Here is a 144,179-nt window from a genome sequence, read left to right as displayed (position 1 = left end):
ACTGTACCGTGGACATGTGCTGAAATGGTGTCTACCGTCGCCATATCAGGGAGCACTGCTGAATAAAGTTGAGCGTAATGCCCACAGAAGGCTTCTGCTATATCTGCTTGTTCTGCCACGTGTCGTCCGTCGTCCGTTATCATGTCGGTTACCAGTGCCCTAGGGCGCTTCCTGCGTTCTAGGAGCACGAGGTGCATAGATGGCCTTTCTGATTATATCATGTCTGGAGCACGCGACCGTATAACAGCGCCCTGTAAATGATGGCGTGCTGAGGAGACGAGCTGCGCTTTCGCGCGATTGACTATGATCTGCTTGTTAGGTGTGGGCTCCGTAGCAAGACATTCCCGTAGGACGGTGTAATAAAAGTTTTCCGTGCTCCTCCTCCATGCCGCCGCTTCCAGGCTGTAAGCCATGAAGGTGCGCCTAAGAGCAGGCTTCGCACATTCAATCCACCAACTGAGGTTCGATCGGTAACGACCACGACGCTCTAAGAACGCGTTCCACGAGTCTTCGATAGCACCTTTACGTGCCGGCTGGGTCAGATGGGCCACGTTCAGTTTCCAGGGGAGCCTACTGCGCCACACACGTGCAGGTTGGAGGGCAATGGTGCAAATATAGGCTGTGTGGTCGGTGAGTGCAGTGGGCCAGAGCTCTGCTCCTCTCGTCGCCGTCGAAAGGGTGCTTGTGACGTAAATCCTGTCAAACCGACTTGATGAATGACTTGTATAACGGGTGTAACCAGGAGCTGGGCCATGGATGTGGCGCCACGTGTCGATCAGGTAGAGTTCACGCACTAGCATTTCCAATTCCGCACACGGGACGTGATGTGGCTGCTGATCAGACGGAGATAATGTACAGTTAAAATCTCCTCCGACCACCATATCGTCTATACGGCCCATGAATAGACGCGTAATATTTTCCGATAAAAAGCGGGCCCGATCTCTCCGTCTCCCTGATCCTGAAGGGGCATATACATTGATGAGTCGTACACCGTTGACAGTTACTGCCATGGCTCTTGCACTCGGTAAGTACAGTACGTCCGTAGCCGCCAAGCCGTCCCGTAGCAGGACAGCCACACCACAATCGGTAGAAGAGGCGTGGGAGATGTGGGCGGTATTTCCGTAGAAGTCAGGGAAACTAGCGACACACACTTCCTGTAAGAGGGCCACGTCGATGTCCGCCGCATCGAGCATGCGTTGTAGCATTGTAAGTTTGTGTGGTGCCCTTATCGCGTTGATATTGACTGTGGCAAGGCGAAAGGTGTGCTGCCTAGCCTCTTCACCTAGGGTAGACGCCATGGCAATCAAAGCTAACCGCAAGAGATGCCGTACCTACCAAACCCGTTACAAATTATGAGTCTTTCACGCTAGGAGTGGCATCCCCAACGCCACCCCCTCCCCTGTCACCCGTGCCCTCTCCAGGAAGTTCCTCAACATCGTCCGACCACAGTGGGTGCAACACGATGCTGTGTACCTGATCGGCACCTAAATCTCTCTCTCACGTACGTCGTCTTTGGTAGAGGTAGACGGAGCGCCATCCATCGACGCAACCTGCTGCATCTCTGGTGCAAGAAGTAACTGGGCACTCGTAGTATGGGCAAGTGAACCGTCTACACCACTTAGATCCTCAGCAGGCGCAGCATCCATGCCGTCTGATGAGATGTCACCTTCTTGACCGGCCGTGTGTAGGAGGCAATCGTCAGAAGGGGTCCGCCGACGTCGCTTGCGTCGTCGAGGCGAACGTTGCTTTCGAACGCGGACATTCGTATCCGAATGTGGGAGGCAATCCAGCGTCGTATCACCTTCCGCTAGGAGAGCCGCGGTCGGGACAATGTTCGCGTCCACGGCCATCGCGTTCTGAATGTTATGTTGCGTGTGGATTCCGTGGGACTGTTGCTGCTATTGTTGCTGTGGAGGGGGCGACATATGGGTTGGCATCGTGGGTCCTTCCTCTTCCTCCCTTGGTACTTCTGACGTCGATGGATGTGTCTGATCGCCAGTTTCGTCCTCATCTATGGTGCGCATCGTCGTCTGAGCGTACGTGAGGGGCAGGATTGTCGTCCCCGTCCGGGAAACGGAGTCTCCCACTGGTATCTGTGTAATTCTACGTTGTAATCAGCTCGATCGAACATGGCCTTCCCGCCCACATCTGGAACAGGTACGCAGTTGACCGTCGTACATGATGATTGCACGACAGCCACCGATGTTCAAATAGGACGGCACATGTTGCTTGAGCTCAAGTTTAATTTGGCGCACACCATTGTAGACCTTATACGTCGAGAAAGTTTGCCACTTTTCTGCAACGTGGCTGATAACATTGCCATATGGTCGGAAGGCGTCCTTGACAACTTCCTCTGGGACCTCGAAAGGGAGCTCAAAAACCCAAACAGTCCTTCTTAGGCCCTTGCCTGCGTGATCCACCGTCACTGCACCGATATGCCAGTCAGAATGTTTGAATCTGAGTGAGTTCGAGTATTTATACACCACTGACGTGCAGACCTCTGCTTTGGTCATTTTAAAAAAACCATGTATTCCGACGACAGTCGCCGGATCTAAACGTAGATCGTCGCGTATGAACTGTTCTATTTCATAGGCTCGAGGATGCGCGTGATCTGGTTGGAAAGTAATTTTGATCGTATCGTGGCGCCATGTGTGTGCCATAGTCGCACTGAACTTGGAACAAATACAGCTCGCGCCGCGAGAAGGTAAACACAAGCAAGCGCTCACGGTCGCGCACGGCGGGGCGCAGCGGACGTCCTCGCCCCACCGCAGCCGAAAGCAGACTGACCAACTGAGCTACCCAAGCACGACTCACGCCCCGTCCTCACAGCTTCCCTTTGCCAGTATCTCGTCTTCTACCTTCCAAACTTTACAGAAGCTCTCCTGCTAACCTTGCAGACCTAGCACTCCGGTGAACGCACATTGGAATCGTGTATTCGTCATCGCCATACTGCCGTATCACCCGGCGTGATGGTATGGGGTGCCATTGGTTACACGTCTCGGTCACCTCTTGTTCGCATTGACGGCACTTTGAACAGTGGACGTTACATTTCAAATGTGTTACGACCCGTGGCTCTACCCTTCATTCGATCCCTGGGAAACCCTACATTTCTGCAGGATAATGCACGACCGCATGTTGCAGGTCCTGTACGGGCCTCCTGGATTCAGAAAATGTTCGACTGCTGCCCTGGCCAGCACATTCTCCAGATCTCTCACCAATTGGAAACGTCTGGTCAATGGTGGCCGAGCAACTGATTCGTCACAATACGCCAGTCACTACTCTTGATGAACTATGGTATCGTGTTGAAGCTGCATGGGCAGCTGCACCTGTACACACCATCCAAGCTCTGTTTTACGCAATGCCCAGGCGTATCAAGGCCGTTATTACGGCCAGAGGTGGTTGTTCTGGGTACTGATTTCTCAGGATATATGCAACCAAACTGCGTGAAAATGTAATCACGTGTCAGTTCTAGTATAATATATTTGTCCAATGAATACCCGCCTATCATCTTCATTTCTTCTTGGTGTAGCAATTTTAATGGCCAGTGTATCAACACTAGTACTCTCTATGAAAATACGAAAATGTGTTTTTTTTTTCGTTACGATAGACATTTCTTCTTATCCACTTCAAATAAAGCCAGTGGTGGCATTTTGTCGTTTGTTTCTTGCTTGTAATGTGAATGCAATGTCTGCAATTAAGTGTCACTAGAATTTTTTCCCGTTGGTACTGGAGCTGTATATAAACAATGAAACGAACCGTGGGACCATAATCAGTGGACAATGACACGTAACAACACTGACCATGAAGTCTCCTGGTAATGCAATATTTTTCCGACGGTGAATAACACAATTCATCAGCAGTCGCAGGGCGAAGGAGAGCGATTGGAAGACTACTTCCCATCACCCCGTCTGAGCTCTCTCAGGCATTCTTCTGGCGGCCTAGTGTAGGCATGACAACAGATATCATTCTCGCGAACCCTGTTTGCAAATTTTGAGAGCTGGTTTTCGACCGAGTCTGTTCGACGATTCTACTGCAGCCTTCGGTGTCGTGTGTAGGAATCTTGAGAATAAGTGAAGGAAGATTAGTGCACATACTCAGGGATACAGGCAACCATTCCCCTCTCTCCCCCCCCCCCCCCCTCCCCCATCGCCCGCCTTTTAATTCACAAATATCCTGGATAAAGCGCTAACATGGATACGAAGTACACTCAGCCATATGAAAAATTAATGATGTTTAGATTGTAAGCTGCGTGGACTGCGTCAAAAAACTGATCTACTACCAGGAGTAGATACACAAAGCCCTGATCCATAAAGCTAATCTTTGTTATGCGAGAACTGTTCATGATCAAGTGATCAGTTTGTAAACGCTATCTCGCTAAAGTTAAGTAAAGGTATCTGTCACCTTAACACACACTTACATAAATGTTGCGCAACGGAAAATGGGTATTCATCGCTCACGCAATGCATGAGTTACGTAATGCATAGCTTAGGTAATCCTAGAAATGCGCGATTTCCTCGTCCTGAGAACAGGACACTCACGAAAGGTCTCAATCTTGCCGGGAGCAGATACAATCCCAGATACAGTTACAATATGTCCAATTACAATATGTTGAAGAAATTTCACCTAACTGCCAGCAAACCCTCACTTCTCTAGATTCAAATTTACAACATACTCCTTAAATACGCCCAACAATCTGACGAATACCTTCATAAGTTTTTCCCAACTTTCTTCAGCATTTGACGTGTCGTCAACATAAATAGTCAATCGTCTTTTCAAATATACCGGTAGAATATTGTTGTCGTCTCTAATAAAGGCAGCACAAGTAACATTCAGTGTGAAGGAAAACTTGTTAAACTGATAACAAGAGCCATAACACAAAAATGCTGCAAATGTTCCACATCAGGGACAGAACTCAATTTGCCAATAACTCTCTCTTAAATCAGTGGAAAGCAATACCACGAAATTTTTCAGAAGCTCCTCTAATGTCATTATTCTATCAGTTTTGGTACAATAATTGTATTTATCCGTCCTGAATCTAACACCAGCCTAATACCGCCTCCCTTCTTTGGAACTACCAACGACTGACAGCAGGCTTAATGAAACCTTGCTGTAACGTTTTCTCAATCTCAGCTTCGAATCCATTATTAGAAACATAGTTTGAAAAAGAACTTTCTGAGCTTCTTAACCTTGAATTGATACTCTGAAAATACTGAAGAACGTCGACACAGTACACTACACTAATGTACTTTCACTAGCCCATCTTCCTCAACACAGTCCACCCATACTGCCGGCCGCTGGTGGCCGAGAGGTTCTGGCGCTACAGTCTGGAAACGTGCGACCGCTACGGTCGCAGGTTCGAATCCTGCCTCGGGCATGCATGTGTGTGTTGTCCTTAGGTTAGTTAGGTTTAAGTAGTTCTAAGTTCTAGGGGACTTATGACCTCAGCAGTTGAGTCCCATAGTGCTCAGAGCCATTTGAACCATTTTTTTCCACCCATACTCACAACAGGCTTCTGATCCAACAACAACTCAGATCTGTTGAGGATTTTAATACAATGACTTGAATTCTTCCCCCTAACCACACACTCATCACAGTTCAACTTCAGTATTTCGTCACATCACTTCAGACTTATTCTACTGTAATACAAGTACCTCATTGATTGGGGTGTCAACAAAAAATCCACCCCCAAAATTGCATCAATAGTCAACCTTGGCAAAGACACAAAATTTCCAGAAACAGTCCTGACAACAGAATTCATAGCCACTTTTCTCGTTACCCTTTTTCTGGCAATCGCCCCTTCCACAGTCCTTTATAAAGGAAGAGAAGGCCATGAACGTAGAATTATAATCAATGCAAAATGCAATAGGTATGACATCTCTCAGGTTACGCAAGAATTCAGGTATCTCCGGTCAGTATTTTTTGGGGTGGATGTCCAATATTGCAGACACGATGTTCCAACTTATCATATTACTTTGAACTGTAACACATATATGCTAGATTAGATGTCCAGTGCTCCACATTTAGTTCATGAGCTTTCATGAGGTTGTACAATAGTAACGCCAACTTTCTGCAGAGCAGCAGTGACGGATGCAATTTTCAGTGACATAGTACTGGCTATGTAACAACTAGGTCACATGGAAGTGTGTTAGTTTTCCTTGGCTCATAGGACCAATACCTTATAAGGAAATTAAATTAATCCTTGCACAGGATTTGTTGAGAGGATTTTTGGAGTTGGGAAACTGCAAAAACTCAGATACGTAGTGTGGGACCTCCAACTCAAATGAACGTGTGTCGAATGCAGTCATCACAAATGTTACGAAAGTTACTAAAGTACAGTCATATATATTCTAAAAAACGCGGCGATAAAACGCAACTGCATCGTGATGATGTCAGGAGACCTGGTCACAAGTGTACAGGGTGGTCCATTGATCGTGACCGGGCCAAATATCTCAGGAAATAAGCGTCAAACGAAAAAACTACAGACAACAAAACTTGTCTAGCTTCAAGGGGGAAACCAGATGGCGCTGCCATAGGTCAAACGGATATCAACTGCGTTTTTTTAAATGGTAACCCCCATTTTTATTACATATTCGTGTAGGACGTAAAGAAATATGATTGTTTTAGTTGGACCACTTTTTCGCTTTGTGATAGATGGCTCTGTAATAGTCACAAACATATGGCTCTCAATTTGAGACGAACAGTTGATAGCAGGTAGGTTTTTTTAAACTAAAAGACAGAACGTAGGTACGTTTGAACATTTTATTTCGGTTGCTCCAATGTGATACATATACCTTTGTGAACTTATCATTTCTGAGAACGTCTGATGTTACACCGTGATTACCTTTAAATACCACATTAATGCAATAAATGCTCAAAATGATGTCCATCAACCTCAATGCATTTGGCAATACGTGTCACGACATTCCTCTCAACAGCGAGTAGTTCGCCTTCCATAATGTTCGCACATGCATTGACAATGCGCTGACGCATCTTGTCAGGCGTTGTCGGTGGATCACGATAGCAAATATCCTTCAACTTTCTACACAGAAAGAAATCCGGGGACGTCAGATCCGGTGAACGTGGTATGGCGCTTCGACGACCAATCCACCTGTCATGAAATATGCTATTCAATACCGCTTCAACCGCATGCGTGCTATGTGCCGGACATCCATCATGTTGGAAGTACATCGCCATTCCGTCATGCAGTGAAACATCTTGTAGTAACATCGGTAGAACATTACGTAGGAAATAAGCATACATTGCACCATTTAGATTGCCATCGATAAAATGGGGGCCAATTATCCTTCCTCCCATAATGCCGCACCATACATTAACCCGCCAAGGGCCGGCCGAAGTGGCCGTGCGGTTAAAGGCGCTGCAGTCTGGAACCGCAAGACCGCTACGGTCGCAGGTTCGAATCCTGCCTCGGGCATGGATGTTTGTGATGTCCTTAGGTTAGTTAGGTTTAACTAGTTCTAAGTTCTAGGGTACTAATGACCTCAGCAGTTGAGTCCCATAGTGCTCAGAGCCATTTAACCCGCCAAGGTCGCTGATGTTCCACTTGTCGCAGCCATCGTGGATTTTCCGTTGCCCAATAGTGCACATTATGCCGGTTGACGTTACCGATGTTGGTGAATGACGCTTCGTCGCTAAATAGAACGCGTACAATAAATCTGTCATCGTCCCGTACTTTCTCTTGTGCCCAGTGGCAGAACTGTACACGACGTTCAAAGTCGTCGGTATGCAATTCCTGGTGCATACAAACATGGTACGGGTGCAATCGATGTTGCTGTAGCATTCTCAACAACGACGTTTTTGAGATTCCCGATTCTCGCGCAATTTGTCTGCTACTGATGTGCAGATTAGCCGCGACAGCAGCTAAAATGCCTACTTGGGCATCATCTTTTGTTGCAGGTTGTGGTTGACGTTTGACATGTTGCTGAACACTTTCTGTTTCCTTAAATAACGTAACTATCCGGCGAACGTTCCGGACACTTGGATGATGTCCTCCAGGATACCGAGCATCATACATAGCACACACCCATCGGGCATTTTGATCACAATAGCCATACATCAACACGATATCGACCTTTTCCGCAATTGGTAAACGGTTCATTTTAACACGGATAATGTATCACGAAGCAAATGCCACCGTCACTGGCACAATGTTACGTGATAGCACGTACTTATACGTTTGTGACTATTACAGTGCCATCTATCACAAAGCGAAAAAAGTGGTCCAACTAAAACATTCATATTTCTTTACGTACTACACGAATATGTAATAAAAATGGGGGTTCCTATTTTAACGCAGTTGATATCCGTTTGACCTCTGGCAACGCCATCTAGCGGGCCAAGCATAACGCCGTCTGGTTTCCTCCTTCATGCTAGACTAGTTTCGTTCTTTGTAGTTTTTTCGTTTGACATTTATTTCGTGAAATATTTGGCCCGGTCACGATCAATGGACCACCTCGTATATTAATGATTACAGAGTTGTAATTTACTGTTTAACAAGGTGTTGGACTGCTGTGTCTTGTGCAACATATGAGTATAATAAAGTTTAGCATAACCTTGATAGTACACACTACTGGCGTACAGATGCCAAGGAGTGGAAGTAGCTGGAAAAGTAAGGACTGAACATCATTTATATCAAGATTTTAAGTAACACTCATCAGCCAATAAAACTTTACAAATTAGGTCAATAAGAGCTTGACATATTATGACAAAACTATGTAGCTGGACAAAACCATATCGATTATCGACACTGAAAGGTGGCACGCCACTCTTTCACTTTAAGTGCACTTTCAGCCACATAAATATTCATATTTTTGGTCATGGTCTTCATGTTCCCCACTACTACATTTGGTGTATTTGGTTTATGACTTATTTACATGAGGAGACTGGAGGTAGAAGTTCATATAACTGCATGTGTAGCCTGTAGAGAACTTGTAAGCAAGATGCTGTAATGGAGGGAATGGAGAACATGGAGAAAGATAGATTGCGGGCTATAAATGTAGTATCCAGCAACCTGGTTATGGGAGTGATTCACGTGAGCACTCTGCTGTGAATTGTACCTGCAGAAGGACTTCAGGCTGTGGCACTCCGCTCTTCCCACTTAGCTTCTGAGCAGAAGGGCGCCAGCTCGCAAAAAAATTTATCTGGCCAGGCGACGGACCATTGCGAAAGCGGCAATTGGCAGAAAGAGGGTGGAGGAAGCCATTTAAGAGAGACTACTGTACTCTCAGCTTTTGTGAAAATAGTGGAATTATAAAACTACAAGTATTCACATGTTAGAAGCTGGGACGATCCAAGTAGAGCGGCTGGTGCACATATTTAGTGGAGGCAGGACTGTAACTGCTCTGACACCACAGGCCATCCCCGTTTTCAAGAAGGGACGTCGAACAGATGTGCAGAACTATAGACCTATATCTCTAACGTCTATCAGTAGTAGAATTTTGGAACACGTATTATGTTCGAGTATAATGACTTTTCTGGAGACTAGAAATCTACTCTGTAGGAATCAGCATGTGTTTCGAAAAAGACGATCGTGTGAAACCCAGCTCACACTATTCGTCCACGAGACTCAGAGGGCCATAGACACAGGTTCCCAAGTAGATGCCGTGTTTCTTGACTTCCGCAAGGCTTTCGATACAGTTCCCCACAGTCGTTTAATGAACAAAGTAAGAGCATATGGACTATCAGACCAATTGTGTGATTGGATTGAAGAGTTCCTAGGTAACAGAACGCAGCATGTCATTCTCAATGAAGAGAAGTCTTCCGAAGTAAGAGTGATTTCAGGTGTGCCGAAGGGGAGTGTCGTAGGACCGTTGCTATTCACAATATAGATAAATGACCTTGTGGATAACATCGGAAGTTCACTGATGCTTTTTGCGGATGATGCTGTGGTAATCGAGAGGTTGTAACAATGGAAAATTGTACTGAAATGCAGGAGGATCTGCAGCGAATTGACGCATGGTGCAGGGAATGGCAATTGAATCTCAATGTAGACAAGTGTAATGTGCTGCGAATACATAGAAAGAAAGATCCCTTATCATTTAGCTACAATATAGCAGGTCAGCAACTGGAAGCAGTTAATTCCATAAATTATCTGCGAGTACGCATTAGGAGTGATTTAAAATGGAATGATCACATAAAGTAGATCATCGGTAAAGCAGATGCCAGACTGAGATTCATTGGAAGAATCCTAAGGAAATGCAATCCGAAAACAAAGGAAGTAGGTTACAGTACACTTGTTCGCCCACTGCTTGAATATTGCTCACCAGTGTGGGATCCGTACCAGATAGGGTTGATAGAAGAGATAGAGAAGATCCAACGGAGAGCAGCGCGCTTCGTTACAGGGTCATTTAGTAATCGCAAAAACATTACGGAGATGATAGATAAACTCCAGTGGAAGTCTCTGCGGGAGAGACGCTCAGTAGCTCGGTACGGGCTTTTGTTGAAGTTTCGAGAACATACCTTCACCGAGGAGTCAAGCAGTATATTGCTCCCTCCTACGTATATCTCACGAAGAGACATTGAGGATAAAATCAGAGAGATTAGAGCCCACACAGAGACATACCGACAATCCTTCTTTCCACGAACAATACGAGACTGGAATAGAAGGGAGAACCGATAGAGGTACTCAAGGTACCCTCCGCCACACACCGTCACGTGGCTTGCGGAGAATGGATGTAGATGTAGAAGTCACCAAGTCTTTTTTAGTGAGTGGCAAAAACATACTTTTCATGGGCACGACTGTCTGAGAAGTTTTACAGCCTTCTTTGAGGAACTGGAAATGGTCGAACTGGAAAGATTAGATCTGACCGTAAATAAGAGACTGTCGTGTTGTCTAGACAGACGGTTTTTGCCAAAACATGGCCATGTTTGCCGTGAGAATGACGCCTCCCTAGACTAAAATCTTCCTTTCTCTGATCGGTAAGTTTCCCGCGTTCTAATTATCAGAACGCCAGTCTGCAAATTTTGCAAGTTTTCGTGGATATTTCAGAACATCACAGCTGCTGATGTGCTCCGCTCCTTGCCCAAAAGCGTGCCGTCTTCTGCTGCCGCCTGAATCAGGGTGAGAGGGTAAATAAGTATTGCTACACCAGCGTAAAGTTGCTGAATGACATTCACAGCTCTCTGCTCTCCGTGAACCATACCTTTTGGTGTACTTGGTTGTAGCTGATTCCATTAGAGTAGAATTCGGCCTCGCAGTGGATTCATGAAAACAAAGTGTGATACCGTTGTAAAAGGGATTAATTCAGGAAAAATTTGTATAGTTTTCATCCCAATGAATGCTTTGCCAACCAAGCACCATCCCTTTTCTCGTCTATATTCGTCATGTTTTTGTAAGATTTATCGATTGCAGTTATAAAAGAATGAATAAAAACTCGTCACTATTTTTGTAAACTGTTGCCACTGTTCTCATTCACACTCTTCCAACCAATCACTGTTTTTACACTACTGTCCATTAAAATTGCTACACCACGAAGATGTCGTGCTACAGACGCGAAATTTAACCGACAGGAAGAAGATTCTGTGATATGCAAATGATTAGCTTTTCAGAGCGTTCACACAAGGTTGGTGCCGGTGGCGACACCTACAACGACCTAACATGAGAAAAGTTTCCAACCGATTTCTCATACACAAACAGCGGTTGACCAGCGTTGCCTGGTGAAACGTTGTTGTGATGCCTCGTGTAAGAAGGAAAAATGCGTACCATCACGTTTCCGACTTTGATAGTTAATCGTAACGCGACATTGCTGCTCGCGTTAGCCGAGATCCAATGACTGTTAGCAGAATATGGATGGAATCGGTGGGTTCAGGAGGGTAATACGGAACGCCGTGCTGGATCCCAACGGCCTCTTATCACTAGCAGTCGAGATGAGAGGCATCTTATCCGCATGGCTGTAACGGATCGTGCAGCCACGTCTCGATCCCTGAGTCAACAGATGGGGACGTTTGCAGCACAACAACCATCTGCACGAACAGTTCGACGACGTTTGCAGCAGCATGGACTATCAGCTCGGAGACCATGGCTGCGTTTACCCTTGACGCTGCATCACAGAGAGGAGCACCTGCGATGGTGTACTCAACGATGAACCTGAGTGCACGAATGGCGAAACGTCATTTTTTCGGATGAATCTAGGTTCTGTTTACAGCATCATGATGGTCGCTTCCGTGTTTGGCGAAATCGCGGTGAACGCACATTGGAAGCGTGTATTCGTCATCGCCATACTGGCGTATCACCCGGCGTGATGGTATGGGGTGCCATTGGTTACATGTCTCGGTCACCTCTTGTTCGCACTGACGGCACTTTGTACAGTGGACGTTACATTTCAGATGTGTTACAACGCGTGGCTCTACCATTCATACGATCCCTGCGAAACCCTACATTTCAGCAGGATAATGCACGACCGCATGTTGCATGTCCTGTACGGGCCTTTCTGGATACAGAAAATGTTCGACTGCTGCCATGGCCAGCACATTCTCCAGATCTCTCACCAATTGAAAACGTCTGGTCAATGGTGGCCGAGCAACTGGCTCGTCACAATACGCCAGTCAACACTCTTGATGAACTGTGGTATCGTGTTGAAGCTGCATGGGCAGCTGTACCTGTACACGCCATCCATCTCTGTTTGACTCAATGCCCAGGCGTATCAAGGCCGTTATTACGGCGAGAGGTGGTTGTTCTGGGTACTGATTTCTCAGGATCTATGCACCCAAATTGCGTGAAAATATAATCACTTGTCAGTTCTAGTATAATATATTTGTCCAATGAATACCCGTTTATCATCTGCATTTCTTCTTGGTGTAGCAATTTTAATGACCAGCAGTGTATTTTATCGCGGTTGTACATGGATATACCAGAAATTCAAAATGCAGTCGTACCATATTAGTTAATTTGGTGATTGATTTGACGTCTGATAGTGACCGCAGACACAGGCAACAAAAGTATCATGAGTAAATTCACTAATTTCTTATATAAAAAGGAAGGGTGTAACTCACGAATTGAAGATTGTTAAGGAGATATATTTTTGTTTATGTAAAGATAATAACATTTAGCATCACTTGGACATATATTTATGATTAAGGTAAGCGACCCCATGCAATACTCGATTAGTAATGTTGAATATTTCATGAGATTAATGACAATAGGTTGTATCGTTAATTAATTACTTGCTCTCAACTCTCCTAAAATTCATTCTTGGGACATGGAGTATGCAACTTGTTACTGTTGCTGAAAAATTTGCAGCAATCTTCAATAAGACAAGCAAGAGAATATTCAGCAACTGAAGTTAAATAACAATAATCTCTTCAAAGGTTGTACGAAAACTGTCTTTAAAACAGGCAGGCCACAAATGCTTATAGAATGTGTTTCACTGAAGTACATCAAATGATCAGGTTTACCGAGAATTGAGTTCATTAAAAGGGAAAAAAACAATTAGAGCTCCGTGACATGAAATCACCACACATCGGGCTATGTGGTCTGGACGAACGGACCCTAAATTACTTAGAGCTGGCCCAATACTTACATACCACACTGCTTTTCTAAGCACCCAGTGGAAACATGTCCCAATGTACATCTATACAATGATAGCCTGATGAACAGAGAAGTAGTTTTTAAGTAAAACGAGTAAAAACTTAAGTCATCAGATTACACTCTGGCAGCAGAGACAATATATCTGTGAAAAGTCGCTAAAAGATGAAAAGGTAACTGGCCAAGGCAATTCCCCACTTACCCCTGACAGTGAAGAAGTTCAAAGACAAACCTACATTCAGCTTCAAATCATGTCATGAGGCAGAAACGGCAAATGCTTAACTGTCACGTAGGACGCAAAACATAGGTGGGAGGAAGAAGAGAACACTTTGCTGACAAAGCTCACATAGCCCACCAAAATACATATAACAACATTTGCCCCGGTAAGGAACATAAGCTTGCGGGCTCCAATTAATTAAAGAAAGCGACTTGGCGATTTAGTGCACAACATACTACACAAAAGGAAAATACTTTTTCTAACTAATGACGAATTAAACATTATAGCGATTTACAAAACCCCAACAACTTAAAACACACCATTAAATCATGACTATATGACATTAGCAAATGGAAGCTATTATGTTTTGATAAGAGCGACACGCTCCTCAAATCGCCTAGCCAGACACAGGAACAACAACACCCGCCAGGGTAATCGAGAGCGCTAACGCGCTGCTTCCTGGACTCGGGTAGGCGCACCGGCCGGGGATCAAATCCGCCCAGCGGATTAACGACGAGGGCCGGTGTACCGGCCAGCCTGGATGTGGTTTTTAGGCGGTTTTCCACATCCCGCTAGGTGAATACCGGGCTGATCCCCACGTTCCACCACAGTTACACGCGTCGCAGACATTTGAAACAAGTCCGCACTATTTCACGATTTACACTAGACGCAGACAGTTGGGGTACATTGATTCCGTCCTGGGGTGTACGGGGTGGCGGCAGGAAGGGCATCCGACCAACCCTAAAACTAACATTGCCAAATCCGTTGTAACCACGCCGACCCTGCGATCGCTGCGGGACTATGGCTTAAGCGAAAGAAAGAAGAAGAGAAAGACACAGGAACAACAACAACAGAAGGCTGAACCGAATCTGGTATAGAAGCAGCAGGACACAAATAGGCGCAGGAAGCGAAGTAGACACAATTATCATGTTCACAGCGGATAGCAAGATCAGTGAAACAACGAACTAAAAGTAGCTCACCGAGCATACAAAGCTGCTGTGTGATAACAAACAGCGAAAAAACTTGGAGCGGCCAGAAGACGTGTGGATGAAATGAAATGTCGTGTGACTAGGGCCCCCCGTCGGGTAGACCGTTCGCCTGGTACAAGTCTTTCGATTTGACGCCACTTCGGCGACTTGCGCGTCGATAGGGAGGAAATGATGATGATTAGGACAACACAACACCCAGTCCCTGAGCGGAGAAAATCTCCTACCAGCCGGGAATCGAACCCGCGCCCTGAGGATTGACATTCTGTCGCGCTGACCACCCAGCTACCGGGGGCGGACGGCGTGTGGATGAGGATGACCCATAGCTCGCCTCCAGACCTGATTGACCAAAGGAATAATGTATCCACTCCCGTTTCCTGTGCAGGCCCCTTGTTTACGGAAAATGCTCAGACAGATCACCTTGTAAGTCACACAGGTGATTCAACAAACACCGGCCCATTACCCCACAAACGTGCACCGTCTGTGCGGCTTCACGCACTACTTCTCCCGGAATCAGGCGTCAACGGCATTCACGGCAAACCTTCCACGCCCCCTTCGCGTCAAAATTTGAAAGATTGTGTGCCAGGAAACAAGGCGCAAGCTTGTAAGTCACACAGGTGATTCAACAAACACCGGCCCATTACCCCACAAACGTGCACCGTCTGTGCGGCTTCACGCACTACTTCTCCCGGAATCAGGCGTCAACGGCATTCACGGCAAACCTTCCACGCCCCCTTCGCGTCAAAATTTGAAAGATTGTGTGCCAGGAAACAAGGCGCAAGCTATCGATCATACAACGGTTCAGTCTCCCCTCCAAACAAAACACTGCTGGTGAGGGGTGTGTGTCTTAATTAATACTATCTCTCTTAAATTGGCTAAAGTGGACCGCGAAGGGGCGATTATAGTCAGGAAGGTTCAAAACAGGAGCATTACTCAAAACGATATTGAGTGCATCAAACACAGCCTACTCGCTGTCAGTCCAGACAAACGGCTCCCCCCTCTTCCATTACCGGTTTAATGGAGTGCCCAGCTCAGCAAACTTTGGAACATATTTTCGGAAGAAGTTAGTGATTTCAATGAGATGGGCAACCACTTTCTTAATCTTAAGAGAGCGAAAAACTGTGTATAGCTTGGGTCCTAGGCTGGTCAATCCTGACATCCGCAGCCGACATTAGATGTCCAGGAAAAGCTAAGGTAACTTTAGATGGTTTGACAATTAGCCCTGTTTGCCTCATACGCTCCAAAACTAGTCGCAAGTGCTCCATATGCTCGGAGAAGGGGGCACTTGAGATGAGAACATCGCCCAAACAGTTATACACGCACGTGGACTCCAGACCTCCGATCACGGAATCTAGTAACCCAGATGGAGCTGCTGCCGTGGTAGGAAGGTCGAAAGGCATCCAATTGAATTCGTTTAAGTTCCAGTCAGGGCAAAAGTGGAATCTGGCAACATGCCTAGTTAATACCGAAAACGGAAAAATAGTGGAAGACAGAAAGCTAGGAAAAACACCTGTGTAGCTGAGGAAGAGGGACAGACTCCAAGATTAAGGACCCGATAGAGCACAACAGGTAAGCAGCCCCCCCCCCCCCCCCCCCCCCCCCCTTTCCCCAGCCCCTTACTCTCAGGCGACAGAAATATCAGCGATGCATACGACGAGCTGGGCAGCCTTTTGACCCCGTAAGTCAGCAATTTATCCACCAACTGATGCGGTACCTTCGTCCTAGGTGACGACAGCCGATAGGGTGATTGCATGACTGGAAAATGGTCGGAAAGTAAAATTTGATATTCAATACGATTAGTCACGCCTAATTTATCTGCCAACACCTCCGGGCAACCACGCAACATCTGATGGGGAGCCTCAACCTGATCAGGATGTAAGTGTGCAACGTCAAATTCCATCCCAGCAGCGTTAGCAGTACACAGATCTGCCCTCCTTGAATGGCGGCACAAGCGAAACTTCACCTGAGGCCAAAACTCAAAATAGAATTTCCCAAGGACATAATCCAAAACTGAACCCATTATTCTAACAAAATCACACCCCAACCGCCGGCCGAAGTGGCCGTGCGGTTAAAGGCGCTGCAGTCTGGAACCGCAAGACCGCTACGGTCGCAGGTTCGAATCCTGCCTCGGGCATGGATGTGTGTGATGTCCTTAGGTTAGTTAGGTTTAACTAGTTCTAAGTTCTAGGGGACTAATGACCTCAGCAGTTGAGTCCCATAGTGCTCAGAGCCATTTGAACCATTTGAGCCACACCCCAACCGACGTGACAAAAATTGCACATATATCCTATCAAAGTAAGAGTTTGACCATTTACAAGTTCTACCCACAGGTTTTGTGAAACTTGGTGCGGTGTGGTGCTTGAATACTATGAAACTATGAATTATTTGAGGATCTGTATTTTAAAGATAAGATTCAACTGGTTCAAGTTACCTTTCTGCTTGCCTTGATAATTGATGCAAGTTTGTTTATTGTCTCACTGCAGACTATGTATGCTGTCTGTGTTGTCTGTCCACGTTTTCTTCTGGTGTTGGTCGTAGTGGGATGTCCTTCAAAAAATGGCTCTGACCACTATGGGACTTAACATCTCAGGTCGTCAGTCCCCTAGAACTACTTAAACCTAACTAACCTAAGGACATCACACACATCCATGCCCCATGCAGGATTCGAATCTGCAACCGTAGCAGTCGCGCGGTTCCAGACTGCAGCGTCTAGAACCGCTCGGCCACCAGGGGCCGGCGGGATGTCTTGTGCTCTCTTGCTGACAACTGTGCGTTCACGCAGGTTACATTCAGTGCCCCCTTTGTGAAGTTAATCTCAGTGGGGCGAAGTATTTATATTAGTTTACATTAAGTTAAGATTTTCTGATTGTGTATACATTTTTGCCCTCTTACGATTTTTATTATTAATCTGAGGCGAAGTTATGTTTAAACTGGGAAACTTGCAAGTGTTCCAGTATCAAGAGTACAAACTACGATTCATCAAGGAAAGACTGCTGTGCTTCGAGGAGCCAGAAGATGTATGGATGACGATGGCACCCACTCGCCTCTAAACTCGTTGGCCTAAGGAGTAATGTGTCCATTTCTGATTTTGGTGCAGGTCCCTCATCTCCGGAAGATGCTCAGACAGACCACCTTGGAAGTCACACGGGCAATAGAACAAACAGACCTGAGCTTCACACACTGCCTCTCCCGGAATCATGGCTTCAATGGCACTCGCGGCAAACATACCACGCCCCCTTCACGTCAAAGACTGTGTTCTAAGAGACTTGCTATCGACTGCGCAACGGTTCACCCAGCAATAAACACGTTGTGTACGAGAAATAAGTTGGTAATGTTATTTATCAAAGATTATTTAGTTACTCGCCAGATTTCTCTTCATAAGACTTTTTACAACTTCTAGCAGTGAAGGACTTACACTTGCAAACAGCAGCCTCACGTTTACGGTCAGTCTAGCAGAAACAGACACTCCAGCACATTTTACAAATAGAAAGTGAGAGTTGCACAGAGCCATAAGCAGTTGTTTATTGTGAGTCATATGGTCACCGATTTCAGTGTGGGCTGTCAGGAACACATTTCTACCATGACTGTATGAAGACAAATGGGTGTGTAGGGTGCTGACGACCGATATCATATCCACTGTCTTCCTATGTCTTTTAGCCACTCAGTATATTGTGAAACATATTTTCTGTCATCACAGCGCACGATTAAATATCCTGAGCCATTCGGATTTTGACCCCTAAAAGTCCTACAGCACTTTTACCCCCTTTAAGTTGGGAAACTGTGTAATAGAAGGAGTTCATGTGGATGTCATTACACAGTGCTGCCGACTCGTCATCTTGCCAGCCAGGAGAGGACACGTTCAGTCAGGTGCCAAAGCCTGCACAGAGATGTACATCAAATGATCAGGTTTACCGAGAATTGAGTTCAGGGATTTTCTCTGCCTCGTGATGACTGGGTGTTGTGTGCTGTCCTTAGGTTAGTTAGGTTTAAGTAGTTCTAAGTTCTAGGGGACTGATTACCATAGATGTTAAGTCCCATAGTACTCAGAGCCATTTTTGAGTTGGAATCTGCTGGCGAAATGAAACACATCCAGCTTCAATCTCCACGGGTCGACCTTGATTGTCGCAGATTGCATGAACACGGCAATGCAATGGGGGTGTGAACTGTTGATACTGAGCGTGACCTGATGTTATTGACAGTCATCATTTGGCTGAAGCAGCAGACTGTGTTTCTCTCCGTATATCCAGGGGTATGGCAGCTGGGAGCCAGGAAGCGTTTGTGGAAAAACGGTTTCCGCTACGACGAGTGGAAGGCTGTGCATAAGTGTGACTTGTGCCATTTGTTGCGCCGACCACTGAGTCTGTGGTGAAATTAGATAATTGCCAAGAATTTGAATTGATAAAGCAGTAGAACCACCATTGGGCCTGCAATCAGAGGCCTGCTTTGTGCAAGTGCGTTGTTTTTTATGAAACATGGTGCGGTGTGGTGCTTGAATACTGTAAAACTGTTATTTATCTGAGGAACTGTATTTTAAAGATTAGATTCAAGTGATTCAAATTAGCTTTCTGTGTGCCTTGATAACTGATGCATTTATGTTTATTGACTCACTATACGTTGTGTATGCTGTCTGTGTTGTCTGACCATGTTTTCTTATGGTATTGGTCGTACTGGTGTGTCTTTCTGCTACCTTGCTGACAACTATGTGTTCTTGCAGGTTATATTCAGCGCCCACTTTGTAAAGTTAATCTCAGTGGGGCAAAGTATTTATATTACTTTACATTATTTACATTAAGATCAGATTTTCTGATTGTATATACATTTGTGGCCACTTAAAATTTTTATTATTAATGTGAGGCGAGGTTATGTTCCTGAATTTTTATATTGTTACATCACGTGTTAAGTCATTTGGAAAACTGAGACGCAAACTTCTGGTTTGTTTTGTCTTACAAATGTTGTATTGTTAATTAAATTAAATTACATTTGATTTAGAGTACAGGCTTGGACAACCCCCAATCGAACTCCACTCTCACCGAAATCCTGCGTCACAAGCTAAAGTTTTCTACTAGGAAATTTAATGTCCATGTTGTTTTAAATTAAAAGGAAGTAGGTATTCATTTTGTCGTATGCTACAGTGAGGTTTTATTCGGCTAGTGTTAGTAGTGTGGAATTGCTGTCTTCATCTTCCAAAGTAGATAGGGACAGGAGGCCATTAAATACACTCCTGGAAATTGAAATAAGAACACCGTGAATTCATTGTCCCAGGAAGGGGAAACTTTATTGACACATTCCTGGGGTCAGATACATCACATGATCACACTGACAGAACCACAGGCACATAGACATAGGCAACAGAGCATGCACAATGTCGGCACTAGTACAGTGTATATCCACCTTTCGCAGCAATGCAGGCTGCTATTCTCCCATGGAGACGATCGTAGAGATGCTGGATGTAGTCCAGTGGAACGGCTTGCCATGCCATTTCCACCTGGCGCCTCAGTTGGACCAGCGTTCGTGCTGGACGTGCAGACCGCGTGAGACGACGCTTCATCCAGTCTCAAACATGCTCAATGGGGGACAGATCCGGAGATCTTGCTGGCCAGGGTAGTTGACTTACACCTTCTAGAGCACGTTGGGTGGCACGGGATACATGCGGACGTGCATTGTCCTGTTGGAACAGCAAGTTCCCTTGCCGGTCTAGGAATGGTAGAACGATGAGTTCGATGACGGTTTGGATGTACCGTGCACTATTCAGTGTCCCCTCGACGATCACCAGTGGTGTACGGACAGTGTAGAAGATCGCTCCCCACACCATGATGCCGGGTGTTGGCCCTGTGTGCCTCGGTCGTATGCAGTCCTGATTGTGGCGCTCACCTGCACGGCGCCAAACACGCATACGACCATCATTGGCACCAAGGCAGAAGCGACTCTCATCGCTGAAGACGACACGTCTCCATTCGTCCCTCCATTCACGCCTGTCGCGACACCACAGGAGGCGGGCTGCACGATGTTGGGGCGTGAGCGGAAGACGGCCTAACGGTGTGCGGGACCGTAGCTCAGCTTCATGGAGACGGTTGCGAATGGTCCTCGCCGATACCCCAGGAACAACAGTGTCCCTAATTTGCTGGGAAGTGGCGGTGCGGTCCCCTACGGCACTGCGTAGGATCCTACGGTCTTGGCGTGCATCCGTGCGTCGCTGCGGTCCGGTCCCAGGTCGACGGGCACGTGCACCTTCCGCCGACCACTGGCGACAACATCGATGTACTGTGGAGACCTCACGCCCCACGTGTTGAGCAATTCGGCGGTACGTCCACCCGGCCTCCCGCATGCCCACTATACGCCCTCGCTCAAAGTCCGTCAACTGCACATACGGTTCACGTCCACGCTGTCGCGGCATGCTACCAGTGTTAAAGACTGCGATGGAGCTCCGTATGCCACGGCAAACTGGTTGACACTGACGGCGGCGGTGCACAAATGCTGCGCAGCTAGCGCCATTCGACGGCCAACACCGCGGTTCCTGGTGTGTCCGCTGTGCCGTGCGTGTGATCATTGCTTGTACAGCCCTCTCGCAGTGTCCGGAGCAAGTATGGTGGGTCTGACACACCGGTGTCAATGTGTTCTTTTTTCCATTTCCAGGAGTGTAGATTTGTTATCTCTAATAAAAAAAGAGCGACAAATATCACTGCTGAGCCTAAAATATGTAGAGGACATTGCGAGGGATCTGCAAACACAAGTGATGCAGGGTAGAGACGCAATAGCCAAACTACTTGTAAGACAGATGTAAGTAAAGTCGAGGTTAAACTGTGACTGTCACAGGATACCACTTTATTATAACAATACCTCGTCAACTAAATTATGATGGATCGTTCGTGACGATAAGACTGGCCACAGTTCTAAGGTTTCAGAAGGGATGTTAAATCCCAATCTTTCTACCTTCCTTCGAAGGTTTCTCTGATCATGACGATGTCAGCGTGGTCTTACTGGAAGTGGTACGTCCTTGCATTTATCTGATCGTTGACTTAACATACCCTGTCAGTTAAAGGGCGGCCCACAGGTTTATGTGGCCTCCAAATCATTGTGGTTGTGATATTAAGTACGAAATGCCAACTGGCTTCCTTTAAGAGTGAAGGAAAGAAAAGGTAATTTAAAAGACCGAAAATTGTTAATTCGTAAGGCCGAGAAGTACTAAGAAATTTTTGGGTCTTTTCTCTAATTTCCAACTGCACGCTTCGAATTAGCAAATGCCGTTAAGTCATCTAATAATTGTGTCTGTCGTTAGATGATTATAACTGTTTACATCAGAAAATTTCTGCAATGGAAAAGAGGTACGAACGCAAGTGTAATTCCAATATGCTGGTTGACTACTGCTGGACCAAGAAGAGAGATGTTCCAGATGCAAAGTATGCCCGAAAATCCCTACCCATCACTTTCTAGGTAGCTCAGGATGAGTAGTGTATCATTTAGATAGCTACTTACCGATTTCGTGACATCGTCCAAAATTTATACACATGTCACACCAAACTCCTGTTCATTGGGGAAAAACGGAAATGATATCTGCATTCGGCGGGGCAAATATTTCTATAATGGCATATTTTTATTCTTGTGGAAGAAAAAATGTTCTGTTTTGTTGACCAGTGTTACATGAGGGTGGAGAATTGACAAATGGAGATCTCACATGCGGAAAAACGGCTTATAACATTTCTACCTGCTATTTTTTGTGTATTTTTCAAATTCTTTCACCATCCTTCGTTGCATCTTCCATTTACTTTCTGTGATTGTGTGTTGTACATCGCTAACCACTCAATTTTGTGCAACAGAAAATGACCCCTGTAAAGGTTCAGCCTTGTTTGTCACGTTCACTGTTTTTTGCTCACTGATTTTTCCAAGCAGCACGCTGACGTACCAATTAAGTTTTAAAATTTAACAGCACTTTTGAAGCAGCTGTCACGCTTTGCATATCGTGACGGCCGGCCGGAGTGGCCTTGCGGTTCTATGCGCTGCAGTCTGGAGCCGGGTGACCGCTACGGTCGCAGGTTCGAATCCTGCCTCGGGCATGGATGTGTGTGATGTCCTTAGGTTAGTTAGGTTTAATTAGTTCTAAGTTCTAGGTGACTGATGACCCCAGAAGTTAAGTCGCATAGTGCTCACAGCCATTTGAACCATTTGAGCCATATCGTGTCGACGTATTTTGACATTAGTGGTAATGGGTACCAGCGCAGACTACCAGTGCATTGATTTTAGCGCTGTGCAATGAAGAAAAAGAAAACAAGAAGCTGGTCCAGGTAACAGTTGAAACTAAGAGATAAATATATTAATGGAATCTGCTAAAAGAAATATTACATTCAGAAGCTGTTTATTACATAAACTTCCTTCGAATGGAAAGACAAACTTTTAATAACGTGTTATAATTACTTCGCATTCACATTAAAAATAGCGCACAGTTGTGCAAAAATATATTCCTTTTCCTCACCGATTATTCAGAGGGAAATTCTAACTGAATATGGACCAAATGCAATGCCGCCCCCAACTGCAGTGAAATGGTGTCAGCAATTTGAGCAAATTCTCATTGACGTGGATGAAACTGATCTCGGAGTCCAGATCTCGCTGCAAGCAGTTTTCGGCAGGGGAAAGAACATCTCCAGGGAAAGACATTTTGCAACTGTGAGAATGTTTACGCAACAGCTCTAGAATGGCGTCGCAACCAAGGACTGGATTTTTTTAGTGGAGGAACTGAACGATTGATAGAGATCCGACCGCTGCTTACAGTGACTTAATGACTGTTAATCATAGAATGCAGGCTTTCGCTGGCGGTATTTGCGTTATACAGCATACAAGAAAAATCAAAACAACCTTTGGTGACATTAAAAGCAACGGTGGTAACAATAAGAGTGCAACGGGAATTCAACTGTTAAATGCAGAGGAGAGAGCAGATAGGTGGAAAGAATACATTCAAAGCCTCTATGAGGGTGAAGATTTGTCTGATGTGATAGAAGAAGAAAAAGGAGTCGATTTAGAAGAGATAGGGGATCCAGTATTAGAATCGGAATTTAAAAGAGCTTTGGAGGACTTACGGTCAAATAAGGCAGAAGGGATATATAATATTCCATCAGAATTTCTAAAATCATTGGGGGAAGTGGCAACAAAACGACTATTCACGTTGGTGTGTAGAATATATGAGTCTGGCGACATACCATCTGACTTTCGGAAAAGCATCATCCACACAATTCCGAAGACGGCAAGAGCTGACAAGTGCGAGAATTATCGCACAATCAGCTTAACAGCTAATGCATCGAAGCTGCTTACAAGAATAATATACAGAAGAATGGAAAAGAAAATTGAGTATGCGCTAGGTGACGATCAGTTTGGCTTTAGGAAAAGTAAAGGGACGAGAGAGGTAATTCTGACGTTACGGCTAATAATGGAAGCAAGGCTAAAGAAAAATCAAGACACTTTCATAGGATTTGTCGACCTGGAAAAAGCGTTCGACAATATAAAATGGTGCAAGCTGTTCGAGATTCTGAAAAAAGTAGGGGTAAGCTATAGGGAGAGACGGGTCATATACAATATGTACAACAACCAAGAGGGAATAATAAGAGTGGACGACCAAGAACGAAGTGCTCGTATTAAGAAGGGTGTAAGACAAGGCTGTAGCCTTTCGCCCCTACTCTTCAATCCGTACATCGAGGAAGCAATGATGGAAATAAAAGAAAGGTTCAGGAGTGGATTTAAAATACAAGGTGAAAGGATATCAATGATACAATTCGCTTATGACATTGCTATCCTGAGTGAAAGTGAAGAAGAATTAAATGATCTGCTGAACGGAATGAGCAGTCTAATGAGTACACAGTATGGTTTGAGAGTAAATCGGAGAAAGACGAAGGTAATGAGAAGTAGTAGAAATGAGAACAGCGAGAAACTTAACATCAGGATTGATGGTCACGAAGTCAATGAAGTTAAGGAATTCTGCTACCTAGGCAGTAAAATAACCTATGACGGACGGAGCAAGGAGGACATCAAAAGCAGACTCCCTATGGCAAAAAAGGCATTCCTGGCCAAGAGAAGTCTACTAATATCAAATACCGGCCTTAATTTGAGGAATAAATTTCTGAGGATGTATGTCTGGAGTACAGCATTGTATGGTAGTGAAACATGGACTGTGGGAAATCCGGAACAGAAGATAATCGAAGCATTTGAGATGTGGTGCTATAGACGAATGTTGAAAATTAGGTGGACTGATAAGGCAAGGATCAGGAGGTTCTACGCAGAATCGGAGAGAAAAGGAATATGTGGAAAACACTGATAAGGAGAAGGGACAGGATGATAGGACATCTGCTAAGACATGAGGGAATGACTTCCATCGTACTATAGGGAGCTGTAGAAGGCAAAAACTGTAGAGGAAGACAGAGATTGGAATACGTCAAGCAAATAATTGAGGACGTAGGTTACATGTGCTACTCTGAGATGAAGAGGTTAGCACAGGAAAGGAATTCGTGGCGGGCCGCATCAAACCAGTCAGTAGACTGATGACCAAAAAATAATAATTTTCGTTATTGATCATAAAACGAACTTCAGCTATAAGGTAGTGACTATGTTGAAAAACACTGTCAGGTGCCTGTCACTTTAAAGTATAGTGCAACATTCATTAAAAGTTACTAGGTTTTCCATAACGATGTGTAATTTACTTTTTGAAGTCTCCTCTATTTCTCGAGATGCACATATCATTCACTCAGCTGCCTTCCCTGTAAGTCTTTGTTCGCTCCAGTGTTCCCCTTTTGTTTAATTACCCTCAAGCTTATAGATCGATGTCCTTCACTTTATCGCGTTCTTTCCTCTTTTTTCAACATAATGCTTTTTCTAAAGCTACTTCTTTCTTTATTGTTGTGAATTTCAATTTTCTATTTGTCGATAATAGAGTATAATTTGAAATCACACATACGCTCTGCAATCAAGTATTTGAGTCCCAAATTTTGCTCTACTGTAATGTAATTTAGTTGGTTTATAGTCATATTTACCAGTAATTACGTGATCTCAGTCCTCTCATTTGTTTTGAGATGAAACTATTCGCTTCGACCACCTGGATCCTGTGGATAACTCCTCAATTTTTTTCCGTTTTATATTTTTATCCTCCAGATTATGTTGTATGTTAATTTTGACATTTACACTACCGTCAGTATACTGTTCTGATATCAAAAAAATTCTATTTTTCGAGGTGCACTTATCACTCACATTTTTCGAGGTGCACTTATCACTCACTCAGCTGCCTTCCCTACAAGTGCCTTGTTCTCCCAGTGCTCCTCTTTTATTTAAGTACCTTCAAGAAAGTGGGCCCCATAGAAGAGGGAATAAAAGCTAGGGAAAGGAGTGAGAAATATTGGATTTAATACTCAAATGGATCTAATGGATCTAATTTCTTTGTATGTTCAACGTTTAAATTATGTATCACCTCGTTATTCCTTTTCTTTTCTTCTTCTTCTTCTTCTTCTTCTTCTTCTTCTTCTTAATGTATCTTCCTCTTTGTGTATCACCTCGTTATTCCTTTTCTCTTCTTCTTCTCCTTCTTCTTCTTCATTTTGTTACTATCACATGTCGAGCATCATCCCATTCAGCATATCTCAAAAGTTTCTAAATTTACCAGTGTTGTATTTGTGTTTCGTCATGTGCACTTCGTCATGTGTGCATGTGAAACAGTGCAGCTGTTATTCACTTTGACTGCCTTTTAATTAAGGTAAGAATTTTTCTATTACACTACTGGCCATTAAAATTGCTAAACCACTAAGATGACGTGCTACGGACGCGAAATTTAACCGACAGGAAGAAGATGCTGTGATATACAAATGATTAGCTTTTCAGAGCATTCACACATGGTTGGCGCCTGTGGCGACACCTACAACATGTTGACATGAGGAAAGTTTCCAACCAATTTCTCATACACAAACAGCAGTTGACTGGCGTTGCCTGGTGAAACGTTGTTGTGATGCCTCGTGTAAGGAGGAGAAATGCGTACCATCACGTTTCCGACTTTGATAAAGGTCAGATTGTAGCATATCGCGATTGCCGCTTATCGTATCGCGACATTGCTGCTCGCGTTGGTCGAGATCCAATGACTGTTAGCAGAATATGGAATCGGTGGGTTCAGGAGGGTAATACGGAACGCCGTGCTGGATCCCAACGGCCTCGTATCACTAGCAGTCGAGATGACAGGCATCTTATCCACATGGCTGTAACGGATCGTGCAGCCACGTCTCGATCCCTGAGTCAACACATGCGGACGTTAGCAAGACAACAACCATCTACACGAACAGTTCGATGACGTTTGCAGCAGCATGGACCATCAGCTCGGAGACCATGGCTGCGGTTACCCTTGACGCTGCATCACAGACAGGAGCGCCTGCGATGGTGTACTCAACGACGAACCTGGGTGCACAAATGGCAAAACGTCATTTTTGCGGATGAATCCAGGTTCTGTTCACAGCATCATGATGGTCGCATCCGTGTTTGGCGACATCGCTGTGAACGCACATTGGAAGCGTGTATTCGTCATCGCCCTACTGGCGTATCACCCAGCGTGATGGTATGGGGTGCCATTGGTTACACGTCTCGGTCACCTCTTGTTCACATTGACGGCACTTTGAACAGTGGACGTTACATTTCAGATTTGTTACGAACCGTTGCTCTACCCTTCATTCGATATCTGCGAAACCCTACATTTCAGAAGGATAATGCACGACCGCATGTTGCAGGTCCTGCACGGGCCTTTCTGGATACAGAAAATGTTCGACTGCTGCCCTGGCCAGCACATTCTCCAGATCTCTCACCAATTGGAAACATCTGATCAATGGTGGCCGAGCAACTGGCTCTTCACAATACGCCAATCAACACTCTTGATGAACTGTGGTATCGTGTTGAAGCTGCATGGGCAACTGTATCTGTACACGCCATCCAAGCTCTGTTTGACTCAATGCCCAGGCGTATTAAGGTCGTTATTACGGCCAGAGGTGATTGTTCTGGGTACTGATTTCGCAGGATCTATACCCAAATTGCGTGAAAATGTAATCACATGTCAGTTCTAGTATAATATATTTGTCCAATGAATACCCGTTTATCATCTGGATTTCTTCTTGGTGTAACAATTTTAATGGCCAGTAGTGAATATTGCTTGTAATACCTCCCACTGCATTAATGCTTTATTTATTTATTTATTTTTTACAATTACCTGTCCAACAGTATCCAGAAAATATTCAGGAGATAGAGGTATAGAACACTTGATAACTTTGATTTTACTTTGTGGATATAATGAATTCCAATACACATAAAACTTTCTAGCCAATAGAAAAATCCACAGATGCTGTACAATGGTTAATTTATTTATACCTACCAGTGCAAAGCTATTTTAGACTTACTCATATAGCATAATGCACAACGCGCTACCTTGCGACCCAGGGCGGCGAGCCAGGCCCAGATTTAATCTATGTGGCAGATTAACGAGCGTGTGCTGGTACATCCACCATCCTGAATGTGTTTTCTAAGTGGTTTCCACAAATTGCAGCTTAGATAAAAAAAAAACAGTTAAAATATGGTAAAAAATATTTTAATTCGTTAGTTCAGCTTGTATCCTTGTCTAAGACAAAGTTGAGACTCAGTAAGTCTCCGACAAAATATAATTGCATCACATCAATACAAAGAACAAAATTTACGCGGATCACAGACGGCTTACACGATTTCCGTCTATTTGGTCGCCTTGAGGACTGTGGAGTCAGGAAGAGCATCTAGAAACAAAGTTTGGTAATAAAATAAAAATTTAACAAATCCTGAGCAAGTGGACCCCATAGAAGAGGGAATAAAAGCTGTAGAAAAGAAGAAAGCTCTTTAGTGGGCGAAATATTGGATTTAACTATCAAATTGATCTAATTTCTTTGTTTGTTCTATGCTTAAACTTCTGTATCACCCTGTTATTCCTTTTCTCTTCTTCTTCTTCTCCTTCTTCTTCATTTTTTTACTATCAGATGTCGAGCATTAAACATTACCCTGTTGTAATGGATTGCTGTAAATATAAAGTGGACATACAAACTGTATAAAAGAAAATAAGGAAACAATTAAACGTCGTGTCGACAACAGAAACATCACAGATAAAGCACAGCGTCAAATTGAATAAGGAAGCATAAGGATACCAGCCATGTTCTTGTTTAAGAAAACACTTTGGCGTTCAGCCCTTGTGATATTGGAAATTGAATTCATTATTGTTGCAACGTATGACAGCTCTTTTATGGTAGAAATCTGTCACAGTATCATGAGCTCGATGGCTTGACATCGCTCAAGAGAGTGCAGTGGCTTAAGGTACTATCCTCGTATTCCAGAGAAATGGAAACTTAATATAATATTTACAAGTTAATACGAGTATTTATAATATAGTAAAAACAGCAGCATTTTCCGTAGTTTCCTCAAAGTGATTAAGTAAAATCCAGTGATATCTCTATTGTAAAATATACTGCTTATTTCCATTCCTTTACTCATAGTTCTGTTTTAATGGCGTCATCAACAAAGTGTTTAGTATAATTTTCATTTGTCTTTCACCTTCTTCCCACAATAACGCCCCATTGTTATGGAATATTGTAACTCTGTATGATACCAGAAAGTGTCAGATGTTACACTGAGTATGACTTGTTCACAACCTCTACGCCGCTGTTAATGGTGGACTTGGTTTACATTGGTACTACATCACAACTATAGGAAATATTAGCTCCATATATCGTTATTACAGTAACTATTGGAACTTTTTCTCGATGAATCATGACCTTATTAATGGAATGTTCACTAATGAGTGTTACACAATATGAGGCGGTTATCACCAGACTGCGTCACAACAATATGTTATCACAACGTCACTTGTTCCATAAGACAGACGCACTCTTGTGCAGACCAGCTGCCAGATCAGAGGGCCTACCAAATCAGAGCGCGATTCTTCATACTGAGAAATGATTTCAAAAGCGAGCACAGATGTAACAACACAAACGATATTGTTATAACCGTACTTCCCAGTTCCTACAGGCAGCTGAACGTGGAAAGTTTGGTCTCCACAAGGTGTACCCACAAATGGAGAGTTAATGTTTCTTCTCCTTCGGCCTTGCTATGATGAACAGTCGTCGCGCGAGACAAAACATGGCACCAGCAACCGCAGCCGCTGCCAGCAGCAGGAAGGCGACGACGTCGAGCAGCAGCAGCTGGCACCAGTGCAGGTCGAGGGCGGCACTGCGCATGTGCGGGGCCCCCTTGTGACGTATCACGTACTCCACCCACCACACGGCGCGCTCCAAAGAGTCCGCCTGGTGCTCGCGGAATATCGACGAGAGCCTCCTCATGTTCTCTCTATACCTGCCGAGCAAAACAATATTATCAGCATTTCTCTCTTCCTACAGTACCTCTTAGCCCTGAATGTTCAAGAATTGTTTGAAACTGATCAACGTGGTCTGCAAGGAATTACTAAACTTATTTTTCAGAGTAAACAGCTATGACTCTAAGTGATAAGGACCAGTTTGTGGGATGTGGAAGGTAAATACGAGGGTAATCCCAAAAGTAAGATCTCCTATTTTTTATAAGTACATAGACCTGTTTATTTCTACAATCATACAATGAAGGCTTTCACGACCAGATGGCACTGTTGTTGATAATTCTTCCGGGTTATATGGCCGTGGACCATAGAATTCTTCTATTCCTAACGTTTCGTCCAATACTACGTTAGACATCTTCAGAGGTATGACTGGTCGTGCTGAGTCCTGCCGACTGACGAGTCGGGCGTCGGTGAGCGGCCTAAATACCGAGGAAAGTGGGCGTGGTCCAGCTTGCACATAGCAGCAGAGAGAAAACTAGTCAAAGATAAAATGTAACTATCGATACTAGTCCGTCATAGATAAAAAAACACTTATCGATTCTGTAACGCCACTGTCCATATCTCGCTTAATTTCAAGGCCTCTTCTTTTCTATTAAAATTATCTTCACGTTTATAAATTTCAATAGCCTCCCTATACAGAAATTTATAAACATGCCATGGACTACGGCCATATAACCCGGAAGAACTATTTCTACAATGGCTTACATCAGTTTACAACTTGAACATTTAGCTATTTTTCGACATGATCACCATTTCTGTCGATGCATTTTTGTAGACGCTGTGGCAGTTTTTGTATGCCCATGTCATACCAGGTCGCCGCCATGCTGTTCAGAAAGTTATGAACCTCTTCTTTCACCTCGTCGTCGGAGCTGAATCGCTTTCCGGCCAAATGTTCTTTTAACCTATGGAACAGGTGGTCACTGGGAACCAAGTCAGGGCTATAGGGTAGATTGGGGATTATGTGCCACTGAAACTGTTACAGGACAGCGTTGTCATGGAGAATGTGTACGCCCTTACTCAACATTCCTCATCTCCGGTTCTGAATTGCCCGTTTGGGTTTTTTCAGAGTCTCACAGTACCTGTCAGCTTTAATTGTGGTCCGGGCGATTCGGCTCCGACGACGAGGTGAAAGAAGGGGTTCATAACTTTCTGAACAGCATGGCGGCGAGCTGGTATGATATGGGCATACAAAAACTGCCACAGCGTCTACAAAAATGCATCGACAGAAGTGGTGATTATGTCGAAAACTAGCTACATGTTCAAGACGTAAATTGATGTAAACCACTGTAGAAAGAAACAGGTCTATCTACTTATAAAAAAATAGGAGACCTTACTTTCGGGATTACCCTCGTATTTTGTCGCCACATAAACTTGAGGAAGTGAAGAAGGGATGTATAGTTAGAATTTAGACAAGGGTAGTGATGTTATGCTAAAAAATGAAGGGAGGATGGAATATTAGACTTCAACATTTTGTTGTTGTTGCAGTAATTTGAAAATGTGAACGGAATCGACCATGACCTCATCAAGAAACAATTTCTGTGTTCTCTTAGACCTGGACCGAGTACTGCACATCAACCATCGTCCCATATAGCTCAGTCATATTCTCGAAACACAAATGACCTTCATAGGAAACAGTATATTTTAGTCTTCAGCGATCTTTGAAGGACAAAGTGCCTTGTCAAATGTTATGTGGTTGGTTAGAAAATTATATGTCTCACACATGAGTTGGACAATATTAACGATATGATATAGAATAATAAAACTACGATAAATCCATATGACCTGTTGTATAGGTTCACTGTCAGTCTACTGAGCCTGTTGAGAAATTCTTCGGGAACTCAGGTGGGAATCCTTGGAGGGAAGGCAAATGTGGCTTTGACGGACACTACTGAAAAAATTAAGAGAACCGGCATTTGAGCTGACTGTGGAACGGTTTTACTGCCACCAACGTACGTTTCGCCTAAGGATCACGAAGATAAGATAAGAAAAGTAATGGCTTTTACAGAGGCATATAGACAATCGATTTTTCCTCGCTCTGTTTATGGGTGGAACAGGAAAGAAAACGGCTAATATTGGTACAAAGTATCCTCCACCACCTACCGTATGGTACATTGCGGCGTGTATATGTAGTATTATACTTAGATGTATTACAGGTTGATGGTATCCTGCACCAAAGGTTATTTGTGTTTGTCATAGGTTTGATCCTCCCCCCATGAACCATGGACCTTGCCGTTGGTGGGGAGGCTTGCGTGCCTCAGCGATACAGATGGCCGTACCGTAGGTGCAACCACAACGGAGGGGTATCTGTTGAGAGGCCAGACAAACATGTGGTTCCTGAAGAGGGTCAGCAGCCTTTTCAGTAGTTGCAGGGGCAACAGTCTGGATGATTGACTGGTCTGGCCTTGTAACATTAACCAAAACGGCCTTGCTGTGCTGGCACTGCGAACGGCTGAAAGCAAGGGGAAACTACAGCCGTAATTTTTCCCGACGACATGCAGCTTTACTGTATGATTAAATGATGATGGCGTCCTCTTGGGTAAAATATTCCGGAGGTAAAATAGTCCCCCATTCGGATCTCCGGGCGGGGACTACTCAAGAGGACGTCGCTATCAGGAGAAAGAAAACTGGCATTCTACGGATCGGAGCGTGGAATGTCAAATCCCTTAATCGGGCAGGTAGGTTAGAAAATTTAAAAAGGGAAATGGATAGGTTAAAGTTAGATATAGTGGGAATTAGTGAAGTTCGGTGGCAGGAGGAACAAGACTTTTGGTCAGGTGATTACAGGGTTATAAATACAAAATCAAATAGGGGTAATGCAGGAGTAGGTTTAATAATGAATAAAAAAATAGGAGTGCGGGTTAGCTACTACAAACAGCATAGTGAACGCATTATTGTGGCCAAGATAGACACGAAGCCCATGCCTACTACAGTAGTACAAGTTTATATGCCAACTATCTCTGCAGATGATGAAGAAATTGATGAAATGTATGACGAGATAAAAGAAATTATTCAGGTAGTGAAGGGAGACGAAAATTTAATAGTCATGGGTGACTGCAATTCGTCAGTAGGAAAAGGGAGAGAAGGAAACATAGTAGGTGAATATGGATTAGCGGGAAGAAATGAAAGAGGAAGCCGCCTTGTAGAATTTTGCACAGAGCGTAACTTAATCATAGCTAACACTTGGTTCAAGAATCATGAAAGAAGGTTGTATACCTGGAAGAATCCTGGAGATACTAAAAGGTATCAGATAGATTATATAATGGTAAGACAGAGATTTAGGAACCAGGTTTTAAATTGTAAGATATTTCCAGGGGCGTTTGTGGACTCTGACCACAATCTGTTGGTTATGAACTGCAGATTGAAACTGAAGAAACTGCAAAAAGGCGGGAATTTAAGGAGATGAGACCTGGATAAATTGAAAGAACCAGAGGTTGTAGAGAGTTTCAGGGAGAGCATAAGGGAACAATTGACAGGAATGGGGGAAAGAAATACAGTAGAAGAAGAATGGGTAGCTCTGAGGGATGAAGTGAAGGCAGCAGAGGATCAAGTAGGTAAAAAGACGAGGGCTAATAGAAATCCTTGGGTAACAGAAGAAATATTGAATTTAAGTGATGAAAGGAGAAATTATAAAAATGCAGTAAATGAAGCAGGCAAAAAGGAATACAAACGTCTCAAAAATGAGATCGACAGGAAGTTCAAAATGGCTAAGCAGGGATGGCTAGAGGACAAATGTAAGGATGTAGAGGCTTGTCTCACTAGGGGTAAGATAGATACAGCCTACAGGAAAATTAAAGAGACCTTTGGAGAGAAGAGAACCACTTGTATGAATATCAGGAGCTCAGATGGCAACCCAGTTCTAAGCAAAGAAGGGAAGGCAGAAAGGTGGAAGGAGTATATAGAGGGTTTATACAAGGGCGATGTACTTGAGGACAATATTATGGAAATGGAAGAGGATGTAGATGAAGATGAAATGGGAGATACGATACTGCGTGAAGAGTTTGACAGAGCACTGAAAGACCTGAGTCGAAACAAGGCCCCGGGAGTAGACAACATTCCATTAGAACTACTGATGGCCTTGGGAGAGCCAGTCATGACAAAACTCTACCATCTGGTGAGCAAGATGTATGAGACAGGTGAAATACCCTCAGACTTCAAAAAGAATATAATAATTCCAATCCCAAAGAAAGCAGGTGTTGACAGATGTGAAAATTACCGAACTATCAGTTTAATAAGTCACAGCTGCAAAATACTAACACGAATTCTTTACAGACGAATGGAAAAACTAGTAGAAGGCAAACCTACGTTTCTAGCATTTGTAGACTTAGAGAAAGCTTTTGACAACGTTAACTGGAATACTCTCTTTCAAATTTTGAAGGTGGCAGGGGTAAAATACAGGGAGCGAAAGGCTATTTGCAATTTGTACAGAAACCAGATGGCAGTTATAAGAGTCGAGGGGCATGAAAGGGAAGCAGTGGTTGGGAAAGTAGTGAGACAGGGTTGTAGCCTCTCCCCGATGTTATTCAATCTGTATATTGAGCAAGCAGTAAAGGAAACAAAAGAAAAATTCGGAGTAGGTATTAAAATTCATGGAGAAGAAGTAAAAACTTTGAGGTTCGCCGATGACATTGTAATTCTGTCAGAGACAGCAAAGGACTTGGAAGAGCAGTTGAACGGAATGGACAGTGTCTTGAAAGGAGGATATAAGATGAACATCAACAAAAGCAAAACGAGGATAATGGAATGTAGTCAAATTAAATCGGGTGATGCTGAGGGGATTAGATTAGGAAATGAGACACTTAAAGTAGTAAAGGAGTTTTGCTATTTAGGGAGTAAAATAACTGATGATGGTCGAAGTAGAGAGGATATAAAATGTAGACTGGCAATGGCAAGGAAATCGTTTCTGAAGAAGAGAAATTTGTTAACATCGAGTATAGATTTAAGTGTCAGGAAGTCGTTTCTGAAAGTATTTGTATGGAGTGTAGCCATGTATGGAAGTGAAACATGGACGATAACCAGTTTGGACAAGAAGAGAATAGAAAGCTTTCGAAATGTGGTGCTACAGAAGAATGCTGAAGATAAGGTGGGTGGATCACGTAACTAATGAGGAGGTATTGAATAGGATTGGGGAGAAGAGAAGTTAGTGGGACAACTTGACTAGAAGAAGGGATCGGTTGGTAGGACATGTTTTGAGGCATCAAGGGATCACAAATTTAGCATTGGAAGGCAGCGTGGAGGGTAAAAATCGTAGAGGGAGACCAAGAGATCAATACATTAAGCAGATTCAGAAGAATGTAGGTTGCAGTAGGTACTGGGAGATGAAGAAGCTTGCACAGGATAGAGTAGCATGGAGAGCTGCATCAAACCAGTCTCAGGACTGAAGACCACAACAACAACAACATAGTTTTGATATGTTTTTACGTGTTTGCACTATCTAAAGTTTTATGTTTTGTTTATTTATTTAGGAAGACAGACGTGTCTGATAATGATCATAAAATAAGAAATATGTTATACTCAACGACTCTTTTGAATTCTACAAATTTTAAAGATAGGTTTGCTCTCTACTTCAAACTGTTTCACACTTCATTATCATGAACATGTGCACTTATAAATATCGAGAATTCTAATCTCCTTACTTCCATTCACATGCTATATTAATTTTCAGAGTGCTTCTATCTACTGTACAAAACTGAAAATACTGTGTTTTTGGGAAATTAGAAGATAGTAGTTGCAGAAAACCATTCAGTATTTTTCTGAAAAAGATAGTTAACGATATCTTCTTTTACTTTGTCTTCAGTCAGTTATAAAACTCGTGTCATCTGCAGGAGGTACAGAGTGGTTATAATTAAACTTTTGCTGCTTGAGCCATTGTAAACGGAGAACTATTTACTGTATGAGTTCCCAACTTCATAAGAATGGTGTTCAGGCTGTGCACTGCAGAGTTGCGTTGTCAGCAGTGTTAGTGTCATAACTTGCCTTTGGGCGCAAGTACTGGTACGCTGTCCCAAGGTTGAAACAAAAGCATTAACGTACGTTACTGTTGCAGACGGTCAATACGGGTCTGGACAAGGTGAGCAGGGCTTCATTTGTAAAGCTATTACAAATCTTTGGAAATTACTTTTGTGCCAATTACAGCTCCAACAAATGACCAAATTTCTTTCGGCTTTGGAGATGGTCCAGCGATAATATTTTGCTACAGGAGCTATTGCAGGCTTCGCGAAATCCTTTTGATAGCCGAAGCATGTGAAACTCTACAGGAGGTCTGACCACGATTTGCCCACCTGGAGCGCGCTCGCATTCCCCGAGTGCAGCTGAGTCTGCTCAGCGCGCCGGTTTCCCCCACCACTATGTTGCTCAGAGCAGGTGTATGATTGAGACGGCTATATGCAGAAGGGTGCGCAAGCGGGAAACTTAGGAAAAGGTGTTTGCAACACATGCGACTACTTCTAAGAGGACAGTATTTTAGTATACTTTTATACAGCAGGATTTTACGACTAGTGCGTATTTTCAACTTTTTAATTTTCTATTAAAGCATTAACATTATTACTTAAGTAAATAAGCCCGTTAGAAAGCCTTTTTATGAAAATAAAAATCAGTCGTCTGCTGTTGCTGACAACCGATTTTTATTCTTGTGAAATGAATTGGTACCGCAGTTGCTGAACAAGAGCTACGAAGAGAAACATTAGATAAAATTAATGTTAATCAGTTGAAATCGATTTGCAAAAGTGAATAAATAAAACATGATTTTGCGACTGGTTGCTGCATATTTGGTAATTTTATGGTTTACGGTTGCTGCACGACTTGAGAACCACATGGAGCCCACCGTTTATACGATACATTAGTGTTAATGAAGTGAACAGATATATAGAAAGTTTTACATACAGGCATTTAACATTAGGCTGTGATATTTATAATTTCGATTTTTGAATGTGTAATATATCTATAATCATGGTTCGTGATACAGACAAACACATGGAGTTATACAAATTAAAATTTGATAAACCTGAATGTTGGTGGAACTCAGTCAATTTCGTAGCAGAAAAATAAATTCGCACACCTACATCATCCAAACATTGGTTGAACTTTAATGGTTTGCCTGTGCAGTGGACGATATTACTCTTGGAGTAGCATTTTATAAAAGTTTTGTAAATTCCTATCAACTCAAGTTTTAAATAATTAGGAACATCAGCAGCCAAGAGCGAGAATGGTCCGACAAATAAAGCGAAATCAGTCTTCAGTCTTCTGAAGTTTTGCAATCTCTTTGGAGAACTCATGATGAAATGTTTCAGTTACTGAAACGTAGGCAGGCATGTTTAGTCCACAAATGACAGGCTTGAATTCTTCGAAATATTCGATATCATGAACTTGAAAGTAATTTTTCTGTAGGATCAATCGTGTCCACCAATTCTATTACCAAATAAATCTCCATCTACATTAAGATAATAAATTCAAATATTTGGTGACGTCCATCATAAGAGATTCTGTTACTATTTTAGTTTTTTCCTAATGGCCGCCTTCAGTTCAGCCACCATGTACTCTCGTCAGCCAGAAGATGAGGTCACCATGTCGTCTTTGTGGGCAGTGCTGTAATGACGTTCCAGTGAGTGGTTTTTTCTTTTAATTCATAATAATGCGATGGCAAATTAATCCCTTTGAGTGACTTTAAAAACGACACTAAAAATTAGGCACTGAATGTAGCTGCGTCTCCACTTTTTGGTTTTTTCGACAAGCGCGTAGACGCCGCAGTATTCGTAATGCAGAACGTAATCTAATTTAACACAACTGAAGACTTGAAATATAAAAGGCTAAGTGCCATAATAGGAAATTTTGAGGTCTTGGGTGGAATGTAGTCTACATTCTAAGCCTCAAACTGCCATGAATAAAAATGTAGTACCAAGTGCAATCAACAGATGATACGGGGTTCAACGAGCACTGCTGTTAACATTTGAAAGACTCTACATTCCGCGTGCTTCTTCTTTAGTGTTGGATAAAATGACGGAGACAGCAGATGTTTATAACAGTCTGAGTGGAAAGAAATGACCAATTAAAGGGAAAAGCTGGAAAGTGGAGGGAATGAATACATACATTCAAGTAATAAATGTATTCCTGCAGTAGCTCGTCCAGCACCGGAGGCAGGTCTCATCACTGACCATAACTGGGTACTATGTTTATTCTTCATTTGCCAAATGCGCTGCTCCAGAAGATGTGAAGGACATGATACATCAGTCAAGGAAAAGAAAGCCATTCATCGTCAGTAACAAAAAAATGGCTCTGAGCACTATGCGACATAACTTCTGAGGTCATCAGTCGCCTAGAACTTAGAACTAATTAAAACTAAGGACATCACACACATCCATGCCCGAGGCAGGATTCGAACCTGCGACCGTAGCGGTCGCTCGGTTCCAGACTGCAGCGCCTAGAACCGCACGGCCACTCCGGCCGGCATCGTCACTAACATAAATGCATCTGCCTTCTTAGATTTCAAGAAAGTTCCGTATTGTAATATAAACACAGCAAATCTAAACATATCCAGAGTACAGTGGCTATCGTTGGATAAACATAAGACTCATGTAGTTAGGATCAGAAGGCCGGGTAAGATATCACTACTTTGAGAAAACAAGCACGAGTACACGACGTCAAGAAATTGCAAATTCAACAAATTTGAAATGATGCAGTACGCGACAAATAATGACCAACTACAATTTTATGTAAGAAGAATTAACTTTTACTATCTTTTTCCTGGGTATTGAACTACAGCACTTACAGCCTTTTATCGCATTCCCTCTTTCAGTAAGTTTTTCATACTATTACAGCACAATGTTTGTAATTTCGTTTGGAAACAGGATCCATGCTGTGCTTAACTTTCAAATAAAACACGTTGATACTGCCATGATAGCCATTAATTGTCTTGTATACTTAAAACTCTTTTTCCTCAAATTCACGATTTTGGGACTTTTATTTCACGTCTTCAAATGGTCTCGCTAGCAAAGCGCTTGGCGTTGCTCAAGCCGTGTGCCTTGCTCTACCGGCGTCCGTTCGTAGCCTTCCTGCTCCCTCCCCTTTTCGCCCCTCAGCACTTTTCGTCGCTGGGCTTGGAGCGCTAAAGCCTGTATCACACGACACGCCTATCTTATACAAGTCTGCACCAGCGTATCAGCGCGTACAACTCTGTAACTAACTGCCAACTGTTTCGTTAGCCCTATTACACGACACACACCTAACGTGTCAGTACGTACCAGCTCCTCAAGAGTACACATTCGGAACCACAGGGTTGGTTATATAGGTTACTTTGTTGAGTGTCGAATTTGATATTTCTGTAAAGCTGCTATTTACTCGTATTTAAATTTCGATCTAGCTTTGTATTTATTAAGCAGTTTTTGTTATCTTGTGCAGCTACAATGAAATCACGTTATGGAGAATTATGGACTAAAGTGTTCGTTTTATGTCATCCTAGGACAAGCAAACGGTTATCTATGTTTACATTTCTCAGCATTTTAGACATGGAGGACGCATTCATCTACGCAGCATTCGCCGTGACAGTGTTCGCCTTAGTCTTTAGGAAGAGGAGAGAACGACGACTTAATGCCAGGAGTAGGATTTTCGTCAAGGTGGATTTGCCTTTCCGATCTTATACGTCAGAATTCGAACAAGTGACACAGTATTGAGGGACGCTATTTCACAATAGTGCGAACGCAAAAGTGCAAAACGGCTTTTACAGACCTCACTAGTCGCGTCCAGCATTACTGCTTTGACTCTTGTGCCATTCTCTCAACACATGCATGCTAAAATAACACAAAAGATGCAGACAAATCAGACACGTGCGGTTCTTTCACCAATTAAGTTGACACATACGCATATCGAAAGCAAAATTACATGCACATTTACGTAAAACATATAAATTCAGAATGAAACATTAGGAGACGTACATTATTAGGGACCGACCGCGATGGCCCAGTGGTTAGCACACTGGACTCGCATTCGGCAGGAAGACGATTCAAATCTGCGTCCGGCCATCCAGATTTAGGTTTTCCGTGGATTCCCTAAATCACTTGAGGCAAATGCCGGGATGGTTCCTGTGAAAGGGCACGACCGATTTCCTTCTCCATCTTCCTCTTCTCCCTCTTCTTCTTGATTGGCTCTACAGTCCTTGAAGAACCTTGGCCTTCTGTATCACCTGCTTCCATTCCTCTCTGTCCATCGCCTTCCTCCTCCAATTTCTTATTCCCATCGCCTTTAGATCTTCTTCCATATCGTCCAGCCACCTTTTCCTGGGTCTACCTCTTCTCCCGTCAGGTTTTCCCAAGAAAACTTTCTTGACACTTCCGAGTTTCTGGCATTTTCTGTACATGTGCCATCCATCTTATTCTTCCCTGCTTAATTTCAACAACACTATTCATCTGTCCAAAAAGTGTTTGCAGTTCTACATTTGTCCTTACTCTCCAGCCGTCTTCCTCTCTCACTGCTCCAAAAATCCTTCTCAGTATCTTTCTTCCCCATCTCAATAACCAGTTCTCCTCCTTTAACGTCAGTACCCAGACTTCTGATCCATATATTACTATAGGTCTTAATATGGTCGTGTATATTTTGATTTTTGTATTCCTACTAAAATTCCTGGAATTAAATACATTCTGCAAGGCAAAATAGCAACGATTTCCACTCGCTATCCTTTCTTGAATCCCTGCTGCTACTTTATTGTCCTCCGTTATTACAGAACCTAAATATTTAAATGTTTTCACTCTTTCATATTCTTCCCCATTCATTACTATTGAATTCTTTTGTCCGTTGATATTGGGCTTCCCGATCACCATATACTTTGTTTTGTTTATGTTTACTTCTAAACCTACTTCTCTTGCTGCTTCGTCTAAACCATCGTAGTTCGCCTTTAATGCCTTTTCATTCCTTGCCATTAATGCTTCGTCATCCGCATATGCTACCACTTGAAGTTGCCAATTAAGTATTGTTCCTCCTGGGTTTAACGGCATTTGCCGCATCACCTTTTCCAATACTAAATTAAATAGCATTGTAGAGATCACATCTCCCTGTAGTAGCCCCCTCTGTACTTGGAATTCACCAGACACATCTTGCTCTATTCATACTTTACACACTGTTGCTTTCTTGTCATTTCTGTTAAATTGACCAGTTTTAGTGGGAGTCTAAATTATTCATGATCTGTATAATTTTCTTCCTGTGTTGGCTGTTGTACGCTTTCTTAAAATCAATGTACAATTGATGTAGTTGCTTGTCATACTCATACAACTTCTCTAGCACTTGTCTTAATAAAAATATCTGATCCATCGTGGATCTGTTCCTTCTAAATCCAAACTGATAGTCCCCCAATATATACGTAAAACATATAAATTCAGAATGAAACATTAGGAGACGTATCTTATTAGGGACCGACCGAGATAGCCCAGTGGTTAGCACACTGGACTCGCATTCGGAACGAAGACGGTTCAAATCTGCGTCCGGCCACCCAGATTTGTTTGCCGTCATTTCCCTAAATCACTCCAGGCAAACGACGGAATGGTTCCTGTGAAAGGGCACGACCGATTTCCTTCCCCATCCTTGACACGATCAGAGGCTGTGTTCCGTGTCTAATAACCTCGATGTCAAGGGGACGTTAAACCCAATCTTCCTTCCTCCATATTACGATACAGCGTATCCAGAGGATCATATGGACACATTTCCTTGCTGGATGCCTCAAAAAGCACGCTTATACTTCCTTTTTCCATTCCATTCATACAATCGAAAGCTCTCACTAGATGTACAGCTTTTCTCAACACAAAAAAGAGAATTTTCATTCATCTTAATACTCTATATATAAAAAATTACTTTTAGGGACTCACTCAATGCATCTTTGCAAGATATCACGTGATTTTTGTAATTTCATTGTATTCTTGAAATAATATTTGGCTTTTAAGCCTACAAATTGTCACCTGCTTACCATCTTTCTCCTTTAAGTAGTTGGCCCTTTTTTTTTAGCTAGGTATGGCCGACTTCCTTAAGACAACATACATGCAGCCGTTATTAGCTTTTATTTTTACGAAATATTTAATGTTCCAATCGTAATTTAAGACTTCGCAGAGGTTCAGTTCTCGTTTCAGTCAGATTCTTTTTTCAGTATTACGTGCTCATCATTATCATTAATAACCTGCTCCGTAGCCGTAATCGGTAACGTATTCTTGTGCGGTGGCTTTCGATCCGGAAGTAAACCGTTCCAAATCTTGGAATATTTTCACTGCCAATATTTGGCTGGCTAGAAGAGGTGGTGTTGTGCAGTTCCTGGTCTATAATCTTTACGCCGGTGTCATGAACTAATTTCCAAACGTCCCAGCAGTGTCTCATGTAGTGAGGGCATGTAATACTGTTGATGTTGATGCGCCAGTTGTAAGGGGACGTTAAGCTTCGGTATGCCCTTGGAACTATTTGTGAGGAGTAGGCTATGTGATTATGTGATCACACCCTCTGCCTTCCCTTTATCCATAACAACACAAACCCAACATTACACTGTACACACACTCGTCATAGTCGCCCACAAGATGCAGATACGCACGTCACACCCATGACAAGTCGGGAAGAGAAGCTGCTTCTGCGATCTCCACATGGGCGCACCTTTTTGAAACTAAAGCCATGTCGACATTTCTTTCCTTCTGGCCTGCAAAGCAAAATACTGTTCTCTTTTATCATTGTAGATGATTGAATAACGTCTCCGAACACGTTATGTAATCGATCATGGAGCCTATCATCTTCATGGAGTGCATCGATGGGTATCTCTAACCAACAGACCCGTACTCAGCACTACTGAGAACGGATCCTCTTACTTCAGTCGTAGAATATAACGCAATGCTTATTGCAGTACCAGAATTCGTAACGGATACCGGTTTCCGCGAGGAGTGGGTTAGCATTTATGCCATTCGAGCACGATTCATTGTCCAACTCAAACTTGGCAGGGTTTCTTCTTGTTTACTCCTAAAGTATGCTTTCTCTCGGTGATCGCCTACAACTCCAACTTCTAGTTCAGCACGCGTCTTTAAACTGTCAGTTGTAAATGCACACCGAATGGTGCGTTTTGGAAGAAGCGTTTTAGCACTAGGTGACCCAGAGATTTCTTGGGGTCTGCCCACCACTAACTAGCTACAACTCATTATCTTTGCCTCAGTATCTCCAGTGAGAGTAGTATAGTTATTTTAACCAATTTTGCTGTCTTTTTTATTATTAAATTCTTTTTCATGAAATATTTCGCCTAACGGTATAATATGAGGCATAACATTATGATATGTTATCTCAGAGATCATTGTTAAATGCCAGAAACGTTATCTGCTTCCCTGGTAAAAAGCAAGATTAGTAGAGACGAGCTAAAATTTCGTTTCTGGCCTCTAAGCAATGGAACTGCAGTAATTATTGCCGTACAGTAGCGACCCAAATCCACAATACTAAGGGCAGGACACATGCGAAAATGGGAGGGGAGGGAGGGGAAGGGGGGGAGATACGGAAACTGACAGTATGTATTACACCGTATACAGCAGCAGAACAACAATAGAACTTCTACGATTCAGATTTACAGCTACAAACAAAACAGTGCAAAAAGAAAGATCAAACATCACTACATCCTGTGTGGTGGGGAGCTTGGTAAGTGGTTTTGTTGGAACTAACTGAAGTGTCCTTGACTTGGAACACTTCCCCAAGAAACACACGAGTTTGCACAAGAACAGCAGCGAGGCCAAGAAATGTAATTTTCAGTTAGTATTCGTAACATAAGGAGCTGAAAAAAAGTTATATTTACTTTCTGACTTGACATCCTTCATCAGACACAGCCCTGTTAACTAACTGCAACGCGTTATGCTTCATCGACTACAAGCAGTCACTGAAATTGCTACACTCGACCTTGGGCACAGCACTGACGATTGTTAATTGTTTTCGAAGTTGTCTGCTATGAAACATGAGCGGTTTACGAACACGTGCCAAGGAAAGGGTTTCCTTACCAGAGGAAATACGAAATGTGAGGTTGTCCACGTGAGTTGGCGTGCTAAAATAAATTCGTTACATTTGAGTTACATGATAAACCATACAAATTTAAATGTAGCAGATTCAGCTAAATACCTGGGGATTACTACTACAAACAACTTGAAACGCTCACATAGAAAATACTGAGGGAAAGACGAACCAAAGACACGATTTTATTGGCAGAACACTTTGAAGATACCTTCCCTCAACCGGCCTTCCCTGCCCCCATCGTCTACATTAACGCCTAACTAAACTTAAGAAGTACTGTAGGCGGGCTGCAGCTCGCAGCTGCAATTAATTCCTCGAGGTGTCGCTCCAAAACGAATTAAATGTATGGAACAGATAACATTTGAGCCTCAGAACTTTCCGTCTCCAGCGCGATCATGGAAATCCCCACAGTAGTTCTTGAGATTAGCATTAACACACAGAAACAAAAAAACGTGGCGGGGGACTTCAATTAATTTATAATCCATGTAGTAGAAGAACATTGACACTGACGGAAAAAAAATCAAAACACTAAGAAGGAGTTGTGCGGCATAAATGAAAGTTGACAGTCGTGTTTCCACATCTGAAACGTGATGTCTAGCCAGATTTCGCGGCAGTTGCTACTATGAGCATCTATGAGCCACTGAGCAGCAGCTGGCACCACAGTGACACAACGAACTGTTACAAATAGATTACTTCAAGGACAGCTCGGATCCCGATACCGTGTAGCTCGCATTTCACTGACCCCAAAACACCGCCATTTGCGACTTCAGTGCTGTCACGTGACAGCTCATTGGGGTACAGGGTGGAGGTTCAAATGGTTCAAATGACTCTGACCACTATCGGACTTAACTTCTGAGGTCATCAGTCCCCTAGAACTTAGAACAACTTAAACCTAACTAACCTAAGGACATCACACACATCCATGCCCGAGGTAGGATTCGAACCTGTGACATTAGCGGTAGCGCGGTTCCACACTGAAGCACCTAGAACCGCTTGGCCACTACGGCCGGCCCAGGGTGGAGGTCTGTTGTGTTTTCTAATTGAAGCTGGTTTTGCCACGGCGCTAGTGATGTCCGTGTGTTGGTTAGAAAGATGCCAGTTGAGGGCCTGCAACCAACCTGTGTGCGTCCTAAACGCACTGAACCAACCCATTGAGTTATGGTATGAGGAGTGATTTCGTATGACAGCATGAGCACTCTCGTGACTATCCTACGCATTGTAACTGCAAATGTGTACGTCAGATTATTGGTAGCCCCTGACGGCCGGGGTGGCCGAGCGGTTCTAGGCGCTACAAGCTGGAACCGCGCGACCGCAACGGTCGCAGGTTCGAATCCTGCCTCGGACATGGATGTGTGTGATGTCCTCAGGTTAGTTAGGTTTAGGTAGTTCTGAGTTCTAGGGGACTGATGATCTCAGACGTTAAGTCCCATAGTGCTCAGAGCCATTAAAACCATTTGATACGCCCTGATTGCTGACATTCATGAACAATATCCCATGGAGCGTTTTCCAGCAGGATAACGCTCTCCCACATACGGCTGTCGTAACCCAACATGCTTTACAAACTATCGGCATGTTTCCTCGGCTGCTCGGTCACCAGATCTCTCTCCAGTCGAGAACATATGGGACATCATCGAACGAAACCTCCAGTGTCATCCACAACCAGTATTAACCGTCCCGGTATTGAGCAACAGGCATGGAACTCCATCCCAAAAACTGACATCTGGCACCTGTACGACACAACGCATGCACGTTTGCATGCTTGAACTCGACATTCTGGCGGTTACACCGGTTATTAAGGTATCAGCATTTCACATTTGTAATGGCTTATCTCCCGCTCACATTAACTTGTTTTCTTGCCATTTTACCTGTACAAATGAATTCCCAAAATTTCATTTCTTGCCATGTTACCCTGACGAATGAATTCCCCAAATTTTATTTCTCTATATTAATTACACTACTGGCCATTAAAATTGCTGCACCAAGAAGAAATGCAGATGATAAACGGGTATTCATTGGACAAATATATTATACTAGACCTGAAATGTTATTAAATTTTCACACAATTTAGGTGCATAAATCCTGAGAAATCAGTACCCAGAACAACCACATCTGGCCGTAATAACGGCCTTGATATGCCTGGGCATTGAGTCAAACACAGCTTGGATGGCGTGTACAGGTACAGCTGCCCATGCAGCTTCAACACGATACCACAGTTCATCAAGAGTAGTGACTGGCGTATTGTGACGAGCCAGTTGCTCGGCCACCATTGACCAGACGTTTTCAATTGGTGAGAGATCTGGAGAATGTGCTGGCCAGGGCGGCAGTCGAACATTTTCTGTATCCAGACAGGCCCGTACAGGACCTGCAACATGCGGTCGTGGATTATCCTGCTGAAATGTGGGGTTTCGCAGGGATCGAATGAAGGGTAGAGCCACGGGTCGTAACACATCTGAAATGTAACGTCCAATGTTCAAATTGCCCTGAATGCGAACAAGCGGTGACCGAGACGTGTAACCAATGGCACCCCGTAGCATCACGCCGGGTGATACGCCAGTATGGCGATGACGAACACGCGCTTCCAATGTTCATTCACCGCGATGTCGCCAAACACGGGTGCGACCATCATTATGCTGTAAACAGAACCTGGATTCATCATAAAAAATGACGTTTTGCCATTCGTGCACCCAGGTTCGTCGATGAGTACACCATCGCAGGCGCTCCCGTCTGTGATGCACCGTCAAGGGTAACCGCAACCACGGTCTCCGAGCTGATAGTTCATGGTGCTGCAAACATCGTCGAACTTTTCGTGCAGATGGTGTTGCCTTGCAAACGTCCGCATCTGTTGACTCAGGGATCGAGACGTGGCTGCACGATCCGTTACAGCCAAGCGGATAAGATGCCTGTCATCTCTACTGCAAGTGATACGAGGCCGTTGGGATCCAGCACGGCGTTCCGTATTACCCTCCTGAACCAACCGATTCCATGTTCTGCTAACAGTCATTGGATCTCGACCAACGCGAGCAGCAATGTCGCGATACGATAGACCGCAATCGCGATAGGCTACAATCCGACCATTATCAAAGTCGGAAACGTGATGGTACGCATTTCTCCTCATTACACGAGGCATCACAACAACGTTTCACCAGGCAACTCCGGTCAACTGCTGTTTATGTATGAAAAATCGGTTGGAAACGATCCTCATGTCATGTGTATGAAAAATCGGTTGGAAACGTTCATCACGTCAGCACGTTGTTGGTGTCGCCACCGCCGCCAATCTTGTGTGAATGCTCTGAAAAGCTAATCATTTGCATATCACAGCATCTTCTTCCTGTCGGTTAAATTTCGCATCTGTAGCACATCATCGTCGTGGTGTAGCAATTTTAATGACAAGCAATGCATTTTTTTGGCTTTGCGATTTTTTCCTCACTGATTTTGATAATGATAATCATCTGGCTGAAAGGGCTGGTGCAAGTATTTTCCCAGTTACTCAACTAAGAAAAGGAAACCAACAGTTTAATGTGGTATCTGAAGTATATTTCGTTTCTGGTTAATCTCCACCCCACTGTAGAGTAAATCCTGGGTTAAGAGACAGAATGAAAAATCAGTGGTTTCGATCCGGCGACCATTCGGTTTCCAGCTTCGTGCTTTAGCGCTTGACCACCAGGCTCCAGAGAGAATTTCGTACAGCTTCGCTGCTCTCTCTCGGGTTGCAGGGGCTGTACCGCTAGGTAGCAATTAAGTACATCTGTATAATTTTGACCCTTCATTTTGGGACCCCGTCAGATCACGTAAGTTAAGCGCTGTCGGGCTCGGTTAGTACTTAGATGGGGGACCATCCGGTCTGCCGAGCGCTGTTGGCAAACCAAGCGGGGTGTCAGCCCTTGTGAGGCAAACTGAGGAGCTGCTTGACTGAGAAGTAGCGGCTCCGGTCTCGTAAACTGAGATACGGCCGAACGAGCTGTGTGCTGACCACATACCTCTCCATAAGCATCCAGTGACGCCTGTGGCCTGAGGATGACACGGCGGCCGGTCGGTACCGCTGGGCCTTCCAAGGCCTGTTCGGACGAGTATAGTTTAGTTTAGTTCAGTTTAAAGTTTGGGACACACGGCATTTGTCTACGAAGATAAAATAAAGTGATGTAAGCTAGGTATCAACAATAACAAAAAATTTTATTTTATGCATAGCTGTTATTTTCTCAGATACTGTTGTAGATATTTCGGAATAAAATTCTGTTGTCAGCAGCACAGATATTTCTGCACAGATATTTTGTATTTCGCTTTACTGCTTTGAACAGATTAATTTGTCACCCTCAGAAGTTTACAGAACTACAGACATTATAAAGCTTTAGACATTGGCCATACGTTTGTGTACAGTATAAGAAGTGTATTACAAAAACTTGCTTAGTATTGATTTAGCAGAATAAGTAAATTTTTGGACATTTCGTAGCATTAAGCTTCTGTGAAGAACATATTGACTTCTTTTAAGTCAATACTAAGTAAGTTTTTGTAATACAGTTCTTATACCTTACATAAATGTGTGGCCAAGGTGTAATGATTCATAACGTCCCTAATTCTGGAGGCTTCTGAAGATGACTAACCGATCTGAAGAAACTGGTAAAGAGAAATAAAGATATCCGTGCAACTGACTTCTGAACTTTATTCTGAAAAATCGAAATCATAAAATCAAAATTGTCTCACCAGAACACAAATCAGTCACCATGGGTAACAGGAGATCGATAGCTCCTGAAAACATATTTAATTTGCAGACTAACTGCTGAACCTGTCGCTCACAGACAGTGGTATGCTCTGTTTCAAAATCGCATGAAAGGATAAAAAGGCACACTATAATGGCCCTTGGATAGGCATCAACAGATGAATGGTAAGTGTTGCTCCATCAAGCACCAGTGCCATATCTATCAAGCTTTCTGGGGATGTTCATCACATAACGGCTATTAAATGATTAAACTGTTACTCTTCTAGTGTTGTCCGTTATCAATATCAGAATGAAGTATGATCCCTAAAGACAATGAATACACACTTGTGTTCGTTGTGGTATGCAAGCAAACAACCTCCGAATTTCGTCCTAAGGAATGCTTTCCCTTGCGCACAAAATATGTTGTCATTCCTTGAAGACTGTTGCTTTGAGGTTGGTATATCCCATACATTCTCTATGGGTGACAAATCAGGGGATCAGACAGGCCAGTCTAGGATCTGTACATTCCTTGCGGCAGTGTGGATGTGGAATCTTTCCTAGGACATTAGGTGTAATGGTTATGAAGGATGTGACCGTAGTTACTAATGGACATTTTGCGTCCCTTGAATTGTAATCACCATATCCAACCAGCTCCCCACACCATGATCTTAGGAAATGAAGTGATCGTATGACATTACTGGCTAGGAAACCCCAATATGGGACTGTCTGGCCACCTGGTGCAAATCTTTCTATCTGAAGCCATTTTACTGTCGATGAAGATGACATGAAGAGATTGGAGCAACACAACTACCCAATTCCCGAGCGAAGAAAATCTCTGACTCGCTATCCTGTGATCTAGAAGCAACTATGCCAACCACAAGACCTCATAGCTACGGACATAATTCCAGGAGATGGAGAGGTACGGGTCTCGAGAATCGCTGCTTCATCCGACCTTACACCAGATCACACGGTTGCGTCTATTTAACTGCCACAAACAGAAGCAACACTCTTCTGTTAAAGTCACAGAATGCCATTCAGTGCCGCAGTTGACCCTTGCTCTACACCATGTAAGTCTCTGTTGTCTGTGGTCTCATAGCGTCAGCAGTAAATGTCGCGTGACAACTCGATACCTCAACCCAGGTTCCAGCATTGTATTCACGACCATTCTCGGTGACCCTCTGCTGTAATCTCTTTTCATATTTTAACTGTCGTCAAACGTCTAATGGTCAGAGCCAGTCCAACAATCCAATGATCTTTTTGCAATGTAGTCCTTGTTCAACTAACCATGCCTTCTCTCCTTGCTACACTGTTGTCCTGAATCCACCCTGTCAGCACACGTTCTGCAGTCACTCCGCTACAACCAGATGACAGTTGCATCTGTCTGGAACCGATATCCATCGTTAATATCTGTAAGAGATGTGGTCCTCACGGCCACTAACACACTCTTGTATTCGTTGTGACGTTGGAGAAAACAGGCTCCGGTGTTATTTTGATGAATATTAAACGCCTGTCATGTCAGTTAATAAAGATCGCTGGCCAGTAATTACACCTTTTGCATAGCCTGAAAATAGTAACAACTTGTTGGGTAGGAGCTCAGGCCACGCTGTATTGCGGTCTCCAGCAGAAAATTTCCAGCTAAGTTAGACACACTCAATAGCCATAATGCACACACCATGAAATTTCAGTCAGACTAGTCAACAGACATGGAAATACTGCGGTACCAGTTCTGTGTCCGCCAGTAAATACAGTACACAGCCATACACAGACAGGGCGCCACTCAGTAAGGCCATTCCAGTGTGGCGCTACATAATGATGGTCAACCGCCATTGAGTGCGCACATAACGGACTATCAATTAAAAATATTACTATCCATCTGCCATAGTTATGGCCTAATGCAATAAAAGACGCTAAAAACACTAATGAGCAGGTACAGCACAGAATTGGGGCATTGGGAAGGAAAAAAATTTGTGGCCTAACTATACTAAAAGAAGGGATCGGTTGTTAGGACACATTCCAAGACACAAAGGGATCACCAGGGGAGTTGTAGGGGAGTTTGGGGGCAAAAATCAAGACCAAGAGATGAATACAGTAAGCAGATTCAGGATGTAGGTTATAGTTTATATTCGGGAATGAAGAGGCTTGCACAGCATAGAGTATCATGTAGAGCCGCACCAAACCAATCTTCGAACTGAAGACCACATGTATTACTATAAACTGTTTCAGCTCTAATTTGAATCTATCGAAATCTTTAATTTTCTTTATTTTACAAGGCATGAATTAAAGGGTAGTTTGCACGTAGTTTTATTATTATTATTTGTCTGTATCCTGTGGAGATGATCCGCTCATCCCACCTCCAGTACATGATACGTTACAGATTGAAAGGTGTATCCATTCATACTCTACCTGAGGCCTCCATTCTCTCCGCTTTATTTCTTCTACACTGTTGATGTGCCCAAACCTCCACCAGTCTACCTCCTACAGTAAGCTGAAAACACCACTATCTTTGCCCTCCGTCCTACACTTCACAAATCCCAAAAATCGCTCCAAGTCCACCTCAGTTTGCTTTCTGATGTAACCAATGCCTCCTCAAGGTCAGCCCTTCCAAAAAACAGGCAATACGTGTAAGACAAACCACCTACACCATCCAACTCCCATGACGAACCTTACCATTTATGACTGTCCTATCCAGTTAATTAATACACTCAAATATCTTGGACTAACTATCGACCGGCTGCTGACACGGAAATCTCAGCTACTATTCATCCAACAGAAAACCCACAATAGACTAAAACCACTAAAACTATCAGTATGCCGAATTTGAGGACTGCACCGTTCCACTGTACTCAATACCTACCTCATTTCTGTATGTCCCTTCAAATCCTTAGACGTCATGCACTCTGCCTAACTTCCCGCATTTGTTTACCTTGCCTCGTGAGTATCCTTCACCATCTAATTAATTTCCCACCTCCCCTCACTCACATTCAACATCTGCAAACCTTTACTCCAATAAACCAATGGTGCCTCTACCGACACATCCATCTCCCCATCCCAGGCCATGAACTCTGTGGTGACATTTATCCACCCTACTAACTTCACGCCGCCAAGCCAGGGCTTCCTTTCTCTCCCCTTCCCATATTTCACTACCAATTTTCTTCTTCTGCCCCTTCGTTCTCTACCACCTTTTACCCTTTAAAGTTCAGCCTCTCTGATAACCCCGTCCACTCCTCCCTTCTTCGTCTCCCAATAGCCTCTTCGATACAACGCACCTGTCCACCATCTTTCTACCACCGCCCTCCTAACATCCTCAGCAACCAAATTATGCTCCTTTAACCACTGCCTCCTTATCCCACGACAGATCCCACCAGTTATAATGACATTGAACTGTTTCTCTTTAACGTCAGTGTTTTATATCATATTTTTAAAATGTGCTCTTCTACTCTTTAGTTTTTCCTTTTATTATTACTGATTTTAACTAAAACCGACGGAAGTCATGTCTCTTACATATAAAATCATTCATACTTCACCTTTAAAAATTTTAATTCATGCCGGCCGGGGTGGCGGAGAGGTTCTAGGCGCAATAGTCTGGAACCACGCGACCGCTACGGTCGCAGGTTCGAATTCTGCCTCGGGCATGAATGTGTGTGATGTCCTTAGGTTAGTTAGGTTTAAGTAGTTCTAAATTCTAGGGGACTGATGACCTCAGAAGTTAAGTCCCATAGTGCTCAGAGCCATTTTTTTTTTAAATTAATTATAAATATCTCCCCTTTATGTTAGTGTTTATTCTCTTCTCAGTTAGTTTTTACTTGTCCCTTGGCTGAAGAGCAAGTTGAATGTAGTGCTGACTGCCGGAAGTAGTATGAAACAACAACAACATCACACACACGCATATACCCAAAATTCGTATAGAATATTTACTTTTGTTTTACACGTAACTGGTAAATGATGGCACATTCACTTGCAAACAGTTATAATGAATTCTATATTATACAATGAAACATCACGCGCTGGGAGTAGTTTCGCCGCTCTGGTAGAAACTGGTATCCGCAAAGCATCAAGGATTGCAGCAATTAGATCGCCGCCTGGTATCACAGTGGGCAGCTGAGAATGATGTGGTCAGAATACAATATTACGCCACAATCACATAGGGCTGAGTCAATCAGTTGTAACTGATAGAGGTGCAATCAGGACCGCCCGCGATTAAAGCAGAGGCAGAACATGATGACCAGGAACTTTCTGCGGTCAATAGCAAAGTAGACCCACGGTCGTGCAAGGATACTTGGTAGTATACTGAGGCGACAGAAGTCGTGGGATATCTCTTAATATCGCGTCGGATCTCTGTTTGCCCGGTGTAGTGCAGTAACATGTCGTTGGAAGTCCCCTACAGAAATATTGAGCCTTGCTGCATCTATAGCAGTCAGTAATTGCGAAAGTATTGACGGTGCAGAAGTTTGTACACGAACTGACCTCTCGATTATGTACTATAAATGTACGATTGGGTTCATGTCGGGGCCCTCTGTGTGACCAAATCATTCACTATACTTGTCTAGTATGTTCTTCAAACCAATCACGAACAACTGTGGCCCCATGAGATGACGTTTTGTCATCCATAAAAATCCCATCGTTTGGGAATATGAATTCCATGAATGGCTGCAAATGGTCTCCAAGTTGCCGAACATAACAACTTGAAGTAAAGGATTGGTTCAGTTGGACCAGAGGACCCTGTCCATTCCATGCAAACGCAGCTCGCACCATTACGGAACCACTACCAGTTTCCACATTGCCTTGTTGACTGTCTGGGTCTATGGCTTCTGCGCCATCTTCAAACTCTACCATCAGCTGTTGCGAACTGGAACCGGGACTCATCTGACCAGGCCACCGTTTTCCAGTCGTCTAGGGTCCAACCGGTATGGTCACGAGCCGAGGAGAGGCTCTGCAGGCTATGTCGTGCAGTTAGCAAAGGCACTCGCGTCAGTCGTCTGCTACCATAGCCCATTAACGCCAATTTTCTTCGCACTCTCCTGACGGATATGTTCCTTGTACGTCCCTACATCGATATATGTTGTAACGTATTACTACCTTTATGACGTTGCTCATTGAGCCACATACGTTATCTCCCATTTCTAGCTGCTTCTCTCACACAAATAATGATAAAAATTCAGAAATTCAGGGTCGCCACCAGCCCAAGCCGTTCCTAACCATTTAGAAAAAAACGGAGCCGGAAAATTATTAGTTTAATTACTTTAATAATTTAATTACGTGTATGCGAATTTCTTTAAGTAGCCAGATAAATAGCACTCCATGTCGTGCATGAAGCAACTTCGTTAATTCAGGGTTGGAAATCGGAGTAAGTGGGTAAGATCAACACCATAGAATTTATCTTTCACGTAAATTATTTATTGTATCTAAGTACTTGGTTGGACATCCTAACTACACATAACTGGGCTTGACTAGAAATATGTAAGTAAGAATTACGTGAGAATGTAAAAGAGCACAATTTAGCTACAGCAAGAAGAAACAAAGAAAACGGGAGTGGGAAACAATGACACTATCATCTCCTTTGCCTTTATACCATAAAAATGTCTCAGTGAGATTCGCATCACGATTCTACGCATGCACTATTCCGGACAGAGGTTTAACCAAAGCACGAGGTTGTGCGATAATTATTCAACATACTAACTGCGTCTGCTGCTTGCAAACGGCCGAACTAGAGCACATGGTGCATTCCGAACCGAACTATTGTGCTGCTTTGTAGAAAGCGCACGAAAGAATAGATATTCTTGCATCAATTATAGCTCATTGAAAAAGCAAACTGTTAAAATAAAGCCTATTGCGGTGCCGTGGTGGACCAGAAGGGCCATTGATTACCAAACACGTGGCACAAAATCGATACAAAAACACAAAAGCAACTTCCACAAAATATAAGATTAAAAATCATACTCGCTTCGACACAGCATTACACTCACGTACGGTTGAAGTGTAATTGAATTGTAATTCTGTCAGAGACAGCAAAGGACTTGGAAGAACAGTTGAATGGAATGGACAGTGTCTTGAAAGGAGGGTATAAGATGAACATCAACAAAAGCAAATCGAGGATAATGGAATGTAGTCGAAGTAAATCGGGTGATGCTGAGGGAATTAGATTAGGAAATGAGACACTTAAAGTAGTAAAGGAGTTTTGCTATTTGGGGAGCAAAATAACTGATGATGGTCGAAGTAGAGGAGATATAAAATGTAGACTGGCAATGGCAAGGAAAGCGTCTCTGAAGAAGAGAAATTTGTTAACATCGAGTATTGATTTAAGTGTCAGGAAGTCGTTTATGAGAGTATTTGTATGGAGTGTAGCCATGTATGGAAGTGAAACATGGACGGTAAATAGTTTAGACAAGAAGAGAATAGAAGCTTTTGAAATGTGGTGCTACAGCAGAATGCTGAAGATTAGATGGGTAGATCACATAACTAATGAGGAGGTATTGAATTGAATTGGGGGGAAGAGGAGTTTGTCGCACAACTTGACTAGAAGAAAGGATCGGTTGTTAGGACATGTTCTGAGGCATCAAGAGATCACCAATTTGGTACTGGAGGGCAGCGTGGACGGCAAAAATCGTAGAGGGAGACCAAGAGATGAATACACTAAGCAGATTCAGAAGGATGTAGGCTGCAGTAGGTACTGGGAGATGAAGAAGCTTGCACAGGATAGAGTAGCATGGAGAGCTGCATCAAACCAGTCTCAGGACTGAAGACCACAACAACAACAACAACAACAAAAAAAACACGGTTGAAGTGATCCTAACCAGCTTTTCCTAATCAGATTTACCGTTTCAAATTCTACTTGATCGTTGTTCAAAATGAACAAAGTTATTTCCACACTTTTAATTCAAACACCCAAAAATAGCCTATTTAAAGCAATATAATTATTGCACATTCGGAAAGATAACTCGCTTCACACGCTTCAGTTAAGCTGAAGTTTTTACGTATTTCAACAGTTAAACATAACGAACTCCTAACTCAACCTGCTTCCTATCACCTGAAACCCCCCTTAAGAGTTACGATCCGTACTCACCTAGCGTTTACCGAAGAGTGCCACTTTCTCTTTCGAGATTACCTAGCTCCCAGTGCAGCGGAAGCTGCCAGAGGGGTAGCCCTCCGTCACCAATCTCACACACAAAAACAGCCTTCGACTTAATATGGGTAAACCTCTCTGTTCAGGTATTGGAAACCTAAGTTGGTCATCCTGTGCTCTCCTTCGAACGAGAAGCTACATCGTCTGCTCCCAGTAGACGATGACCAACTCAGCGTTTCCCACAAAACAAAACCGAAACCCCACATCAAAACACACATATAATATTCAATAGGCCTTATTTGAGTGCTCAGTCTTTCTGGAAGAGTTCATGAATTCAGCTAAATCAGGTAGTAAAGTGAATTAGGTGTACCGAATTCGACAAGCATCTTATGAAACGACTTCACAGAGACTTTTCAAAGTGGTCATTTCACGCAGCGGTGCTTGTCTGTTAGCACTGACAACACTACGCACACGCCGCTGCTCTCGGTCGTTAAGCGAGGGCCTTCGACCACTGTGTTGTCTGTGGTGAGAGATAGTGCCTGAAATTTGGTATTCTCGGCATACTCTTGACACTGTGTATCTCGGAATATTGAATTCACTAACGATTTCGGAAACGGAATGTCCCACGCTTCTAGCTCCAATTACCATTCCGCGTTCAAAGTCTGTTAATTCCAGTAGTGAGGCCAAAATCACGGTCGCCTTTTCACGTGAATCAACTGAGTACAAATGACAGCCCCAACAATGCACTACCATTTATACCTTGTGTGCGAGGTACTTTTGCCATACGTATAAGTGCAAATTGCTATGCCTGACATTTCAGTGTATAGGTGCTTAATTGTTGCCCTTTTTTGGTACGCCAGACGCCACTCATTGTTCCACAAGATCCTGATCTGCCATAACATCTCTTGCAGAAGATCCGTGTAAGGAACATGTTCGTACGTCTTTGTCCCATGGTGAATGGCGCTCTTAGTCAGGACATCGAAAATTTCATTGGCCTTAATACCTTGGTGCCCCTTCATCCACAGCACAGTGATTTTATTTTTCTGACGCTGTAGTTCTGCAGTACGGTCCGTAGCCTACTAAACCAGTTAACTGCTCGCATTATTAACGATGTGATTCCATGTTGCTGTTGTTGTTGTTGTGGTCTTCAGTCCTGAGACTGGTTTGATGCAGGTCTCCATGCAACTCTACCCCGTGCAAGCTTCTTCATCTCCTAGGACCTACTGCAGCCTACTTCCTTCTGAATCTGCTTAGTGTATTCATCTCTTGGTCTCCCTCTACGGTTTTTACCCTCCACGCTGCCCACCAGTACTAAAGGGGTGATCCCTTGATGCCTCAGAACACGTCCTACCAACCGATCCCTTCTTGTAGGCAAGTTGTGCCACAAATTTCTCTTCTCCCCAATTCCATTCAGTACCTCCTCATTAGTTATGTGATCTACCCATCTAATCTTCAGCATTCTTCTGTAGCACCACATTTCTAAAGCTTCTATTCTCTTCGTGTCCAAACTATTTATCGACCACGTTTCACTTCCATACATGGCTACGCTCCATATAAATACTTCGACTTCCTGACACTCAAATCTATACTCGATGTTAACAATTTTCTCTTCTTCAGAAACGCTTTCCTTGCCATTGCCAGTCTACGTTTTATACCCTCTCTATTTCGACCATCATCAGTTATTTTGCTCCCCAAATAGCAAAACTCATGTACTACTTTAAGCGTCTCATTTCCTAATCTAATACCCTCAGCATCACCCGATTTAATTCGACTACATTCCATTATCTCCTTTTTGCTTTTGTTGATGTTCATATTGTATCCTCCTTTCAACACACTGACCATTCCGTTCAGCTCCTCTTCCAGGTCCTTTGCTGTCTCTGACGGAATTACAATGTCATGTGCGAACCTCAAAGTTTTTATTTCTTCTCCATGGATTTTAATCCCTATCCGAATTTTTCTTTTGTTTCCTTTACTGCTTGCTCAATATACAGATTGAATAACATCGGGGATAGGCTGCAACCCTGCCTCACTCCCTTCCCAACCACTGCTTCCCTTTCATGCCCCTCGACTCTTATAACTGCCATCTGCTTTCTGTACAAATTGTAAATAGCCTTTCACTCCCTGTATATTACCCCTGCCACCTTCAGAATTTGAAAGAGAGTATTCCAGTCAACATTGTCAAAAGCTTTCTATAAGTCTACAAATGCTAGAAACGTAGGTTTACTTTCCTTAATCTATTTTCTAAGATAAGTTGTAGGGTCAGTATTGCCTCACGTGTTCCAACATTTCTACGGAATCCAAACTGATCTTCCCCGAGGTCGGCTTCTACCAGTTTTTCCATTCGTCTGTAAAGAATTCGAGTCAGTATTTTGCAGCCGTGGTTTATGAAACTGATAGTTCGGTAATTTTCACATCTGTCAACACCTACTTTCTTTGGGATTAGAATTATTATATTCTTCTTGAAGTCTGAGGGTATTTCGCCTGTCTCATACATCTTGCTCACCAGATGTAAGAGTTTTGTGAGGGCTGGCTCTCCCAAGCCTATCAGTAGTTCTAATGGAATGTTGTCTACTCCCGAGGCCTTGTTTCAACTTAGCTCTTTCAGTGCTCTTCACGCAGTATCATATCTCCCATTTCATCTTCATCTACATCCTCTTCTATTTCCAGAATATTGTCCTCAAGAACATCACCCTTTACTTATTTAAATTCAGGAGGTGTTGGCGTGGATAGTGCTAAGCAATGTCGTGGTAGGTAGATTAATGTTAATACCGCTATATACTCCTTACACCTTTCTGCTTTCCCTTCTTTGCTTAGAATTGGGTTTCCATTTGAACTCTTGATATTCATGAAAGTGGTTCTCTTTTCTCCAAAGGTCTCTTTAATTTTCCTGTAGGCATTATCTGTCTTACCCCTAGTAATATACGCCTCTACACATTTGTCCCCTAGCCATCCCTGCTTAGCCATTTTGCACTTCCTGTCGATCTCATTTTTGTGATGTTTGTATTCCTTTTTGCCATTCCATATGAACGAAAATGCTCCTCGCGAGTGTGCCATAATGAAGACTGTGTGCTCATCTTAGCTATTAGAATATTCAAGCCCTCCTTGTATTCCAGTGAGCTCCGCTGTAAATACCGTGCCTTCGGGAGGAAGTTGGAATTGGTCAGTATGGCGCGTCTGTTCGTCATGAAATGCGCTGCCAACGCCATTTGACGTCTGTGTAAAAAAGCTTCGCACATTCCCATTCACTTAAAAAGTCCTTTAAAAGTTGAAGTCCCATATTGCATTCCATATATAGTGTAACCGTTCCAATATCTAAATCAGTTATTGTAATCCTCTAATATAATTATCATGAAAAGATGAACAGTCCACAAATGAACATTAATCCGTCAGTTGCTGATTTAAGCGGACTCACGCCTGCACTAATCATTCGGTGTCTCCAGAGCCACACGGTGTCTTTGTATCCGCCGCAGAGCCAGATTTCACTATCTACTCGTTTAGTTAGTCACCATCCACCGGATTCAGGAGAAACCAGTGTTTGTAGTTAGTGAAATGTTAATATCTTTGCCACACCTCAGCCTGAAACTTTAGTTAAATATTATAGACATTTTATTAATAAATTGTTATTAAATGTATCTTAATTTGTGTTGCTCTGTGACGGAGCTGATTAGCTACTGCGTACTTGACAAGCTACCTCAGTATAGCAGCTACTTTCAGCGGTAGTGGGGTTCTTTGCCTACCACCGCAATGTTGGATGCCAAGCTTATTTGTTGAAAACAACAACCAGTCTGGTAACTTTAGGCCAAGGTGTTCACGGTGTATCACTTTACCATAACGTCAGTGTGCGAATGCTGTACGAAAAATACTCTATAGCGATGCATGCTATCGTTCAAGACAAAAATAAGTAATCTTCACCGTAATTTAATTGTCGTCTGCGTACCGCTGCAAACAAGGTGTATGGTGTTAATACTGAATGATTACTAAAAATGTCATACACTCACTTTTTATCTCCTAAAACAGCACGTATACCGTGCAGCACCGTGTCCTTGGTGACGTCACTGTATTTCAGCCATAACCCTATCCCCGCCTGCTGTATCTTGGCAGCGTTGTGATCCTGATCGGAGAAGAACGGGATGACGAGAAACGGGACAGCATGGTACGTGGCTTCATTCATACTCTGAAGACCTCCTTGCGTGACGAAGAGGACCAACTTGGGGTGAGCTGTGAACAGAACAAATAATACCTTACACATGCCAATGAATTTTCACTCTGCAGCGGAGTATGTACTATTTTGATACTTACTGGCAGATCAAAATTGTGTTTCGGACTGGGACTCGAATCCTTTCATGGGAAAGTGCTCGACCGACTAGCAAAACGTCCCCTGTTCGAATAGAGTTTGTTTGAGAGGAAGTTTAAACACTGCACGTTGGGCGTCCGTAACTACTTGACACTTTTTTTAAGAAGAGTAAACGTTAAAGAGCAAACGATAAAGAGAAATAATAACTTCGTTAGTGATGTACCAATGGTAAACAAATACCCGTCAAAGCTTTCAGAATGTCCACAATGATGATATCTCACCTTTTTACTGAGCTACTATTATTTAAGTGGAAGATTGTACAGTGTTCATGGAGATGTTTCTGCTATGTCTGTTTTACAGTGTATCGGTGCATTTACATGCGTTTTTTTTTAACCCCCCACCCCCAGAATTACTGTAAATTGCTTCAAGAAACATAATGAGTAATATACAGTTGGAAACGATGACAGAGGGGCAAGTGCGAAAAATCATTTTATTTACTGTTTTGTAAAAATCTGTTGAACGTCTGCTGCAGAGATCGGCCGAGCGGGCATGCAAAATCGCGGTCCGGGGAGAAGAGTAACAGCGATGTTAACTGTAGGCGCGGTGGTTGCGCGGAACAATAGCCATGCAGTAACAGGTACCAATACCTAAGGACTACAGATAACACAGACCGCGCACACCCCTATCTTTGCCTTGTTGATGTTTCGAATCAACATCAAAGTCACGTGACGGAGGACAGAGAGATGATCTTCTGTCATTACGCGTTATGTGAACTGGAGCTGGCAGGCACAGCTTTCCTCATTTACAGCTGAAATCAAGCATTGATTTTAATAACTGAACGAACTGTTGTATTATTATACACATGAAGTAGTAAGTTAGCCTAATTTCTGCGAAATTCCTACTATTAATACGATGGGTATCGTTTCTACATGTGTCCAGGTCAAAAGTATTGGTGTTCTTTCATTTTATAAGCGACAGAATTACAGTTCTTCAGTGAATCTTTGTTTTTATTACACTGCGAATCTTCCACAGTTTTCAACGGAGTAGAAGACAAAATATCAGTCTGGTAACCACTATTAGTTTCCTAACGATTCCTCAACAATGCGAAATGCATTGTTATGCTTTTATTAAAAAAAAATGACACCGGTTTCTATCCACACTGTCCTGTTTTTACACAAAATAGGCGTTATGACTTTTGCTACATACAGTGACATAAGCCGATAAGTAAAGCAAGCAAAACACTGAGTATTTAAAGCAAAAGAACCTGTTAGGGAAACGTTACCGGTCAACCCTACAAGAAGAATAGTTTTTATAGGTATATTTTACAGGTATATTTCAAAATGGACGAGAAAGCATTAAGACAAATGTCGATTATTACTGTGAAAAACCGTGTGCAGAAATTAGTTATGTCAGCTTTGAAGGACATATAGAAATAGTGTTTTTCTTCAGCGGAATGGACGTGTTTAAAATAGTCCTCCCTTCGACAACACATTTGTCATACGAATAAAAGCTGTACTCACTGGCCGGCCGATGTGGCCGTGCGGTTAAAGGCGCTTCAGTCTGGAACCGCGTGGCCGCTACGGTCGCAGGTTCGAATCCTGCCTCGGGCATGGATGTATGTGATGTCCTTAGGTTAGTTAGGTTCAATTAGTTCTAAGTTCTAGGCGACTGATGACCTCAGAAGTTAAGTCGCATAGTGCTCAGAGCCATTTGTACTCACTGAGTACCGTAAAATAGCGCTACACCATGAAACGAGATTCCACAATGAGGAGCTACGTCATGCTGGGATTAGGATTTTCCGCACAAAAATACTGTTGTTTAAAAACTAGTGATAGTGTATTTGTCTTGAAAATAAAAACTAAAATTGTGCCTTTAATTAGCGACTCTTCAATCTAGATTCAAGAATTAAAAACTTCTGTTATTTAGAGGGAAGGTACGAGTATTTGTTGTGAAGTTATATTTCTAGTAGCTATGCACTGTAAACACTTTGTTTCCAAATGTAAGCAAGTATTTTGTTTGAAAAATACTAGTACATTGAAATAAATATTAAGCTACCAGTAGGAAATAAATAGCAACTATTTCGTACAAGTGTGGAGGCAGCAATTTTTTTTTTCCAAGTAGCAGCTGTCTTTTTAATTTACTTATTTAAATTCAGGAGGTGTTGGCGTGGATAGTGCTAAGCAATGTCGTGGTAGGTATATTAATGTTAATAACGATTAGGGTCAACAATTTGCTTTTCTTTTGTTAGTGTAAATATTGGCTCATTCTCTAATCCTGATGGTAGCTTCAGTGCACAAGGAACAACAGTTGTCACAAATCGAAATTTGTGCTTTGTACTACAAAAAAATGGTTCAAGTGGCTATCTAACTACAGGAATTATCTCTATAACAAACGTTTTCTAATATATTATACTTCCTGTATTGATACTGTATCAGTATCGCGACTGGATTAAGCTAAAGTCACCAAATATAAACTCTTATTTTTTCTAAAAACTATACGTTATGGATAAAAACGGAAGTCATTTCCTGTAAAAGCATATAAAACTATTGACATGTGTTGTTGTCGTAAGGCATTGCCACATGTAAAAATGATAACCATCGCATTAATATTAGGAGTACTACCAAACACGTGTCGCAACGATTTCGTTCATTTAAGAAGAATCATGAGGTCAGCGCTGTTTACCGTTCGCAATTTGTTCACGGTATGATGGATCCAGTGGCTGTTTGCACAAAAAGAGGCACTTTGGCGACATATCTTCACAAGTCTTTATAACTAAATGGGAATGAACGTGCAGAAGGATGACAATGCTCAGCATTTATTATGCCGTCGCATAAGCGATGGGTTCCGCAAATTTGCTATGAAACGCCATTACAATGCCATGCAGAAATAATTTTAAGATAAAGCTGGAAATGGAAGAGCAAAAAATTACAACGATCGATAGGCGGGATTCAAGATCGTGTACGTCAAGAAGTACTTGTTGCTGAGCACTGAGCACGTGAAGACATTGCTGGTACGAATACTAAAGTTTGTGAAGTCGCAAACATTGTTCACTTTCAACGGTTTACGATGGAACTGAACGTAGAGCATGGAAATTTAATATAATAGTTCAAAGTACGTTGGGTATATCGAGGGCCATGCCTGGAACAATTTTTCGATATAAAACCAGCTGCTCAATTTTGAGGGAAAAGGACTGCAGAAACGAAAGTTATAACATCCAGAATGGATTGAAGAGCTCGCATTTTAAGTGAATTTTACTGCACAATGCCCACAGTAAGGCACTGCAAGGTGAGAAACAACTTATTTCCGATTTGATGGGTATGCGTTTAAAAACAAAATCGCATTGTAGAAGGGACAAATTCTGACAAACACAGTCCAATTCCGTAAGCTCATTAGTGTTATGAAAAACGCAACGTTCGAGGAATTCACTGTGGCCTTTAAAGAATTACAAATATAGTTTTCCAAACTTTTGAGGATAATCCCAGTGTTACTTTTGTTTTCAAGACGCTTTATATTCCGTTTCTCGCTTCATTTGAAAGTGCCACTGTGCATATGCAGATATAACTGACTGATCTGCAATTTAATTCCCGTTTTAAAGACAAATACTTTTGCGTGAAAACTGTCCAGGACATATACATTGTTTCCCTCATCTTTCTCCAAAATGAGGTTACAGAAGAGCTAGAATATTTCGATTACATATGTGTATGATGGATCTTTTTTCGATTACGAAACTAAACAAGTGACGATTACGTGGCAAACTGAGTGCGAAAATCTGTGGAATTGTCTGCATGTGTCCGTATGCTGACAGTCTGTACCAGGCAAAAAATATATTACGCCTTCAAGGCGCCAAAAGTAATTCAATAACAGTGAAAATTTGTTGTATTTGTAATGTATGTTTTTGGGTAAATGTGAACTATAAAACCACATCGTATGCACTGCGACTGCATTGCCATTTAAATGCAGCACGTTTGCAGTTTTCCCCTCTTCTGTCCCCTCATGCAGAGGCAGTCTGCCAGGCATGGAGCTGGTACCACAGAATGGGTTGCGAGCCACATTTTCGGCTGCTCGTGTTTTACTGTAACGGAACCAGCACAACGGTAACAACGATATCTGAAATTCTCTGTGAAAACAAGGGAAATATTTATAGAAACACTGAAATTTTGAAGGAAAGCTAGTGCAGATATGTGTCTCCTATACTATGTGATGGCAGTGTATAAAGACAATAATCGTGCAATGAGTAAGCACGAAATTCTACAGATGCGTAATCCCGTCTCCGTCGATGCAAATTCGATTAATCAATCTTTATACTACTTTAGTGTGCCTACAAATCACTATCACACTAATAAACGACTCGGCCGTATAGGGGGCATATACAACACCTAATTCCTTGAAAATCTCATGAATAATACACGAAAAACGCGCTTGAAAATCGGAATCATTTCCCTAAACGTGTCATGCCGACAATGGCACTACGTCCATCGCATCTCACAACCTACCGAGCAGTTACAAGTATCATCAAGCTCATTTTCTCTGTTGTGTCTGCAGATATTTGCAGTTTCGTCTTTGTACTGTTTAGCTAGAGTCGACCCAAACGAATGCTGTACATCACGTTTTTGATGCAACATCCATTGTTGATGGAAAGTGTCCGTATGTTTCCCATTATGAACAAAATTGTTTTTAAAGCTGAATTTTCAGTAGGCCCAGAAGAAGTCCACTGTAACCGTGGCCGAAACATGGAAACGCTATATGATACTCAGAAAGCTTCTCTGTCAACTGGGTCTGGCTGCGGACGCTTACTCTGTTATACTGAATTTTAAGAGTTTGTTCGATAGCCCAATCTAGTGTGATATTCGTTTAGCCAATATGTATCAATAGCGACGTTAAAGCACCATATTTAGGTCCTCTGACTCTACATGGGACACTTCTAAGATCTGGTCGTAGAATGTTGGCCCATATTTTGCAGGACGCAACCTTGATAGGTTTCAGGAGACACTTGGAATGAAATGTTCATGAACTTCCTGTAAATTGTGAACGCAAGGCTCAGCCCAATAGCGTCATACATGTGTGCAGGTCATACGCATTTTGCAGCTAAGAAACAGGACACGTAATGCCTCAATTACTAAGTTTCAATATCAACCATCTACTCAATTTAAAGTACTTATCAAGACCACCATCCGCGCATACACACATCCTTAATGTAATTGGTTCAAAAGGCTCTGAGCACTATGGGACTTAACTTCTGAGGTCATCAGTCCCCTACAACTTAGAACTACTTAAACCTAACTAACCTAAGGACATCACACACATCCATGCCCGAGGCAGGATTCGAACCTGCGACCGTAGAGGTCGCGCGGATCCAGACTGTAGCGGCTAGAACCGCTCGGCCACTTCGGCCGGCAACGTAACTGGGATCCACTGCTACAATAAGAGATAAATCGCAATACGACCGCTGTGGTTTGAGTTCCACGTTACGTCACACATACTGCTCAATGTGCATGACTGCACAACTTCGGTAGTCAACAGTTGTGGCTCATATGCTACGGCAATCGGTTTCTAATTGTCCTGAGGCCAAAATCCGCATGAAAAGCAAAGTGACATCAGTTTTTAATTGTCCTGGGACTAAAAACTGCATAAAAAGAGATATACATCGGTTTCTAATTGTCAGGAGATTGGAGTAACACATGATCAATATGCTGTCCACCGTTTTCTGGCACAAGCTGAAATCCAGAAACAGCATATTTCAAAACAGAGCGGAATGTCTTTGGGGGGGGCGGGGGGGGGGGGGAGAGTGTCTGGGTCACGTTCGTAATGCTTTGCGCAATGCGTGCCTTCAGTTCGGTTACGTTAGTAGTTGGAGCACTGAACACAACGTCTTTCAGATAACCCCACAACCAGAAGCCACATGAATTAAGATCAGGTGTACTGGATCGCCAGGCGTACGAAAATGGCGGCTGATACTCCCAGCTTTTCCGAAATGCCTCTCCAGCAGTGCCTCACTGGCTGTGCAATGTGGATAGGAGCGCCATCTTGCATAAAAATGATCCTACCCGCACATCCACGCTGTTGAAGGTTCGGAATGACGTTGGTGAGCAAAATACTGTCATGACGTTTACAAGTGAGGGTATAGGTAACGGGACCGGTAGGCACCACACTGTCACCTTGACTGATTGAAGTGGTAGCAATTGATGTGCGTGCGGATTTTCCTTTGCCCATATTCTGTAATTCTGCATGTCCTTGGAAAAGAAAATGGGCTTCGTCTGTCCACAGAATTTTCCATGGCCATTCACGGTCCGCTTCCATGTGAGCAAGAAATTCCAGAGCGAACGTTTATCTTGCTGGCAGGTCATCAGGAAGTAGCTCCTGAACCAGGATGTTTCGTAGGATCTGATGCACTGTACTCGTAGACTGTCAGGGAATTCCCTGAGCTTTGCTCACCACGGCTCAATTCCCCCCCCCCCCCCCCCTTCCAATGCTGACTTGCTTCCTCCCTCTGCCACATTGGACTTCAAAAGAACCTGTCTGTGCGAATTTTGCTTCCTTCTTCTACCACATTGGACTTTTTCGAATTTTGCAGTCATTTTCTCCAAACCCTTACCAGATGTCGGACCAATGCCTTTTTGTCATACTTTACTCGCAATCGGGAGGTCGACGTTTCAAGCATGCGTTCAGTCATCCTGATTTAGTTTTCCCGTGATTTCCCTAAAATGTTTCAGGCAAATGGCGTGGTGGTTCCTCTGAGAGAGCACGGCTGACTTCCTGCCCAAACACGACGGGACCGATGACCTCGCTGTTTGGACTCCTTCCCTAAATCAACCGAACAATCAACCTCTTTTTATCTTCAGAATTTCTGCAGGGCTACTGATGAACAGTCGCAATTCTTGCAAAAGAGCTTTACCAGCAGCACACGATCCATCCCGGAGACGGTCATGCTGGGCGTTTTGGATGCAAACTGAGAAGTAGCCGTGTGCAGCGTACCTCTTCGTGTGCATATTCTGACCCTTACAGAGCCATCTATTGGTAAAATTTTCGATTCTTTTTCCCTGTGGCTTATCCCCCTGCTGTTCAAATTTTGACGTTATTCTGAGCAGTGATTCTCTTCCTACAACGTTTTGGAAATGGAATTTTAATTATGGATGCTACGAGGTCGCGCAATGATTGACGGACTGGCCCGGCGGTTCGTCTAGAGATGGAGTCCAGTGACAGGTGTGGGTTGGTGACGCAGTACCAGGGCGTGGTTGCAGATGCCTGCGCATCTTGCTCCCAATGCCTGGGAGCGAACTTATCGGAAAGGTTGCTAAAGTGTAAAATTGGGTAGGAAGTCTGGCAATAATGGAGAGTGTCTTAGAAGGTAAATAGCTCCATTACTACTACTGCTGGCGAATTATTACATGAAACGTAAAAGTTTGCGACTATGCTCTAACTAAATTACCAATATCGGCTAAGTAGGATGCCCATTATTTATTTGTTCACTCAACAATGCAAACTCTGATTCAAAGCTATCCACAAGGAGGTACATATTGTTTATAGTACATTCTCTGTTAACGATGATTGGCTTTGTTGACTCATTTAGCCCCAGTTTGGCAGTTCCAGAAGAAAAACTTCTGCCCAAACCTGTCAACATTGGAGCTGTCTTGCCTGAGGTGAACAGATACGCATCGCCCGAGGTATCTTCTTCTGCAGGAGTTGGACTACAGCAGCAAACCAGCAGGTCAGCTTTCCACAGAAGGTATGATTGTACTAGGGCGAGGGACTCTAGCTGATCTGATGCCACAGATTTACATGTGTCAACGGTGCGCCCATAGACTGTCGTTGGGTTGCTCCTAAAGCTGTTACACGTATGTGGAGCTGGCTTTTTCCCAAAGTAATCTGACTCATTCAGGTCCGTTGTGCGTTGTGTCGCGACAGTCACCAGCTGCATTACAGCCTTAAGAACAGTTCCTTACCTCTTTTTTTTTTCGTATGGCTTGGGCCCTCCGTCGGGCAGACCATTCCCCGGGTGCCAGTCTTTCAATTTGACTCCACTTCGGAGACCTGCAGTCTATGAGGATGGTGATGAGGACAGCACAACACCCAGTCCCTGGGCGGAGAAAATTCCCCGACCCACCTGGGAATCGAAACCGGGCCCAGAGGACTGACAATTCGCCATGCTGACAATTCAGCTACCAGGAGCGGACCTTCCCTTAATACTGCTGGTGGAGTCTTGTTAATATCCTTGTTGACATTACTTATGACGTTCCTGGTTAAGCTGTTTCCTTAGCTGATCTTTTGAAGATTACTCACTCTCATGAAAAGCAAGTCCTCACATTTAAGGCAGTGGCGTATTGCTGTATTCTGCATTTTGTATTTCAAGTCTGGCAAAGTTAATTTTGATTTTCAAAAAGCTGTTAGTGGCTCAGAGTTCATTACTGTTAACTGAGTTCATTATTTCCTCATCACGATTTTCTCGTCATGATTTATAAGCATGTTGAATTTTCTATTTGGAGCAAATAAGGTTGCCCAGCATAAATATTTAAATTATCTCCTATACAGTTGAATGCGTAACAAATCGGCTGTGAATTATTCTAACATATTGCCAGTCACTCCACTTTTTCCACTCCCCTTCTAATCAGAATTATATTTCATAAGAGGAAAGTATTTACCGTTAATGAGTGCCACTAATATTAATTGAGCCATGTTAAATTCTAATAACGAACAAGACTGAAAGACAGTGGTTGGGCGCTTACCGAGAACATCCTGCTGCGGCAGCCACTTGCTGATCATCACATTGTCTGGTTGTCCAGGCAACGAGTCGTTCTCCCACTTCCAGAGGACTCGCTGTGGGAGCTCACGAAACGCATCCAGGAAGGCCTGGACTTTCTCCCACGGCAAGGCATTGCTCTTCACGTTGGATCCGAGGCTTAGGTAGATTACTCCATTCGCTGCCCCATCCATAAACTCTTGAATGCGCTGAAAAAATGAAAATAGCGAACTATGTTTAATATAAAATGTTGTTATAGGATTCTTTATCTGTGTGACGAAAGAAGTGAAACACCAATAAAAATGTTAGATGTCAATGTAACATCGTAGAGTTGCATACCATCGGCGGGTATGTAACCGATTGGAGTTCCAGTTCTCTGTGACAGTTACAACGACCACCAGACTGCATTCATGTTGTTCGTCTTTAGTTTTGTTGCCAGGCCTGTCTGGATACATAAGAGGCATGAACTGCGTGAGATACTGAATGCTCACTGTGAAAGACAGGGAGATGCCGCGTACTCGCTTGAAACAGCATTATCACTTCCCGGACGGCCTCGGTTTGAGTCTCCATTCGACTGGGTAGTAGATGGTTCAAAAATGGTTCAAATGGTGTAAGTAGGCTGTTTAGGTGTTTATGTTGGTAACACCACGTAGCGCTCTGTATGAAAATCACTGACTGTGCTGTGTGCAGTCTGCGACTGATTTGCATTGTTGGAATATTTGCTATTGTAGTGTTGGGCAGTTGGATGTGAACAGCGCGTAGCGTTGCGCAGTTGGAGGTGAGCCGCCAGCAGTGGTGGATGTGGGGAGAAAGATGTGCGGAGTTTTGAGAGAGGATGATCTGGACGTGTGTCCGTCAGAAAAAGGAAATTTGTAAGACTGGATGTCATGAAGTGATATATATATATATATATATATATATATATATATATATATATTATGACTTTTGAACACTAATAAAGTAAATACATTGTTTGTTCTCTATCAAAACTTTTCATTTGCTAAGTATGCCTATCAGTAGTTAGTGCCTTCAGTAGTTAGAAACTTTTACTTAGCTGGCAGTATTGGCGCTCGCTGTATTGCAGTAGTTCGAGTAACGAAGATTTTTGTGAGGTAAGTGATTCATGAAAGGTATAGGTTATTGTTTTAGTCACGGCCATTCTTTTGTAGGGATTATTGAAAATCAGATTGCGCTGCGCTAAAAATATTGGGTGTCAGTTTAGTGATGATCAGCATAAGTAAAGAGAGAAATGTCTGAGTACGTTGTTTTGCTCACCTGTTTGAAAATCAAATAATATAACAGGTTTACCAGCACAGTAATTCATAAATTTTTCTAAGGGGATGTTTCAATGGCTCTGAGGACTATGAGACTTGACATCTGAGGTCATCAGTCCCCTAGACCTTAGAACTACTTAAACCTAACTAACATAAGTACATCACACACATCCATGCCCAAGGCAGGATTCGAACCTGCGACCGTAGCAGTCGCACGGTTCAGGAGTGAAGCGCCTAGAACCGCTCGGCCAAATTGGGTAGTGGAATCGTACGACATCCATTTTTGTGAGGCGTTCGGATGTGACAGCCGCCTGATGTTGGAGTGCATGCGAACGTGATGGCAAGCATTCTCGTGGTGAAGGTTCCATTCAACCACTTCTGGCCACGGCAAGGGAATATCGCCATATTGTGCACCAAGCACATCATAACCCCTTCACATCTGAACTTTACATCTAGGAACAAGTAGTGAACACTTTGCAACATTGTAAGCCATCCTGGACCATTGTTCAGAGGCTAGCAGTAAGCGGGCTAGGAAACCAGTTCCCATGCACAGTCCGAGCAGTTCTAGGCGCTACAGTCTGGAACCGCGCGACTGTTACAGTCGCAGGTTCGAATCCCGTCTCGGGCATGGATGTGTGTGATGTCCTTAGGTTAGTTAGGTTTAAGTAGTTCTAAGTTTTGGGGGACTGATGACTTCAGAAGTTGAGTCCCATAGTGCTCAGAGCCATTTGAACCATTTTTGAATCCTTGCACAGGCTACCGTTAACAGCATAGCACAAACTGTTGCCTATGGAGTAGTGCTGTGATTACAAAGCACAGACTGCTGATGAGTGGCGCCACATTGTGTTCAGTTATGAATCGCAGTTATGCACTACTGTGGATTACCATTGGCTGCGGTCAGGATGGCGGCCTTGAGATAGGTTTTGGAGGGGCACAGCGGTGTTACTCCTGGTTTCATTATGTGGGGAACCATAGGGGGTGACTTGACTTCAGGTCATGGCTGGTAGTAACTGAGCACAATGGTACCACACGGGTACCCTGCATTATCATGTGTTGCCTCTCAAGGGACAATACCGTAGTGCATTTTTTTAACATAACAGTGATGGTCCCACGTTGCACTTATCTCTATGAACCGTTTCGTGTTGCTGTGTTCTTCCCATGACAATCAAGAACCCCAGATATGTCACTGACAGAACATGTGTGGGACCAGTTTGGATGTCAACTCCGTCCCAGCTGAAGTAACCACGATATCTAGGACTAGTTACAACAATTGGGGACCATATTTCCTCAGGAAAGGGTACAAATGTATGACATCATTCCCAACCGCATCAGTGCAAGCAACCAGGCCAGAGTGGGGTGCAACATCTTTCTGAGGAATGGGCTCATCCCGGCACGTTCTTTGTAAAATGTAAGTCTGCAGGCTTTCGTGGCCATTGTCACTTAAGTTAAAATCTTCTGGGGTGTTAGGTCTTGTCATATTTCCTCTAAAATAATTGACGTTTCGACCCCTCTGCTTATATCTTCTTCAGGATCTTCCGGTGTCCACTAATGCTTGAACACTGTCAGAGACCAGTGTCGCGTTCTCTTATAGAGAGAATTTTCCCCGCGTTTGTGCTGGAGAAGTGGGAGTATTGGTTAAGATTCTTGTGGATACTGTTGGTGGGCCATCGTCATGGGCTAATATTCCCGAGGTGATGCAGAAGAAGGCACTCTATTGGCTATACTCTTGTATGACGAGAAACCGCCTTCTCGGCCTGTTACGTTACCATTCGTTTCTGGGGTCACTGACCGCATTGGCAGAATTCTAAAAAAAAGAAATCCAGACATATTTCTTTAGTCAAAACAAAATAAAAGATTTTTTTCCGGCGAAAAACGGATGCACCTGATCGCCTCCACAATGCAGACGTCTATCAAGTGACATGTGGCTGTGGCTAAGTGTATACAGGTGAAACGGGAAGAACAGTTAAAGAACGCATTAAAGAACGCGAACGGCACACGCGGCTAAAACAAAATGTAAAATCGGAAATAGCGGGACATCGATTTTAATAACGTACGTGTGCTGGCTAAAGAAACAAATATTTATAGAAGAAAGGTCCCATAAGCGGTTGAAATTTCTGAGAACACGTGTTATTTCAATAGAGAGGACTCTTACAGGCTTCCAGCATCGTGGCTCCCCGCCATCAAGGAAGTTAATATGCGGGCGTGGTGTGCGAACAACATAAACAACGCGCTGCATGTCACCTCGGCGGACAATAGTATTTTGGGTAAACATTCCGCCTCTCTTGCTCCGTCCGTTTCGCATCTAGCCAATGATGACGGCTAGCCAATAGCAGTAGGAGGAATTTCAACCAATAACCCTTCTCCAGCGTAAGTGTATAATAGTACCTTTCTATCTAATGACGGTGGGCCACCAATAGTATCCTCAAGAGTTTAGCCAATAAGGCCCCTTCTTTGGCATCAGCGCGGGAATATTAGCCTATGACAATGACCCACCAATGGCAGCCACAAAGATTTTAACTAGTACTCCCACTTCTCCAGGACTAACGCGGGAAAACTACCCTTTATAAGAGAAAGCGACACTGGTCTCTGACAGTGTTCTAGCAATAGTGGACACCGGAAGATCCTGAAGAAAATCCCAGCAGAGGGGTCGAAACGTCGATTACGTCAGAGGAAATATGACGTGGCCTAACACCCCAGAAGAATTTACTTTCCTTGTAGCTTTGAAGTCACTGCAATAATACCCTCTCAACCTGGGAAGTTTCATTTCATTTCCTCCCCCCCCCCCCTCCCCTTCTGGGAGCTTCACTTTTTTGTCAAGCAGGGAATATGTACATTTATATTCCGCACGGTGCTGAGAAACTTTTGGTTGAGTGCACATCTAATTGCATCAGGTGCTAAGAGTTTCTTCCGTAACATTATTGACGTACGGATGGATGGATGGAGGAACAGTAGCTTACATGTGCCTGTGGAATGTATTATTGGTCTGGTTTTGGCGTTACGGTCATTACGAACGCATAATATTAGGACCTTAGCGACATTCGTATCATGTATCTTCAAAATACCTTCCAGACATTTTTAAGTAGTTTATTCGGAAAAATTAGTAATCTTTCTTCGAATATGCCCATTAAGTTTAAATACCCAGGTACGTTGACGGACGTCATCGTTCTGTTGCAAGGCACTACCCGCCCACATGCTGCCAAGATTTTTTCGATTACGATGCAAAAGTTTCGCTGGGAATATCCTCCACACAGTCCTGATCTCTCTCCATGCGAGCCGCGCGGGATTAGCCGAGCGGTTTTAAGCCGCTGCAGTCATGGGCTGTGCGGCTGGTCCCGGCGGAGGTTCGAGTCCTCCCTCGTGCATGGGTGTGTGTGTTTGTCCTTAGGATAATTCTGATTAAGTAGTGTGTAAGCTTAGGGACTGATGACCTTAGCAGTTAAGTCCCATAAGATCTGACACACATTTGAACATTTTCTCCGTGCGATTTCCATATTTTTGATACCACGAAAAAAACCGTTGGTGGCCGTCGATTTGATTCGGACGAAGACGTGCACGCCTCGGTACAAGCATCGTTCTATAGGCAATTGCAAACAATCTTCCACTAAGATGTTATCGTCTTACCTCACAGTTGGATAAATGTATTGACAGTTGTAGTGATTAGTTTTGAAGTAGTAAACAGTTAACTTACTTTTTTTCTACATATCTCATTTTCATTTGACTGTTCCTTACAAATTGATGAGACACACTACCGTTCTACTACACTATTGGTGGAAATAGTAACATCCGTATAACACCTAGGAGTAACCTTCCAGACCGATCTAAAGCAGAATGAGTAAACAAGGCAATGTAATTCATCCACGAAATAAATAGTTTACAAATCACACATTGTACCGATTTTTTTGGGATTGCTCATTAGCAAGGGACCCTCATTGGCTTGGGTTAATAGAAGAGACAGAAAAGATTCCAAGAAAAGTGAATACGGGTGAACATTCCGTCGGCGCGAAACGGTAAACGTAATCCAGCTATAGTCGCTGCAGAAGAGGCATTGCGTATCAGGGGAGGGTTACTATTGAACTTTCGAGAGCGTACGTTCTAGGCGACATTTTGCTTCCTCCGTGATCACAACGAGGAAATTCGAGAACTTAGAAATAAAAATGGAGGTTTACTGACAATAGAGTGGTTTGCGGAAAATGTGTTTAGCTGTAGGTATAGGATGTTCGTGGCAGATGCCGTTGTCTGTAAGAATATAGAAACGCCAGAAGACAGTAGCACAACTGCAGAGGATTGGTGATTTTTATATAGACTGTATGTAAATAAATGTAACTTACTGCAAATACATAGCAGAAGAAATTCCGTGCTGCGCGTTTACACTATTAGAGAAAACCGTTGTTGTTGTGGTCTTCAGTCCAGAGACTGGTTTGATGCAGCTCTCCATGCAACCCTACCCCATGCAAGGTTCTTCATCTGCCAGTACCTACTTCTACCTACGTCCTTCTGAATCTGTTTAGTGTGTTCATCTCTTAGTCTCCCTCTACGATTTTTACCCTCAGTGCTGCCCTCCAATACTAAATTGGTGATCCCTTGATGCCTCAGAACATGTCCTACCAATCGATCCCTTCTTCTAGTCAAGTTGTGCCACAAGTTTCTCTTCTCTCCAATTCTATTCAATACCTCCTCATTAGTTATGTGATCTACCCATCTAATCTTCAGCATCCTTCTGTAGCACCACATTTCGAAAGCTTCTATTCTCTTTTTGTCTAAACTATTTATCGTCCACGTTTCACTTCCATACATGGCTACACTCCATGCAAATACTTTCAGAAAAGACTTGCTCCATACAAATACTTTCGGAAAAGATTTCCTGACTCTTAAATCTATACTTGATATTAACAAATTTCTCTTCTCCAGAAACGCTTTCCTTGCCATTGCCAGTCTACATTTTATATCCTCTACTTCGACCATCATCATTTATTTTGCTCCCCAAATAGCGAAACTCATTTACTACGTTAGGGGTCTCATTTCCTAATCTAATTCCCGCAACATCACCTGACTTAATTCAAATACATTCCATTATCCTCGTTTTGCTTTTGTTGATGTTCATCTTATATCCTCCTTTCAACACACTGTCCATTCCGTTCAGCTGCTCTTCCAGGTCCTTTGCTGTCTCTGATGGAATTACAATGCCATGTGCGAACCTCAAAGTTTTTATTTCTTCTCCATGGATTTTAATTCCAACTCCGAATTTTTCTTTTGTTTCCTTTACTGCTTGCTCAATATACAGATTGAATAACATCGGGGATAGGCTACAACCCTGTCTTACTCCCTTCCCAACCACTGCTTCCCTTTCATGCCCCTCGACTCTTATAACTGCCATCTGCTTTCTGTACAAATTGTAAATAGCCTTTCACTCCCTGTATATTACCCCTGCCACCTTCAGAATTTGAAGGAAAGTATTCCAGTCAACATTGTCAAAAGCTTTCTCTAAGTCTACAAATGCTAGAAACGTAGGTTTACTTTCCTTAATCTATTTTCTAAGATAAGTCTTGGGTCAGTATTGCCTCACATGTTCCAACATTTCTACGGAATCCAAATTGATCTTCCCCAAGGTCGGCTTCTATCAGTTTTTCCATTCGTCTGTAGAGAATTCGTGTTGGTATTTTTAAAACCGTAACTATCATAAAACACCTCTAAGTAATCATCAGGAGCGACCCAAAGTAGTCTGTCTGCACAGTGCTGTTCTCCATGGTGGGAACTGGTAGCTCTATACTTAGGTGAAAAAAGTCATAGCATAGCAATATGCAGATGACGGTAGTATCGCATACACAAGGTATAAAAGGCAGTGTGGAGCCATCATTTGTACTCAGATGATTCATGTGAAGAAGTTCCCGACTTGATTATGGCCGCACGACGGAAATTAATAGACTCTGAATGCGGAATGACAGTTGGAGCTAGACGCATAGGACATTTCATTTCGGAAATCGTAAAGGAATTCAGTATTCCGAGATCTGCAGAATGAAGAGTGTGCAGAGAATACGAAATTTCAGGCATTACCCCTCACCACGGACAACACAGCCGCCGGCGTTCTTCTAAAAATGGCTCTGAGCACTATGCGACTTAACTTCTGAGGTCATCAGTCCCCTAGAACTTAGAACTAATTAAACCTAACTAATCTAAGGACATCACACACATCCATACCCGAGGCAGGATACGAACCTGCGACCGTAGCGGTCACGCGGTTCCAGACTGAAGCCGGCGTTCTTCTCTTACGACCGAGAGCAGCTACTGTGCATAAAGTTGTCAGTGCTAACAGACAAGGAAGACTGCGTGAAATAACCGCCGGTCTGGGTGGCCGAGCGGTTCTAGGCGCTACAGTCCGGAACTGCGCGACGGCTACGGTCGCAGGTTCGAATCCTGCCTCGGGCATGGATGTGTGTGATGTCCTTAGGTTAAGCAGTTCTAAGTTCTAGAGGACTGATGACCTCCGAAGTTGAGTCCCATAGTGCTCAGAGCCATTTGAACCGTTTATTGAAATAACCGCAGAAATCAATGTAGGACGTACGACCAACGTATCAGTTGGAACAGTGCTGTGAAATTTGGTGTTCATGGGCTTTGACAGCAGCGACCGACGCGAATGCCTTTGCTAGCAGCGCGATATCGCCTGCAGCGCTTCTCCTGGGCTCGTGACCACACCAGCTGGTGAGAGCGGATGGTAGGATTCAAGTGTGTGTAGACACCACGAAGCCATGGACGTAGTTTATCAACAAGGCTGGTGGTGGCTCCATAATGGTGTGGGCTATGTTTACATGGAATCGAATGTGTCCCCTGGTCGAACTGATCATTGACTAGAAATGGTTGTGTTCCGCTACTCGGAGACCATTTGCAGTCATTCATTTGCTTCATGTTCCCAAAGAACGACGTCATATCACCGGACCACAGTTGTTCGTTATTTCGTCCGGAAAACATCCTGTACATTTCCAGAGAATGACGTGGCCACCCAGATGGCGTGACATGAACCCCACCGAACATTTATGGGACATAACCGACAAGTCAGTTCGTGCACAACATCCTCGCCGGCAATACTTTCGCTGTTTTGGACTGCTACGGAGATAACATGGCTCAGTATTGCTGCAGGGAACTTTGAACGACTTGTTGGATCTATGCTACGTCGAGTTGCTGCACTACGCTGAGCAAAAGAGGTCCGACATGATATTGAGAGGTATTCAGTGACTTTTGTCACCTCAGTGTTGAATGATCCCAAAGTGCACGCTTTCTCTTAATTCCTCGTTTAAGCCTTCCATTCTCTCTACAAATGTACTTAGACTTTCTCCACCATTTTTAATTGCTGGTACTTTCATTCCTTTCTTAAGCTTGTCTGCATAGTATTGTTCTCTCTAACGTTAGTTTGCATCCGTGTCTTAATGCGCACTGTGGCCGAGCGGCTCTAGGCGCTACAGTCTGGAACTGCGCGACCGCTACGGTCGGAGGTTCGAATCCTGCCTCGCGCATGGATGTGTGTTAGGTTTAAGTAGTTCTAAGTTCTAGGGGACTTATGACCTCAGAAGTTAAGTCCCATAGTGCTCAGAGCCATTTGAACCATTTTTGAACAATGCACTCTGGTGGGTGATGTCCGGCTGGAAGGTTTTTGCTGGACTAGGAAAGCTGCGAATCAAGTGTATATGAATGGTAGTTTAATTCGGTGACGCAACAGTCGTGCATGCAGGTATTAGGAAGGGTTGGGCGTGATGATGATGGTGATGATGGGGTGGGGGGGTGGGGGGGGGGGGGGAGTGAGTGAGTGAGTGAGTGTTGGGAGATGCTGTCCTCGATTCTCAGCGATCAGCGATTATTGCAGCATGTTCTCAACTATTAATTTGTCAGTACTGACCAAACTGGTGGGATGTATTTTACTGTGTATTGTACGACATCAAAGAGTTTCAGTTTAGCACTCACCTTTGGCAGTGGCTTTGCCTGCGTCTCTACGTGTACACCAGTGACCTCTATGATGCTAGGCAGGTGCGGACGAGGGTACTCCATAGAGAAATGGCTGTTGACGATAAGGAGGCTGAAGTTGCGATCCGTCTCATACACCGATGGAAGGTCAGGACCGAAGTATTGTCTCATGATGGCGTCCTGCTCTGGAAATGTTTCCCAGAACCACAGGTAATAACATCTCAGGTAGAAAAACACATTGTACACCCGTTCCCAGAAGGTCATGTGGTCCGAGAATCCCAGCCAGACGTCGGGTGCGTACGCTGGGTTCATGGGATTCCCCATGGCGTAATACAGAGGCGAAAAGGCTGCCAGCGTCACCATCCCGACGAGAGGTGGGGAGCCGACCCTGTGGGCCAACCCGTAGTAACCCTGGTACAAAATCCGCTCCATAATCATCACGTCGAATGTGTGGTTCCTCCTAGAAAAAGTTGTCTATTTATAGTTGCCAAAATTTGTGAAAGAAATAGGCATGCATCCATTCACCACAACAACTATGATGGACATTTATCATTGTTCTAAGTATGTACATCATTAATCTGGATATTTTGTCTATAGGCTTCTGGTTACCCACAATTAATATCACTCATTTGTAAAATTATCATTTTTTTGTGGTTTTGTTTGTCATAGTTGCTACCGTATACTCCTTGTCTGCCAACTTAGAAAATCAAATCTCAGCTCTAATTGTTAGAGTCAGTTTTGTGCTAAGTTTTCAATTTGTCCTGTGGCTAAATTTAAGACTGTTATTTCAGATGAACATTAGGGAGCCGATAAAGAAGGTAGATGAGCAATTTGTGTATCAGGAATAAGTGGAAAATTCTGAAGTGATACCCCTTCTGTGCCTCTCTGAATAACGTGTAACCACAGGGATGGAGAACTTAAATATCAGGGATTACAGACTAGCATCATTTTCATGGAGAGTTAACATGGGAAACGGAGTAGTTGCAGCATATGTAAAAGTTGGACACAAAGTCAAAAATACTGATATAAGCAGTTTCTGTGGAGATCAGAATCTAAAAGCATATGCTTGTGACTTGTTATTGTAGAATACTTCTCTTGTGATTGTAACAATCTACAGATAGTCTCTAAAAGATTTTCATCTATTTATGCGAAATCTGGATGCATTATTGAGCTATCTGTAGACAAGAAGGAACATTTGGTAGTTTGTGGAAATACAGTATCAGTGTAGATTTCTTAAAAGCATATGACAGGAATCATGAACTAGCATTATTATTTCGTTCATTAAGCCATTCCATCACGGTCTGATGCAGCAACATGGATTCAATGTTCCAAAAATAGAAATCGGTCTTCGTTGCAAGTGTTTTATTAATAATGATGCATCTTGTGCAATTAGCTCATCTTGAGATTATCTGCACTTAGAAATAACAAACTTGTTACATAATAGTTTATTTGCGAAACTGTCTAGCAACTATCAGTGGGATAGCTAAGCTAAAGGTGAAAAGTGATTCACAGTGGTGATTGCACAAGCTGAAATCTTTAAGTTAAAAGCATAATACTACAGCAGTAATAAGAAATTAAATCTGCATGAGTCCAGGATTAGGAATGAAAAAGAATATCAGCAAATCATAATTTATCCATCACATAAGAAAATTATTATTACTAATTACAAATAATCAGAAGATGCACTAACTACACAAAGATGGTCATTATTAACAAAACACCTGCAACAGAGACTACTTTCTACTTTTGGAATTATTTGGCTCTTTAAATCTAATTTCAGAGGTAAATTTCCCAAGTACAGAAAGACATGCAAATATGAAATTCAATATATTTCATAGCAAATTTTTGTCTATATTCGAAAGTAGCTTTCCCAAAATATCGAGAAAGTCCATTAAGAAAACAACCCATGGATAACTAAAGGCATTGAAATCTCATGTAAGACAAAAAGGAAAATTTATTTACAAACCAGAATGGGGCAAGGTCTGACATTGCTTGCATTCTATAAGACATACTGTAATATTTTAAAGAACGTTCTCAAATGTTGAGAAATGTGGACATCTGGGCAGGACAACCAGTCAGTGTGCAGGATATCACAACAGTTAAACAAATTTGCAATGTTGTGATTCATAATTCACAAGTTACAAGTATTTGTAACAATCACTTTATAAGTATAGCAGAAATAAGTATAACATGAGTAATTTGAAGAAGCAATAGAATGTATTAAAAATGCCATTTCACAAATTTTTAAGTATCTGGAAGTAGCCCCAGTGACCTTCACTGATATTAATAGAATTATAAAACTTCTTTTTTTAAGAAAAAAACAAATCTCATATTCTGTTGATGGAATTTCAGAAAGAGTTCTGGGTTCTGACTTAATAAGTAATAGCCTTAGTAATATACACAATGCATCACTGGACAGATTGAAACATGCAACTGTGAAAGCACTTTATGAGAAAAGTGACAGGAAAGACTTAACTCTAGTTGGTATTACATGCAAATGATTTGAATCATGCTTAATAGTAAGCAAGAATTCATACTGGATAATACAAACAATATTGAAAGAAGAGAAAATTTTAGTGGTTAGGACAAATCACACAGAGAAACCCACAAGGCTCAATTTTGTATCAACTTCTGTTCCTTATATAAGTTAATGACTTTCCAGTTAAGATTCATCAAGCACAGGTGATACTCTTTAGAGGTACTAACAGTTTTATAACAGTGGTCTGCATTTCAAAACTTGTTTTTTATGTTCATGGATTCTTTAGATGGTGTTATATATTTAGTGTATGCTGAATTTAAAAAATAACTGAATTTCCTCAGTCATGCCACATTTCTTCTCTGCCTCAATAGTTAGTCATTGGCTTATTAAGTACATAAGCAATTCAAGTCTTTCAAATTTTTAAGGTCATTATCTCTTAGAAAGAAAATACTGATTGCACAAAAGCGAACTGCAAGAATAATAAGTGGCGTTCACCTATGGTCGTCATGCTGGTATATCTTCAAGGAGATGGACATTTTAACTACATCATACAATACATATGTTCGCTAGTGAAATTATTCATAATTAATTCATCACATTTTGGGAATAGTGTTGCCTATACCTCCAATACTAGAGGAAAAGTGACCTCTATTTCACATTATTAAGTTATCAGGTGATCAGGAAGCAGTTCAGTTTGAAGCAACAAAAAATTTTGATAATTTATCCCATAACATAACATTTCTGACAGGTAGTAAAGCAAGTTTATAAATCTAACCTAAAATAACTTCTCCTGGACATCTCCATAGATGAATTTGTAAAAAATTAGTTTTTAACGGTTTCCCATGATTAGAACTAAAATATTGTAAGTTGATTCATGTAACAGTAATCACACTTTGATATCCTGTAAACTGACTCGTTCCACATCATTTCGGTAGAAGAATCGTTCAAACGCTTTATGGGTATCATTTCGGTAGAAGAACCGTTCAAACGCTTTATGGGACTTGTAACAAATTAACTGAATAGTTGTCTTGCCTCTGTAACGAGATTGTTTCTTCATTGGTTGCTTTTTATGTTTCGAAAGATTTACTTTTGCTTCGATGCATCAACATTCTAGAATACACTGACCAGTTGGCGTTTCCAGAGTTATTTAATTACATTATCGAACAGTTTATCACCAATTTACTTTACAATGTATGCTTTGTTCGTGTACCATACCCCACACAGAGAACACAAGAAGCATGTGGCAGTCTGACCGACTGTAAGACAAGTTAAACTCTTAGCTACAAAACGAACGAGTGGGAGAGGAAAGAGAGCTAAGACATTAACGGTCCATCGATGACAAGGTCATAAGTGAAGGAGTACAAGCGTGAGTTGGGGAAGAACAGGAAAATAAATCTCTGACGTGTCCATTTAAGGGAAGCATCCCAGCACTTTTGGGAAACCACAGAAAATTCAAACATGGATACTTGTACAGGATTGGAACCACTGTCCTCCCGAATGCCTAATCACTGATTAACTGTGTATTGACGTTCTGTATGTACAGCGTATCCGTATGACTATGGCCCTGAACTATTCGTGTATTTATCTTGGTACAGTGAAACGTCTCTCGGAAGTGGAACACAACAAGCAGCGCCGCAGAAAGGCTAAATTAAAATTCGTAAACTAAAAATGACATTGTAAAATGTGTACACCGCCTCATGCAGTGCAAACGCAATCAACACAGGATTTCGCACATGGGAATAATTCTGTTCTACTAATGATTTTTCTGAAACAATTTTACAGCAATAAGTGATTTTAGAACTTTTTTTCACGATCGTGAACAGTACTGACTTTATACGAATATGAACTGTTTTAGAAACACATGCAAGATTGTTGTTGCGGTTGTCCTCAGTCCCCAACTGGTTTGATGCAGGTCTGCATGCTACTCTATTCTATTCTGAATCTGCTTACTGTATTCATCTCCTGTCCTCCCTCTACGATTTGTAACCCCACCCCCAACCCACACACGAATCTCTAATACTAAACTGGTGACCCATGGGTGTTTCAGATTAACCTACCCAAAAGACTTCTATTCTTTTAAAAAAATGTATATTTAGGGGAGGAGAACTAACTTCCTTAGCTGTGAGCAATCTATGACATACCTTTTAACCAAATTTGGGTACAACAGTTTTACAGCAGTCCTTTAACTACGCACAAATATTCAAAACAGCGGATTTACCTTGGATTACGAGCTAATACACAGCTAATGTAAAGGATTTTGTGACAGACCCTTTGGGAAACCTGACCTCCATATGTACCATTCTTGTATTACGAGGGTCGTTCCGAAAGTAATGCCTCTTGTTTTTAATCATGGAAACTACATAAGATACATAAATCACAACAGCACAGTTAAGTAGAGCAATATTTCAGTTACAGACTGTCATTTTCCCACATAGTCACCACCATTCGTTTTGCACTTTGACCAACGATGAACCAGGATCTGCATGCCGCGCTTATAAAACTCGGAAACAGCTGAGGCTAACCACTTCCTTACAGTTTTGACAACAGCATCCGAGCCTTTAAAATGTTCGCCACATAGTCCATCTTTCAGGGGTTCAAATGGTTCAAATGGCTCTGAGCACTATGTGACTTAACTTCTGAGGTCATCAGTCGCCTAGAACTAATTAAACCTAACTAACCTAAGGACATCACACACATCCATGCCTGAGACAGGATTCGAACCTGCGACCTAGAACCGCAAGGCCACTCCGGCCGGCCTCTTTCAGGGGCACAAGGAAATGGATGTCTGAAGGTGCTAAATCGGGACTGTATGTGGATGTGGTAAGACAGTGCAGCTGAATTTTGCAGTGAGTTGCGTGGTAGCAAAACTGGTATGAAGCCTGGCGTTGTCATGTTGCAGATGAAAGTTAGTTTTCTTCTCTGGCCTTACCCTGGAAATTCGGGCTTTCAGCTTAGCCAGTGCCGTCTTGTAGCATGCTGAATTGACAGCTTCTCCGTACCCTAGGCTATCCCAGAAGACTGAGCACATCACTTTGCCAACAGACGGCTGTATCTCGAATTTTTTCTTTCACAGAGAATTCGCCTGTCGCCATTGCATGGACTGGCTTTTGGATTCCGGTTCGTAGTGGTGATACCACGTCTCATCTCCAGTGATAATGCTATTCCGAAAATTGTCACCTTCAGCTTCATAGGAATAAATACCATCAGGATGTTGAACAGGACGAAATAAGAAAGCATTTTCTTTCACTCAGAAGTACACAATGTTTCCGGACAGGTCGAACAGTTTACATTCCAAAATTGTTCCAGGATGGTCTTCTGGGATCTTGGTCCATCTGTTATAAAACCAACTTCATTTGGACACACCTACGATAAGATGTAGCCACATTATGCATAGGATTACGACGAAGTGCAGAACGTATAAGGTGTTTAAAGAGGCGTTTCTGCACGAATTTTGGAAGAAAGAAAAATATGAATTTGTCAGACTAGGCATTTTAATGATGGAGCCGTACGCGGGTTCTCAGTTTTGTTATATGAAGCAGTGCTTTAAAGAAATGGTGAGGAGCAACCAGTTTTTGGTCACATCGTTTGAGGCGAAGAAACGCATACTTTGTACAGATCTGCCAGAGCAAACTGCCTAACCGAATTCAAAAAGACTTTACATTAACCAGTCATGTTATGGTCGATGCAGACGCATTCTTTCACTTGCTCGATTAACTTGTCTACAAAAATGAAGTCATGGGAGCACTGCACTTTGTACAAACGTATTACGAAACGTGACAACGTGTGCAAGCGAAAGCGAAGTGGTGAGAGAGGCATCGACCCCACAAACATGGGAACCGGTGAAACAGAAACAATCAGTGTAATCCGTGGACGAATCCATATTCTGCAGATGATAGGCGAAATCTCAGAGGATGTGATGTTCAAAGAGGAGACTGTGCGGAAATCAGTGAAATACGCAGCGCAGATCCGGGGAGGAATCCGTGAAGGAATGAAGAGGAAAGCAGCATGAGGCAAGATTAGCCGACGGTCGAGAACCCGACTTCACCATTAGACGAAATGTAACCCCCAGAGGATTCCTTGTAAATAAATGTAGAAAGTGTAACTTTAGGAATCAAGTAGCTGGAGGTCCTGCAAACACTGAATAATTGGAATGTGGACATGTATGTGGATCGCTCGTTGTTGAAAGGCACTAAGTCCACATTCTTGACAAATTCGTTTTAGCGTGATTTTGCGTTCTACGAAGAAAGACACATGTTTTGTTGTTGAAAGGAAAAATGCTCTAGCAGCCCTTGTGCCATTACCACAGCCGTCTCGTCAGTTATTCCGTGTTGGAAGGAAGTTCGTCCTGCAGCTAGTGCGCTTCAACATGGAATGTCTATCAATGCCAACCAACCTATGCAGAGAGCGCTGTTGTGTTTCGGATGTCAAGATTGGCATGCTTCTTTCTTTTGTTTACATGGATATTGAGTGTTGTCGCTGACGATATATACTATGTGGTTGTTGTGCTGTGCGTATTATTAATCTTTTCCTTGTTGCGTTCATAAACTATTTTCATCACGGACAACGGAGTTACGGCAGGAATGAAACGTTAACGGAAAGAAAAAAAAATGCCAGGAATAAAGAAAAGAGATCGAGGGCACAGGAAAGGCAGTTCCTCAGAAAAGCATTGGACCTCTCTGCAGGTATGACAGAAAATATCGTTTTTACCTAAATATTAGCTGTTTAACTATTTCACTTCCGTGAAAGGGATTCGAAAGATTATTGATACTCAAGTTTGATTATTTCCAACAAGGATTTTTCCTAGGTAACTTGCGTGTTTGTTTCGGGTACAATCGTCATTGCTTCAGTATACTGCAAGAAGAATCGAGGCTGGAGGTATTTATTGCTTTTTACGATTATGAAATCAAAAATGAACATAATATCCACCTACAGAGATGATCCCATTGAACGGCGAAGATCTAGGGCTGTTAATCAAAACGGAGAACGATCAAAAGTGGAACGTGAATCTGCTCATACATATTTCGTAATTAGACATCAGGAGTGTCTGTATGTCTGTAGGAAAGGATTTATTAATTCACACGGAGTAACACAGGAGCGTGTATTCGGAACTGCTAAACTGTTGTCGAAAGGCGAAAGCCCAGTGGACAAGAGAGGATTCAGTAAGAAGATGCATGCTGTATCACGTGAAATCTGCACTGAAATTCGGGACCACAACCTCAGGTTTCGTATCAAAGCATCTCATTACGGGGGTAAAGGAGTAAAGTACTTGGATGCAAGGTAGAACCTTAAAAAATGGATGATTTATTTTATGAAAAACATGCTAATCTTGAAGTTAAAATATACATTTTATGTTGATTATTTCAATACGAACTTTGGCTAAAGATTCGGTAGACCCCAAATAGATGTGTGCAGTATCTGCACTTATAGCGCAAAATGTTAAATTAACACTAGCAAGTGAGCTAAGTATTCACAAGCGTAGAAGTCGCAAATTATATTCCTCTATGAAATCATCCTCAGAATCCTGTAGCCAAATAACACAGTCTGTGTTACCCTTGACTACATGCAAAATTGACCTGTACCTCATATACATGATCAGAAAATATTCTACCAAAGGCAGTTATGGGTATATGTATTTACTAAACGAGTACACAACCTCCAAGACAATAGTCTCTGTATGTCCAGCTTTTCAGAGACATGTGCGGAACTTGGCTGTTCGATACAGAATGTCAAATCAAACACCTTTCAGCCGTCTAGTTTCCAAACTTATTTTATTTTGCTATCAGTTTCGGCGATTTACTACGCCATCTTCAGTCAGCGGATGATGGCTGACGTGATTGCTATAGCAAGCAGAAATCTACTAATACCAATATTGCTGACCCCTGTTTTGACCAGAAACGAGGTAGAATCTTCCAACACAGCAGTCAGGGGCCTGATGATGGCGTAGTAAATCGCCGAAACTGGAGCCAAGTAAAATAAGTTTGCAAACTAGGCGGCTTAAAGGTGTTTGATTTGACACACTCCAAGACAATAGTTCCAAAGCACACTGGTATCGAGAGGGGCAGACCAAGTAAGGGGCCAATGAGGTGTGTACATTCATACTGGACTAGCTCACCAAACAGATTAAACCAGGCACGAAAAAACTTCACTTGTACTCGGATGCGTGTCCGGTCGAAAATAGGAATCATTCATTTATTCGTTTCTGTATGGGTTTGGTCGAAGATAAAAGATTCGAGGAAATTATTCACCGTTTCCCTATTAGAGCTCATTTTGGTGTTTTCAAAAAAATTGTGCTGTGACAAAATCTACACCCCAAAAGAATATTGTACAATCACTGCTAATGCAAAAGAGATGTTACAATAAAAATGGGGAAGGAAATGACATCATTGATGTGGATGCGTGGTGGCCTAAGCATTATAGGTGAACAACTCTAAGTGATCAATCGAGAGGGAAGGACGTTCCTAGAAGCGCGAAGGTGCTGTTTGCTGCTGTGTCGTTCTCCGAGTTCCAGTATTCTGCAGATCATCCTGGCAGAGTGGTTGCTCTTCTCTTCATTGGCAGCACAGTCCATCAAACATTCCATTTTTCTCAGTCTGAACCAAGCAATGGTACTCTTATGAACCAGTTGAGAAGGCCAATGAGGAAGCACGAATAGCAATCAAATCAGCGAAACAGGACGATCTCAAGAAGGTTCATCTTTACGTCACGACGTCTGAGGCGAGCAAAGCATTCTTTGATGAATTACTAGAAGGGCTGTGTCAATGAAAATCCATACCTGCCGTTTCTAATAGTGTGACTTGTTTTAATAACTGTTTTGTTGTTCAATATCTGTGACTGTAGTGCAGTAGTGTCAGTGTATAAATATACCGCATAAGAAAATAATAAACAGTTCTGTGTGTTGTATGAAGAAAATAATATGCATATATATATATATATATATATATATATATATATATATATATATATATATATATATATAAAGGAAATAAAGTACGAACGTGAATTTCATTGCACGCTTACATGTCTTGTTCGTTCCATGTTGAGAGGAGATAGGCCTAGGTACGTACTTTGTCAGTAATTTATGGAACAATGCTATTTTGGTTTTATATAACGGCGTGTGTTTGTGTACTTTAAACGTACAAACAAATACATCTCATATTACGTTACAAGAGCGGAAAAACATTTTTCTGTTTATCTCAAAACTTTAAAAATTGGACTTAGTGAGTGCCTATCAACAACGAGTGAATCGTGCTTATGGAGAAGAGAAATGTCTGTTTTAGTTGAACAATGGGGCGCCATAAAATAATCCTAGAAAGGAATGAGAAGGAGCGAGTTCTTAACGACAGCGTAGTAGTATTGAAAACGAGAAGAGGTCAAGCAAGAGCAAATTTATAAGCCATAATATTTTTACGTGAACTGTGGACCGTACAGGGTGAGATGAATTATTCATGATAATGTTGTAGAGTTTAGGATCTTGAGGAGTCACAAACCGAAAGGCCAGTAACACATTTCACATTTCTGGGTATCCGTTGATTAGATAACAATCACTTCATAATCATGGATGAGTGAATGAGGAATAATAAAGGAGATGTACAGTACGGTGGACGAGTTTCCGGTGATGTTTAAGTCACAGAGGCGGTACTGACAGATCACAATAGTGATTGCATTGGAAAAGACTTCTGATAAATTTGCCTTGTAAGAATATTTTGCTCGTTACAGTTGACTGTTGATGCCACCAGAGAGAGGTTCAATCTTTATTTTACACTTCATTTCCTTCCAGATTAAACGGAATTATACATGCATTGATATTTCGTTCAGCCATGATAAGCAAGCAAGGGCTTGAGCCTTCAGCACAATAATTACTTCAGTGAAAATCACATCTCGTGTCGTACAATTTCAAAGTAATGAGATTCTTTCCATTATTTAGTAGATTGATTCTTTAAGTTCTAGAAGGTATGTGTGCCTCGAGAACTACGGTCCATGCAGTTATACAATGTCCTGTGGAAACGCTGTGGCCGGCCGCAGTGGCCGTGCGGTTAAAGGCGCTGCAGTCTGGAACCGCAAGACCGCTACGGTCGCAGGTTCGAATCCTGCCTCGGGCATGGATGTTTGTGATGTCCTTAGGTTAGTTAGGTTTAACTAGTTCTAAGTTCGAGGGGACTAATGACCTCAGAAGTTGAGTCCCATAGTGCTCAGAGCCATTTGAACCAGCCATTTGAAATGCTGTGTTATCAGTTTCTTTGTAGTGGAATGTTGTGAATTATAACATTATTATATGTCGAACAAACAATTTCAAAGTAGTAAGATTCCTCCTATTATTTCAATAGACTGTTTTCAAAGTTGCAGAATATGTGTGTGCCGCGAGAAGTTCGGTTCCTGCAACTATACAGTGTCCCGTGGAAATGCTGTGTTTTCAGTTTCTTTAGTGAAATGTTTTGAATTGTAAAAGTGATCCAGTCAAAGTACATGCTTTCCCTTCAAAGTGGAACTTAGGAAACGTTTATGGAACCAGTAGTAAGTCATTTCAGATTATACACTCCTGGAAATTGAAATAAGAACACCGTGAATTCATTGTCCCAGGAAGGGGAAACTTTATTGACACATTCCTGGGGTCAGATACATCACATGATCACACTGACAGAACCACAGGCACATAGACACAGGCAACAGAGCATGCACAATGTCGGCACTAGTACAGTGTATATCCATCTTTCGCAGCAATGCAGGCTGCTATTCTCCCATGGAGACGATCGTAGAGATGCTGGATGTAGTCCTGTGGAACGGCTTGCCATGCCATTTCCACCTGGCGCCTCAGTTGGACCAGCGTTCGTGCTGGACGTGCAGACCGCGTGAGACGACGCTTCATCCAGTCCCAAACATGCTCAATGGGGGACAGATCCGGAGATCTTGCTGGCCAGGGTAGTTGACTTACACCTTCTAGAGCACGTTGGGTGGCACGGGATACATGCGGACGTGCATTGTCCTGTTGGAACAGCAAGTTCCCTTGCCGGTCTAGGAATGGTAGAACGATGGGTTCGATGACGGTTTGGATGTACCGTGCACTATTCAGTGTCCCCTCGACGATCACCAGTGGTGTACGGCCAGTGTAGGAGATCGCTCCCCACACCATGATGCCGGGTGTTGGCCCTGTGTGCCTCGGTCGTATGCAGTCCTGATTGTGGCGCTCACCTGCACGGCGCCAAACACGCATACGACCATCATTGGCACCAAGGCAGAAGCGACTCTCATCGCTGAAGACGACACGTCTCCATTCGTCCCTCCATTCACGCCTGTCGCGACACCACTGGAGGCGGGCTGCACGATGTTGGGGCGTGAGCGGAAGACGGCCTAACGGTGTGCGGGACCGTAGCCCAGCTTCATGGAGACGGTTGCGAATGGTCCTCGCCGATACCCCAGGAGCAACAGTGTCCCTAATTTGCTGGGAAGTGGCGGTGCGGTCCCCTACGGCACTGTGTAGGATCCTACGGTCTTGGCGTGCATCCGTGCGTCGCTGCGGTCCGGTCCCAGGTCGACGGGCACGTGCACCTTCCGCCGACCACTGGCGACAACATCGATGTACTGTGGAGACCTCACGCCCCACGTGTTGAGCAATTCGGCGGTACGTCCACCCGGCCTCCCGCATGCCCTCGCTCAAAGTCCGTCAACTGCACATACGGTTCACGTCCACGCTGTCGCGGCATGCTACCAGTGTTAAAGACTGCGATGGAGCTCCGTATGCCACGGCAAACTGGCTGACACTGACGGCGGCGGTGCACAATTGCTGCGCAGCTAGCGCCATTCGACGGCCAACACCGCGGTTCCTGGTGTGTCTGCTGTGCCGTGCGTGTGATCATTGCTTGCACAGCCCTCTCGCAGTGTCCGGAGCAAGTATGGTGGGTCTGACACACCGGTGTCGATGTGTTCTTTTTTCCATTTCCAGGAGTGTAAATTACATCCGTTTCGGCTACTATGTGTGTCTGTATCGAGTTACACATGATGGGCAGTCAGGTGGCATCATTATATTATTACATGTTGTTCCACTATTCACATATAAAAGTAGCGATCTTTCATCTGGGTAACCTTATGTGATAGTCTTATGCCCACTACTTTAAACTTTCCATCACACAGGCACCATACATAGTCAATGATTTTCTGTATGTGCACGTAGAAAACTACTTTTTTTCGGAAAAGCACGTTGGTAAACAATGGTTCTAGTTCCACCAATAATTCAGATGGCTAAATTCTTGTCAGTAATTTGGCATTGCATGAAAATGGTATTCAAAATGACATGGTGTTGCAAAAAGGTGTGAAATTACAGTTACTATATTTATCGTCTCTGTTATTATGTACTGCTCCACTAAATCGCACTACAAAGTTCATAATTTCTGTGCATTGGTCCCGACAATTCTACTGATAATTTCCATATCAGCTGTCATTCAGTGCAAATTGAAAAATCTCCAGGTTACAATTTTGCAGTTTCTAATATTTCGAACTCTGAAGTGAGTGAACTATCTGCCCGGCATTGAACAGCATATGCGCTAGCGTACCAAAATCTGTGAGTGGTTCTTGTTGGCTGAAAGCTGCACCTGGCTTTGTTTTCAAATTTGACAGATGGTAGACATGGGTTTGGCTGCTTTATTGAACATTTCCACTCTAATAATTTATTTTGGCAGATCAGTGTTTACTTACAGGGTGACAATTATTGAACTATATGAATGAAAACGTAAATTAGTTACAATCTACGGCGTGCACACACTTTATTCAACATGTAAACGTCACTACAGATATTTGGATTTAGGTTATGACATGTTCAATACGCTTGCCATCCTTGGCGATGATATGGTGCAGACGAATAGCGAAATTCTACATGTCTTGCTGAAGTGTCGGAACATCGATGCTGTTGATGACCTTCTGAATAGCTGCTTTCAGCTCAGCAATAGTTTTGGGGCTGTACACCTTGCCTTTAACATATTCCCATAAAAACGAGTCCCATGTGTTCAGATACGGAGATTAAGGCGGCCAATCGAGGCTCATGTCACTGGCCTCTGGGTACCCCAGAGCCACAATGCGGTCCCCAAAGTGCTCCTCCAGGACTTAACACACTTGCTTCTTCGATGGGGTCGAGATCCGTCTTACATGAACCACATCTTATCGATATCAGTGTCACTTAGGATGATGGGGATGAAATCATCTTCCAAATCCTACGCGTACTGTTCACTAATCACTGTGCCATCGAGGAATATCGCACCGATCATTCTGTGATTGGACACTGCACACCACACAGTCACCTGTTGAGGGTGAAGAGACTTCTCAATCGCGAAACGCGAATCCTCAGTCCCCCAAATGCGCCAATTTTGCTTATTGACGAACCCATCCAAACGAAAGTGGCTTCGTCGCTAAACGAAACCATACATTATCATACTAACTCCCATCATGTTCCGCGCCCAACAGTGCAGTTTGAACGTCCTAACGCAAACTGTTCAGAAGTTATGACCATTTTATATCATACAGTTCAATAACTGTCACCCTATATAAGTTAATGCATTTGTGGATTCATGAAACCATATGATCCTTCAGCACTTCGGCTACATGTTTGTTGATAACTAAACTTAACGTAAGCCACAATGTTACCGTAATTTTATGCTTCTGTGTTTCCATAACTGACGATCTGTTTTGATTTTTTGAGTGAGATTACAGAACCATTACGTGAATGTGATTCCATGGCTTTTGAGTGGGATGGTGAATTAATTCAGATTTTTAGAGCTGTTACATGTGGCATTAGATCAGATTTGACTAACATAACCAATTACCACCATTTCAAATAACACCAATTGTACAGCTGGTCAGTTCTACTATTAAATTAGGTGGAGCATCAAAGTTTGGTTACAGCTCACCTATTTAGACAAAATGGATGAAAAACTCACTTGAGGAAATCTTGCACTGCTGGTTCATTAAGTTGCCAAGGAACCATAGTTCTTGAAGCAGATCGAATAAACGAAATACTCTCTGCAGGTGACTGCGATGCCATTTTCACGAAATCCAACTCACCGATGATATTGTATGCAACGGATAAGTCAATTTCCGTCAGGTTTTCGTGAGAAATCTGTAACACAAATAAGTGGTGTTAGTTCTTGTTTTTCACACTACGTTTTATTACAAAATATAAGTACAAATGAAGAGGTAATACTACAAATAATTTAAGTCAGAAGTGATGGGTGATGCAGGAGTACCGAAGAAGATACTAGCTGCTAGTCCCAGAGGAAAAAGGAGAGCGCAGAATATCGAATACATGGAGGATAGATGGTATCATACTGAGGATGAGATACAGAAACTGGAAAGGAGCAACACGCAGTTGGGACACTTGGCGGAAAATCATTAAAGAGGCGAAGGTCCACAACGAACTGCATTTGCAACAGAAGAAGAAGAGTAGGTGAAAGTAAGGTCGGAAATATTTTCTAACCCAGAGGGAGTTCAGCATACTGACAGTGAGTAGAACCGACCGCAAGAAAATCTTTGGCGTCGTAAGACAGTGCTGAACCTGTTTCCTCAGTTCAGTTTCTATCTAACGGATACCACTGAGGACACGTACGTTTCGAACGTCTTCTACGTTGCAGTAGCATGACTGACGACGTTGCCACAAGGTTTAAAAACGACCACCACAACATCCGAAGGCACCCCGAAACAGGAGTTCGAAGAGCGTCAACGTCTGGAGGCCAAAGTCAACGTGATCAACCGCGACAGCTCCTATATGGGCGTCAGATAATCGGAACTTGATATCATTAGCATGGCGCCGCACAACGTCGGCACACAGCTCTTCTTTCGCCAGCTTTATGTACACAGTAGTACTGAGAGTCGAAGAACGAATTCCGAGAACATCTTGCGTCGGGAGACGCATTTCGTCTTCAATAAACATTCTACGTCATACGCCTTGTAAGGTGTCAGGCAAATCCAACACCTTTCATGAAAACCCTGACATGATAAGCAAATCCAGTAGTATGTCACATAGCTTCGAATAAATCGTGACATTAAATTAACCAAAGTAATACGAGTAACGAGTGAGCAAATGGAATACCACAGACTAACACAAGAATGCCTAAATGCATGTCATACCTTCCCACCGTGAGACAGACGCAGTTCCGAGGGGAGAAACGAGAACAGAAGCCGAGAGCAGAACCGTGTTAAGCTGGAAGGCCCTACGATAAGGGACGGACGGACACCCACGTTGCCAGCTAACTGCTAGGACCACACGACCCGCAAGTTTTAGCGTGAGACTTTTTCGCGTCTCTGTTATGTTAGGACCAACCCCCAGCCCATGTTAAAAGATAGAGCCCTCCAGAAGAACAGTATAGATCTTACGATAACGCTAAAAGGACCACACCAGCCGCAAGTTTTAGCGTGAGACTTTTACGCGTCTCTGTTACGTTGCAAACTTTAAAAACATTGCCCCACCACGAAAAGTATAACGTTTCTCGTTGGATAGACAGAATTTTTGTAGGCGGAGCTTAAGGTTGACATTGAGACCCTGATTGGTCAGATGAAAACACAGCCAGATAGTTTGTTTTTTTTAAACCAACTTGGGTAAATTGTAGTAAGGAGAAGTTAAGAGTGAGTTGCTTCCGAGAGGGCGACCTGGACGGAGCTGCGCCGGCCGCCGCCCCCTGACGAACACCGACAAGGTAATGAACGCACGCGATGCTGCATTTTTGAGCGCATAAGGCTTCACTCAGAACTGCAGAAGTCTCATCTGTTACATCCCCTTTTTGCGTAATACTAGTGTCGATCGTCAATTAAAGCTCATGGTGATCACATTTGCCACTTGAAGTAAAAATCTGAAACGCGATGATTTTTTGGTTATATAGTTATTGAGAAGCCACATCAGCCACTGTAATTTATGACAAGTTAGATAAGTAATTAAAGATAATTGAGGGTCACTGTAGACCATTTTGATAGTTTTCTCTCTTGTGAAACTTAATTTAAACCTAGATTATAGATGTAATATGGCATAGGTCATCCTTCGATCCATTGTAGAACTTGGAAACCCACTCAGGGAATATTCGTTCACATTTTTGTTGAACGCAGTTGGTTTTTACCATCCTGTATTAAAACATTTCCTTTTATCAATAGTGCAATTTATAAACGATGTTTTGTGAGTAGAATAAAATTTCCAATGGTAATCTTAACTGCTTTTTCGACGTTATTTTACCAGCTAACTAAAAATAGGAAAGCCTTGAACCCCTTCCACTAAATTTAGTTAGTATTAAGATTCTTTTACAGGGAGTGCAGTGGAGCTGACGCTGAAATCATTAATTATTTGGTTATATCATCGCTATCTCATTGAACTCTTCTGAATTCTACATGTCATGTGTGGTGTGGTATCTCCTTACCAGCAACAGGTCCCAGGTTCAAACTATTCAATTCTCTAAAAAACACCCTCAGAGCGTCGTTGTGCGAAAGTGGTAGGGAGACACGATATAGAACAAACAGACACCATGCAGAATGTTTAGAGCCTCTGGTCGTTCAGGACCCGGAGGAAAAGTTAATTTAATCGTGACTTGTTGGTACAAAAACACCATGATGGTCGATCAGATCGGACTCTGAGCAGAAGTAAACAGACGCTCGCTCGTTCGTAAGCACCACAACAGGCAGTACACAAAGAGATAGCGCTCGCCTCACCACTGCCGAAGGCAGGCTGAAGCACTTTGCTACTGTCTCCTCGCCTGTTAGCGACCATACAGTAGTACTGTACGCATGCATAAAATTTTCAAACTCAGATTTCTCGAAAATGGTTCAGAGCTGTTTCTTCCTCATTTCGTAATTTCAACTCTTAGCCATGCTTCATACACCCTGTCAACATGAAATAAATCGGCGAGGGCAAGTACATACGGTCCCCTTGCCTGCAAAAGCAGTGAAAGTGGTTTCAAAAGAAGTGTGTAATACTACGACGTCATGTGAAAATATGTTAAACAACGCGTACATTAAACACCAGTCGGTGTTCCGTACTATCTGTGCACCATTCGAATCTATCCAGCTGATGATAGACAAAACAGACATCAAAAAGTAAAAATACTACTGCAATAGATTCAGTAAGACAGGTTTTATTCTACCTTATTTCAGAGCGTATAAATGTGTTTTGTAATAGACTTAAATATAATAACAATGTTATAATATTGCAAGTGGACAGTCGTGAGTCTCAACTTAATTTGCCGGTTAAATGTCTGATTCTGTCTGGACTTTCTAGAAATCAGAACGCTACCCATGTGTTTGAATATGTAATATAAAAGATTCAGCTAACGGATAATACAGACAGGCCTCGTAAATGAGCCATGGGGGCCTTGCTCAAGTTACAAGGGTTGCATAATATTGAAATAGATACGAATCAAAATTTGCCCAGTTTATTCTCTTTCATGAGCACACAAACGAGAAAAGAAATGTGGTGTCACCGCCAAACACCACACTTGTTAGGTGGTAGCCTTTAAATCGGCCGCGGTCCGTTAGCATACGTCGGACCCGCGTGTCGCCACTACCAGTGATTGCAGAGCGAGCGCCGCCACACGGCAGGTCTACAAAGACTTTCTAGCACTCGCCCCAGTTGTACAACCGACTTTGCTAGCGATGGTTCACTGACAAAATACGCTCTCATTTGCCGAGATGATAGTTAGTATAGCCTTCAGCTACGTCAATTCCTATGACCTAGCAAGGCGCCATTACCAGTTACTATTGATACTGTAAAACATGTACCGTCAAGAGCGACGCTCATTATTTATGGATTAAAGTTAAGTATTCCACCAGCTACGTACGTTTTTCTAAATTCTAATTTCCTTGACCTGTTCCATGACCTCACGCCAGCCTGCGTGAGCTAAAACGCGTGCCTTTCGACTTCCTCTAATAATATGGGGTTGGCTCTCCTGCCAATCCACAACATTGGCGACGAGGCAACGTGCAATGCAAAACTATGCGGCAGCCGCCGCTCCACCGCTAATGCAGCCACAACACGCAGTTGCACCAACTTTTCGTCCTTTTGATGCTGCACTGGAAAGCTGGACGGAGTGGTCACGCCAATTTGGATTCCATCTCGCCGCCTACAGAATTCAAGGTAACGAGGGGCCGCCTTTTTTATTGTCCTCCGTCGGGGTGCACACGTACCGTGTGATAGTCAAATTATTTCCCCGATGCGACGTAGTAACTCTGTCCTACGACGAAATTTTGTCTGCATTAGATGCATATTTCAAAGAATCAGTCAATGTAGTTGCAAAACGGTATACCTTCTTTTGTACAAAACGTACGGCAGGTCAGACTAATTGGGAGTGGGTTGCAACCTTGCAAGGCCTTACTAGGGATTGTGCTTTTGAGTGTCAATGTGGACTCCCTTATTCAGATACTATGGTACGTGATGCAATTGCACAGAACGTTTCTGATATTCGTATAAGGGAACAGATTTTGAAACTACTCAATCCCTCCCTTTAACAAGTGATGGACATATTGGATTGGCAGGACACACTTTACTTTGCTCAGGAATCATTTGAAACTTCGCCACCCGTGTGTCACGTTAACCGGCCCGCCGGGCGAGCTGCACGGAACAGTAAACAGTCCTTGCGCCTGACCGCCCTGCTGCCGCCTGGCTCTCAGCCACGTGTACCGCGCCGGCAAGCAAATGCAGTGCTAAAATCATGCCCGCGGTGTGCTACTAGACATTCGCGTGAGAATTGCCCGTCACGTCAAGCTATTTGCTTTTACTGTAATAAAAAAGGACATGTTCAAAGTGTTTGCCAGAAAAAGCTCAGATTGGAAACTCAAAATCATTCCAGGCCCTTTGCTTCGCTCCGGAATCGGAATCAAAGGCCACTCCGCCCAGTGCCACTCTCTCTAACAGTGACTGTGTTCGTCCCACAAATAGTGTGTGTTGACATCGCAGGAACTCCCGTCAAGTCGCAAGTGATTTTGTATCAGTTTCAGTTTGTGCTGCACGAGACAGTCGCTCTTGTCGTCAGCAGGACAATAAACTTTTTGTGAACTTGGACATTAATGGCAAAGTGATACCATTCCAGCTCGATACCGGAGCTGCAGTTTCACTGATCAATCAAGACACTTACACACTGTTGGGCACACCTCCATTGTGTGCCGCAACTGTGAAGTTAACTAGCTATTTAGCTCACAAGATCCCTGTGTTAGGACAGTGCAGCCTTCTTGCAACACACAAGGGACAAACAAAACTTGTGTCATTTTACGTCCTTCGTTCCTCTTCTGCAGTGAACTTGTTTGGTTTCGATTTATTTCAGTTGTTTAACTTGTCTATAGTAAATCAGGTCCTATCAGTGAACCAGACTGTGCCTTCAGACAGTGTTTCTCGTCTATGTGAAGAATTTGCAGACATTTTTGCACCGGGCCTCGGTTGCGCTAAGAACTGTAAAGCACATTTGGAACTGAAAGTAAACACGCAACCAAAATTTTTCAGAGCGTGCAATGTTCCCCACGCATTGCTTGATGAGGTCGCAAAAACATTACACGATTTGGAATCACAAGGTGTAATTGAACGTGTGCAGGCTTCTCTCTGGACATCACCCTTAGTAATTTTGCCAAAATCTTCGGGAAAATTGAGACTTTGTGTGGACTTCAAGGCAACAGTGAATCCACAACTAGTGACTGCAACTTTTCCTTTACCCCGCCCGGAAGATCTTTTTGACAAACTGTGCCTGGATAATATTTTTCGAAGTTGGACCTAGCAGATGCGTACTTGCAAATACCGGTGGACGAAGAATCCCAGCGCGTTTTGGTGGTTAACACGCATCTTGGTTTGTATCGATTCAAACGACTGCCATTCGGGTGTGCATCCGCCCCTGCATTGTTTCAGCAATATCTAAAAACTGTTTGTGCGTTGGTCCCTACTGCAGCAAACTATCTGGACGATATTGTGATCTCCGGAAAGACGAAGGAAGAACATTAAGCCAATCTCAGGACATTATTTCAGGTCTTGCGACAAAATGGTCTTCGCTTGCGGAAGGACAAATGTGTTTTTTGCTCGAGACTTACTCTAGCTGGGATGTGTACTCAATGCCCAAGGCATTCATCCCGGTCCAGAGCACCTCCGTGCCATACAAGACTTGCCTTCGCCGCAGAATTTGAAGCAGCTACAGACTGTGTTGGGAAAAGTAAATTACTATAACAAATATATCCCACACGCCTCTTCCATTTCAGCTCCGCTTCATCGCTTACTCCGTAAAGGTGTTCCGTTCGTCTGGACGACGGACTGCGAACGCGCCTTTCGCCAGTTGAAATCGGCGTTGCTTTCCAATACTTGCCTTACGTCATTCGATCCCCAGAAGCCCCTTTTGTTGATGGTGGATGCATCGGATTTCGGGATCGGTGCTGTGCTTGCGCACAAAGATGGTTCGCACGATCGCCCTATTGGCTTTGCGTCCCAATTGCTCTCGTCTGCGCAACGAAATTATTCACAGATCGAGAAAGAAGCATTGGCTCTCGTATTTGGTGTTACAAAGTTTCATGATTTCTTGTATGGTCGTCACTTTACCATCATCACAGAACACAAACCTTTGACATCGCTTTTTCATCCGACCAAGCCTGTACCTCCACGTACAGCGCAGAAATTCATTCGCTGGTCTATTTTCCTCTCGCAGTACCGCTACGATATCTTGTATCGGTCCACTGCTAAGCACGGAAACGCCGATGCGTTGTCCCGTTTGCCTGTTGCTGAGGATAGAGCATTCGATTCCTCCGAACTTGCTTGCATGTTCATTGATTCGGAAACCGATGACGTGGACGAATCGTTACCGATTGATTTTCGTCGTGTAGTTACAGCCACAGCTGCCGACCCTGTCCTTGCTACCGTTTTGTTGCTACGCAATGGCCCTTGTCAAAGTCACGGATCGGGGATCCGTGGGTTCGCCGATTTTTTGCTCACAAGGAGAGACTTTTTGTACGACGTGGTGTTTTGCTGTTGCGTTCTGATAATGATCAGTCCAGGGTCGTGGTCCCACGTTCGTTACAGTCCTCTGTCTTACAGCTTCTCCACCAAGGACATTGGTGTATAGTGAGAACGAAACAACTTGCTCGTCAGCACTGTACTTGGTTCGGAATCGATGCCGCGATTACGAATATGTGCTCTTCTTGCATGGCGTGTGCCGAACAACAATCAGCACCACCGCGGAAATTCTTTGCATGACCAAAAGCCACTTCCCCTTGGCAACGCTTACACATCGATTTTGCTGGTCCATTCTGGAATGCTCGATGGTTGGTTGTGGTAGATTCATTCAGTAATTTTCCTTTTGTTGTCCGGATGTCTTCCACGACGTCATCTGCCACCATCCAAGCGTTATCTGCTATCTTTTGCATTGAAGGTCTTCCACAGACTATTGTTTCCGACAATGGCCCACAATTCATGTCCGCAGAATTTCAGTCATTCTGCAAGGCCAATGGTATTCAACATCTGACGTCCGCGCCGTTTTCGCCACAGTGAAACGGTGCCGCTGAACGATTGGTCAGGACTTTCAAGTCACAGATGTTGAAGTTGAAAGCGTCGCATTCTCGGGAGGACGCATTATTGCTCTTTTTGTCTTCGTATCGCTCTCAGCCCCGAGATGGTCGCTCGCCGGCTGATTTGCTTCACGGTCGCCCTCATCGCACCTTGATGTCTTTGCTACATCCGCCGCATCAGGTTCCTGTGCAGCGGGAGACACCTGCTTTGCCCCGGGCGACGTTGTCTACTACCGCCACTATCGAGGTTCACGGCGTTGGCTCGAAGGGCGCATTCTTCGCTGTCTCGGCCGCGCTATGTATCTGGTTTTGGGGGCCTCTGGTGAGGTGCGTCGGCATCTCAATCAGCTGCGCCTCTGTCTTCGCACGGGATCTGCCGCTCCCCGTCTGCTTTCAGCGATGGTGCCGTCCGGTCAGCGCCCTGGGGAACCATCTACTGGCTCGCCTCAGCCCCAGGTGTTACCGCCGCTGCCTTCCATTTTGCCCCATGGCGACGCGCCGCCGCCGCCGCCGCCGCCTGTTCTCCCGCCGGCGACGCCCGCAGTGGACGCGTCGCTGCAACCGCTGGGCGCCCCCCTGGGTCACTCGCCGCCGATCGCTTCCCGTGACCAGTTGTCCTCCGACATGGAACTTTTGCCCGCTCCGGACCATATGTCGTCTTCGGCCGTCGGGTGCCCCGGCCCGATGGAGGTCGACCCTTCGGCCCCTCCTGTCTTTCCGCGGGCGCGCACACCGCATGTTGGCGTGCACCCTGGAGCAGGTTTTAAGGCGTTTCCTAGCACCCCGCGGTCCGAATGGCAGGGTGCGGGTGGCACAGCCTCGCCTGTTGTTCAGCTCCCCACCTCGTCGCATACGTCCACATGGGGTCCTCCCCACGGCGGGCGGAAGCCTTATGCCACAACCGTCCGCCGATTTGCGGGGGAGGAATGTGGTGTCACTGCCAGACACCACACTTGCTAGGTGGTAGCCTTTAAATCGGCCGCGGTCCGTTAGTATACGTCGGACCCGCGTGTCGCCACTATCAGTGATTGCAGACCGAGCACCGCCACACGGCAGGTCTACAGAGACTTTCTAGCACTCGCCCCAGTTGTACAACCGACTTTGCTAGCGATGGTTCACTGACAAAACACGCTCTCATTTGCCGAGACGATAGTTAGCATAGCCTCCAGCTACGTCAATTGCAACGACCTAGCAAGACGCCATTACCAGTTACTATTGATACTGTAAAACATGTACCGTCAAGAGCGACGCTCATTATTTATGGATTAAAGTTAAGTATTCCACCAGCTACATCCGTTTTTCTAAATTTTAATTTCCTTGACCTGTTACATGACCTCACGCCAGCCTGCGTGAGCTAAAACGCGTGCCTTTCGGCTTCCTCTAATAATACGGGGTTGGCTCTCCAGCCAATCCACAACAAGAAATATGAGAGATAATTGCGTATGAGAAAGAAACAAAACTGTAGATAAGCATGGGAAACAACTGCTTTAATCATACATTAATCCCTCGTGAGTACACCGCAGGGAACTAATAAAGGAAAATGGAAATTATAATGTCTAAGAATTTTGATCAAATTTGCACTCAATGGTGGTGCAGAAACAATTACAGATATCATGTTATTTCAAGGAGGTGTTAATCAGACATACAAGAAGTTAACGGAAAACACTTTACACTGTATGAACAATCTTTTGCGAACGATTGCAGTCTGTTTACTAGGGTAATGGACACACGCTGGACAGAGAAAAGAAAAAATGGAGCTGAGTAAGCACATAGCGCTACAAAACCCCGTAAGAATAAATAACGTCTACTCAAACCTTTGTCCTATGCAACTCCTATGTACATCGATCATCTTAAAAGGAGTGCTTATGCAGTGAACCGCCAAAGAAACTGGTATAGGCATGCGTATTCAAATACAGAGATACGTAAATAGCAGAATACGGCGCTGTGGTCGGCAACCCCTATAAAAGACAACAAGTGTCTGGCGCAGTTGTTAGATCGGTTACTGCTGCTACAATGACAGGTTATCAAGATTTAAGTGAGTTTGAAAGTGATGTTATAGACTACGCACGACCGATGGGACACAATATCTCCGAGGTAGCGGTGAAGTGGGGACTTTCCCGTACGACCATTTCTGGAGTGTACTGTGAATATCAGGAATCAGGTAAAACATCAAATATCTGACATCGCTGCGGCAGGAGAAAGATCTTGCAAGACCGGGACCAACGACGACTGAAGAGAATCGTTCGAAGTGACAGTAGTGCAACCCTTCCAAAAAGTGCTGCAGATTCCAATGCTGAGCCATCAACAAGTGTCAGCGCGCGAACTATTCAACGAAACATCATCGATTTGGGCTTTCGGTGCCAAAGGCCCACTCGTGTACTCTTGGTGACTGCACGACACAAAGCTTTACGCCTCTCCTGGGTCCGTCAACACCGACATTGGACTGTTGATGACTGGAAACATGTTGCTAGTCGGACGAGTCTGTTTCAAATTGTATCGACCGGACGGACGTGTATGGATATGGAGACAACCTCATGAATCCATGTGCCCTCCATGTCAGCAGAGGACTGTTCGATCTGATGGAGGCTCTGTAATGGTGTGAGGCGTGTGCAGTTGGAGTGATATGGGGCCCCTGATACGTCTAGATATGAATGTGACAAGTGACACGTACGTAAGCATCCTGTCTCATCTCATGCATCCATTCATGTGCATCGTGCATTCCGACAAACTTTGGCAATTACAGCAGGACAATGCGACACCCCACACGTCCAGAATTGCAACAGAGCTTGGACACCTCCGCTGGCCCCCAAACCCCACAGGCATGAACATTATTGAGCATATCCGGGATGCCTTGCGACGTGCTGTGCAGAAGAGATCTCGACTCCCTCGTACGCTTACGAATTGATGGATAGGCCTGCAAGATTCATAGTGTCAGTTCCCTCCATCACTACTTCAGACATCAGTCGACTCCATGCCACGTCGTGGTGCGGCACTTCTGCGTGCTCGCGGGGGCCCTACACGATGTTGTTGGTGTACTAGTTTCTTTGGTTGTTCAGTGTAGGAAGAAGGCTTTCACGACCGGATGACATTGCTGCTGGTAAACCTTTCGGGGTATAAGGTCGTGGTCCACGAAACTCCTCTCTTCCTAACATTTCGTCCGGAAATGCGCTGGACATCTTCAGAGGCGTTCCTCCTCTGTTGAGTCTTGTTAACTGACGGGTCAGACGTCTGAGAGCGACATATGTACTGTAGATAACCGGACGTGGCTGAAGTTACACGTGATAAGCAGTGACGATCCTTGTCAAAGATAAGATTTAACTATCCATTGTCTTCTTGTCAAAGATTAAGAACTGTTTACTGTTTCTGCAGAGCTACTGTCTATATGTTGCTAAGTTACATGGTCTCATCTTTCCCATGTAACTATCCCTATGTTTTATATTTCAATGGTTTCTCTACATAGCCATGGATAATAGTTAGTCGTCGTAGATAACATTTTTGTTTCACAAAGCTTCACTTAGTGGCTTCCTTGCTGAAGAGCATGCCCTGCTACAACCGATTTGCCTATTTTCCCTAGTTGGCAAAGACTTTCGTGTTCCTTCAGCCGTGTATTTATGCTTCTCTTGGTTGTTCCAGTATAAACTTTACCATACGTAGAAGGAATTTTACGTACCACACGTACTGACAGAGGATGGCGTTTATCCTTCACAGATCGGAGTGCCAGACCTATTTTCTTAATTGGTCTAAAAACCAGTCTAGTGTAATGTTGCTCCAAAGTATTTCAGATTTGATCTGTTACCTTTTTAATAAAAGAGAAAGAGAGAAAATTTAGTCTTCCAAAGTCATTTTTCATGCTGGTCCTTCAACTTTCTTGTTATTTGGTCGTAGATTTCCGTTTACTTCCTTTCCCGAGTAGCCATTTTTCTCTAAGCCCTGCCTTGGATATTTTGATTCGGCGTCCAGGTATTTCGGCGTGCGAATCCTTTTGGCTCTATCCATAAGACTTTTAATGACACCTCTCTTGTCGTGAATGATGATTAGAAATCTTATGTAAATATACGTGTTCGATACTTTTCGAAAAACCTTATGTTCCAAACTTCCATTGGTCGGTCTCACAACTAAAACATCCAAGAAAGGTATTTTGTTGTCATTTTTTGTTTACTTGGTGAACTCGATTTTTTGATTTATATTACTTAGAAAACCAAAGAATTCGTCCAAAACTTCTTGCCATGTGAGCAGACCACAAATGTGTCATCCACAGACCACTACCAGCGAAATGGTTTCTTATTTGCTTTTTCTAAAGACTGACTGTCCGAATTCCGCCATGTAGATATTAGCTACAGCAGCGCAGTTCTCGACGAAACGTTAGGTATAGAAGAGTTTCGTGGACCACGACTTCACACCTCGAAAGGTTTACCAGCAGCAAAGGAGTAAGTACCAAACGATGTAGAATTATACACTCCTGGAAATGGAAAAAAGAACACATTGACACCGGTGTGTCAGACCCACCATACTTGCTCCGGACACTGCGAGAGGGCTGTACAAGCAATGATCACACGCACGGCACAGCGGACACACCAGGAACCGCGGTGTTGGCCGTCGAATGGCGCTAGCTGCGCAGCGTTTGTGCACCGCCGCCGTCAGTGTCAGCCAGTTTGCCGTGGCATACGGAGCTCCATCGCAGTCTTTAACACTGGTAGCATGCCGCGACAGCGTGGACGTGAACCGTATGTGCAGTTGACGGACTTTGAGCGAGGGCGTATAGTGGGCATGCGGGAGGCCGGGTGGACGTACCGCCGAATTGCTCAACACGTGGGGCGTGAGGTCTCCACAGTACATCGATGTTGTCGCCAGTGGTCGGCGGAAGGTGCACGTGCCCGTCGACCTGGAACCGGACCGCAGCGACGCACGGATGCACGCCAAGACCGTAGGATCCTACGCAGTGCCGTAGGGGACCGCACCGCCACTTCCCAGCAAATTAGGGACACTGTTGCTCCTGGGGTATCGGCGAGGACCATTCGCAACCGTCTCCATGAAGCTGGGCTACGGTCCCGCACACCGTTAGGCCGTCTTCCGCTCACGCCCCAACATCGTGCAGCCCGCCTCCAGTGGTGTCGCGACAGGCGTGAATGGAGGGACGAATGGAGACGTGTCGTCTTCAGCGATGAGAGTCGCTTCTGCCTTGGTGCCAATGATGGTCGTATGCGTGTTTGGCGCCGTGCAGGTGAGCGCCACAATCAGGACTGCATACGACCGAGGCACACAGGGCCAACACCCGGCATCATGGTGTGGGGAGCGATCTCCTACACTGGCCGTACACCACTGGTGATCGTCGAGGGGACACTGAATAGTGCACGGTACATCCAAACCGTCATCGAACCCATCGTTCTACCATTCCTAGACCGGCAAGGGAACTTGCTGTTCCAACAGGACAATGCACGTCCGCATGTATCCCGTGCCACCCAACGTGCTCTAGAAGGTGTAAGTCAACTACCCTGGCCAGCAAGATCTCCGGATCTGTCCCCCATTGAGCATGTTTGGGACTGGATGAAGCGTCGTCTCACGCGGTCTGCACGTCCAGCACGAACGCTGGTCCAACTGAGGCGCCAGGTGGAAATGGCATGGCAAGCCGTTCCACAGGACTACATCCAGCATCTCTACGATCGTCTCCATGGGAGAATAGCAGCCTGCATTGCTGCGAAAGGTGGATATACACTGTACTAGTGCCGACATTGTGCATGCTCTGTTGCCTGTGTCTATGTGCCTGTGATTCTGTCAGTGTGATCATGTGATGTATCTGACCCCAGGAATGTGTCAATAAAGTTTCCCCTTCCTGGGACAATGAATTCACGGTGTTCTTATTTCAATTTCCAGGAGTGTAGTTGCCGTCGGAGCCTGAAGACAGGGACTGTGCCCTTTGGTAACTGCTGGCCGATTCTGAAGGCAAATACTGTGCCCATTGGAGACTGATGGAAGAATGTCTGCGTCCATCGGAACTTAATACCACAGTGACAGTGTACGAAAACTTCACTTCTCCAGTCTCCCTAGTGTCCCTGTGGAAAAAACCGCTTCTAGACCTGCATCAGCGTGTGCTGGATGTTCGTCGTTCCGGCGATCTGAACTCTCACGTCTGTTTGGTGGACGCTGCACTTGGGGGCGCTGAGGGGGAACTGACGTAGCTTCTAGCCTGTCGAGTGAACACACGCGGTGCACGGCTGAGGCCAGGATGGTGATGACGATGAGTATGAAGATGATGATGATATTTTGTTTATGGGGCGCTCAACTGCGTGGTTATCAGCGTCCGTACAAATACGCAGTCTTTTCATTGTCCAGTACCACCACTTTTCCTGAATTATGATGAAATGATGAAGACAACATAAACATCCAGTCTCCGGGCCTGAGACGAGATGTCTGTCGGCCCTGTGACTTGATACAAGTGATACCTTCCTGTTCATCGCGGAATCAGCGTTGTGCGGCTCGGGCATTATTGGGCAAAGTGTCAATGGTTGGGGTCCGTGGTTACATTGTTGATCCGGCCTTTTTGCACCGTAAATTCCGCATGACTTCTCTGAGTTATCTGTTTGGTAGATGGTATTACAATATGGTGCGGGATGGTTTCAAGTAGTGCAGTATATGACCTCGGTTCACGGCTTGTAGAAAATAAACTAACGTTAAATCACAGTAAGACTCAGTTTTTACAGTTTCTAAGACACAATTCAACAAAACCTGACATTTTAATCTCACAGAACGGGCATATGATTAGTGAAACTGAACAGTTCAAATTTCTAGGTGTTCTGATAGATAGTAAGCTGTCGTGGAAAGCCCACGTTCAGTATCTTGTTCAAAGACGTAATACTGCCATTTTCACTATTCGAACGGTATCAAAAGTGAGTGATACTTCGACACATAAATTAGTCTACTTTGCTTATTTTCATTCACTTATGTCGTATGGTATTATGTTTTGGGGTAACTCTTCCCATTCTAGAAGGATATTTTTGGCTCAGAAACGGGCGGTTCGGGCAACAAGTGGTGTGAGTTAACGAACCTCTTGTCGACCACTGTTCACCAGTCTGGGTATTTTGACATTGGCCTCTCAATGTATATATTCCTTATTGTCGTTTCTTGTTACCAATATTAGTTTATTTCCAATAATAAGCAGCTTTCACTCGGTTAATCCTCGGCAGAAATCAAACCTCCATTTGAATCGGACTTCCTTAACTCTTGTGCAAAAAGGTGTGCAGTATACTGCTGCAGCCACTCGAATTCAAAAATCTTAGCAGTAATCCACGCACTTTCAAATCGAAACTGAAAGAGTTTCCTCATGGGTCACTCCTTCTATTCTGTCGAGGAGTTCCGTGAAAAATTAAGCTGATTCTTATTGTATCGCTGATAGCGTTTACTTAAACTTATGGACTGACTTTTTTCAAGTTCATGAACATATATTTTTATCTGTTATTACTTTTATGATTACTTTTATGATTTAGAGAAAATCTCTCATAGTGATAAAGAGGTGCTATTGCGTGTGCAGCGACCAAGACCGGAGTTCTGTGGAAGCCCTTGGACAGCAGCCGCTACAAGTTAAATGCGGACTTCGTGTGGTGGGTCATACACAAGGTGAATGGGAGCGGAATGAGGTCAGGGTTGTCCGAGTCTGATGCGACGTGCCAGCACGGAGTGCGACCTACGTCAGTTGTTCCAGCGTTGTGGCACGGTTCTGCTGTCATACTGTTTGCCTGGGTTGAGGCTAACACCAAGCCGTGGGTCGCTCATTCTCTCGCTCTCTGTTCTCGTTGCTGTAAGTCTCATACTGTGACGTATTGCACTCTTATCGCGGAAAGTGATTACAGATTTTACGCATAAGTGATGGTCGTGCGAGGTTGTATTTGCGATTCTTGTTCATACATGTTTTTCCAACGCCACACGCGCGATAAAAGCGGACGGATACGCCGCTAGCGCCAGTGCCTGTAAAAGTACACTACTGGCCATTAAAATTGCTACACCACGAAGATGACGTGCTACAGACGCGAAATTTAACCGACGGGAAGAAGATGCTGTGATATGCAAATGATTATGGTTTCAGAGTATTCACACAAGGTTGGCGCCGGTGACGACACCTACAACGTGCTGACATGAGGAAAGTTTCCAACCGATTTCTCATACGCAAACAGCAGTTGACCGGCGTTGCCTGGTGAAACGTCGTTGTGATGCCTCGTGTAAGGAGGAGAAATGCGTACCATCACATTTCCGACTTTGATAAAGGTCGGATTGTAGCCTAACGCGATTGCGGTTTGTCGTATCGCGACATTGCTGCTCGCGTTGTTCGAGATCCAATGAATGTTAGCAAAACATGTAATCGGTGGGTTCAGGAGGGTAATACGGAACGCCGTGCTGGATCCCAACGGCCTCCTATACTAGCAGCCGAGATGACAGGCATCTTATCCGCATGGCTGTAACGGATCGTGCAGCCACGTCACTATCCCTGAGTCAACAGATGGGGACGTTTGCAAGAAAACAACCATCTGCACGAACAGTTCGACGACGTTTGCAGCAGCGTGGACTATCAGCTCGGAGACCATGGCTGAGGTTACCCTTGACGCTGCATCACAGACAGGAGCGCCTGCGATGGTGTACTCAACGACGAACCTGGGTGCACGAATGACAAAACGTCATTTTTTCGGATGAATACAGGTTGTGTTTACAGCATCATGATGGTCACATCCGTGTTTGGCGACATCGCGGTGAACGCACATTGGAAGCGTGTATTCGTCATCGCCATACTGGCGTATCACCCGGCGTGATGGTATGGGGTGCCATTGGTTACACGTCTCGGTCACCTCTTGTTCGCATTGACGGCACTTTGAACACTGGACGTTACATTTCAGATGTGTTACGACCCGTGTCTCTACCCTTCATTCGATCATTGCGAAACCCTTCATGTCAGCAGGATAATGCATGACTGCATCTTGCAGGTCCTGTACGGGCCTTTCTGGATACAGAAAACGTTCGACTGCTGCCCTGGCCAGCACATTCTCCAGATCTCCCACCAATTGAAAACGTCTGGTCAATGGTGGCCGAGCAACTGGCTCGTCACAATACGCCAGTCACTACTCTTGATGAACTGTGGTATCGTGTTGAAGCTGCATGGGCAGCTGTACCTGTACACGCCATCCATCTCTGTTTGACTCAATGCCCAGGCGTATCAAGGCCGTTATTACGGCCAGAGGTGGTTGTTCTGGGTACTGATTTCTCAGGATCTACGCACCCAAATTGTGTGAAAATGTAATCACATGTCAGATCTAGTATAATATATTTGTCCAATGAATACCCGTTTATCATCTGCATGTCTTCTCGGTGTAGCAATTTTAATGGCCAGTAGTGTATGAAACACTTAATATGTTCTGGCGTTGCAGTTTACCATAGTCTGTGTGTGCAGAGAAATGATATTTTGTAATTTGTGTTAAAGCACAAACGGTGCGGCCTTTTGATGCTTGATTCCAGTGTTCTGCTTAGTTACATTACAAGTACTATTATAAGGAATTTTCTGGTGCCCAATAGAGCAGCCACTTAGTTCTAAGTTAGATGTGATGCACCACGCTTCGTTAGGCTATTATATTGAATAGTTATCTAGCTCAAGTGGTATCTAGGGATATTTAGTGTTGTCAAGGTGGCTTGCTTTAGAATAATGCTGTCTTATGGTGCGCTAAGCTGCGCGGGAAGTAACTAGTTTGGGCTGCTGATGCCCTGGCATGTAGAAAGCATAGCGCGAAGCGCCATACTGTTAAGGCGGTGCGGTGCACACTGGTTGCCTCATGTTGTCTGTTGTGGAGATGGGTGACCAGAGTTCCTGGGGTTGTTCTCGTCCACTAGAATAAACTGGATTATTGACGAATTCACTTGCGTTATTTAAATGTGGAAGTATGTTAACAGGAAATCTCAAGTATCGCCATTAATCATTTAATTTGAACCTGTATTATCACATGAGTAAGGGTTAAGCTTTTGAGTAAAGGAAACGTTTTCAATCATTTTTAAAATTTTTAGTATTAAACAAAAACCTTCAGATTTTAAAGAGCTTTTTTTATACACTACATGGTTTCTTAATATTGCATTTATGAAATTTCAAATGAAAAGTTCCTTCATAATACCTTTGATATAAAGTTACCTAATCTTTTGATATTCATCTCAAATTTTGCATTGTCTGTCGTAGTTTAAACAATGATAGCGTTGTACGTGGGCCGTGGTTCTTATACCGATTTCAGTTACAGGAATGCGTGTGTGAGTGTCGATAGACCGTCAGAGACGAAGCAACTCGTATTCCTGTTGCTTACAAGGCGAGTACACGGTTCGTTTGTTACATATTTTTACGAGCTTCCAACAGGAGCGACTTATTTACAGATACCTGTGTAGATACTAGATTATTTTTGTAATTTCTTGCTTGTTCGAGTGCTTACTAGGCACAACCTCTTATTTTTATTTTAATAACAGCATAGCATACAGTACCGCCGTTGTTATCGACCCTCGTATCGTACAGGCTTTTGTTTGTTTTCGTTAGTGTAACTCAGTGTCAGATAGGCCGTCAGTGAGAAAGCACTTCGAACTCCTGCTGCTAATAAAATGAGTGCACCATTCGTTTGTTGTATATTTTTACGAACTTCAAACAGGAACAACTGCAGTAATGGATAGGAACTGTGATTGCCGTGTACAGATGCTAGCTGAGTTGGCGACCCTTCGCTCACAGCTCGAAGCCGCATTGGCTTCCATCACACTGCTTGAGGCTGCTGCCAAGGGGCATTACCGTGGGGGGCCAGGTGCGGGGATGGGAGGGATGTCGAGCGCTTCCCACGTGTCCCTCGACCGGTCCAATGCTGTGGCCGCCCCAGGTACTGCCTGCACTTAGGCTGACCCACCACCTGTAGTCGAGTGGGAGATCATTCAAAAGTTTGGCAGAGCAGTGAAAAACTTTCCAAGGGGCCACTCATAGGGCCTCCCCAGTTCGTTTGACAGACAGGTTTCGGGCGTTACTGTGGCTGACGATGTCTCTAAACCAGATGCAGTCATCCACCCTGTTCCAGAGGAAGTTTCTTGGCCCGCAACGTCTGGGCATTCACAGAGGGTGGGTTTGCTGGTAGTTGGGAGCTCCAACGTTAGGCACGTAATGGGGCCGCTTAGGAACATGGCTGCCAAGGAGGGGAAGGAAGCCAGTGTGCACTCCGTGTGCATACTGGGGTGAGTCATTCCGGATGTGGAAAGGGTGCTTCCGAATGCCATGAAGAATACAGAGTACAGCCAACTGCAGGTGGTGACTCATGCCGGTACCAATGGCATGCGTCGCTTTGGATCGGATGAGATTCTCTCTGGCTTCAACCGGCTAGCGGAAATGGTAAAGACTGCCAGCTTCCGAGGTTAAAGCGGAGCTCACCATCTGCAGCATCGTCGATAGAACCGACTGTGGTCCTTTGGTGCAGAGCCGAGTGGAGAGTCTGAATCGGAGGTTCTGGCGGTTCTGTGACCGGGAAGGTTGCAGATTCCTTGACCTGCGGCATTGGGTGATGGGTTTCCGGGTTCCGCATAATAGATTATGAGTCCACTACACACAGGAAGCGGCTACTCGAGTAGCGGGGGCAGTGTGGAAGGGAATGGGAGGTTTTTTAGGTTAGAGTGTCTCAGGGAACCACAGAAAGGGCGTCCACCTAAAAGGGCGCAGGTAAAACACAGTAAGGTAGTTGCAGAAACGATCGGTATTGCAGTCATTGTCATAGTTTGGGAGAGAACCAGGGTTCCAAGCCCTAATCAAAAGAACTGAAGCCGAAATAGTTATATGTACAGAAAGATGGCTAAAACCGGAAAGAAGTTCAGCCGAAATTTTTTCAAACGATCTAACAGTGTTCAGAAAGGACAGATTAAATACAATTGTTGGTGGAGTATTTACTGCTGTCCGAAGTAGTTTGCCGTGTAGTGAAACTGAAGTAGATAGTTCCTGCGAAATGGTATGGATAGAAGTTATACCTGACAATCGGTTTAAACTATTAATTGGATCGTTTTACCGACCTCTCGACTCTGAAGATGTAGTTGCTGAACATTTCAGAGAAACTTGAGTCCCATTTGAAACTGGTACCCCAATCATACAATTATAGTCGGTGGCGATTTGAATCTACTTGATATGCTGGAAAAACTATATGTTTAAAGCCAGCATAAGGGAGGATGGTCGTATTATGCACCAAGCACATGGTAATCTCCACACATCTGCACCTGCCATATTAGAACAAATAATGGTCTCTTTGCAAAATTAAGTCATCCCAACCCTCGGTCAGAAACCAGCATCAGTCGGATGGGGGAATTGCCTTCCCATGTATAGAGTGCTGTTAACATCAAGAAACAGAAGGCTGCGCTTGGAGTGATGTCAGGACCAGCCAGCACAGATTGCTCACGAGTGGTGCCGCACTGAGATGAGCGATGAATCACGGTTCTACACTTATCTGGATTACAATCACCGGCGGGTATGATGGCAGTCTGGGGAGAGGTCATTTTCTTCCAGTGTTTTGGGCTCAGTGGTGTTACTCTGGGTATCATGAAGTGGGGAGCCATCGGGTATGACTTCTAGCAGAGATTGAGGGAACTCTGATGGCACAATGGCAAATCGCAAACATCCTGCACCCCCATGAGTTACCTCTCACGCAACGGTATCATGATGCCACTTTTCAACACCGTTATGATCGTCCAGAGATGGTAGGTGTGTCTATGAACTGCATTCGTGGTGCTGAGGTACTCCTCTGGACAACAAGATCCGCAGATCTGTCCCCTATACAGCAGAATCATTTATTCCTGAAACAACGCTTCTCCCAGAAAACAAAAGAAAATCCCAAAAAAACATTGTGTAAGGGATAATCTAGTGACCAAAGGAGAGCTATGACATTCTTTCCTTACCTAGTGCTTAGTGAAAATATTGTTACAACTTGTTCGATAACATGAGAGCAATACAAAAACCTACAGAATTGTTCAAAAGTGATGGAGAAGTGCTGTTTCTAAAATAAAGATTAATAACTTAGAAAACAAAAAGCAGTAAATCGATTTTAATAGACTGTAATGAATTCAGAAACTTTATTTCTTACTTCAGAAAATATTTTAAACTGATAGTGTATTATAGGACTCATTTTCCTACACTATCCCAGGTGTTCTTAGTAACAAAAAAGTTACTATTTGTTATGGTTCACAAATTTCGACTCAGGACACGTTTCTTTAAAGAAAAAGGAAATAATTTTACTACATTTCTGTTACATTATAAAGTTACACTGTTAGAAATTCAATAAAGAATGAGAGCACATAAAAACAACACATCTATGTAAAGAGATTTGTTAACATAATTTTAAACCGGCATTTGTTGTGGGTTTAGCTAGTAGTTCACCATAAAAGTCACGTTGTTCTGTTGATACGTACGACTGAAGTTTCCTTATGCAACTAATTTCTTCTCGTTTAGTCCCATATAGCTCTGTGGATAAGCAGGAGCACATGGCAACAATGTACGGTTGATTATAGAAAGCCTCCCCGCATAATAAAAATAAAATTTTGCATTATTTCTCATCGTATTGTTGATATTAACTACATTAATGGAGAGTTTCCTGCATAGAACGCTTCCTATGCTGATATCTCACGCACACATTTAGAGCAGAAACAGTACCCCTCCAGGAGGGGCGTCGTTTCTGCACTAAACTGAAATTTTACCTCCTGGCTGTAGGCTACGGATGTATGATAGACGCGTTCTTTCCATATAAAACTGTAGGTATTGCTTCTATAATCACGAAAACGCGAATAATTCACACAGTGTCATAAAGCGGAGAAGCGCTTTTTCTGCAGTAGACGATTGATCATGTGTTTAACAGGTTTGGACGTTATTGTGTTCCATTCTGTCCCATTGTCAGTATTCAGTATGTCTAGGACCAGATACAACAGTTGTGGAACAGCTTGCCTCATGAGAGAATAGAGGGGCTTTGTGACGCCCTGTCCAACCCAACAATTGAATCAGAGCATGCATCCAGGCCAGTTCTGTGTAAATATGTAATCACTGAAATAACATCACACATCTCCTCGATCCGTGACGTTTCGTTACTTTTCCTTCTCCATCCTAGGACTTCCTTTTTTTTGTGAGCAATATTCCTTAAACGTTCTGTTCACATATGGCGTTCGTGTAAATTCAATAACGAAAAACTTTCCAGCCGAAAGAAAATTAATTAACGTCTGCAGGAAGTGCATTTTCATTAACTTTTTATATATTTCTGATCCAAACCCGACCGCGGATTCCAAGATGGCTATGGACAGCAGATGGCTGAAAACAGTTCAGCTCTTCTACAACACAGATGCCATCTTCGTCTTTCTACGTTGAATACTTTGCGAATTAAAGCGATCTCAATGAAATGTTAGAGTAAACGTCTATTCCGAATCGGATGTGCTAACTTAGTTTCACGCCTCCATGTCGATGTGTTATTCTCAAGGGTCTGAGCAAAGTGTATGGTAGCCACAAGGCTTTATATATAACCCCGAAAAAAAAAAAATTCGTCATTATTTTTTGATTGTTTGCAGCTACATGTCTGTAGTCGTGACTACACTACTGGCCATTAAAATTGCTACACCACGAAGATGACGTGCTACAGATGCGAAATTTAACCTACAGGAAGAAGATGCTGTAATACGCAAATGATTAGTGTTTCAGAGCATTCACACAAAGTTGGCACCAGTGGCGACACCTACAACGTGCTGACATGAGGAAACTTTCCAATCTATTTCTCATACACAAACAGCAGTTGACCGGCGTTGCCTGGTGAAACGTTGTTGTGATGCCTCGTGTAAGGGGAAGAAATGCGTACAATCACGTTTCCGTCTTTGATAAAGGTCGGATTGTAGCCTAACGCGATTGCGGTTTATTGTATCGCGGCATTGCTGCTCGCGTTGGTCGAGATCCAATGACTGTTAGTAGAATATGGAATCGGTGGGTTCAGGAGGGTAACACGGAACGCCGTGCTGGCTCCCAACGGCCTCGTATCATTAGCAGTCGAGATTATAGGCATCTTACCCGCATGGCTATAACGGATCGTGCACCCACGTCTCGATGCCTGAGTCAACAGATGGGGACGTTTGCAAGACAAAAACCATCTGCACGAACAGTTCGACGACGTTTGCAGCAGCATGGACTATCAGCTCGGAGACCATGGCTGGGGTTACCCTTGACGCAGCATCACAGACAAGAGCGCCTGCGATGGTGTAGTCAACGACGAACCTGGGTGCACGAATGGCAAAACGTCATTTTTTCGGGTGAATACAGGTTGTGTTTACAGCCTCATGATGGTCACATCCGTGTTTGGCGACATCGCGGTGAACGCACATTGGAAGCGTGTATTCGTCTTCGCCATACTGGCGCATCACCCGGCGTGATAGTATGGGGTTCCATTGGTTACACGTCTCGGTCACCTCTTGTTCGCATTGACGGCACTTTGAATACTGGACGTTACATTTCAGATGTGTTACGACCCGTGGCTCTACCCTTCATGGCAACTTCCAGACACAGATTCTACCCTTCATTCCATCCCTGTGAAACTCTACATTTCAGCAGGATAATGCACGACCGCATGCTGCAGGTCCTGTACGGGCCTTTCTGGATACAGAAAATGCTCGACTGCTGCCCTGGCCAGCACATTCTCCAAATCTCTCACCAATGGAAAACGTCTGGTCAATGGTGGCCGAGCAACTGGCTCGTCACAATACGCCAGTCACTACTCTTGATGAACAGTGGTATCGTGTTGAAGCTGCATGGGTAGTTGTACCTGTACATACCATCCAAGCTCTGTTTGACTCAGTGCCCAGGCGTATCAAGGCCGTTATTACGCCCTTTTTTAGACCCTCTATATACTCCTTCCACCTTTCTGCTTTCCCTTCTTTGCTTAGAACTGGGTTTCCATCTGAGATCTTGATATTCATACAAGTTGTTTTCTTTTCTCCAAAGGTCTCTTTAATTTTCCTGTAGGCAGTGTCTATCTTACCCCTAGTGAGATAAGCCTCTACATCCTTACATTTATCCTCTAGCCATCCCTGCTTAGCCATTTTTCACTTCCTGTCGATCTCATTTTTGAGACGTACTCTGACAGTATAAAAAATAAGTAAATAAATCGTTACACCAAGACCGAGCGAGGTGGCGCAGTGGTTACCACACTGGACTCGCATTCGGGAGGACGACGGTTCAATCCCGTCTCCGGCCATCCTGATTTAGGTTTTCCGTGATTTCCCTAAATCGTTTCAGGCAAATGCCGGGATGGTTCCTTTGAAAGGGCACGGCCGATTTCCTTCCCAATCCTTCCCTAACCCGAGCTTGCGCTCCGTCTCTAATGACCTCGTTGTCGACGGGACGTTAAACACTAACCACCACCACCACGTTACACCAAGGAGTTGTGCTACGTAAACCAACGTCGGTAGGCCTATTTCTACATCTCAGAGGTGATGCCTATTCAAATTTCGTGTCAGATGCAATAAAGTGGCGGTAGTATCGTATCGCCACTATGAGGATGCAACTCAGGTTTGCTTTAAATACACGATGTAAAGGTGCTGAGCGTTAGCTACCTTTGAGATCGAACGTGGTGAATTGATGTTAGTCAAGAATGCATACCTTTAAGTCGACGAACATACCACTGTCAACGCCTCACTGATGTCAAACGAGATCGTGTAATAGGACTACGATAAGCTGGATGTTCCTTCTGTGATATTGCACAAATACGTGGCAGGAATATAGCCAATGTACATGGCTGCTGCGAGCAGTGGTCACGAGAGTGTACAGTCACAAGAAGACAGGAAACCTGAAGGCCTTGTAGCACTACCGACAGGTAAGAAAATCGTGTTCGGCTTATGACTCTGTCGCATCGTACTGCACCTGCAGCATAAATTTGAACAGCATTTGCCACTACAGTGACACAAAGGTTAGGAATCGGTTACTTCAAGGACAGCTCCGAGCCAGACGGCTGTAGCGAGCATTCCACTGACCCCAAACATCCGCCATTTGAGACTTCAATGGTATCAAGCGAGAGCTCATTGGAGGACAGGGTTGAGTTCTCTTGGGTTATCTGATGAAAGCCCGTTGTGCCCCGGTGCAAATCATGGCCGCATGTTGGTTAGAAGGAAGCCAGTTGCAGGCTTGCACCCAACCTGTCAGTGTGCTAGACACAAATTGCCTACACCTGGAGTTATCGTCTGGGATGCATAATCGTATGGCACCACCCTGACTGCAAATTTGCGTGTCAATCTGGTTATTGTACCTGTTGTACTGCCATTCATGAACAGCATTACAGGGTGTGTTTTCCAATAGGATAACGCTCGCACACATGCCGCTGTTGTAACCCAGCATTCTCTACAGAGTGTCGACACGTTGCCATGGCGTTCTCGATCACCAGACCTGTCTCCAGTCGACCACACATGGGACATCATCAGACGACAAGTCCAGGGTCATCCATAACCAACATTAACCATACCTGTATTGATCGACCAAGTGAAACAGGTATGAAACTTGGCAGACACTGCCAAAAGAAAAAAATATTCCACCTTACTTGTATTGTGGTGGACAGTAGAGTATTCTCTGTGTTTATTACAAGTTTAGAACTTCTTTTGATGTCAGTACATCGTAGAGCAGGATAGAATTAGAAGCAGATTTAATAATTTGGTGAACTGCAGTGTCTGACACGACCGTTTATAACAATCATGAGCAGTGGGGCGACGTGCCATTGTCAGGGAGACGCGACTCTGCCGTTGAAACAAGCGGACGTGTGCCCAACGTCGCTCTGGCTTGACTGCACAATAAGTAACGCAAATGCACATGCTGTGCTAATAACGTTCTCAAAGTAGCACAAGCAGAGAACTTTATCAATGTTTTGAGTGTATTTCTGCCGGCGACAAACTGCTGAGGCTTAGACCTAGGTAGTTAATGAGTAAAGCTTGGAGTAGGTACGACAGGTAGAGACAGGCATATTGTCAAACAGTTAACTGCTCAAGTGTTGTGATACTGTCGTCGATGATGACCGTTTGGTAGCGGCTCGCAAGTTGTGAGATTTGTTGACTTCGAGAATTCGTCTTTTGAAACTATCCTGGTGAGTCGTGAGAAGTTCCGAATGGCAGAGAGTGTTAACAGCATCTCCCCAACATCGATTAGCTTTCAAATTCCCCAAGGGTGTATGTGTTGAAAATTTAAGTAGACCAAATTCACGTTTTTGCAGCGCAGCGTATTACTGATAACTGCACTTCGGGGTAACGTCAGGTACGTTTGACATGTGGATTAATACGACTATCCGACAAGGACTCAGTACCGGTAGGTAGGTTAGTACCAACACAGTGCCCCACTCCCTTGTAAACAGCCGCTTACAGTAACAGAGCATTACGTTAAACAGTACGCGGCCTATTAGGGTTTGTCATTCTACATTTCTTCAGTGTAGACCTATGTATTTTTGTTGTGTTCGGCGCCAGCACAATTGTTCGATTCTTACAAGGGAACCTCCCCATCGCACCCCCCTCAGATTTAGTTATAAGTTGGCACAGTGGATAGGCTTTGAAAAACTGAACACAGATCAATTGAGAAAACAGGAAGAAGTTGTGTGGAACTGTGAAAAAATAAGCAAAATATACAAACTGAGTAGTTCATGGTAAGATATGCAACATCAAGGAGACTGTGAACGCAGGGGCGCTGTGGTCTCGTGGTAACATGAGCAGCTGCGGAACGAAAGGTGCTTGGTTCAAATCTTCCATCGAGTGAGAAGTTTAATTTTTTATTTTCAGTTTATGTGACAAACTCTTATGTTTTCATCACTTTTTTGGGGGTGATTATCACATCCACAAGAAAACCTAAATCGGGCAAGGTAGAAGAATCTTTTTACCCATTCGCCAAGTGTACAAGTTAGGTGGGTCGACAACATATTCCTGTCATGTGACGCATATGCCGTCACCAGTGTCGTATAGAATATATCAGATGTGTTTTCCTGTGGAGGAATCGGTTGACCTATGACCTTGCGATCAAATGTTTTCTGTTCCCATTGAAGAGGCACGTCCTTTCGTCTACTAATCGCACGGTTTTGCGATGCGGTCGCAAAACACAGACACTAAACTTATTACAGTGAACAGCGATGTCAATGAACGAACGGACAGATAATAACTATACAAAAATAAAGAAAGTAAAATTTTCACTCGAGGGAAGACTTGAACCAAGGACCTCTCATTCTGCAGCTGCTCACGCTACCACGGGACCAAGGCGTTCCTAATCTCACAGTATCCATTATGATGCTTATGTCGCCCATGGACTACTCAGTTTGTATATTTTGCTTATTTTTTCACAGTTCCACACAACTTCTTCCTGTTTTCTCAATTGATCTGTGTTCAGTTTATCAAGGCCTATCCACTGTGCCAACTTATAACTAAATCTGAGGGGGGTGCGATGGGGAGGTTCCCTTGTTAGTAAAACACGATCTGATCACAAGACGACACTGGATATGTTTCAGCTTCGCTCAGGATGTCCTAAACAGTGTGTGATACAGCAGCGGGTCTGACTACAGATACAGAAACTGTTAGCATATAAACATTCAGTAATGGAAATTTGATTCTTACACGCTTTCCACAAAGCCTAGTACACTGACCTGATAAGTCATGTAATACTTCTAATAACGTGTCGGACCTTCATTTGCCGTCGTAGTGTAGCAGCTCGACGTGGCATATACTCGGAAGTCCCCTGCAGAAATACACTACTGGCCATTAAAATTGCTACACCAACAAGAAATGCAGATTATAAACGGGTATTCGTTGGACAAATATATTATGCTAGAACTGACATGTGATTACATTTTCACGCAATTTGGTTGCATAGATCCTGAGAAATCAGTACCCAGATCAATCACCTCTGGCCGTAATAACGGCCTTGATACGCCTGGGCATTGAGTCAAACAGAGCTTGGATGGCGTGTACAGATACGGCAGCCCATGCAGCTCCAACACGATACCACAGTTGATCAAGAGTAGTCACCGGCGTATTGTGACGAGCCAGTTGCTCGGCCACCATTGCCCAGACGTTTTCAGTTGGTGAGAGATCTGGAGAATGTGCTGGTCAGGGCAGCAGTGGAATAGTTTCTGTATCCAGAAAGGCCCGCAACATGTGGTCGCATATTATCCTGCTGAAATGTAGGGTTTCACAGGGATCGAATGAAGGGTAGAGCCACGGGTCGTAACACATCTGAAAAGTAACGTCCACTCTTCAAAGTGCTGTCAATGCGAACAATAGGTGACCGAGACGAGTAACCAATGGCACCCCATACCATCACGCCGGGTGATACGCCAGTATGGCAATGGCGAATACAAGCTTCCAATGTGCGTTCACAGCGACGTCGCCAAACATGGATGCGACCATCATGATGCGCCGGCCGGGATTGTCGAGCGGTTCTAGGCGCTACAGTCTGGACCGCGCGACCGCTACGGTCGCAGGTTCGAATCCTGCCTCGGGCATGGATGTGTGTGATGTCCTTAGGTTAGTTAGGTTTAAGAAGTTCTATGTTCTAGGGGACTGATGACCTTAGACGTTAAGTTTCATAGTGCTCAGAGCTATTTTGAACCATCATGATGCTGTAAACAGAACCTAGATTCATCCGAGAAAATTACGTTTTGCCATTCGTGCACCATGGTTCGTCGTTGAGTACACCATCGCAGGCGCTCAGGTCTGTGATGCAGCGTCAAAGGTACCCGAAGCCATTGTCTCTGAGCTGATAGTCCATGCTGCTGCAAACGTCGTCGAACTGTTCGTGCAGATGGTAGCGCGTAGAACCGCTCGGCCACCAAGGCCGGCTGCGGATAAGATGCCTGTCATCTCAACTGCTAGTGATACGAGGCCGTTGGGATCCAGCACGGCAATCAGTATTACCCTCCTGAACCCACCGATTCCATATTCTGCTAACAGTCATTGGATCTCGACCAATGCGAGCAGCAATGTCGCGATACGATAAAACGCAATCGCGATAGGCTACAATCCGACCTTAATCAAAGTCGGAAACGTGATGGTACGCAATTCTCCTCCTTACACGAGGCATCACAACAACGTTTCACCAGACAATGCCGGTCAACTGCCGTTTGTGTATGAGAAATCAGTTTGAAACTTTCCTCATGTCAACACGTTGTAGGTGTCGCCACCGGCGTCAACATTGTGTGAATGCTCTGAAAAGCTAATCATTTGCATATCACAGCATCTTCTTCCTGTCGGTTAAATTTCGCGTCTGTAGCATGTCATCTTCGTGGTGTAGCAATTTTAATGGCCAGTGGTGTAATATCTATATAGTCTCTATAGCCGTCCGTAATTGGGAAAGTGTTGCCGGTGCACTGTTTCGTGCGCGAACTGATCTCTTGATTATGCCGTAAAAATATTCGATTGGATTGATATCGGGCAACCTGGGTGGCCAAATCTCTCGCTCGAAAGGTCCAGAATGTTCTTCAAACCAATAGTGAATAATTACGGCCTAGTGACATGATATTGTTGTCTGGTCTCATGAAGTCCGTGAATGGTTGCAAATGTAGTCGAACATAACCATTTCCAGTCAATTATCGGTTCGTCTGGACCAGTGCACCAAGTTCGTTCCGTGTGAACACAGCCCACACCATTATCGAGCCACCACCAGCTTGCACAGTGCGTTGTTGACAACTTGAGTCCATGGTTTCGTGGGGTTTGCGCCAGACTTGAACCATACCGGCACCTCTTACCAACTGAAATTAGCATTCATCTGACCAAGCACACGTTTTTCAAGTTGTATACGGTCCAAACGATAGGGTCACGAGCCCAGGAGAGGCGCTGCAGGGGATGCCGTGCTGTTAGCGAAGGCACTCGCGTCGGTCGTCTGCTGACATTCTCTATTGACGCCAGATTCCGCCACACTGTCTTAACAGATACGTTGGTCATAGGTGCCACATTGATGTCTGCGGTTATTTCACTGCTCTCGGTCGTTAAGTGAGACCGTCAGCTGCTGTGTTGCCCTTGGTGAGAGGTGATCCCAGAAATCTTGTATTCTTAGCCCACTCTTGACAATGTGGATCTAGGAATATTGAATCCCCTAACGCTTGACAAGGTGGATCTCGGAATACTGAGTTCATCAACGATTTCCAAAATGAAATGTCCCTATGTCTAGCTCGAACTACCATTCCGTGCTCAAAGTCTGTTAATTCCCGTCGTTGCGGTCTCAACCACGTTGCAAATCTTTTCTAATTAATCATCAGAGTACAAACAACAGGTTCGCCAAAGCGCTGTTCTTTTGCATGTGTAAGCGATGCTACCGCCATTTGCATATCGCTATCCCCTGACTTTTATCACCTCAGTACATATAGCTTCGTCTTACAGTCAAACAAATTAGTGCGTTTAAATGAAGATTAGCCATCTAGCGAGACCTACCTTGAGTGGGTTGGCGGTGAAAAACGTGACCTTGTGACCTCTCTGGAGCAGAGCTTTGGTTAAAATGTGGAAAGGCTTCTGGTGGCTGATGGATGGCGTCGGGCACACCACCAGAATCTTGGAGCTACTACACGCTTGACTCATCAGCCAAAGTAGCAGAAGTGTGGTAAGTGCTTTCTCTGCAAAAATGTTTGTTACATTTAAATGACACGTCTTAAACTTGTTTTATGAAAACAAGATTGTATAAATATTTGTAGTGTGATAAATTGTGAGAAATGTTGATATAAATGTATGTGACTAAGTTGAAATTGTGTCTAACTATGAGTCTTGCGCACACAATAGACATAGAGAAAACGATCGGTAGAACTCATATTATGACTGTACTTCGATTTCGGTTCAAATGGCTCTGAGCGCTGGGACTTAATATCTGAGGTCATCAGTCCCCTAGAACTTAGAACTACTTAAGCCTAACTAACCTAAGGACGTCACACACATCCATACCCGAGGCAGGATTCGAACCTGCGACCGCAGCAGTCACGCGGTTCCAGACTGAAGCGCCTACAACCGCTCGGTCACACCGGCCGGCTTCTTCGTCTTTTCTTCGATTATAGACTTCCCCCGCCAAGTGCATGCAGCGCCTCCAGGCGGTATTCAAACTCGCGGTGAGCAGTGATCATGTTTTGAATCATCAGTGTACCTCTGTAGTGAGAGGTGAAAGGTCAAAAGAATTACGTTGTGTTTCTTAACCAGGGAAGCAACGGCCTTGCCGCAGTGGATACACCGGTTCCCGTGAGATCACCGAAGTTAAGCGCTATCGGGCGTGGTCGACACTTGGATAGGTGACCATCCGGGCCGCCATGCACTGTTGTCATTTTTCGGGGTGCACTCAGCCTCGTGATGCCAATTGAGGAGCTACTCGACCGAATAGTAGCGGCTTCGGTCAAGAATACCATCATAACGACTGGGAGAGCGGTGTGGTGACCCCACGCCCCTTCTATCCGCATCCTCCCTCGAGGATGACACGGCGGTCGGATGGTCCCGGTAGACCATTTGTTTCCTGAAGATGGAGTGTCTTAACCAGAGATGTTGGAGTTTTATGGAAACTATCATAACTGAGATGGCCACATCTGTCACATGTATGAGCAGTTGTAACACAAACAAACGTATGGGCAGCGATTTTCGTTACCTCTAGAACCTAGTAAATCCTTTTAAAACCACGTTTTTGAGCTAGTAAAACTGCTCCGGTACCTTGTAAGGATGTATACCAAAATGCATATTTTTTTTTCTAAAACAGTTAATAGTTTAATAGAAAAAAACTGTTTCTCCCGCATTGTTTCTGTAAAAACTGAAATGGCGGCCTTCTTAAAACCCGAGCTAAAAAATCAGATCCTGGAGTGAGTTCTCGGATTTACTACCTGGGAATTTGTCACAAGTGTACAAAAAATTATTTTTGATGGATAGCGGTTTCGGGATCGAACAAAACTGCACATAAACATCCTATATCAGTATCACAAACATCAGCCACAGCTGTATTTCATTTTGCAATCAAGTACAGTTTCAGATAAACATGAGCGTATAGGAATATTGGCAATGAAATTTCCATCGCCAAGCATTAGGCAATTCGTAAAAGAAGTTTCTCTAGTTTAGTCACGAAGCAGTCAACAATACTCCGCGTTTCTTTGTTCCTGTTATGTAACGCTGTGCATAGTGGATTGAATGTTCGACGCTGCTTATCTTTTATTGCCGTACTCTATAAAAACATTCACACAACCTGTTCATGATTACAACTTACGGTTAAATAGAATATTTCATGTATTTGGAGTGATTCATTTGTTGCGTTAAATTAATGGGTTCAGTATTAGGGTTTTGCAGAGCAGGAAAGGTAGACAACTCTTGGTATACATAAAATTATACAGACATGAATGACCTAACGTGATTACACACAGAAAATTATGAAGGACATTTGAACATTTTCTTGGCCTAGTTTGTGCAGGTTAGACTCAAATTGCTTGGTCTCGTGACTGTCAATGTATCTAAGAGCATGTAATGGTTCGTCCTGTAGTTTCATTGTCGTTACTCAGAACGATGAACGTCGTGCACTAATTTTCGTGTTATAATCGTTTATTCTATTTGTGGAGTACATATAGGACAGACGAAGGTATTCTTGATGTCGAAACAAAACAAAAGAAGCTCGAATTCGAATACGAAAAGATGAAAGAGAAAATCGGTCACGTCCATCACAGAGGAATGCCCCACCACTCTCCCTTCCCCCCCCCCCCCCCCCCTATTTTCCACCATTTACCGTAACAAAGTTGGGCAAACCACGAAACGTGAATCAGTGTGGCTAGGGGAAGATATAAACACCGCTCCTCCAGAGCGCTTGTCCAGTGTCGCGAACATGAACAGTCCCCAGCGTTGACAACGTGTAGAAACATTCAGTTAACTAGTTTTCTTCTTCAAGATTTCCAGTGTTTTATTCTCAGAAATACAAGACACACAGTTAATACAGATATACAAAGGAACAAAGTTTAAACCTTTCACGGAAAGCACACGCAGATTTTACTCCATGTAGATAACAGACGTTTATGGTCTGAAACGACATCCAGCCACCGTACCAAAATAACGTTAGCGAAAAACTGTGAATGGGTGACTGACTATTGTAGACAGACCCTGTCACAAGTGGGAGGCACAGCCAACACAGTCAAGGAAACGAAGAAGAGTAACGTCAGAGGACTTCTTGAAACGAAAGAGTAAGTTCAAGACAATAACACGCATTCAAGACACACAAAATTTCGAGACATTACTGTACAACATAATTTTCTTTCTTTCGTTTGTCAGTTTTTTAAGTAATGAATTTTGAAGTATCTCAATACATGCCAACACTACGTAAACATGATAAGTAGTTCACCTGTTAGTAAAGCAAATACTTTTATTTTATCTGTGTAAAATTGCAATTTTATTTCTTATTGTTTTTGTGATACCAAATTCGATAACATTATTACGATACGGTGGCTGGATGTCGTTTCAGACCAAAAACGGCTGTTGTCCATATGGAGTAAAATCTGTGTGCGCTTCCTGTGAAAAGTTTAAACTTTATTTCATTGTATACCTGTATTAACTGCGTGTGTTGTATTTCTGAGAATAAAACACTGGAAATATTGAAGAAGAAAACTAGCTAACTCAATGTTTCTACCCGTTGTTGACGCAGGGGATTGTTCATGTTTCCGACACTGGACAACCGCTGTGCAGGAGCGGGCATAAATAATATTCAGTCAATAGAGGGTGTTACATAAAATAAAATATGTGTAAACATTGTTGTTACATTTGAAGGAGAACTCTACTGGGTAGGCCAAAGACATATTTGTTTTTGGAAGAGAGTCGAACAGTTGACATCTGTTGCTGACGAGGCAATGCACGTGTAAATGTGCACTTATCGTATCCGAAGGAAAACATGAGGCTTCGTATATGTGTGCTGGCGGTGTACTGAGATGATGGGGAAGATGTTTGCCGCCATTGATTGTTTAACACAAAATTGCCACGGAGACACTGAAAGAGAGAGAGACAAAGAGAAAGATGCCAATCTGCTACTAAAGTCACGATATCCACTTGAGTGACGCGTCTACAGAGATATGTCAAGCAATAAGCTTTTCGAAGTGTAGTTCTCAATTTTTTTAACTTATTTGATAATGATAAGTTAAAAGTTATTTCAACAAAGCCACTTTTTTTTTGTAATTTCCAAGAACGCCTGCAAGCGGAGTACTGTGTGCCCATAAACGATTACCCTAATTTCAAGATTAGATATTAAGTATATTTATGATGATAACTTTTGTTTTTTGTTACAGGTCTACCAGGGAACCCATGAAGTTTCTGTAGACCTGTATCTCATTCAACACTTTCGCCACAAGGAGAGCTGTGTGAGCTACATCGTAAAAATTGTTTCCCCCAGGAGGAGGCTCGTTGTGTTGTGTAACGCACATATCGTATCACCGACTGCTGTGCAGCGAACGTTTGTGCCCCATTACGGAAACAAAGTACCTGATGTCAAGTTAATCAGAAATGGATAGAAACTTTTTTAACTTTGGGATCGGTTCAGAAACGGACAAGCAGCAGGAGACCATCTATTTCAGAGGAGACTGTGCAGGTACTTGTAACTGCATTCACGAGGTCGCCACAGAACTGGATTAGACAATCTTCGCGGGATTTTCGAGTGCTAATTTCTACAGGCATAAAGTGGTTCGCATACGTCTTAAATTGTATACCTATAACCAGATGATCGCTCGAATCGTGAACAGTTTGCAATTTTGCGTTTTATGAAGGGTGCACATGTTAAAGTGATTTAAAAGTTGAAGTGTTTTAACAGCATTAAGTGTTAATGTGAAGTTCAAAACTTAACTAGTAGAGGCGTATGTAGTATAACATGTTTCATGTACTGTATGCAACAAACAGTTATACTGTTTTGTAAACAGGGTAAACATTTATTAACACCCTGTATATCGAAGGCGTGTTTGTCACGGAGCCAGATATCGATTTCGTTTACTGCGATGGCACAATCTGCGGAAAAGAATCATGCTCCGAGCGACTTTTTCAGTATGACATTAAAGAAATTTCTCGTATCGTGTTAATATCAAGATAAAATATAAAAGTCATTGTGATGTAACTGTGTAGATTTTAAATCGTTTCAAAGGTTTCTTTACGGATTGCAGACACATTTGATACATTCAGAGACATATATAATAAAGAATCGTTTCGAGACGTATGGTTATACATGCCAGCTGTTTTCAAAAAAGTTGCGAAAGCTATGAATGTTTCTGATAGACTTTCGTTGACAACTGAATATCTGATTACAGAGATGACTGACGCCAGTGCAGTTTCGAATAGCATTACTATCACGTTATGTGATTTGATTCCTAGACTGATTACTGTGCAAAATTCTTTAGACTTCTGTTGCTTATGCAATCTATTGCCTACTCACGACACTAGAAATTACGTGGACTGTAATGGACAGATGGGGGTCAAACTGGGTTCAAACACTAGCGATTTTAACTTCCCATTCCGATTATACTGTACCAAATGTCTGAAAAGAACCAGTATAAGAAAAAACATGTTGTTAGTTGTACTACGGTCGCAGGTTCGAATCGTGCCTCGGGCATGGATGTGTGTGATGTCCTTAGGTTAGTTAGGTTTAATTAGTTCTAAGTTCTAGGCGACTGATGACCTCAGAAGTTAAGTCGCATAATGCTCAGAGCCATTTGAACCATTTTGTTAGTTGTAAATTGACAACACAGCGGAGTACGATCTTGGTTTCCCGCTGAGTTAAAGAATATACACAGGAAAAAAACATCTTCGGAAACCGAATTAACGATTAACACTGTTGGTGTTTCCTGTGGTTTCTATCATGAGGTATGTTAATAATTATGACCGATGACAGCGTTCATAAAGGTGGCGTCAAAACGATTGTTGAAATAGTTAAACCCCACATCACAACTCTAAAATGAGGGAAAGGAAGGTTTCTCAAGAATTAAACTGAACAGATTTGGGTGTTAGGAGGTAAAGAAAGAGAGTCTAGAAAATAATTCATTGTTAAAGTGTATTCCAGGTATAAACGAACTTTAATGCCTCTTATTAAGAACTTTATCTTGTATGGAATCAAAGTAAGAACAGAAAACTGGAAGCCGTACAGTACTTTGAAGAAAGAACGATTTGACCACGAATTTTGAACCATTCAGTGTAATTCGTGTCTTCTGAGGTTCCGTCGGTTCACACGCAGGACATCGAGCGATTATGGAAATATTGGGAATCGTCTATTAAAAAAGAAGGCCGACTAGGAGACGGACAGTACAGTTTTCAGTGCCTGCACTTCCACAATTTGCGCTTACGTGGTACGGAACTTCCCTGTGGGACTTTGCCAATTTTCTTAAGGTATACAGCTACGGCAAAAAAAAAAGGACTCATACTGGCAGCGTACACATCAGGCAGATTGTACAGAACCAAGATATCGATGACGAGTAAGGTAAGCGAAATTACATTTAATGAACGATATTCAGGTATTAACAAAATCCATATCGTTCGTCTTCTGTCATTGTAGTTGCTAACGTTGTATCTGGCTCCGTGGCAGTCGCGTCATCGATATATATCGTTTGCAGCCGTCATTACTCTTTTCTAATTTTTTTTGAAGCCCACTATGATAAACCAATATTAGTTATTTCGTAGATATGTAAGGATCAATTTGCTATAGTAATGCAATTTGGCACAAACGGTTATTTTATTTCGCTTCACGAATTCTTCGTGACAATATTTAAATGTAAAAGCGATTACACTCATTTCACGGGATCTTACTAGCTGCACATTTTAATATTGCTTACAGCATTATTTTTGTGAGTTAACATAGTTGGTATATATGAATGTTCGTGTGTGTGAATGATTTTCTACTGATAAGTAACATTATAACATAAATACAATGGATACTGAATCATTGATCATACCTACAATAATCTTGCAGTTACCGTACGAATAAAATCATTGTTTTCCTTTAATTTACCGAGCGAGGTGGCGCAGTGATTAGCACACTGGACTCGCATTCGGGAGGACGACGGTTCAATCCCGCGTCCGGCCATCCTGATTTAGGTTTCCCGTGATTTCCCTAAATCGCTTCGGGCAAATGCCGGGATGGTTCCTTAGAAAGGACACGGCCGATTTCCTTCCCCATCCTTCCCTAATCGGAGCTTGTGCTCCGACTCTAATGACCTCGTTGTCGACGGGACGTTAAACAGTAATCTTCTCCTCCTCCTCTTTTAATTTCGGTTTCGTAATTGTGCACACGAAAGTAAAGTACTATTGAAAAATTTTCATGCTCGGTAAGAGAATCGTAAAGCTCTCACTGAACCGCCAACCATATGCACCTCGTCACTAGTGAGTCCTCTGGTATTATAACTGGGAAATAACTGATTCAGTCATACTTTGAAATGGTCCAAATTTGTTGGTAACGTAGTTTACCCCTATAGCGAGGACGATAATGAACAGATTGATTTCCTTACCGTAAAGGTATCCCGACATCTTTAACAACAGCTGATTACGGTTGGGAAGCGATGCGCTCGGGAAAGCGACGATCACCAGCTGCCCGGCATGGAACTCCTGCCGCTACTGCTGTTGACCTAGAGAGCCATTACTGCAGACGCGTTCCCCCACCACGTGGGTATGCGAAGGCAGTTACGCAAGTGTTTCTTTCGCGTCCGTCTGAAGCTGCAGTTTTCGCTCTTGTCGTTGCTCCTTAATTGTTGTAAAACACGCATACTGGGCAGACAAGCGGGCACCTCCCACGGTACATCGCTCTAGTACAGTGAAGCACCGCCTCCATCGTTGATACTGTGCCAATTCGACGAAGAAAAGAGTCCACGAGTATATTCACCTCTGCCTTGTGCAGTTCAAATCACTGACTGACGATTAGATACCGTTGTTGTTGTTGTGGTCTTCAGTCATGAGACTGGTTTGATGCAGCTCTCCATGCTACTCTGTCCTGTGCAAGCTTCTTCATCTCCCAGTACCCACTGCAACCTACATCCTTCTGAATCTGCTTAGTGTATTCGTCTCTTGGTCTCCCTCTACGATTTTTACCCTCCACGCTGCCCTCCAATACTAAACTGGTGATCCCTAGACGTCTCAGAATATGTCCTACCAACCGACCCCTTCTTCTAGTCAAGTTGTGCCACAAACTTCTCTTCTCTCCAGTTCTATTCAGTACCTCCTCATTAGTTATGTGATCTACCCATCTAATCTTCAGCATTCTTCCATAGCACCACATTTCGAAAGCTTCTATTCTCTTCTTGCCTAAACTATTTATTGTCCACGTTTCACTTCCATACATGGCTATACTCCATACAAATACTTTCAGAAACGACTACCTGACATTTAAATCTATACTCGATGTTAACAAATTTAATTCGACTACATTCCATTATCTTCTTTTTGCTTTTGTTGATGTTCATCTTATATCCTCCTTTCAACAGACTGTCCATTCCGTTCAGCTTATCTTCCAGGTCCTTTGCTATCTCTGACAGAAATACAATGTCGTCGGCGAACCTCAAAGTTTTTATTTCTTCTCCATGGATTTTAATACCTACTCCAAACTTTTCTTTTGTTTTCTTTATTGCTTGCTCAATATACAGATTGAATAACTCTGGGGATAGGCTACAAGACTGTCTCACTCCCTTCCCAATACCTACTGCAGCCTACATCCGTCTGAATCTGTTTAGTCTATTCATCTCTTGGTCTCCCTCTATGATTTTTACCCTCCACACTGCCCTCCAATACTAAATTGGTGATACCTTGATGCGTCAGAACATGTCCTACCAACGATCCCTTCTTCTAGTCAAGTTTGCTACAAACTTCTCTTCTCCCCAATCCTATTCAATACCTCCTCATTAGTTATGTGATCTACCCATCTAATCTTCAGGATTCTTCTGTAGCACCTCATTTCACAAGATTCTATTATCTTCTTGTCTAAACTATTTATCATTCATGTTTCACTTCCATACATGGCTATACTCCATACAAATACTTTCAGAAACGACTTCCTGACATTTAAATCTATACTCGATGTTAACAAATTTTTCTTCTTCAGAAACGCTTTCCTTGCCATTGCCAGTCTACATTTTATATCCTCTCTACTTCGACCATCATTAGTTATTTTGCTCCCCAAATAGCAAAACTCCTTTACTACTTTAAGTATCTCATTTCCTAATCTAATTCCCTCAGCCTCACCCAACTTAATTAGACTACATTCCATTATCCTCATTTTGCTTTTGTTGATGTTCATCTTATACCTTCCTTTCAAGACACTGTCCATTCCGTTCAACAGCTCTTCCAAGTCCTTTGCTGTCTCTGACAGAATTACAATTCCAGCGGCGAACCTCAAAGTTTTTATTTCTTCTCCATGGATTTTAATACCTACTCCGAACTTTTCTTTTGTTTCCTTTATTGCTTGCTCAATATACAGATTGAATAACATCGGGGATAGGCTACAACCCTGTCTCACTCCCTTCCCAACCACTGCTTCCCTTTCATACCCCTCGACTCTTATAACTGCCATATGCTTTCTGTACAAATTGCAAATAGCCTTTCGCTCCCTGTATTTTACCCCTGCAACCTTCAGAATTTGAAAGAGGGTATTCCAATCAACATTGTCAAAAGCTTTCTCTAAGTCTACAAATGCTAGAAACGTAGGTTTGCCTTTCCTTAATCTTTCTTCTAAAATAAGTCGTAGTGTCAGTATTGCCTCTCGTGTTCCAACATTTCTACGGAATCCAGACTGATCTTCCCCGAGGTCGGCTTCTATCAGTTATTCCATTCGTCTGTAAAGAATTCGCGTTAGTATTTTGCAGCTGTGACTTATTAAACTGATAGTTCGCTAATTTACACATCTGTCTACACCTGCTCACTTTGGGATTGGAATTATTATACTCTTCTTGAAGTCTGAGGGTATTAGATACCGTAGAGATACCAAAATACGGGGCTGTTACGTGTGGCTTTATTTATTTCTAAGCTTCTTTTCCGAAGTGGTAGTTATACAAGTAATAGAGGTTATATACCGGTACCGTCTTTTGTGACTGTAATAAAAGTCTTATTTAGACCATATGTATTTTTCTTCATTTTGAAGCGCCTTCGACGGTCACTACAACAACGTGGATTTTCTTACGAAATTGTTTGCCGATGATCATAAGCAATTCTCGTGTTTTAAACCTACAACTTTTTAAGAGTATTAAATAACTTTTACTACGCGCGGGGCCAAGCGTTTTCTATACGACTAAGACCGCGTGATTTAGCGCACCTGAATGTTTGACAAATCAGGAATGTGTGTGAGTGGCCCTCTGCGGTAATATCTTGCTGAATATCATGATTGGTTTTTTAAATGACTTTACTGACTTAAAGTGCTACGCAGCGTAACACTTTAAGTCATAACTCCAATGTAGATAATAATTTAAGATATAAAGCGTCTAGAGAGGTGAAGCATGTTACCGTCAAATATGGTTAGTATGTATTAATTTTACTTAGTGATTCCGATTTCCACGTGCTGTCATGTTCTTTGTTTTCTTTACAAAACTTGGATAGAATACAAAAAAGGACAGATTTCCCCAAAAAACATGTTATATTCTTACAACGCGCGCGAGATAACTCTCTTATACAAGATCCTACAAGTGTGTGGACTTTTGGAACAATTTTTATTCTAAAGGTTGCCGCAGATAAAAGTAACCCGCGTAAATATAAAGGAAATGCAGTGAAATTACAGGAATAAAGAGCTGAAATCGACCTACCATTTACTTACAATGAAAAATAGAGTGAAGAATTCAGCTATAGAGCCGGTCGAAGTGGCCGAGCGGTTCTAGGCGCTTCAGTCTGCAACCGCGCGACCGCTACCACGCAGGTTCGAATCCTGCCTCGGGCATGGATGTGTGTGATGTCCTTAGGTTAGTTAGGTTTAAGTAGTTCTAAGTTTTAGGGGACTGATGACCTCGGATGTTAAGTCCCATAGTGCTCAGAGCCATCTCTTCAGCTATAGAAGATGCTGAAAGTGACTTCAATACACAGCTGTGCACATCTAAGTATATTCAGATACATTCGTCATAAAGTGCGGGTATCGACGGCGACAACTTCACGGCTGATGCTGTCAACCAGTTCCTGTATTGTGTGTGGATTTGTTTCATATGACTTGTTCTTCAGGTGTCCTCACAGGAAAAATATCACATGTTGTTATAACTGGTGAACGTGGTGGCCATAAATGTTTGCTGGCAGTTCGTTCCTCAGTGACAACATCACGGACTTGTTCCAGGGTACCCTAGGCATGTGGCATGTTGCCCCATCTTCGTGGAAGAAGTAATATTGTCTTTCATATTCAGTGAGCTGAGCAAAAAATGTATCAAAAATTTCCATACATGCAATCGTGTTGAGGGTAGTGTCAAAGCGTTTGAGTCCAATGATGCGCGTTCCTGTTACACCGAACCAAACGCCGATTGTTTGCTGGTTGCTGACACTCAGTGTTAGGGTTCTCCGTTGCCCACTACATCGTATTCCGTGAATTCACATGACCGGAAAGAAGAAACCTTGATTCATCACTCAAGATGTAATGGAAAGGGTCTAACAAAACATCGTTAATGTTATTCACGTGCAGTAAACTACACGTTTCTGATAGTCATCCTCTCGTAATTGCTGAACAGCCGTCACACGATATGGCATCAAATTAAGACATTTTCAATATCTGCTGGCAACTCCTCCTACTTACATGGGCCAGTTGAGCCTGTTTTGGAGTAAATTTCTTTTGGCTCTGAATCATTCTTTGAAAAATGTCTACAATAACTTGTGGTATGCGAAATGCAGGAATTCTTTGACGTTTCGCATTGTTCACAGATCCGTAGGTCCGCCAGTTTTTATACAGAGTCATTAGTGCTCTCTTTTCTTGTAATTTTTGACCCTGAAAATTTCGCGAGTGTTCTTAATCGAGCCGGTTTTCACACATATTTCAGTTCTTTTTTATGTCGAGAAGCCCATTTTTCAGACCGCAAAGAGAAACGACTAAATTTACTGATGAAATAAGCTGAAATGCTGACTGAAGGAAGCTAACAATCCATTATTACATAAAACTGTCCATTGTTGTAGCTGTTCGTTTCAGAATTCGAAATATTGTACTCGCATTCAAAGCGGAAGTGGGCTAAGTTTAACTGTGCCAGCTTTTAATACGGTTCTACAAACACGAGACACAAACCACCTGTGTACGACCGTATTATTATAGTTTTATTCATAAACTAAGTAGTGTTTACCTTGTGATTCAACAGCTCTCACTCCCCCTAACTTCTGCAGTCCAACAATGTGTTGCGTGTTAAATACACTGAAGAGCCAAAGAAACTGGCACACCTGTCTAATATCGTGTAGGGCCCCCGCGAGCACGCGGAAGTGCCGCAGCACGACGTCGCATGGACTTGACTAATATCTGAAGTAATGCTGGAGCGAACTGACACCATGAATCGGTAAGAGTACGGGGGGGGGGGGGGGGGGGGAGATTTCTGAATAACACGTTGCAAGTCATCCCAGATATGCTCAATAATGTTCATGTCTGGTGAGTTTGGAGGCCAGCGGAAATGTTTAAGCTTAGCAGACTGTTCCTGGAGCCTCTCTGTGGCAATTCTGGACGTGTGGGGTGTCGCATTGACCTATTGGAATTGCACAAGTTCGTCACAATGCACAATGGACATGAATGGATACAGGTAATCAGACAGGATGCTTACGTACGTGTCATCTGCCAGCGATGGATCTATACGTATCAGGGGTCCCATATCAATCCAACTGCACATGCCCCGTACCATTACAGAGCCTCCACCACTCGAACAGTCCCCTGCTGACATGCAGGGTCCATGGATTCATGAAGTTGTCGCCATTCCCCGTAAAAGTCCATCCGTACGATACAATCTGAAACGAGACTCGCCCGTCCAGGTAACATGTTTCCAGTCATCAACAGTCCAATGTCGATGTTAACGAGCCCAGGTGAGGTATAAAAGTTTGTGTCGTGCAATCATCAAGGATACACGAGTGGACCTTTGGCACCGAAAGCCCATTCGATGATGGTTCGCACGTTGATCCTTACTGAAGGCCCACCATTGAAATGTACAACAATTTGAGGAAGAGTTACACTGCCGTTAGCTCGAACGATTCTCTTCAGTCGTCGTTGGTCCCGTTCTTGCAGGATCTTCTCCCGGGCGCAGCGATGTCAGGGACTGATGATTTACCGGGTTCCTGATATTCACGGTACACTCATGAAATGGCCGTTCATACGGGAAAATACTCACTTCATCACTACCTCGGAGATGCTGTGTCCCATCACTCTCGCGCCGACTATAACACCACGTGCCATTGTAGCAGCAGTACAACTGCGCCAGACACTTGTCTTATATAGGCGTTGCCGACCGCAGAGCCGTATTCTGCCTGTTTACATATCACTGTATTTGAATACGCATGCCTGTACCAGTTCCTTTGGCGCGTCAGTGTAATTAAAGGGCCGGCCGAAGTGGCCGTGCGGTTAAAGGCGCTGCAGTCTGGAACCGCAAGACCGCTACGGTCGCTCAAAACACTGGTTTCAAGACAAAGAAATATTGTCCCGCGATAATAAGCAATATGATGTGCTGGGTTGCCGGAGGAAGGATAGCGCATTAATGTTGCCGTTATAGTGGCGGAATTATCAGTTCAACTGGTGGCTGTCTGGAGAATCTAAAGCTGCGAGTAGCAGATTACGTAACAGTAACACGAGATAGTGGAGCGCTCATAAAGCTGTCAAAGGAGGTAAGATCACGAGTAGATACAATTAAAAAATAGTCTTTAATTACAAAAAAATGGCTCTGAGCACTATGGGACTCAACTGCTGAGGTCATTAGTCCCCTAGAACTTAGAACTAGTTAAACCTAACTAACCTAAGGACATCACAAACATCCATGCCTGAGGCAGGATTCGAACCCCCGACTGTAGCGGTTGCGCGGTTCCAGACTGTAGCGCCTAGAACCGCTCGGCCACCCCGGCCGGCGAATGGCTTTCAAGTGAAGATAAATTTGTAAATGAATATTTAGATTCCGAAATGAAGCACGTGGTTTAGCAATCTGTCATTGAGATATTTTCATAGAGGTGTTGTTTAGGAGAAGCTTTTAATACAGAGTGAAAACAGCTAAAGACAATGGTGGGCAAATGTTCAAATGTGTGTGAATTCTTAAGGGACCAAACTACTGAGGTCATCGGTCCCTAGTCTTACATACTACTTACACTAACTTAAACGAAATTAAGCTAAGAACAACACACACACAAACACACACACACACACCGATGTCCGAGGGAGGACTCGAACCTCCGACGGGAGGGGCCGCCCAATCCGTGACATGGCGCCCAAGACCGCACGGCCACTCAGGGCGGCAATGGTGGACAAAGATCTGCCGCAGTGGCGTCACAGGTCCCTGAAATTGAACAAGAGCTAGGGAAAGTTAAGTATTGTGCAAATGATTCTTCGCCCACTGTTAACAGAGTCAATAAAAATATTTGTCCTATGTCTTATGGTCAAGGGTAAGGTAAATGGGCGATTAGAAATGGAAACTATCGTCTGACCGTGTGTTGCATAGTTTAGGGGTAGTGCCCCTATTGTCATCCATTCTATCGGACGAAAACATACTTAAGCATAGACAAGTTCAAGTATTCATTCCTATCATGCTCATCAAGGCCTTTAAAAATGTACTATCCAGGACACGGACTGATAAACAAGAAATTGATAGGCTTTATCGAAGGGGATGGCGGCTTTTTGGGCCACTGAGGCAGCAGAGAACTGCAAGATTATGCTCAATTTCAGGGAACATTCTTATTAAAGTATTGGTCTGAGTGACTGCAGGAAAGACAGGTAGGAGATATTTAACCTACATCCCTTTAACGGCAGACAGGATACACTCCGAATTTTTAAAGGAAACAAAATTCCGGGACGAACCTATATCTAATCAGGACGTTCGCATAATTTTTAACACCAAACTGTCAATGGATCTCTGGGGTAAATCAGTACACCAACTTTCGTCACGTATGTCAGTGCTGGATTCTCTTGACCTCATAAAAGAAGATTCAAGAGCAAACAACCACAACAACAGTGTGGCACAATCTTCTACATCGTGGGTGCAGTGGTACAACCACAGCGACACAGGAGACAATAGAGCACCTGCTATAAAACAGCCAGCACTTTCTCCTCACTAAATTTATGACACATAGATCGCAGAACACCTGAGTTAAAGAAAAGAAAGCGATGTGACAACCGGTATTCCCCAGGATATTACGTAAATGTAAACTGTGACTCATAAGAACCGTAAGAACCATTTTTTGACTCATCAGTCTTTTGATTGATTTGATGCATCCTTCCGTGAATTCTTCTCATGAGCCAACCTTTTTGCCTCAGAATTGCACTGGCAGCCTACTCCCCAATTATTCGCTGGATGGATTCCAACCTCTGTCTTCCCTTACGGTTTTTATCGTCTACATCTCCCTGTAGTACCAAGTAATTTATCCCCTCTTGTCTTAACAGGTCCTATCACTTTGTCCCTAAGTCTCTCCTCTCTCATTCACCCATAACTATTTCTTCTACTCCCCCTACAACCGCATTCCAATGCTTCATGTACATTAGGTTTTCATCTCCCTTTACATACTGAGTTACCTCTTCATTGTTCTCATGTAATTGCTTTATCTCTTCGTCTTATGCTGCATGTGTACCTGCACTACTGTTCTCAATGTCGTTGATGCTGATGCGAACAATACTATCACAGAACTGTTCACAGTAAGTCAGTGCCTGCCCTATCTTCCTATTCATAACGAATCCTACTCTTGTTAGTCCATGTACTCCTGCTGTTGATATTACCGTCTACTCATCTGACAAGATATTCTTGTCTTCTTTCCATTTCTTTTCACTTCTAGATTGAGCTTCAGCATTCCCTTTTCAGATTTTCCAGATTTCCTACCTCGTTTAAACTTATGACACTCCAATTTCCGACTAGTCGTTGGTTATTCCATGCTTTTCTCATGGTCACCTTTCCAATGGCAGTCCCCTACCGAAAATCCAAGTGGGTCACTAGTCCAATCTAGAGCTCATTATAACACTTTCACTTATGGACCCATGTATTGTGGGTGCACATTACTTGTCTGTAATGTAGTGGTTTCCATAGACTTCTGCATCCTCATGTCGTTGATCATTGCTGATTCTTCCACTTTTTAAGGACAGTTTACCAGCTCAAGAACAGGTGAGTGCCCTGCACCCCTTTCAACTCCTCCACCCACTTTGACAAGATCGTTGGCAGAGGAGTCGTCGGACGCCATGTAAGTAGGCTGTTTAGGTTTTTATGTTGGTAACGCCATGTAGCGCTCTATATGAAAATCACTGGCTGTGCTGTGTGCAGTCTGTGGCTAGTTTGCATTGTTGTCTGCCATTGTAGTGTTGGGCAGCTGGATGTTAACAGCGCGCAGCGTTGCGCAGTTGGAGGTGAGCCGCCAGCAGTGGTGAATGTGGAGAGAGAGATGGCGGAATTTTGAGAGCGGACGATCTGGACGTGTGTCCATCAGAAAGAGTAAATTTGTAATATCGGATATCATGGACTGATATATATATTATGACTTTTGAACACTATTAAGGTAAATACATTGTTTGTTCTCTATCAAAATCTTTCTTTTGCTTATTATGCCTATTAGTAGTTAGTGCCTTCAGTAGTTTGAATCTTTTATTTAGCTGGCAGCAGTGGCGCTCGCTGTATTGAGTAGTTCGAGTAACGAAGATTTTTGTGAGGTAAATGATTTGTGAAACGTATAGGTTAATTTAGTCAGGGCCATTCTCTTGTAGGGATTATTGAAAGTCAGATTGCGTTGCGCCAAAAAATATTGTGTGTCATTTTAAGCAGTCATGTATAATTTTTCTAAGGGGACGTTTCACATGGCGACCCTTAGCCGAGGATACCTCACTGGAATCTTCTGATTTTTTCTTGTAGTTTGTGTAATTAGTGTAGTTTTTGTTTATTGCTAGCGCGTAATTGTAGAGAGAATCTTCTTTGTAGTTGTAGTTTTTCATTGTTGTACAGTAAAACAGTTGTGGCATACATGTAGATTTGCACCAAGTATTTCGCAGCTGCGCTTGCAATTAACTAGAGATTATTTTCAGTGTTATGCCAATGTTTTTTTCTTATTTTGCTCTTCAAATCGTGCTTTTCTGTGTTATCGTGTGAAATATTTTGACAATAATGGCGTGTGAAAAACGTAATACTAGGCTCCAAAGTAAACTAAGAAATGACAGTGAAGACGAAGGCAGTGTGTTAGCGCCACCGTGTAATGAATGAACTAATGTTCAAAGTAGTAATTTGGTAATTGTGCATAGGGAAATGGAGCGGGCTGCAAATAATGGTGTAGACAGTGAAACAATTAGTGAACAGGGAAGCATTATCGATCGATCGGTCGGCAACAGCTCACCTCAGGAATCCGAAATGACAGGACGCGATCTTGCAAATACTGTATATTCAGGTTTTGCGTCCTCACCGTTTTCTCAAATAAGTCAAGACACATTCTCTGCTTTTCAAAATGCGAATATTGCCGGTTCAAATGCACTGCCGAATAGCACTGAGGAACATGTTTCAGACACCAGTGCATTGTTATTACAGTTAATGCAACAAATGGCACAAAGGCTACAAAAGTTAGACACAACGCTCGAACAAAATCAGAAACAAATGGGACAAAATCTTCAAAAGTTAGACACGATGGAACAAAATCAGAGACAAACACAGCAACAGCTTCAAAAGTTAGACTCATTGGAACAAACGCTTGAACAAACACGTGAAGGTTTAACTGCTGAGTTACTTAAAATCGAATCGAAATGTCAAAAAGTCTGTAATGACGTAAAAACACAAATTTGTGAGCATTTTCAACCTATTTTTTCACGTCATTACATAATCACGAAGCAGCCATAAAAGAACTGCAAACTATTGTTCATGAGAATCACGACACCTTGCAAGCTAAAATTGACTCAGTTGCATCTGCCGATTCGGTTACTCAACTTGCAAAAACTCAGGAAAACTTAAAGGACACAGTAGATACGATTTCAACACAAAAGGACACTCTGAAACTTGGTTCATAAAAACACACTGAGGAAATCTGTTCACTGTAGCTGAACTTTCGGATCAATTCACCAACTTATCTACAAAGGTAGATGATGATCTGAATGACACAAGACCCGTAGCCTTCACTGACACAGAAGAGTATGAACAAATTAGAAAATTCAATCAAAATCAAACCCAAATCAATACACAGTACAAAAGAGAAATCCAGGAAGTACAAGATCAGTTGACACAGGTAATACAAGAATTACATATTTCAGAGGACACTCGCGCTCCAATACAGGAAGAGGGACATGGAAATACGGAACAGCCACTAAATAATAACACGAGGCACTTCGGAAATTATAAAAGAAATTGGCAAGGTATACCGAATTTTGAGATGGAACCGCCGAAACGAAGTAACAATGACCAACATGCGACTCGCCGACATGATGATTTTGACTATAAGCTGTTTATTACTACACGTAAATTCAAAACATTTAAGAATTCCGGCAACAATATTCATCCACAAGCGTGGCTTCATCAAATCTCTCATTGTTTTCCTTCCAACTTGTCATTAGAGCACAGATTAGAATTTATGTGTGGCTATTTAGAGAATGAACCAGCTGTAAGAACGCGATCGGTCATTCACGATTGTCACAGTGAAGAAGAATTTTATCATGCCTTCCTCTCAGCATATTGGTCTCAAGCTACACAAGACCGAGTAAAACATAACACCATAATGATGAAACATTTCGAACAGTCTGAATTTTCCAGTCTTGTGAAATATTTTGACGAGATGTTGCACAAGAATCAGTACCTGTCAAACCCATACAGCCCCTCAGAACTCATCCGCATTTGCTTAATCAAATTGCCTGAACATTTACGACATATTATTTTGGCAGGACGTTGCAAAGACGACATTGAAGCTTTTCAGGGACTCTTACAAGAATTTGAAATCGACACTGACAATCTCGGGACGCGAAAACAGGAACACAACAATTACAGGTCACATCCGTCACAATTCCGTGATGACAGAAATAATAAATGGACACGACAAGGCTATTCTTACAACGTAAATCGTGACCAAAACAGACACCACCCGTATGACAACCATTGGCAGAGTAGTAATAATTACAGGGAAAGATCACCTCTCTGCAGTAATGACTATCACAGAGACAATCAGAGAAACAGACAATATGGAAACCAAAATAATTATTATTAAGGGAGACAGAATAACTTCAGACGCAACGGTCCAGGGCGCAGTTACGATCCAGGGAGAAATTCTCCACCACGTGACCAACAAAAAAGAAACTATGTAAACTACCGACAAAACGACAGACCTGAATTTCATCAGAACTGCCGGGATTCAAACAGAGCAGAGCACTCGCGACGAGTTGAATTTGTAGAAGTTAGATTTCCAAATCCCAATAACGACGCGCGCGAACCAAGAGACAGACAATGACTTGCACCGCAGGCAGCCTCGTGCGCCAGCTGGCTCAGAGAATAATAACATAGACGCTAACCTTGAGAAAAATTTTAGCACTCCTCACCGACGTATACCGCATGATAATTGCATTCAAGTTGAACCTCTGCGTACTAGGAAGAGTAAAGGGTTGCACCACATTTCACATGTAAAACCATTTATTGATAGATAATCTGCTTTCTAACTTAGTCTTTGGCATAAAATGTTTCACTTCACGCTACTAGTACAATTTGTCACACTGAGAAACTGTTAACATGCAACAATGTTTTGAAGTTAACTATCCAGTCTAGAACCTAAGGAACATATTTAGACAGTTTTTACGAGTGCATTGTTATAGTGAACGGACGACACAGTGTTATTGTGTGTGTACATTCTTGCTTGTTAGTTGCATGATTACGTAATGACTACAAGGCTCACATAATTAGAACATGTACCAGTACTGCTAATGAGATTTTAATATAACATTTTGGTTTACTTGAAAATATATTTTGGATTTAAAGTACTTTCTGAGAGATACCAGATGACACAGTGGTTAGTTTATTTGACAGCTACACGATTATATCATGACGCTACTAATGAGTGACAGAATTTATATTATTGCTTTTGCGCTGTATCTGTTTTATATCTGCACGGTTTTTCTGAATTCTTCTGGAAAGTAATACGTGTTTTAGTAGTAACTTTTATGGTATAGCTACAATGAGACAGCCTTTTCCATAGCACAACAATACGTTACAGCACAGTACTTTCTTCATCACGGCAATAAGCGTAATAACTAAGATATCTATACGCAAAGCATTTCAGTTTTTTTATGAGGAGGAGAGTACATTGACTTCAGCAGAACTTTGCTTACAGAGGACGATAACTACGACAGTTCCACAGAATTATCTTACAGCAAGACGCACATTTAGCGCTACAGGACATGCATTTGAGTGATAAATTTTGTACTTAAAACATTTATTTTTAAAGATTTTTGAATTACAATGATACAAAGGTTTTCCATGATACATTTCATTCCATTGCTGTAATCTGTAACACCTGAGGTTATAATTACATTAATCCTCAGAGGGGTACACACTTTCTTTGTGTACCATGTGTGTAGCAAGCACAAGGAGCCCTAGCTAATATGATATTTGCTTATACAACTTTAAGCATCGGTACTATATTTCTCCAACATAGAATTACACAGCTACCTGATTATTTAACAGAGAAACAAACATTTCTTTTACTACGTCAGTGACAGATGTTTACGCAGTCACACAGTTGGATAACTTCACACTTATGAAACTGTATTTTGTATGTACTTTGTGAACTCTTCATATTTTTTCAGAACCATTGTGATACTATGAGAGCTTTGAATGATGTGTTTGGTACGGGATCATAATTTAAAGTACGTTTGAGGTAGATGACACTATTTAAATGAGCAGAGGATTTTTTTTAGGTTTTGAAATTATTTGAGGAAGCTGCGACGATTTTGAGATTTGACTGAGGTGTTATGATGTTACTATAACGATGACAATGTGTATTATGCTGTTGAGGTATGTTTATGATCAATAAGCTGATGCTATATGAGGAATTTGATTATGTTATGTATTTATTATGATGAAATATAGAAGAAGTGTCTACGAATATGTATATGTGTAATAAAGTAAGGAATAATGAGTAGTGGTTAGGGACTCTGGTTTGTGAAAACGGATGTTGGAAACCAAGAATCGTACTTTAAGAGTTATGAGATGTGTGTACATGCGTGAATGTTTCACAATGCCAGTGAAAATTTTTTGGACACTGTTATATTAATAGGATTTTGTTTCTACACATTTGTGAAGTGAATTCTTGACCTGTGAAATTTTTTGTATGAGACTGTCACTGTAGTGCAAACTGCTGTCGTAAATATTTCGATAAGAAAGCCAAGTGACCTTGACGTAATGCACTGTAGGCTCCCAGCTGCGTGACAGTCACCTGGAAAAAAACCACTAGTGTGTGCCTTTCAGAGGCACAGGTGGAGAAAAAAGGAGACCATTATCCTCGCTATTGACATTTCTTTGTAGAAACCATCACAAATACGACATGCTCAAACTTGAAAACATATGATTACACTGTGGAGCTCTTAATTTATGATATTTACTAAAAAGCCTAATGAAATGGTGAGAAACATTTTACATCTATTGTCTTTCTAGTTGAGAGATTGCTCATTTTGTTTAATATTTAGTTTCTAGTAGCACTGTAGCATTGGTTAAAATAAAATTTTATAGATGTACTAATATAAATATTTTATGCCTACAGATCCAGTAAATAATAACTTTATGATCTACATAAAAAAGCAAAAAAAACGAGGGAGCACAAAAAGACATTTCCCCTCACAGGAAATGCATACATAATTTTTGTCAATGACTGGTAACTTTTTAGTAGTGCAAGTTAAGGTGATACATCACTCTAGTGTTAAGATCTGAAATAGGTATTAGACATTTCATATCTTTACTGAAATATTCTTTCTGCTTGAGCTTTATCACGTTTAGGTATAAGTTATTGCATTTGTTGCTGCTGTTTGCCAGGAATAGTTCTACTGA

General features: G+C 43.3%; 1 protein-coding gene across 1 annotated transcript; it reads right to left on the bottom strand.

The window, feature by feature from the left end:
- Positions 1-29,242: 29,242 nt before the first annotated feature.
- LOC124594891 (UDP-glucosyltransferase 2-like) lies at positions 29,243-129,656 on the bottom strand. Its single transcript, XM_047133364.1, has 7 exons — positions 129,543-129,656; positions 122,509-122,687; positions 92,520-92,698; positions 78,120-78,579; positions 68,882-69,104; positions 59,866-60,085; positions 29,243-30,109 (listed from the first exon to the last, which is right to left on the bottom strand). The coding sequence occupies exons 1-7, from the start codon at positions 129,559-129,561 to the stop codon at positions 29,839-29,841; spliced, it is 1,551 nt and encodes a 516-aa protein (XP_046989320.1). The 5' UTR covers positions 129,562-129,656; the 3' UTR covers positions 29,243-29,838.
- Positions 129,657-144,179: the final 14,523 nt, after the last annotated feature.

The sequence above is a fragment of the Schistocerca americana genome, chromosome 2, assembly GCF_021461395.2.
Source record: "Schistocerca americana isolate TAMUIC-IGC-003095 chromosome 2, iqSchAmer2.1, whole genome shotgun sequence".
NCBI lineage: Eukaryota > Metazoa > Arthropoda > Insecta > Orthoptera > Acrididae > Schistocerca > Schistocerca americana.
The sequence above is the reverse complement of the archived record's forward strand: the minus strand, read 5'-3'. Positions and strand labels throughout refer to the sequence as shown.

Coding starts and splice junctions, on each gene's coding strand:
- LOC124594891 (XM_047133364.1), bottom strand. Junction 78,580..92,519: donor GCAGTGCAAGATTTCCTCAA/GTGAGTTTTTCA, acceptor AACTTTTTCTAG/GAGGAACCACACATTCGACG. Junction 30,110..59,865: donor GCTGTTTTAGGAGATAAAAA/GTGAGTGTATGA, acceptor TTTGCTCGGCAG/GTATAGAGAGAACATGAGGA.